The sequence below is a fragment of the Equus asinus genome, chromosome 4 (assembly GCF_041296235.1).
Source record: "Equus asinus isolate D_3611 breed Donkey chromosome 4, EquAss-T2T_v2, whole genome shotgun sequence".
Classification (NCBI taxonomy): domain Eukaryota; kingdom Metazoa; phylum Chordata; class Mammalia; order Perissodactyla; family Equidae; genus Equus; species Equus asinus.
Window position 1 is genome coordinate 42120234 of NC_091793.1, and position 144179 is coordinate 42264412.

At 40.2% G+C, this 144179-nt stretch overlaps 2 long non-coding RNA genes across 4 annotated transcripts; one reads left to right on the plus strand and one right to left on the minus strand.

Annotated features, from left to right (window-relative positions):
- The first annotated feature begins 7590 nt into the window (after nt 1–7590).
- Nucleotides 7591–91584, plus strand: LOC139045170 (uncharacterized). Its single transcript, XR_011503058.1, has 5 exons — nt 7591–7775; nt 11214–11398; nt 35552–35614; nt 80714–80909; nt 90507–91584. It is a non-coding gene; the product is annotated as an uncharacterized lncRNA (long non-coding RNA).
- A 13-nt stretch (nt 91585–91597) lies between these two features.
- LOC123283255 (uncharacterized) lies at nt 91598–114099 on the minus strand. 3 transcript variants are annotated; one of them, XR_011503057.1, is made up of 4 exons: nt 113939–114099; nt 111429–111558; nt 94960–95030; nt 91598–93886 (listed from the first exon to the last, which is right to left on the minus strand). It is a non-coding gene; the product is annotated as an uncharacterized lncRNA (long non-coding RNA). The 3 variants fall into 3 exon arrangements; XR_011503055.1 differs by lacking the exons at nt 111429–111558; nt 113939–114099 and adding an exon at nt 102410–103746 and having other exon boundaries at nt 91599–93886; XR_011503056.1 differs by lacking the exons at nt 91598–93886; nt 111429–111558; nt 113939–114099 and adding exons at nt 93896–94862; nt 102410–103739.
- Nucleotides 114100–144179: the final 30080 nt, after the last annotated feature.

Sequence of the window (144179 nt, forward strand, 5' to 3'; positions counted from 1 at the left end):
GTGTGTATGTATGCATGTATACCCATATGTATATGTGCATGTGTATTTGTGTACACACAAAGAAAATAAAAATTCATTACGTGCAGTAAATAACATGCTGGGCAGAGCTGAAGAACAAACCAACAAACTGAGCTAAAAGCAAAATTTAATAATTTATAAAAGTCTAAAAATACCAGAAGTAGAATTGATTAACAAAACCAAAAGGTAGTTCTTTGAAAAGTCCTATATAATAAACAATACTCTGGGGAAAAAAACCAATAAGAAAAGAAAGTACAAATAAACAGAATCTGAAATGAAAATAGAGACACAAACAAAAATGCTTGAAAATGAAGAAATTATGAAAATTTTATGAAGAACTTTGTACCAAGGAATTTAAAATCGAACTAAGCTGAATATTTTAAGGAAAATATAAATTATCAAAAACAGCTCAACAACATAGGCCAATAAACATAAAAGAAATGGAAACAGAAGCCAAAGACGTTTCCTGAGAAAAGGCACCAGACCCAGATAACTTTATGGGTGAGTTCCAACAAACCTTCAAGGAACAGATAATTCGCATCTTACGTGAACTGTTCCAAACAATTTAAAAAGGTGGGAAACCACCCAACATATTTTGTAAGGCTAGCTTAACAATGATATCAAAACCAGACTATGTTTATAAGTGAGATTTGGTATATACTTTTCTTTTTGTGTTAACTTTATTCATTGGTTGCTAACGTGAATGGAAACTTTCTTCCTGTTACTTGTTCTAACTGGTTATCACTACTTCAAAAAAATTCTTGCTATTTCAAACAATTCTGAAATCAGCACAACCTAATGGAGTTTGTTAGAAAGAGACTTTTTCCTTGAAGGGATTTATTTAGCTTCACGCTTGATTTCAATAGTTCTCTCACAACTTCATGTTTATAGTAATGTGTATAGTGTAGACATATACTCTGATTTATGAGCATCTTATTTGGAAAGAAAAAAAAGGATGAGAAAACAATCTCTAGGGTCCCAACCATCATCCATCAAGATTCCCTTTCATCTTTCTGTGTTTTACAGATACCTCTGTGTGTAAGCTATAGAGAACCATACAGATGTTAGTCATTATGAGAATGGCTGCTCTGCTGTAACAGGATTGAGAAATAGTTCTGTCTCCAATCCCAGGGAAATATGTTTTCTCTTTATAATTCCTTCTTTCTACTAATGCTTTCTGGGGCCATTTCTAGAAAGAGACCTAACACTCGAGTTGTCGCATTTACTGCTCATGAGTTAGTGGGAAATTGAGGTGGCTCTGGTCAGGGGCACACACATTCTCTGTGTGCTACCACCACCTTTTCTTGCCATTTACTGGAATTCACTTTGCTACAGACTTAGAGTTATAGGTGGTGAACTAGCACTGCATATGAATATAAAATAGTAGCTCCAGTCTTGGGTTCCAGTTCTGACTCCACTGTTTTCTAATTGTGTGACCTCAGGCAGGTTAACTAACTTTTCTGTACCTCAAGCTCCCTATTTATGAGATGACATCACTAAAACTTTACATCCCAGGTTGTTAGGGAGAACATGTTACATAATATATACAAAATTATTTAGCACAACTTGTGTTCCATATAGCCAGTACTCCGTATATGTTAGTTCCCTTACACTTAATTTATAAGCAAGCCCGGATCCAGATCACTTGATCTTAGCGTCTTTTTGAAAAATTTGTTTTGAATTGCAAACAACCAATTGACAAGTGAATTTTAGAATTATAAACAACCAGGGGTTGCCCATAAAGCACGTAGCCTCATGGCACTTAAGAATTTGAAAAAAATTAAGTATAGTTACTAACTTTCTTTAAGTAGGAGCCGAAGCTTCATCTGGTGCCTGTTACACAGTAGACGCTCAGATATTTGATGAATGAAGGGGACTGATTTATGTGTGTGTGATTAACAAAAATAATTAACATGATTCACCACTTCCTTGTTTACAAAGCTCATTCACTATCACGATTGTATTTGTTCACTGAAGTCCAGGGAATAAGGTCAGAAAAGTACTGCCATTTTTATTTTACCGTTGAGGAAACTAAGACTCAGAAATTTTCAGTGACTGTCTTAAGGCCACACTTGGAGCTTAGAACACCAGTTTGCTAACTGTTTTTGCAAAATCCTACGACCTTTCTCATGGCGTTTCTCCTGTGCTTTGGGAGGGTGTGTGGCCTAAGCAGAGTAAGGATAAGGTCATTGGAGAGTCATTTGGCAATAGCCTGTAAGACTGAAAATGTGCCAACTCCATGACCCAGAAACTCTACTTCTAGGTATACACCCCAGGGACTCTCTCTACAGGTGCATAAGGATATATGAACAATAATATTTATTGCAGCATTGTTTGATAATAGTAAAATTTGGAAGCAACTTAATGTGCATCTGTAGAAGAATGAGCAAATAAATTATGTTCTCTTCATAAGATGAAATGTTATACATTTACAATAATAGATTAGTGCTCAGAAATATGATATTGAGTGAAAAAATTTTTTAGAATAATACATGTAGCATGATAGCATTAACATAACATTTTTTTTTTTTAAAGATTGGCACCTGGGCTAACAACTGATGCCAATCTTTTTTTTTTTTTTTTTAAGGATTGGCACCTGGGCTAACAACTGATGCCAATCTTTTTTTATTTTTTTCTACTTTATCTCCCCAAACCCCTCCTGTACACAGTTGTATATCTTAGTTGCAGGTCTTTCTAGTTGTGGGATGTGGGACGCCGCCTCAACGTAGCCTGATGAGCGGTGCCATGGCCGCGCCCAGGATCCGAACCCTGGGCCGCCGCAGCGGAACGCGCGAACTTAACCACTCGGCCGCGGAGCTGGCCCACACATAACATTTTTAAAAAGTAAAACTCTAAATAATATTTATGTAGATACTAGATGTATAGATAAATAGATGCCAGATACTATTTATCTAGATATGTATTTATGCTAGATATTATTTATCTAGCAAATATATATATAACATATTTATTATAAAATAGAAAAACAAACTATAAGATACATACCAATTTCAGCATAGTGTTTGCTTCCGGGAAAGAAAGGAGACTGACAAGGAGAGCAAAGGGGACTTTAATTTTATCTGTAATGTCCCCTTTTTTTGATGTAAAAATAAGAAACAAAGATGACAAAAATATTAACATTTGCTAATTTCTGGTATTGGGCTCATGAATGTGTTTGCTTTATTGTTTTCTCTTTTTAAATATTATTTAAGCTTTTCAAAATTAAAGAAAAGAAAAAATATGCGTTTAGAATGGAGCAGTACATCAGAGTGACAGCACGAGCTTCAAAGATAGACCAGGTTTGAATCCCAGTTCTGCCGATTTAAATACTGTTAAAGCGAAACAGGTCTCCACACCACAGGACTTCTCAGTGCCTTTAATATGCTGCCATATATTGTGAGCCAATGGGAAGAGAATACCATTTAGAATTTCTCAAATTTATTTGACCATGGGGCGAGAGTTTCTTAGAACACAATCTAGTAAAGGCTGCTTTTATAGATAATCAGTATTTAAGGAGTACCTTGATCAGTTGTCTTCAATCTAGAAAGGGTCTCCCTTCATCTCCTTTCTATTTAATCAGACTATTGTGTCTTTCCTACTCCAACTATCTCTAAGCTCCCTTTCTTTGCAAAGGCAAGGGGTCCATCCCCCTTCCTTAGCAATGGCTGCTAAGAAGATAGGTTCTTCTGAGTAACCCAGAGGATCATAAGATAGAGATAGGCTCCGTCAAGACCAACAAGGTTCATTCGATTTCCAGGGGCTTTTAAAAAAAGTTCTATTTATTTTTCGGTATCACCTGTCATTTCCAGATTTGGACAATATCTATAAGATGTCTGGTCACAGCATTAAATCCAGTTTCCTCTCAGTTACTCAGAAATCCATTTTCATTTTATTTTGTTCAGTTTTCATGCTTCGTGTCAGCATGAGGATCTGCCTGGCTTCAGTCTTCTGAGGAGGATCTTAAGCCATAGTTTTCACCATACCCACTGGTAGTTTGCCTATTCCTTAGGACTTCTCCTCAGAGACTCCTCCGAAGGTGTCCCTCATGTTACAAACATGATGTAGTCCCATTCTTACCCCTCCGGCTCATCAAATCCTACAAGCCAATTGTTCAAAGATAGGATTTCTATGATTTCAATGAACTTGTTTCATTTTACGAAAGGCTTACAGACTTCTGATACAATGCTTGTTTTAGCCTTGGGTGTAATCCTTACCCTGGACTTGGATCTGTAGCCTACAAGTTGGGAATTAAGGATTCTATTCCAGGTCCTGCCTCCGACCTTGGTCTCCATTTGACCTTGGGTAAATTCAGATCTCCTGGAGGGCAAGCCATCCAGACAGAGAACATTTAGCTATGGTTTACCTTGGATTTGAAATGTTTCCCCCAATGATTTATGTCCCTGACATGGTCTCATTTTATATAACCCCAAATAAAGCCTCACTTGTTTCCCTTGGCCTCTTTGGAATCACCAGAGCTTCTTTCTCCATATATTCAAGCTTTGAAAAATTCCCCGGATGTATCCCCTTATATGTACCAAAGCCAGCTCTGCTTTGTCGATTAGCTTGGTGATCTTCCGGGCTTCTTTTGGGATTTCAGAACTTGCGTTCTCATAACAAAATGTGCCAAAACTGACAATTACAAAATATAAATCAGCTTTTTAGGACAGAGAGGGCCCCTGCACTCTTTAGAAGTTGAGCTCTGAGCTCTAGTTCTTTCTATAACAATCTACGAGTATAGCATGAGTTGTATTGGGGCTCAGAGCTACAGCGACCCCGGCCAAGTCTCTTCTTCACTAAGGATGTATAATTACCCTCAAGATGCCAACTTCTTAGTTACAACAGCCATTGTTAAACCCTTTGTCTTTTTTAACTAATTAGTCTGGGTGGACCACATCATAAACATGTCGGGTCATGTCATAAAAAAACATGTTTCTATGTATACCAATCAATTCACGTATAATTTTCATTGAGTCCATTTCATTACCAGTACTGTGCTACGGAGGAGACAAACAGAGGGTAGAACCCCAGTCTGCATTCCAGAACCACCAGAGACAAATAGAAGATCGGTTTATATTATTTAGTAGTGAGATTTTGTGTGAAGAGAACTGTGCAGCTGCCAGGCACCTGAAGGCCCAATCTGACTGTCTCTGGATGACCAAAAAATAGAGTTATACTTTGGTATAATCCATGAACAAGTTTCAAAAGAATTATAGCACTTAGCATTGTCTGGTGTGTATGTCTGTGTATGGGTGAGTGAGTATATTACTGGGGCAGTTTAAATATGGAAGAGATACAAGAAGACCAGATAATTTGGACCATCATGATACCCCCTTAGTCCCTTGACGACTGTCCATAGATGATGTACATTCCTGATGCTTTGAAATTTTTCTTAAATGTTGGGTTAGATGAATGACCCAGGGCACTGAAAAAAGAGAAGAATAGTTAACATCCTGGCTTTCATCCTTACAGTCGTTGAGCTGATGTTGCTCGGTTGGATTATCTGTTCTCTGAAAATTCAAATCCTTGTGTGCCTTGGCTTCTAGAGAAATGCTTCCGAGAGCCTTAACACACGGTGACGGCCTCCATCATGGCCACCTTCAAAGACTCCATCCTTCTTCAATTTTGGATGACTTTCTTACTCTAGGCCCAAGTGACCAAATTCATTATTGATGTCCTGGCAGGCGCATTGCTCACATTCTTCCAGATTAAATAGGATTTAAATGTGATCATTCAGGTAGTCTGCTTTGAATTTGAGGGAACATGTTTCTACTTCGTGGAGATGGGGGGATCTGTACATACTCAAGAATGACAGTAAAGTTAAAAGCACTTCGTATCACCCTTTCCTTCCCTGTTGATTTTTCCGAAGCTGTTTAAAAAAAATCTTGGACTGCATTGAGGAGGTCCATTCTTCCTCTCAAATGTCGAGCTTTTTATTCAAAGCCCCATTTCTTGGATAAATGTAATTCAGAACTCTGTCTATACAGTCCAGGGATGTGGAGAACTTCGGATAATTCAAACAGTAAATGATGTTTCCCCTCAATCATCCAAATATTGTAGGTGAATATTTTAAAAAAATTTTTGGCTAAAACCATGTAGATCAAGAACTCAGTTATCCACATTACTTTGCATAAACACAGGGTATACATTTCTTTTATTAAGAGTTATTAACCATAAAGAACCCAGCATTGGAAGTTTAATTCCAAGCTTCCTGTAGAAAGAGAATTCAGCAAAGCATTCTGTGTCCCTTCTTTACCCCCATTATATTCTCAGAAGCAGCTGCTGTTGCTTTGGCCACAGTACAGCATTTATTTGCTGATTTTGGGACATTTATGTCCAAAGTTGGCTGAGCTGTGGGGATGCTGAACTTCTTGGAATATAAGGCCACAAGTCATGAGTTGTGGGCCTGTGAGGCACCTGTGAGCATAACACCCTTAACTAGTCTGTAAACATAGACCCCTGGCTTTCCACTGACTATGCCCTAAATCCTGGGGAAGCTCTGGTGGCTTTTAAGGACAACTGAGATGGGTAGACTAAGGCCAGGCCTTCACATACAGCTTCCATGAAGCAAGAAGTCTGCTCAGAACTTCTTTAAAGATCTAGAGACTCAGTACCTACACATGTTTATTTGACCAGCTTTTAGGCTTAACTGGGGAAAGAAGGGGGCAATCCAGGTCAAATGGACATTTCTGGAATCCTCCATTCTTGAGAGTTTTAACCCAGACCCAATCCACTCCCAAAGACTTACTGCTGGCGCTCATTAGTTCATAAGCAAAACGTCTTATTGTTGATATCCTACACAAGCATCATTTCCAAAGTCTTCCCTGAGCCTGGTGAATCAAGCCTTATCCCTGTTAGTGGGTGTGCACATCCCGCATTGTTTGATGACTGTCCAGTTATATGTCTGTCTCCCCCATTAGACTATGAGCTCCTTTAGAGCAGATACCAAGTCTCTTCTATCTTTGCTTTACTGAAGCCTGGCTCAGAGACTGGAGCACAGCAGGCACTCAAAATAAATGCTTAAAAAATTGAATGAATAAATAAGGGTTTCTGGGTGGGTAGAAGATGATGCTTCTTGGTTGAGAGTTTTATTCAATGGTGGGCAGAGAATAAACAAGATTATATTATAATAACAATAGTTATGTTCTATCTGAGCAGCTATTATCTGACAAGTGTTTTCAATATGTGTAGCCCTTGCAATAATACTATGAGGTAGAGCCTATGATTACCCCTATTAAAAGATAAGGGGATGATTATGTTTATGACAATAATTGTAATAGCAATAATAAAGCATTTAAAATTAAAAAAATAAGAGAACCACACAAGAGAGAAGTTAAGTGACTTTCTCAAGGCCACCCAGAGTTGCAAAAAGTACAGCTTGGGATTACTATCCAATGCCAATCGTAATATGTTAAATCAATGATTTCTTATTATTTGGAGGTGGGTGTAGAAACTGGCCATGTTGGAGACCAATTGAAATTCCCCCAAATGCAATTAGACTTTGAATTACTCTACTGGGAAAACTCTAAAAGCAGTAGAATCAAGAAATACTTCCTTCAGTCTGGGGCTGGCAGATTCTATGTACACATGGGCTCCAACGGCAGGAACAGCTTGTTAATCTGGCATTTAACTACCAGAATCTTCTATTAACAATTATTGCTGGAAGGAGTAATTATGCATAATGCTGGCCCTAGAGTACTGCTCGGTCATGAAGTGCCTTCTGAATCATCGTAGGAAACTGAAATTATATTCAGTCTAAGGTTAGTATTAAGTCTGTTTTATTGTCTTCAAAGTCTTTGGATATTAGTAATCTCTGAATAACATAGATATACGAAACTATCCTAAGTATTTTAACAACCAGAAAACACCCCCAAAGAGAAAATTTATTATCATTTTAATTCTTGGTTATCTTTCTTTAAAAGATATGTAGATGTTGATGTAATTTTTAAAATCCAAATTCATGAAAAAATATCAATTCATAGTAGCTTTTGATTATTATATACTTTTTAATTAATGAATATTATTTGCTCATTAATAAATATTTACTAAGCACCTACAATGTGGACAGGCACTGTGTTGGGTACTGGAGTTACAGGCGTGATTAAAACAGATACAGTCCCTATTCTTGTATATTGAGGGAATCCATGAATGTTTTTGAAGTTAAAGAAAGGAATTCTGATTCTCAAAGACGAATGCTAACATGGATACAACTCCAAAGTTGAATTAAATAAATGCTACAACTGAACTAAAAACAAACTGCTACGTGCAGAAAAGGAGGAGAGATTTGACTTAGGGACTTAACGGCAAGAAAGTGTGATGATTGCTTGGGGATGTATAGGGAGATAGGAGGCCTGTGGTCCTGTAATGGGAGACAAACTTCGGTCAGATTGTTGGAGCCTAAGAAATTTGTACCTTCTCCTGTAGGATGGATGAAAAATAGACTTCTATCTGTGTGCCAATACATTGGTAGTGTCTGTTTCAAGACCATTTGGGGAGCTTTATAAGGTCCCCTTGTGTATTTCAGAGGAAGTGCTGTGAATGACTTTTGATGTCCACTGATGGTGTTGGGGTAGGAATGGCAACTCTGGTCCAATGAAGGCATTTGCCACCCCATCTGCAGAAAATGGAAAACCATCAATCAGTCAATCAATAAATGAATATTTATTGATCTTCTTCAATCACTTGAATAAAGTATTGCCCAGCACTGGGTTTGGCACCATAGGAAAATAAAGAGGACTAAATGTCTAATGTCTAAGCATAAAATATTAGACATTGTTAGCACAATATAGTTGTGAAGAAGCATATCCATGGCCTTGTCAGACTGCGGTATGGACTCAAGAAGAAATGAAATCCTGACTATTCTTTATGCATCAGACTCTGATGTATTGAAATATGTTAGTTTCCTGCAGGACAATTCAAAGGCAAGGATGGAGAGCTGGAGAGAGCTCTTGCATCATCTCCTAAATGTCTGGTGACAAGACACAATCAGGGCATTGGAAGGGAGGTCAACAGCCTGAAACTATCACCCAAGCAGGCCCTCAGTAGAGTGCTAGCCAAGCAAAGTGCACATGAAGAGGTGTGGGATATGAATTAAGTTTTTAGGTCTCCAATTCCCTTCTCACTAAGAGCCTTCAAGTCAAGGTTCCAAAGCTTGACCTTTGAATTGGCTCTGGCTGTGGATTGGCAGTTCACTTAGACCACTGGAGAGCTGGGATTTATTTGCTTTAAAGTTTCCTCCAAGATAGATTTAATAGGCAGATGTAAACCTATATGTTCTCCTTCCAACAACTCTTGGATCCGTGTGTTCCTTGATGCTTGCACTGCTTTCCCAGGGTGTCTTTAGCAGCATAATCTTTACTTTGCTGAAGGAGAAGCGCCTTTGGCTTGTATGCTTTCCCACCACCCTGTCAGTTATTACGTCTGTTTTCTTGAAATGGCTTGCTCCAGCTTGTTTATTTATGATGGGCCTTGTGGTCAGCTGCAAACTTAGTTTGCAGTTTTTTTGGTAACATTTATTGTTTTCATCTGATTAAAGAAAAAAACATGCCAATGGTTGAAAAATTGAAAAATACAGGGAAATATAAAAATGAAAATTCAAATTACTCATAATTCCATTACCCAGAGTTAACCACTGTTGACATTTTAGAGCAGTTTTTCTCAGGCTTTTTTCTATGCATGCATATACGGTAAGTAAGTCTCCATGTCTTTTTAAAAAAAGTTTAATGGCTACATAATTTTGGTTGATATTTATTTGTTAAAATTATTTTAGCTAACATAGGCACCTACATCATTGTTCATATTCCTCATTATTTCTTGGAATAGATTCCCACAAAACAATTTAAAGTCTCCATTGTATAAATATTTTTAATGACTATTGATATAAATATACCAATTTAAATCTCCACAAGCAAGACAATGCTAGTGTTATTTCACAATACCTTTGCTACCATTGTATATTATTAATTTCAATTTGTTAATTTAGTAGACCAAAAATAATATATTCCTATTTTAAATCCTATTTCTTGGATTACTAGTAAATTTTATAATCTTTGATAGAAAAGTGATTCCAGAAGTCCTGTTCCTTTTTTTTCTGCACTTACTTTTAGTTATGTTCCACTGATGTTGAGTTCCTGGCTTCCCTAAGAAGGACCTCTGCGCCTTTTTGTGATCCATAAGTCATGTTAACCCTCTGCACTATATATTTTCTCTTCACTTGACAATCATGCACTCATGAAATATTTACTGAGAATCTATCATAGTTCAGGCCTCTAAATAGAAAGATAGATCGATGAAAATTGAAGGTCCCTGATCTCTAGAATCTCACAGTATAGAGGCAACATGTACACATAACATGATAAATAAAATATAGTGTTTTGATGCCATGTAGTTGATAAATATTTATTGATCACCGTGTGCCGTGGATTAAGCTAAGCATTAAGGATACCAAAAATGAGCGAGATAGACATAGTTCTTTTCTTTATAAAGCTTAGACCCTTATTGGCTATACAGAACAGTATAAAGGTTACTATAATACAGTGGGGAAAGTTGGAAACAGCTTGAAATAGTGGCTAAGGACAAGTCTCTGAAGCCACTGTCTGGGTCAAATCCTGGCTCAACCACTAATTGACTGTACTCTGTGATTATGGGCAGGTAAATTAGCCAATCTGTCCTTCAGTTTCCTCCTTGGGAAATAGAGGGAATGCCAGGGTTGTTTCATGCAAAGCGTGCAAAGCATTTAGAACAAGGCCAAGCATGTAGTGAGTGCTCAATACTTGTTTCATTTTATTTTAAAAGTTATGATGTGGAAAGCACGGTTGGTGTTACCAGAATGTGTGAGAGGGGCTCTTGATGTAGACTTATAGAGCAGGAGGGTCAAGGGAGCTCCTTTTGAAGGAAGAAACAGTTAATCTGAAACCTGAAAGGTGAAGAGGTAGTATGGCACCTCGGAGAGAGTGCAACAGAGTGTGTACACGTGTGAGGGTGCAGTCCCCATGGAGAGGTACCAACGCGCAAAGTTCCAGGAGGAAGAAAGTGAATGGCTTTCAGAGAACTAAATGAAGTTTAATGTGACTGGAATATAGAGTTTGAGGGTCTTTCAATACTCTATTGCTATGTAACAAACCACCTCATAATTCAGTGGCTTTAAAATACAAAGTTTAGGAGAACAGCAACTCAAATAACTGTGAAATTTTCGTCAGAAACCACAGAGACTAGAAGAAAGTGGAACAACATCTTTAAAGGGATGACAGAAAAGAACTATGGACCCAGAATTTGACATCCGACAAAAATAGCCTTCAGCAATGAAAACAAAATGAAAGCCTTCTCAGATGAAGTAAAACTGACAATTTGTCACCAGTAGACCTACTCTAAAATAAATGCTAAGGTAAGTTCTTCAGCCTGAAGGAAAATTACATCAGAAACTTGAAACTTCAGGAATGAAGAAAGAGCAACAGAAATGGTAAATAGCTGGGTAAATATAATAGACTTTTTTTCTCATCTAAAAATCTTTAAAAATTTGTATGGCTATTGAAACAAACATTTATAACATTGTCTGATGGAATTTTCAATATATGTAATATGTATGATGTAATACACAATAGATGGAATACATGTGATGACTAAACATGAAAGAGGAGACTATAGGGATCTTTTTGGTTGTAAGTCTTTTATATTTTACTTGAAGTGGTAAAATATTAACTCTAAGAATACGGTACAAAGTTATGCATGAATATTGTGGTCTGTAGAGCAACCACTGAAAAAGTACTACAAAGAGATAAATCCAGGAAGCCAGTAGAGAAACTGAAATAATAAAAACATTCAAATAAAAAAAGGCAGGAAAGGGTAAATAGAAGAACAAAAACCAGAGGGGACTGACAGAAAACTTATAAAATGGGAGATGTAAATCATATCTCTAATTGCATTAAATCTAAATCAATTAAAAGACAGAGATGTATTTTTTTTAAAGGTGAAACTATATGCTATCTGCAAGAAATTAACTTTAAATATAGTGATATAGAGAGGTTAAAAGTAATAGGATAGAAAATATATACTATGAAAACTGATAAAAAGAGAACTGGAGTGACTATATTAATATCAGACAAAGTAGACTTTAGAACAGGGAAAATTACAAGGGATAAAGAGGAATATTACATAATAAAAAAGGGCCAACTCACCAAAAAGATATAACAATCCTAAATGTGCATAGATCAAATAACAGAACTTTAAAATACATGAAGCAAAAACTGATAGGACTAAAAGGAGAAATAGAAAAATTCACAATTATAGGAATTTTCAACATTCTTTTATCAATAATTGGTAAAAAAAAGTTAGAGAGAAAATCAGCAGGAATATAGTAGACTTGCACAACGCTATCAACCAACTCGACCTGATTGACATTAATAGAGTACCCAATAAGAGTGAAAAACACATTTTTTTCAAGTGCACTTGGAACATTCACTAAGAGAGAACATATTTTGAGCCGTAGGAAGAAGGACAACAACAAATTAACAAATTTAAAAGAATTGTAATCATAGAGTATGTTTTGTAACCATAAATAAACCAGAAATCAATAATATAAAGATATCTGGAAAATTAATAAATATTTGGAAGTTAAAAAACACACTTCTAAATAACTTGTCGGTTGAAGAAGAAACCTCAAGGGAAATTAGAAAATATTTTTGAGCTGAATGAAAATGAAGATACAGCATTTTATGGAAAGTACTTTTAAAGGAAATTTATAGTATTAGATGCTTATATTAGAAAATATCACTTTTCAATGAGTAACCTAAGCTTACACCTCAAGAAACTAAAATTAAAGAGCAAACTAAACTCAAAGAAAGTGAAATTAAGAAGATGATAAAGAGCAGAAATTACTAAAATTGGAAAAGATAAATAAAACAAAAAGTAGTTTTTTCTTAAAAAATCGATAAATTTAGTAAATCTTTGGCTAGAATGACCAAGAAAATTAAAAAATAAAAAAGACAGAAGAGACAAATTATCAATATAAAGAATAAAGGGAGATATCACTACAGGCTCTACAGGCATTCAAAGGATACTAACAATGGTAGGCCCATCAATTTGACAACTTAGATGAAATGGACCAATTCCATGGAAAGCACAAACTGCCAAAACTCATACAAGAAGACATATGAAATATGAATAGTCCTATATCTATTTTAAAGTTGAAGTGGTAATTAAAAACCGTCCAGCAAAGAAAACTCCAGGCCAAATTTTTTTGCCAGTTTCACTGGCAAATTTTACTAAATGTCTTAGAAGAAGATAATACCAATTCTCTGCAAAATTTTCCAGAAAATTGAAGATAATGGAGCTCTTCTCAACCCGTTTTATGTGGCCAATATTACTCTAATACCAAGATCAGGGAAAGATGTAACGAGAAAAGAAAACTACAGACCAATATCCCTCATGAACATAGGTGCAAAAATCCTCAACAAAATATTACGTCAAATCTAGCCATATTAAAAAAAGAAAGGATACTGGGGTTTCTCCAGTGACAATGATGCTTAAGAAACTGTTGTTTGGACTAAAAAGCTCTGATTTGTAGTATTTTCCCATGTCCATGGTAAACATACTCCCACCATGATGAATTTCAAGCTACCTGTGTGAAGCTACTAATCACAGAGCCTGGATCCCCGGTGCAGACCTGTATCATTCATCAGCCATGCTGTGGTGGCATCCCACATATAAAGTGAATGAAGACTGGCACATATGTTAGCTCAAGGATAATCTTTCTCAAGCAAAAAAATAGAAAGATTGGCCATAGATGTCAGTTCAGGGCTAAGCTTCCTCAGGAATAAAAAAAAAAAAAAAAAAAGAGTTTCCTCAAGTCACAATTTTTAAAACTCAAGTCCATAGATACTGAGGATCCTAAAATAAATCTGTGTCGGAGAGAGTTTTTTTCCTTTAAAAGAGAAGTCAGAAAACTATGCCCACAGGCGAAATCGGACTCATCACCTGCTTTTGTAAATTCGGTTTTATTGGAACTCAGCCATGCCTATTTGTTTATGTATTGTCTGTGGTTACTTTCTGGCTACAAAAATAGAGTGGGCACAACCGAGAATACACAGCCCACAAAGCCTAAAATCTTTAGTATTTGGCCCTTTACAGAAAAATTGGCCAGTGCCTGTCTTCAAAGACACTTTACGTCACCCAAGTTTGACTAACACTAATCAGGCATCAAATGCCTATTAACTAGACAGAGTGAGAGTTAGGTGGTTCTCAAGGGGAAGTCTGGCATTTAGCGCACAGCCTTTGGGTCCTACAGATCCTATTTTACATCAGCCTCTGCCATTTATTAACCATCTCACTTGTGTTTTCTCACCTGTAAAATGGAGGCAATAAGGTGTCTACTTGATGGTAACAGCTTGTGATTACTCACCCCACTCAAGTTTGGATATTTGGGGATTGATTCCTGGATGCAGGAGTTCCAGTTGGCTGCACAGGCTTTCTGACCTTGAAACAAAGCAGCTCCATGATTTACAAATTCACTAGACGCTACCCAAAGCCTGATAGCAAGATTGTACTGTTTTTCATATGCCTGGCACATCAAAAGGATTCAAACATTGTAAATCAGAGTTTTTGCCTTTACGGTTGTTATTTCCAACACCTACTTCTCCTTTGCAGGAATCTCTCACTACCTGAACTCTCATTACTCAAATATTTATCAAAAAAAAAAAAAGCGCATCAGGACATGTATGCCAGCAAAATTGTTTCAGTCACCTGTGATTGTAGGTGAGAGAACATGCACAATGTGTTGCAGCTGTATCTCAGTTGCTCTAATATAATTACATCTCGTTATTTCAACACATGATGCATTATTACTGTCATCTTCACCACATTAAGTGAGGATGTTTCATAGGAAAATGGAAAAGAAAGTTGGTGGGCTTGAGATGCTTTGGAAAGTCCATTTATTGGAAGAAAGATTGGAAGGTATAAAGCATATTAAGGGGCCAGCCTGGTGGTGCAGCGGTTAAGTGCACACGTTCTGCTTCTCGGCGGCTCAGGGTTCACCGGTTTGGATCCCGGGTACGGACATGGCACTGCTTGGCAAAAGCCATGCTGTGGTAGGCGTCCCACATATAAAGTAGAGGAAGATGGGCATGGATGTTAGCTCAGGGCCAGTCTTCCTCAGCAAAAATAGGAGGATTAGCAGTGGTTAGCTCAGGGCTAATCTTCCTCAAAAAAAAGTAAATAAAGTATATTGCGAAAGGTGACTGCATAAAAAATATATCTTTATCATAACTTTGTCTTCATCTGTCATGCATATAATTTTTTCTATGTGTGAGAAAATAGAAAAATTATTAAAGTACTATCGGTTTATTTGGGCAGAAATCCATAATGGATTACAATATGGCTGCTTTGTGACATTTTGGGATATTGTTTGGGGTTTAAAGAAGGACACAAGGGTATTATTATTATTATTATTATTCTCTTTCAAAATAAGGGACTATAAGCTTCCACTGTCTAAACATTTGCTATCCAACAGGTTTTTAGGAATGGGTTAAACTCAGGTAAAGAGGCAGGCTTACACTGTCCTCTTGGGCACTGAATTCCCATCTTGTTCCGTATGAGCCTGTCACTTGCTAAACTCTGTGCTGCAGGCTTTGCATTGTTTTGTCAATTGCCTCCCAAGAACTAGAATCATCATCTCTAGTGGGTGGGCCTCTGCTCTCCAGGTGCCAGCTGCCTCTGCTTGTTTGCCTGGGTTTCCTGGCATAGCCTGCTCTTGTATTCTGCTAATTCTTCTCCTTTCTTGCTCCAAATGTGTCTCCTTTGAAGCTGTGCGTGCCTAGGCAGAAGTCCCATCCTTTAGTCAAGCAAGTTCAAGTATGCGTGCTTACTTGTTCCCAACATTTCCTTTCAATATGTTCCTTCCATGGGTGGGGACATGCAGTGCTTTGCCTTGGACTTGGTGTCCACTGATCCCCACTGCTTTACTGACCCACCACCTGTTGTCTGTTGCCATTTCTTTAAGGTGCCGTTCTGCACATTGAATTACTCCCCTGCAGCTTTCACAGCTGGGCTTGTTTTTCTACCCTCACTCTTCACAGGTGATGGTTCTGATTCCAGATCCCTGCGTTCCCAACTCCCCGTACTGCCAGCAGCAATGAGCGGAGCAATGCCTAATCAGTTTCAGATACATACCAACCTGCCCTTCGGGGATTTGTTTGCTTCTGCCACTCTTTGTTGGTTCGTTTTATCCTGATTTGTCCAGTGTAAAATGTTGGAGAGAGAAACAGGGGTAACATATGGGTAACATGATGTGATGTGACTCGAGCCTTTTCTCCAGTAATTTCTCTATAACCTCTCTAATTTATTTCTCTAATAATAAGACGTGTGTGATGAACTCTGACAGGGATGACCACCATCATACAAAGCACCTGTGACAAGAGTAGTTCAGAGACCTCATCTATCTTTCCCTTTCTACTCACTAGACCTCTGTGAGCCTCAGTTTCCTCTTTCATAAAGTGAGGGAGATAATACCTACTTTAGAAGGTTGTTATGAAGATGTAAAAACCCCAACACAGTGTCTTGACCCAGTGATTGCACAATACCAAGTAACTATGTCTATGCCTTTCACTGGCTCCAGGATTTTCCTTTGCAGCCTTACTTCCTACAACTGCAATGGGCCCCAGGTGTGTAGAGGAGGCCTGTTATTCTACCTTGGAGTTCCAGAAATGAGAGATTGGAGCACAAATATGTTGCTTATTCAGATGTAGGGAAAGACCAGCCCTGTCCCCCTTACCCAGGTTCATTTCTCTAAAAAGAACTTTTCTTTCCTTCTATTCTCCCCACTGGTCTCTCTCTTTTCCCAGTGTTGAAAGGGCATGTGATTTGAAGCATACTCTTTGTTCCAGACTTAGCTTTACAATATCTCTCTAACTATTCCCTGCTTGGCCATCTTACCTTTCCAACTAGAAAGGATTTTTTTGTTTTTTCACAGAGGAATGAAAACATGAGCTTATAGAAAAAATTAAAGTCAGAAAACTCAGTCCAGTCCAGGATCTACTCCTTTACCAGTTATGTGATTCTTGAAAATAATTTTACTCCCTATATGTCATTTTCCTCAACTCCCAGATTTTGAAAGTTGAAAAACTCTATACAACTCCTATTTACTAGAAGTTGTTTCTCTTAACTGGCTTCAGAGTCTTGCACAGTCCCCAAAAAAGAAAATAATATACTTGTAAATGGATGAATTGAGGAAAACCTATGATGTTCTAATCCACCTCAAGGAATTCATGTTGAATTTTCCAAATTAATAAGTTGACTGGAGAGAGAGGCTAATGCATGAGAAACGTGCCAAATTCAAGGAGCCCTGTCTGTTCATCTCAAAAATTGTTCTGGTTCTTCTCTTCCCTCTCCACACACACCTTCCTAAAAGTGAATGAGACTGTTAGAAGCTTTATTCTTTCTTCCTCATGGTAGCTGTTCACCACTTGATATTTTAGCACTCTGAAGACTGAAGGGTTAGGGATGGTTTCCCAAATGGCATGGACCAAGTCAGCCTTTTCAGTGAGCTCAGTGGATGAAAATTCCACCTACCTTTGGTCATTGCAAGAGAGAGTCCCCAAGCCACACCAACTCTCCCAGAGCCCATGTCATTTCTCTGTAGCTTACAGCTCACTCTTCATCCACTCTGCCTCCATCCTCATCAAGTCCCCCAGTCTTTCCCTACTTACTGCACCACTGGTGGTCTGGGGTGTGCAGCCCAGATGTTTTCCCCAAGCAATTAGAAGATTACTTTTCAAGTGTCTTCACAGAGCAGATGTTCCCAATCATTCCCCCCAACTCACCCACCCCCCGATTGCTGAAACCTTTTTGTCTGCCCCAGAGAGCACATCGTGTTGCTGCTGTGTGTTTCATCAGAGAGTAACAGCAGGAACAAGAGAATCCCACACTGATGACTGTTTGGCAGGCGAGCTCCTGGATGTCTGTGTGTGTGTGTGTTCCCTCTTCTTTTGTTCCTATTACAGCTATGGGCAGATGTTGTCAACTGGCTAACTGTTCTTTGTCTGGCCCCTTACACCAGCACTTCATGTCATTCTCTTGCTTCAAGCAAATCACAATTTGCCCAAGACTATAGTATCTTTCTTTGCTTGGATATACCCATCCCCTGTACTTCATCCAGAGTTTTGCTTGTTCAGCCTGGGAAATCTCTATTAGAGCAGTTTATTCCCAAGCCTAGACTTCAGTTAGAGGTTGTTCCCTACCCTTTGACTCACTTGAGTCTATTACTTCATCTGTCCTCTGCTTCCCTCTCCATCCCACCTCTCACTCCAAGCTCCAGCTCCACTGAACTATTGCAGATCAGCCATGATTTCTCTCACTTCTAAACCTTTATGTGTATCTTTGCTTCTTTTTGGAGCATTCTCCCTTCTTTTCCCCTTTGCCAGCTGAATTCCTGCTTATCCTTTAGATATTTACTTAAGCATGACTTTCTCGTTGACCTCCATATGTCAAACATAAGCTCCCATAAAGCTCCCATATTAATTCCAACCGAGTCCTTATTTGTCTGTACTACCATTGCCTTATTTCTCTGTACTATAATTGTCTTTTTACTTGTCTCCCCATTTTTGTCATTAACTTATTTTATAAATTTGAGACAGTATGTTTCCAAAGTATCAAACAAGAGGGTTAGAATAGATTCCAGATTCCTCTCTCTGCCTTCTTCTGACAGTGTTCATTGAGCATCTACTCTGTATTAAACACTCTATTAGATCTTGGAGTCATAAACCCATGTTGGAATCATAAAGCAGAGGAAGGGATTGTCTCTGCCTTTAACTAAGTAAGTCCTATACACAGACTTTCAAAGTACTGTGATGTATTACAGTAGTGAGATATCCAAGACCATAGGGAAGACTGACACTTCAATAATTAAAGTAATAAACCTTGAAGGCAGAACCCAGAAGGAATATGACAAAGACAGGTTAGTATTGAAAAAAATTGGAAGTAAGAAATGGTTTAGAACAGGGATTGGCAAACTGCTGCCCACCAGCTAAACCCAGCCTGCTGCCTGTTTTGTAAATAAAGCTTTATGGGAACACAGCCACACACATTCATTTACATACTACCATGACTTCTTTTATGCTACAATGGCAGAGTTGAGTAGTTGTGACAGAAACTATGCCCTCAAAGCCTAAAAATTACTGTTTGGCTTTTTATAGAGAAAGTGTGCTGACCCCTGGTTTAGAGCATGAATAATAAAAGTGGCTAAGAAAATTTTGGAAAAAAATGTAAAAATATGAAATTCCTCAGATAGATTTTAAGCTATATTATAGAGCTACTATAATCAAAATAGTGTGGTACGGATTTGTCAAAAGGCAAATAGCTCATTGGGAAGACAATAGGAAGTCCAGAATAAATTGTGTATATAGGAATTTAATATATGATGAAGATGATATTTCACTTCTATTAGGAACATAGTTTGTTCAATAAACAATGTTAGAAAAATCAGCTATTCATTTGGAAAAAAATATTTCCACTAGACTTTTAACATTCCTCATCCAGGACCCCCCCCTCAAAATAAGCAATATGTCATTGTTTTGTCAGCACTTATTTCTTTCCTTTCTATTGTTTCTTGTGTCCTACTCCTTTCTAGGTTCAATTTCTCATTGCTGCATTACAGCCTTTAGTAAATTTTTCTAAGGTGGATGCCTAGTAAATTTTCTGTTTTTACATGTAAAAAATGTCTTTATTTTACCCATATTCTTGAATGATAGTTTAGCTAAATATAGACTTCTACTCTCACAGATCATTTTTCTCATCACTTCAAAGACATAATTTCATTGTCTTCTGACAAATTTAGTGCAGATGAGAAGTTTTCAATAGGTCTAATTATAGAACTCATTCATCTGTAGAAAATCTATCTTTTGGCTTTTGTATCTTTTAATATATTTTATCTTGGACACTCTGTAGGTTCCAACAGTGTATAGAGATGAGTATTTTATTTTGTGTCTTCAATTCTGGAAAATTCTTAGCCATTATTACTTTGATGATCACTTCTTGCCCATTTCCCCAGTTCACTTCTTACTGAGCTCCTGTTAGACTTTTGTTTGACTTTCCCACTCTTTTCACATATTTTAATAGCACTTAAATATTTTCCAACTCTGGGTGATTTGCTCAGATCTGTCTTCTAATTTTCTGGCACTGTTTTCAGCTGTGTCTACTGTGTCTATACTATTGTTTAACCAACATTGTGTGTGTGTGTGTGTGTGTTTAATTTCAATGACATTTTCCATTTTAAAGATTTCTTTTTTTCAAGAGAATAAGTCAAGCCACAGAGTAGGAGAAAAGACATGTCTGATAAAAAAATTGTTATTCAAAATGTACAAAGAACTCTTAAATCTCAACAATAAGAAAACACCTGATTTAAAAATAGGCAAAGAGCTGAACAGACATGTCCCCAGATAAGATGTCAAAGTGGCAAATAAGTATATGAAAAGATGCTCCACATCACATATCATCAGGGAATGCAAAGTTAAACAACAATGAGAGGCCAGCCTGGTAGCATAGTAGTTAAGTTCACATGCTCAGCTTTGGTGGTCTGGGGTTCACAGGTTCGGATCCCAGGCACAGACATAGCATAGCACTGCTCATCAAGCCACACTGTGGCAGCATCCTACATAAAATAGAGGAAGACTGGCACAGATGTTAGCTCAGCGACAAGCTTCCTCAAGCAAACAGAGGAAGCTTGGCAACAGATGTTAACTCAGGGCCAATCTTCCTCACAAGAAAAGAAACAATGAGATACCACTAAGTAACTGTTAGAATAGACAAAATTCAGAATAATGACAACACCAGATGTTGGCAAGGATGTGGAGCAACAGGGACTCTCCTTTATTGCTGGTGGGAATGAAAAATGATACAGACACTTTGTGAGGCAGTTTGGCAGTTTCTTACAAAACTTAAAATAGTCTTGCTATATGATCTGGCAATTGTGCACCTTGGTATTTACCCAAATAAGTTGAAAACCCGTGCAAAAACCTGCACACAGATGCTTGTAGCAACTTTATTCATAATTGCCAAAATTGGAAGCAACCAAGATGTTCTTCCGTAGGTGAATGGAAAATAGACTGTGGTACATCCATCAATGGACTATCATTCAGAACTAAAAAGAAATGAGCTCTCAAGCCAGGAAAAGACATGGAGGAAATTTAAATGCATATTACTAAGTAAAAGAAGCCAATCTGAAAAGGCTATATACTCCATGATATTTAATCCCTCTGATAGAGGCGCTTACTGAGGTCTGTGGGCATTAAAGGTAAACCTATACTTGGAATATGTGTCAATTCTAGTCAAAATGAACTGTTGCCCCTTTCAGGGTGAAGGAGCCCAATGTAGTTTACTTGCCACCAAGCAACTGACTGTTCTCCTTTAGAGATGGCGCCATATTGGGATGTTAGTGTTGGGCCTCTATTGTTGGCAGACTGGACATTTGGCAATGATGGAAGCTAGATCAGCCTGAAGCATGCGATCCCATGCTGTTAGCCCATGCATAGCTTCTACAGCTGTCACCATGGCTACTCTGTTCATGTGCCTATTGTCCCATCAGTGTAGTGACCAATAACTGATGTCAACAGGCTAAGTCGTGCTGTCTACTTAGTTGTTTAGTGCCTCTTCTATCATGGATGCTTTCTGGTGGGTTTTAACATATGATACAAATTATTCACATTTTGTGTTCATTCTCATAAATCAATCCATATACCTCTTCTCCAGACCTTCTTCTTCTTGCTAAAAAGAAAAAAAAAAAGAAACAGGCCCAAGGTAAAGTCACTTGCCCCCAGAATAGCAAACAAAGAATTAATTGCAGTTTTAACCGCTCCCAGGAATGTGACCTTAAACCAGAGGTCTGGAAATCCTATCAACACTAGTGAGGTCATCTGTCTGATAAGACCCCTGCTGTCCTTCCCCCAAAGAAAGGTGACCTCACCTGGAACAATTCTCTCTTTTCTTTTGCTAATAACTTTTTTGTCCTTCCCAGTTTCTGCCTATAATGCCTTCCATTTTGTACAATTCCTTGGAGTGCCTTTCTATTTACTGGAGGGGATGCTGCCAGATTCATGAATCATTGAGTAAAGCCAATTAGATCTTTAAATTTACTTGGTTGAATTTTTGCTTGCTAATATTCTTGATCTTCCAGATATTCTTCTTCTAGACCTTGGGCCAACCAGACAAGTTATTTACCACCATCAATTAACCCATAAATAACCTTTTCTCAACACCTCCCTTTCTACACAAAGTAGATGATCAAACGCACCATTTAAAGTTCTGCTCATTGGGAAGATTTTCTCTCACCACTATCGTTTAGAGCCATGCTGAGAGGAGCTACAACAAAGCAGCAAGCATTTTTGACTTGCACCCACATGTCAACGTGACTCAACCATGAACCTAGTTTGGCATTTTTCTTCCTCCATCATTTGGTCAAAAGGAGCTCTCATGCAAGCATAGGTGTGAGCTGAGGGAGAGACACTGGTGGAATTGGTAATGAACATTCCTGGGAGAGTCTCAGAATGAGTCATCAGCAGCCACACTTCCAGCAACTGGAGGAATCCTGGGCAATGAGCCATAGCATTCCCTACACCATCATCTCCACCAAACCTGCTCCTCCTTTGTTCTTTTTCTTTTGGTGTCACGACTACCCATCTATTTAATGAAGTTGTAAAGTATAACTCATTCCTGACTCTTTCTTCATAAGTTTTACCCCTCCATCCTAAATGTACTCAATCACCAATTACTGATTGCTGCATCACTAAATATTTATTGGCTCTGTCCCTTCCTTACCATCTCTGGTTTAAGCAGTTGGAACATACAAATCTGAACTTCAGAAAAACCACTCAAGCCTCAGTGTTTAGAGCAGATTAATGGAGGCAAGACTGGCACTAGGAAAAATTTAGCAGATTAATGCCAGAGGAGAGAGAGCAGAAGCTTGAAGATCATTTTAGGTTAAAATGTAGGGAAGTGGCTGAAATCCAGCAATATTAAGAAGGCAGACTTGACAACTTGGGGGTAAGTGGCCAAGGAATGCAGAATGACCTCTACATGTCAACCAAACAAGGTGCAGAAGGAAAATAACATTTATTGACTTCTAGGCTCTGTGGTAATTGTTTATATGTGATTGTCTGGAACCTAAGAAACCTATATTTCTTATGTTTCACTCATTTTAGGATTTAACTGGTTTGGCCTTGGGTTTCTACATCTAGCTGTCTTTATCTGGAAAAAAGAAAACATGTTCAATTAGACTGTGAATAAGCGTCAGCCTTGCAGATAGCATTCTTTAGTCATGGTACATTTAGATTTTTCTCATTCAATCTGTATCTATAGAATCTAACCAGTACCTGGCATACAGCAGGCACAAACAGTTATTTGCTGAGCTGAGTTAAACCATTTTAAACAATTAAACCATTGTTTAACTAAACTATTAAATAATTATTTGCTACCTGAGACCATGGGCCTCCATGAACCATGCATAGGCAGTTAGGAAGTGGAGTGGGGCAAAGTGACCAGGGTAACATTTGGTTCATATCCATCTCCACCTTCCATCATGTTTTCTGGGTTGGAATAAACTCTGAAAGTCTAGAATGGAATCTTAATAGCAGCAAAACAATCACTTGGATTGCTTGGAAATCAGCTTGGATAATTTATCATTGTAGAGGACGTGGTCAGGACAAGAGAAGGAAAATGGAATTTGGCTCCAACAGTTCCTAATAATCCTCCTTAGCTTAATAGTACTGCTTTAGTAGAGCCATGGAATGTTAGAATTGGAAAGGGCCTTAGAGACCATAAAACCCAATCTCTTCCTCTTACAGATGAGGACAGTGAGACCTGGTAAGGCTCAGCTAAGTTACCCAATGTTTCACAGCTCATCAGTGATAGAATGGGACCCAGAAGCCAGTGCTCTGTCTAGGTCAGGAAGCATAAATTGAATGACTAATATATTTCAGACCCTTTGCTAATTTCTAGTGCTGCAGAAATCAATCCCCTGACCTCTAGTCTCTGGTTTGATGGAAGACAGACACATAATCAGATTTTAACACCATGGATTATGTGGTAGAATATAGACGCAATCATAGATAATTGCTACCATTTGTTGAGCACTGACTGTGATCAGGATTTTGCTGATCACTTTCTATAACTTAGTTCGTTTAATCTTCTCATGAACTGCTTGAAATTTCTTTCCATCTCAAAGCTGTGAATGAGATTGGAAATACACATTGGAAAGATTTCTTCAAGCCAAAATTCATGTTCAATTCCTTCCCCTTTACCCCAAGTCTGGAGACACCTACTGCCCAGATTGTGGGAGATTACCAGACACTTCTCCTACTGTGGATAGGGTCATTAAGGGAATAATAAACAGCTCTGGGAACCTTAAAAGGACCAGTACAAGGGGAAAGATCTGTGATAAACTTGGCAGGTGGAAGGGCAGCTCGCTATGTTTATGATTTCATATGGGATCATATGGGGAGCATTACGAGAACATAAGTTTATATTTAAAACTGGTAAAAGGCCTTTTAAGGTTTACAAGGCACACAGCAGAGAGTTGGTAGGAGTTTGTGACACCTGAGCCATGAACACGGCTTTTACTGCTTCATAGGGATTGACTGTTGAAAACCTCTGATGATATCAATTTACATTTTGACATTTTCCTAAAAACATCATACCGATGTCCTAAAATGCTTTACAGGAAGGCTGGGCAAGTGGCTGTTAAAATCAGGGAATTTCAAGGAAAACAGAATCAAAAAGCCAAGATTTACTTTGAGATTTTTCCTGATCCACATGGGGAAAATGCATTCCCTGTATCCTCAACCATTCCGGTGAACTGATGTCATCTCAAACAAGAAAGGCTCAAGAAGTTGCTGCATAGAAGTTTGTGTATTTTTAGCATGTATCTCCCTAAAACTTTTGCTACCAACAAAACAAATGTATTATGTAACTCAATAATAAGAGTAGGGTCTTTAAGAACTCTTAATGTAAGCTAACCCCTTCTCCATTTGATCATTTGTTGTTGATCATTTATTATTTGCCAAACACTATTCTAGGTCCTGGGGAAAAAATAAAGAGAAATAGTCGTAGTTCCTAACTTGAAGGAGCTTGCATACTAATTACAAAGGTGAGTGGGTATAGAAAACAAATAAGTACAACGATCTGGGCCTAAGTAAGGTCATGAAGGAGAAAAAAGAGGGTAACAAAGTAGAGAGAAGTTTGTGAGTATGGCAAGTGACGGCGGGGGGGGGGGGGGGTGCGGTGATTTAGCTAAGATGATTAGAGAAGACCTCTCAGTAATTAAGATCCTGATGAAGAGAAGGACACAACTTTACAGAGTTCTGGGGCAGAGCAGTCCACGTAGAATGAACAGCAAGTGCAAAGCTCCTAAGATAAGAAGCAGTAAATGATTCTTTGATTTTTAGTTTTAATTTTAATTCATGTGAAAGGTGTTGCATCCTTCTTCAACAGTAAATATTTTGAAGGCCCAATGATTTATTTTAGTAAAAATGTGATATCCAGAAAGAACTCATAGATAAACAGAAAAAAACCCAGAGTAACTGAAATGTAGTAATTGGGGGACGGGGAAGGTGGAACTGGAGTGAAACAAGAAGAGAGGCAGCCAAGAGCTACATCATGTAGAGTCTCTCGAAGACTGTGTAAGGAATTTAGATTTCATGCTAATTTCACTGAGAAGCCATTGGAGAGCTTTAGCAAAGACACAGTCTGAGTTGTTTTCTAAGGATCACGCAGTTGCTATGTGGATGGGATGGGCAGCAAGGGTAGGTCAGGGAGGCCATTGAAAAGGCAGGTGAGGCCATCCAGGTAAGAGGCGAGTGATGAAATAATTCTCACTCTTCAAGGCCCAGTTTAAAGATTACTTCCTTAGTGAAACTTTTCCTGACATTTCCTCTCCCTCCCACCAGCAGATATAATTGGTCCCTTCTCAGTGTTCCCATAGCCCTTTGTACATGCCTCTTTTGGGAACCCCCCCGTTGAGTCATGAGTAGTGATATGCTTGCTTGCATGTCTCCACATAAATGTACACGTTATTACCAAAGAAAGATCATGTCTTATCAATCTGGGTCTCCCCAATACTTATTAGTGGGTCTGATTCATCATAAGTGCTCAACTAATGTCTTCAAGTAATAAAAGTGTGAATGAATAAATGAATGAAGGAAGGAAAGGGCACTGTGCTTAGTATTCTACAGACATAATCCTATAGTGGATTTTAATCATGTGCTTGGTAGACAGTCCCAGATTATTGAGGGAAGACTTTTCCTAACTTAAACTATTTAATTCATGCAGAATGAAAAGGTAGCTTGGATAGGTAGATGGATATCTATGTTTCCTAAAGACATAATTTTGTCTAATCATTTGGTAGGTTGAATTTTAAATCTCTGTTTTACAGGGTAATTATAAAGTTATAAATAATCAAAGCATAACACACTCAGTTCTAGCTGCTATCCTCTTGTCATCAGTCATTTTGGAGTCCTGCCATATGTTCCAGCAATGCTGCTGTGGACTTTCAGGTGAATAGATAGTCTAGTGATGGAGCTGGGTAAAACTCAAACCCAGAATTCTCAAAATCTCCAAGTGACCAATCATTTCTAGAAATAGGGATGCTGGTCAATTTCATGGCTTGTTGTAATTCTGGTCATTCTTGACAGTACATAAAAAATAAAACTTTTATGGTATAAAAGCCCCACGTCTCCTCTTCTGAACAGTAGAAAAAGTTCAAGGGTTGGAGTTAAGCAGTTCTAGATTAGTGTTGTGGTTCTCTGGACATGTGATCTTGTGCAAGCCACTTCACATTGCTGAGACTCATTGCTTCATCTGTAAGGTGAGAATAGTAGTGGTTAGCTTATAAATTTCTGGGGGGATTAAATAAAATAATGTGTGGAAAATGCCTTGACTATTGCCTTCCCTGTGGCAGATACCTAATGAGTGTTAGCCTCCTGCTCCCCTCATTATATATCATGGAAATCTCCACCCACCTTCCAAACATGAGCATTCCACGCGTCCTCACCCGCACCTTCTTCTTGAGCATGGAAGAGAGTATGGTTTAATGAAAAGGCACTGGGCTAGAAACTGAGAATCTGGCTTGTAGTTCTGGCTCTACTGCTAACCAACCCTTACACTCTGAGTAAGTCACTACCTATTTGGGTTTATTTCCTCATTTGTAAAAAAACAAAAAGCGTATTAGAGTGGATTATCTCTAAGACCTCTTTGATCTTAACAACTGTCTGCTTTTATAATCACACTGTCTAATAGAGCTAGCCAGCTAAATGAAATTTCACCAGTAATCATTGCCATTTACTTGATGCTGTCCTCCACCGAGGAAATTCCTTAAGAAACTACAAAAAGCAAAACAAAATAAAACACACACACAAAACCTTGCTTTTTTGATCACTAAATTTTGTGATTATGCAAGTGGTTTTCCCTTGAAATTAAATACACCTGCAAGCATAGACGTATTTATTAACAATTTGAGATCACCTAAGGTTGGATTAGAACTGTTTCATTGTTACACTACGTGTCACAATTGCTGACCTTAAGGGGCAATGAGAACATCTAAGGGCTGGATGAATCCTTAAAATCCAGTTGTGGTTCATTCAAATGCCAACCCATTGTGCTGATGAAGGCAGGAAGAAAATTAAAATCAGGAATTTGTTCTTACTTTAGTTACCCAGAGAAATCTTTTTCTTTCTTAATACATAGTGGTTATACTACCACTTGTGGAGAAAATTAAATTCTGCTTTTAAAAATTAGTAGGATTAGAATTAGTAAGTGAATTCAGCAGGGTCATTGAATACAAGGAATTAGTTATATTTCTATATTCCAGAAACAATGAAAATTTTAAAAAGATGCCATTGACAATAGCATCAAATGATATCAAATATCTAGAAATAAATCTAACAAAAGATGTGTGAAACCTCTATAGAGAGAATTACAAAATAGTTTTGAGGGAAACTAAAGGAGACCTAAGTAGAGGGATATACTATATTCATGGGTAGATAATTGGAGAAGTGGAACAAAATGGAGGCTCCAGAAAAACACCCACACACACATTATCACAACGCATGACTTATGTAACACTGCATGCAGTATAGAGAGTCTTTTCAATAAATGCCCTTGGGTCAATTGGCTATGCATATGGAAAAAAAATATTGACTCCTCCACCTCACGGTGTACACAGTTCCAGGTGCAATATATCTACTTGTTAAGGATAAAATAATGAAACATCTATAAAGCAACACAGAGTATATTTTTAAGACATTGGAGAAGGGGAACATTTCTTAAACAGGACATGAGAAGTATTAACCACAAAGAAAAAGATTCGTAAATTGGGCTGTATTAAAATTAGGAATTTCCATCATCAAAAGATAACTTTAAGAGAATGGAAAGGCAAGTCAAAGAGTAGGAGAAGATATATGTAATATTCATATATTGAATAAAGTGCTTGTATCTAGAATATGTTAAGAACTTCTGCAGCAAGCAGCCAACAGAAAAATGTTCAAGAGAGGATCTAAACGGCAAATAAATATATAAAAAGATGCGCAGTCTCATTCATCAGTGAAATACAGATAAATCTACAGACATATTCCTATGTATCTGCCAGAATGGCTAAAATTAAAAAGACTGCCATTACCAAGTGTTGTCACAGTATGGAGCAACTAGACCTTTTGTATATTGCTTGAAGCAGTATAAGATGGCACAATATCTCTGTAAAACTGTTTGGCAGTATCTAAAAAGCTCAACATGGACACACTACTATGACTCAGCAATTCTGTTTCCAACAGAAATGCATACGGGGCCAGCCCAGTGGTGCAGCGGTTAAGTGCGCACATTCCACTTCAGTGGCCTGGGGTTTGCTGGTTCAGATCCTGGATGCAGACATGGCACCACTTGGCAAGCCATGCTGTGGTAGGCGTCCCACATATAAAGTAGAGGAAGATGGGCATGGATGTTAGCTCAGGGCCAGTCTTCCTCAGCAAAAAGAGGAGGATTGGCAGCAGTTATCTCAGGGCTAATCTTCCTCAAAAAAGAAAAAAACGAAACGCATACAGTTGCATATCAAACGACAGATCTGAGGATCTCCATAGCAGCGCTATCCATAGTGGCCCCAAACAAAACACAGTCCCAATATGTATCAATGATCAAATGGATAAATTAATAGTGTCATATCAACATAATTGAATTTTATACAACAATGGAAATAAACTACTGCGGCATGCAACAATGTGGATGAATTTCACAAATGTAGTGTGAGTTTAAGTCCAACATTAAGGAGTATATGTAGTTCAAAAGATTCCGAACTAATCCATGTTGTTAAGTCAGGATAGTGTCTGCCTTTAGGGAGAGGAGGTAAGTAATGATCTTGAGAAGTAGCAAGAGGAGCTTCTCGGGTGCTAATAATGTTCTAGTTCCTGATTTGGGTGGTGTTTACATGGTGCATTCGCTTTGCAGCAATCCATCAAGATATCCCCCGAGACTTGTGTACTTTTCTATATAGGTGTTATGCTTCCCTTCAAAATATATTTAAACTACTGGAAAAAGACTGCTTTTTTAAGGGAAGCTCGCATGTTTCCTTACCAAAGCAATTTGTGCTTGAAAAGAATCTTGGAGATTATGTAGCCCAGGGGTCAGAAAATTATAGCTCTGTTTTTGTACAGAACATAAGCTAAGAGTGTTTTCTCACATTTTAAAGGGTTGTAAAAGAAGAAAGAAGAAGAGGAGAAGGAGGAGGAGGAGAAAACTATGCAACAGGGATCATGTATGGCCTTCAAAGTCTAAAATATTTATTATCTGTCTTTTTAGAGAAAAAATTTGCCACTCTTCCAGTCCAACATCCTCTCATTTTACAGATGATGAAACTGAGGCCAGAAACAATATGTCCAAAATCATCCAGCTGGGTGGTGGGAGAACTAAGACTGGAAGATAAATTTTTTGGCTCAATAATACTATTCTCTTCACTAATTAATGTGCTTAATCTGTGTGTTCAACCCACACCTCTCAATAGACCTAGGTACTCATCTTCACATTGCCCACAGGCAACTTCAATTCAATTCATTATCTTCCCTATCCATTCTTCCTCCCACCAGGACTTCTCTTCATCCTTCGTGTCTATCTTGGCATCTGCCTCCCTGTCAAGTCACACTTAGGAATGAATGGGGCATTTTTAGAAATTCTTTCACTTTCCAAGATTAATTGATCACCAACATCTGTAAATTCTATTTCTTAACATGCTTCAGAACTATCCTCTTCTCTATTCCAACCACTACTCCCTCAGATCAGATCTTGATCTTCTCTCTTCAGAACTATCGATTAGTCTCTAAATGGTCTTTCAGTCTTGCTTTTTTTCAATTCATCCACAGCCAGAGTAATCTTGTTAAAGAGGAGATCTGATAGCCCATTTGTCTATTTAAATAGATTTATTTATTTATTTATTTTTGGTGAGCAAGATTAGCCCTGAGCTAACATTTGTTGCCAATCTTCCTCTATTTTGTATGTAGGACACTGCCACAGCATGGCTTGATGAGTGGTGTGTAAGTCCACACCTGGGATCTGAACCTGTGAACCCCACGCTGCCAAAGTGAACTTAACCATTATGCCACCAGGCGACCCCTAAGTAGTAGATTTCACTAGTGGATTAATAACAAGACTTCCCTCCCCTCTTTTTTAAACCAGAATTAAGTTTCAAGATCATGAAAAGTAATCTCAACAAACATAATTACACCCAGTATCATTTCTCATGGTACTACAATTTTAAGTGTTTCACTCTCCTAATTATGTATAGTTTTGTTCTTCTGTACTCATTCATCTATTTATTCATTCATTCCACTCAAAAACGTGTTTCGAGGAAGGCATTATGATCATTTCTGACCAGGATGTCAGACAATGATGCCTGCTGGCTAAGGCTGGCCATGCCCATGTATTTGCATTTGGTCTGTGACTGCTTTCACACTACATCAGTGTGTGAAAATCCATTCAATTTCCATCATCTAGAAGTAATCATTACGGTAGCCCCTAGCCACAAGTGGCTATTTCAATTTAAATTAATTAAAAGAAAAATTCAGTGCCTCAATTGTAGCAGCCACATTTCAAGGGCTCAGTGGTCACATGTGGCAGGTGGGTACCATATTGGCGGTACAGCTATAGAACACTTCCATATCACAGAAAGTTCTATTGGACAGCACTGCCAATATCTATGGAAGAATATTTGACCTTCTTAGTATGGCACATAAAGCCTTTTATTGTCTGATCTCCACTTTCTTCTTCAGTCATTTCTTGTCCCTCCCTTCTAAAGCTCTATATTTCAGTAATAGTGAAGTGCTGATAATTTCCAGAAACATAATGCTATTTATCTGATTATGCCTCTACACATGTGATACCCTCTGCCCAGAGAGCTGGTCCCTGTACGAAACCTCTATTCTTTAAAAGGAACTCAAATATTACTTCTTCTAGGAAACCTTCCATGCTTCTCTCCCTTCATTCCTCTTAGAAATTTCTACACCTTAGACATTATTGTTGGTGCATTTATGACATTGTGTTGAGATTCGTTTTTATCGTTCTTCTACTGTGGAAAATCCCTGAGGTTAAAGGCTATGCCTAGTTCAGGAGTCAGCAAACTTTTTCTATAAAGGGCTAGAGAGCAAATACTTTTAATTTTGAAAGCCATGTAGTCTCAGACACAATTATTCAGCACTGCTGATGTAGTGTGAAAGCCGTTACAGAGCAAATGTAAACGAGTGGGCGTGGCCGGCTTTCTCCAATGGTCATCATTGTCTGACCACTGCTCAGAAACGATCATAATGCCTTGCTCAGTACATATTTTTGAGTAGAATGAATGAATAAATGAATGAATGAGTATGGAAGAACAAATTAAACATTATTAGGGAAGTGAAAGCCTTAAAATTTTACCACCGTAAGAAAAAATGCTGGGTATAGTTATGTTTGTTGAGATTAATTTTCTTTACCTTGAAACTTAATTCTGATTTAAATAGAAAGGGAGAGGGAGATATTATTTAATTCACTATTAAATGCATATATTAAGCACACATATCACTCCATGACAAATTTAATTTTTAAAATATTTGATAATTATTTTAATATAACTAGCTTGCTTTGTAATTATATGCACTCTATTTTAAGCACTAAAAAACATTATGGCCAAAGGGGACAAAAAAGTTAAGAATCTCTGCCTGTGCCTGGGCTCTGGTGGTAATGGTGTTCCTGGAACGCACCAAAGAGGGGTACTCTCTGCTCCATCTATCTAGACTGGAGGACATCACAGTATAGCTGTAGCTAGGGAGTCCCAGCTCAGCAAGAGGAGCCCCACATGGCACATGAGCGATTACCGAGTTAAGAAGCTGCCTTCTGGAACCCTCTCCACCAAAGAATGCTTGGCCGCTTTCTAGGTGTCTGTCTGGATTTGGATTCCCCAAAGGTTGGAAAACTTGCCATCCCAAACACTTTCCCCTGTCTTTGCCATGGAGTGAGCTAATGGGACCAGGGCAATACCTGAAACTTCTTTTTAGCTCCACTGGGTATCCGAGCCAGGGGGTGGGTGGAGAAGAGGGAGAAGCTATGAGCCCTGGGGTTGTGTACATTGGCTAGGGCTAAATGTGCGTTGATTAATACCAGGGTAAGAAATTGTGGCCTGAGAGTCTATGGCTGAGTGGATGCTAATTATATTTTTTCTCACATCCTGCCTCAGGCTGGGGCTCAGGCTTTCAAGTGCAAGTGTGGGCTGGAGAACTTTTTCTTGTTATTATTGTTTTCAAAAGCCTTCGCATGTTCAAATCCTTTATAACACAACTGAACGCACATTAGGTGAATTAAATAGACAAGAAACTCCGATCACGGATTAATCTCCAGAAATTCACAGTTGCCTGATCAGTTCCCTTTTGAGAAAGAGGGCTCAAATGTCTGCTCAGAGAAGACAGATCCCATGCTCTCGAGTCTGGGAATGCCTAACCCTTCAAGTTATCGAGACTGTGCCACTGACTCAGCACATGGATTGTGTTAAGAGTCAGGCCAACCTGGGTTTAAAATCCAAGCTCTGCCACTTGTTAAAGGTGTGAACCTGAAACAGTCACCTAATCTCTGTGAACTTCTGTGTCCTCATGTGCAAGTAAGTATAATAATACCTACCTCATATTCCAAAGGCAAGGGAGAGTATAGGTGTCACACTCCAGGTGGAGTGTAGCTTCTCAACGCTTTGGGTTGGGATCTCTGCTTTTGCTAATTGAGGCCCACACGCTCCTGTGGGCAGGCACAATGCAGGAACATCTCTTCCTTGTCCTCAGATCATCAGACCTACAACCAGGCCACCTTGCAGTAGATGCACAATAGCTACTTGATTAAGATTATTATTTAAAGTCTGCCTTTGGCTGTTTGATTTACCGTGTTCATTTGGGTCAGGATATACACCTTGTAGCAGGCCATATTGTAACCCCGCAGACCCTCCTGGTGTCACTTATACTTGCATACCACACATGATTGATTTATTAATTTTTTGCTACTGGCCAATTTTATCACCTGGGTCATCCTCCCTGTCTCTCACCTTTTCTGGAGCAATTCTGAAAATGCAGGTCTCTTTAAGGCAGAATGGCTTTGCGTTCCTATCATTACATTTATAAATATTTGGTTAGTTTCTTCACCAGCATCATCATTACTCATCACATTCAGTGACATCTTTAAGTATCTGGATTCTTGACTAGGGCAGGAGACTTCCAAGTTGAAAATGTTCTTGAGGATTCTGTAGGGTTTTTTCTTGTGATGGAGGGAGACTAAAGTGCTTGGGTAAATTACTGGGATCCAATAGCATCTTCTGTTGGAGGACTTTAAAAGTTAAATTGTGGAAATATTTGACCATTCATTCAACGAACAGTTATTGAAATATAAATCCACCCCCACACTAGAATGTAGGCACTCTGAAGACAGGGTTCATATGGTTCGTTCATTGTTGTGTTCCCAGAGCTTTGAACAGTGACTAGCTCAAGAAGTGGTTGTTGTATCAATAATTGAAATCTTTGAACAGCCCTCATGGGTTGCAGATGTACAAACAAATATGAGAGAAGTGGAAGCATGGAAGAAAGAAGAAGGAGGGACCTTCCTCCTTTGGACATGAGGGCATGATGGGGGCTGACATAGATAAGCAACTTAACTGGAATTTAAAACAGCCAACTTGCCTTACAGTTGATGGACTGTCTGACACTATCCAGAAAACAGAGGAAAGATCCCAGGAACAGCAGACTCCTAAGTCTCTCTCTATCCTCTTTCCTGCTCAGCTTGGAGAGGCTGGGTAAAAGCATTGGCTCTGGAACTAGATGGGTTTACATGACAGTTACACTACTTACTGCCCACACAACTGTGAGCAACTTCCTTTACCTCTGTGTGCCATTGCTTCATCTGCAAAATGGGTATAACAAATAACACTATCTACTACATAGAGTTGGATGAGGAATAAATAATATATAGGTAAAACACTCAGAATGGCACCTGGCAATAGTAGGCACAGGATAAATGTTAGATCTTATGATATTGGGAAAGCCCATGGGATCACCATACACTATAAAACAAATACAACTCCTATGAAGAAAGATACCAAGATTTATAAGATAGAAAAGAAACTTCTCAGTTTCACCAAGAATAAGGCAATGTTATTGTTAAGCGAACAAAAAGTCTAAGTTGAATCATGAAAACAGAAAGTCAGTTGCAAGATTTGAGTCAGTTTACAGAGTCAGAATCCCTTAAATGAAGGGGAAGCTGGGTCCCATCGAGGAAGAATCCCAGTACACTGCCAAAAATTTATACTGTTAATTTTTCTCCCAGTCTTCCCCGGAGGGACTTACAACTTTTACCAGGGTAGCTGTGCATCGGGGAAAAGGAAATAATCAGACCTTTTGGGAACTACTGGACACTAGCTCTAAACTGACACTAATCCAGGAGACTTGAAATGTCACTACGGTCCACCTGTCAGAGTAGGGGTTTATGGAGGTCAAATGGTTAATGGAGTTTCAGTTCAAGTCGGTCTAACGGTGTGCCAAGTGGGTCCCTCAACTCATCCTGGCGTTATTTCCCCAGTTCTGGAGTTCGCAAGAGGAATAGACATACTCAGCAGCTGACAGACTCCCCCCATTGGTTCCCTGACCTGTGAAGTGAGGGACATTATGATGGGAAAGGCCAAGTGAAAATTACTAGTACTGCCTCTACCTAGGAAAATAGTGAACCAAAAATAATTCAGCATTCTTGGAGGAAGGGCAGAGATTAGTGCCGCCATCAAGGACTTGAAAGATGCAGGGCTGGTGATTCCCACCACATCCCCATTCAACTTGCCTATGTGGCCTGTGTTGAAGACAGACTCATCTTGGAGAATCACAGTGGATTATTGTAAACTTAACCGGTTTCTGACTACATTTACAACTGCTGTGCCAGATGTGTTGTCATTGCTTGAGCAAATTAACACGGCCTCTGGCATCTGGTATGCAGCTATTGATATGGCAAATGCCTTTTTGTCCATCTCTGTCCACAGGCCCACCAGAAGCAGTTTGTGTTCAGCTGGCAAGGCTATCACCTTCATTGTCCTATCTCAAAGGTACGTCAACTCTCCAGCCCTGTGTCATAATTTAGTTTGCAGGAATCTTGATTGCCTTTCCCTTACACAATATATCATACTGGTGCATTACACCGGTGATGTTATGCTGATTGCGCCTAGTGGGCAAGAAGTAGAAACTACTTTTGACTTATTGATAAGACATTTACATGTCAGAAGATGGGAAATAAATCTGACTAAAATTCAAGGGCTTTCTACCTCAATGAAATTTCTAGGGACCCAGGGGTGTGAAGTATGTCAAGATATCCCTTCTAAGGTGGAGGATAAGTTGTTGCATCTGGCCCTTCCTACAACCAAAAAAGAGGCACAATGACTAGTGGGCCTTTTTAGATTGTGGAGGCAACATATTCCTCATCTGAGTGTGTTACTCTAGCCCATTTACTGAGTGACCCGAAAAGTTGCTGGTTTTGAGTGGGGCCCAGAACAAGAAAAGGCTCTGCAAAAGGTCTAGGCTGCTGTGCCAACTGCTCTGTCACTTAAGCTACATGATCCACAGATCCAAAGGTGTTCAAAGTGTCAGTGGCAGAAAAGGATGCTTTCTGGAGAATTTGGCAGGTCCCTATAAGTGAATTGCAGCATAACCCTGCCATCCTCTGTGGATAACCATTCTCCTTTTGAGAAAGAGCTCTTGGCCTGCTAGCTTAGTAGAGACTGAGCACTTAACCATGGGCCACCGAGTTACCATGTGACCTCAGTTGCCCATCATGAACTGGGCGTTATCTGACCCACCAAGCCATAAAGCTGGGCATGCACAGCATCATTTCATCATCAAATGGAAGTGGCTATGTACATGATCAGGCATGAGCAGGCCCTGAAGGCACAAATAAGTTATATGAAGAAGTGGCCTAAATCCCCATGGTCTTCGCTCCCGCTATACTACCTACTCTCTCCCAGCCTGTACCTATGGCCTCATGGGGAGTCCCCTACAATAAGTCGACAGAAGAAAAGAAGACTCCAGCCTGGCTTACAGATGTTTCTATGTGATATGCAGGCACCACCTGAAAGTGGACAACTGCAGCACTGCAATCACTTTCCAGGACATCGCTGAAGGACAATGGTGAAGAGGAATCCTACCAGTGGGAAGAACTCTGATCAGTGCACCTGGTTGATCATTTCTCTTGGAAGGAGAAATAGCCAGACATGAGATTACATACTGATTTATGGGCTGTGGCCAATGGTTTGGCTGGATGGTAAAGAACTTAGAAAGACTATGATTGGAAAATTAGTGACAAGGAAGTTTGGGGAAGAAGTATGTGGATAGACCTCTCTGAATGGGCAAAAAACATGAAGAAACTTATCTCTCATGTGAATGTTCACCAAAAGGTAACCTCAGTAGAAGAGGATTTTAATAATCAGATGGATAGGATTACCCATTCTGTGGATACAGTAAGTCTCTTTCCCCAGCCACCTTCAATGAGCTCATGAAAAAAGAGGCCATGGTAGGAGGGGTGGAGGTTATGCATGGGTTCAGCAACATGCACTTCCTATGACCAAGGTCAACCTGGCAAAGGATAGTGCTGCGTGCCCATCTGCTAGCAGCAAAGACCAAGGCTAAGTCCCCAGTATGGCACCATTCCCCGGGATGATCAGTCAGCTGTCTGGTGGCAGGTTGATTACATTAGACCCCTTCCATCACAGAAGGGGCAGCATTTTGTTCTTAATGGAATAGACACTCTGGATACGAATTTGCTTTTCCTCCTTGCAATGGTTCTGCTAAAACTATCATCCATGATCTTAGAGAATGCCTTATCATGATATTCCATACATCAGTGCTTCTGATCAAGGAACTCACTCCATGGCAAGAGAAGTGCAGCGATGGGGCCATGCTCATAAATTTCACTGGTCTTACCATCTTCCCCAGCATCCTGAAGCAACTGTCTTGATAGAATGGTGGAATTGCCTTTTGAAGACTCAGTTACAGAGCAAGCTAAGTGGATATACCTTGCAGGGGCAAGACAAGGTTATCCAGAAGTCTGTTTATGCTCTGAATCAGTGTCCAATATATGGTGCTGTTTCTCTAATAGCCAAGGTGCACAGGTCTAGCAATTAAGACGTGGAAATGGGAGTGGCACCACTCACTCTTACCCCTAGTGAACCACTAGAAAAATTTTTGGCTCCTGTTTCTGTGAACTTATGCTCTCCTGGCCTACAACACTTAGCTCCAAAGGGAGAAACACTTCTACCAGGAGACACAATGATTCCATTCAGCTGGAAGTTAAACCTGTTGCCTGCCCACTTCGGACTCCTCATGCCTCTGAATCAACAGCCAAAAAACGGAGTCACTGTGCCGACTTGGTGATTGATCCTGACTATCAAGGGGAAATTGGACTGCTACTCCACAATAAAGGTAAGGAAGAGTATTTTTGGAATACTGTACAGGAGATCCCCTAGGTAATCTCTTAATATCACCAAGCCCTGATTAAGGTCAATAGAAAACTACAATAACCCAATCCAAGTAGGACTACCAATGGCCCAGACTCTTCAGGAATAAAAGTTTGGGTCATCCCCTCAGATAAAGGACTATGAGCAACTGAAATACTTGCTGAAGACAAAGGGAATACAGAATGAGTAGTGGATGAAGGTAGTTATAAATATTAGTTACAACCACATGATCAGTTACAGAATGAGAACTGTAAATGAGGACTGTAATTGTCAGGAATATTTCCTCGTTGTTTTGTTATGAATACTGCGTAAAGACATATTGATCAATGACAGACTGTATATGCGATGGTAGTTCCATAAGATGAGCACCATGCAGCCTAGGTGTGTAGTAGGCTGTACTGTCCAGGTTTGTGTAAACACAATCTATGCTGTTTACACGACAAAATCACCTAATGAAGCATTTCTCAGAACATATCTCTGTTGTGAAGTGATGCATGACTCTGTGTGTATGTATATTTATTTTCTTCCTTCTCTTATCCCCTTATCACATTACATAAGGTGTATTGACTTTGTAACACAGTGTTTAAGTATTATTAACTTTACGTCATAGTATTTAAGTTATGGGATATCAAGGAGAAAAGAAGAATAAATTTCAATCAAGGATTTTATCTCCTGTTCTGGGGAAGGAGTTAGTGCATTTTTCATTGTAGGCAGGACAGTTGTATCATAATAGATGAAATTATAACCTTGTTATTGTCTTTATTTGGAGATCAAGTATGGTTCAAGCAGATGCATTTGGGTGCCAAGTTGACAAGGGGTGGAGTTGTGATGGTTAATTTTATGTGTCAACTTGACTGGGCCACAGGGTGCCCAGATATTTGGTCAAACATTCTTCTGGATGTTCCTGTGAGGGCGATTTGGGATGAGATTAATATTTAAATCAGTAAACTGAGTAAAGCAGATGGCCCTCCCTAATGTGAGTGGGCCTCATCCAATGCGTTGAAGGCCTGAATAGAACAAAAAGGCCTACCTCCTCTGAGTAAGAAGGAATTCTTCCTGAATGACTACCCTCAACCTAAAATATTGACTTTTTTCTACCTTTGGACTCAAACTGAAACGTTGGCTTTTCCTGGGTCTTGAGCCTACTGACCTTCAGATGGGAACTAAACCAAATTGTTGGCTCTCCTGGGTCTCCAGCTTGCCGACTAACCCTGCAGATCTTGAGACTTGCTTACCTCCATAGTTGTGTGAGCCAATTTCTTATAATAAATCTCTTTGCACACACACACACACACTTTATGTGAATCCATAAAGTAGCATGTCCTTAAGATTTATACGACCATATTAAGTTGGAGTCAGATTAATATAGTCAATAAGACTAGTCTATAAATGTCTTCTAGCAATCCTGGACCTTCCCCTCTAGCCCTGCCTCATTCCCTCCTTGAACCAATGAGGGCACCAACCCAAAGATTTATAAATTATCTTTTGTCTGCATCTGCTTTGTTTTTTCCTCTCTTGGATCTTACTTTGGGTGAGCTGTGTCTCTCTTCATCATGTATCAATGACTTCAGGCTAGCATTCATGGGAACATAGCCAGTACATAAAACATTCAGGAGACCTCCCTGTCAGCATGGGGTTGTCCAAATGCATGCAGGGGTCCCCCTAATAGGCACACTGTCCTCATAACACCCATTCAACTGTTGGCTGCCTGCGCCTTGCAGATTCCTCTCTTGACCTCTTCCCAGATGGCTCTGACCAGTCCTTTTCATTTCATTTGTATATTTGTATAATGCAATGAAGCATATCCTTGCTGGGCCTGCCGAGCAAATTGGTGGCATGCCTTCTGAGAGTTCCAAGGTTGTCATGGGCATGATAGCAATACCCTGCTTTAACTAAAAGTCAGTTCTAAACACCCCAAGGAATTCCAGAGGGTGCATGTTCTTCATTCTTTTGGATACATAACAGACACCCAGAGTGTCCTGAGGTGCCCTAGTAACAAAAGCCCATTCCCTCCACATACTGGGGAGAGAAAAGGACCAGGTCAGTTTTATTTCCTTAGTGATCTTCTGAAATCTCTCTCCAATCGAAAGTCATCTTTTTCATAATACTGAAAAGATGTAACGTTAGCTTAATCATTCCCAAATGAATCCTGAAAAATATTTGGAAACAGTACACTTATACAGAATCATTTCAGCATTACTAGAAAGTTTCAGCCATTTGCTATAAACTTGTACTTTTAAGTGGTGACCATGTGGTCTGCCTTTGGAACATCCAGTTCTTTCTTTTTTATAGAATTAAAACCCCTGACACTTGTTTTAAGACCTAAGAAAACCTTTAGTTCTTAGCAAAATGCAGAACCTGGCATGGTCATAAAGAAGATATATTCGATTTTACTCCTTGAAGCCATAAAAAAAAAAAAAAAGACACAGAATACTGTCTGTAGGAAAACTAAAATGGCAGCTGTAACTTCTTCCCAGAAGTCTCCAGGAGGAAACATCTAAGGTCACTCCTTATTCTCCTGGGTTCCAGGAAAGCAATTTACCCTCTTTCCCGCCTCCACCCTCATCTAAAGCAAAGAACATTGGGGGAGAGATCCAATTCTCAACAGAGCCTGTCTTGATTGAGGAAGTTAACGCTTCAAGTAAAGGATTCTGTCTTCTTTCAGGGCTCTCAAAAAGGATCCTTTCCAAACCCAACCCCAAGATAGAAAAAGATCTTTTTCTAAGACTTGAGATTTAGTCACCAACTTGCATTAGCAATTGGACTTGTGAAGAATTCCACCCAAATCATGCAACCTAAGGGGTCTTATTTAATCAAAAACAACCAGTTTCCAAATGAGAGTCCAGGTGGGAAATCAAGAAGATTCAGGTGACCAGGAGAGATGGAAATTCACGTTGGATGTATAGTGCACTCTCAAGCAGAAGGACCACCACATTGGAATCTACCACCTGTGAGATGATGAACAAAAGCTCTCAGGACATAATTCTCTTTTGGGAACATGTGAGATCAGTTCTCAGTTTTAATCTACTCAGACTTTAATCCTACATTAAAGGGAGGCATCGATGTGTCATTAGCAACACCCTCTTTCCAGTCTGGCTTTAGCTTCTCTGGAGTCTGGGAAGAGTTTAGGCAAAAAAAAAAGATGGTTGATGGGATGAGAAATAGATGTAGAATGATTCACACAACCTCTCTTCACAGTCTCTGTTGTGTGTTGATTTTTTTGTGCCTCGCCGAAAGAAACACTCAATTCATGCTGTTAAAGAAATGAACTAATTAATTTTGCATTTATATAGCCCCATCCATTGGGAAAAAATATTTCAGTTCCATTTGACTCCTTCCAAAAGAATTAAATGTGAGCAAATGAGAGAGGAAGAGTGAGCTAATTTGAACACACACTAACATTTTAAAAAGACTTTCTTTATAGCTAGTCAATTTAATGATTCAAAGAACAAAGGAGTTGCATACTATGAAATGAAGCAAAGTAAGTTAAGACTGTAACAGGATATTAAAATTGAAATTATGACCAGGTCCCAAAATATAATCATGGGAAATTCCAAAAAGAGGTACCCAATCTCCAATTGCATATTTACAAAGGAAATGATCCTGAGGAACTGGTGGATGAATTTCTCACCCTTCCACCAGGTCAAGACTATAAAAAGGGAGAAATGGTAAGTTATCTACTATTCCCTCACCTCCAGTCTAGTGAGAAGACACTTTCAGGAAACCATCATGCAGTTGGGAGCAGACTCTGATCCGTGCCTGGGGAATCCATAAGACAAAGAGGGCTGTCCAATGTTTTGGTGCTGGAGTCAGGAGAGAACTCCATGTTGGAATTGGCCTGTACTCTCAGAGCATGTAGGGGCAAGGGATACAAGAGGATTTCCTAAAGACCAAATGTGGACCAAGTGAGAGAGAGAGAGATGAGTCATTTCTGATCCTTGAGATACAGAGGGATCTCAGCAACAAGAATGTGGAGATGAACACCTTGGTGAGGAAGGATTCAGGAGCAACCACTCCAAAAAGATGTATATCCATATCTTCCAGGTTCAAAGGATCTGTAGAGAGAGGAACCAGGGGAGAATCACCTGAGAACCTATGGAAATACCCCTGTAGAGAGAGAATCTGCCAGGCCCAGAGAACAGGAAACCAGCTGATGTGGTTCCATTAAGACCTTTCTTTACCACTCCCTTCTGACCCATGAGAAGTAAGAAACTGCTGGCCAGCTAAGGAGGGGGTGGAGAAGAGAAACATAGGGTAGAAAAATATAGAAGAAAATCAACCAAACTTCCCCTTTCCTACTGCAATTTTCCAATCTGAAATATGCTCAGACTAAGAAGGAAAGAAGAATTAACCCTAAATCAATTTGGGATTTTTTAATATCTTTTTTCTTTTTTAAGATTGGCCCTGAGCTAACATCTGTTGCCATTCCTTTTTTCCTTCTTCTTCTCCCGAAAGCCCCACAGTACATAGTTGTATATTCTAGGTGTAGGTCCTTCTAGTTCTGCTATGGGGGACATCGCCTCAGCATGGCTTGATGAGAGGTGCTATGTCCACGCCCAGGATCGGACCCGGCGAAACCCTGGGACAACAAAGTGGAGTACGTGAACTTAACCACTTAGCCGCAAGGCTGGCCCCAATTTCTTAATATCTTGGACTCTCTTTAAACTTTCTGAACTGAGACTATGTTCTCAACTTAAAGTAATTGTACAATTGTTTATTACCTAAGTGCACACAGCAATATCATGGGAATGCCTACAGGTGAATCCTGGTTTGGAGGGACTCTCATTAAGAAAATGAATATAAAATTGTGATTATAGGAAAAGAAATCTCAACAAATTACGGATTTTAAAAGCTGACAACACACATATATCACAAAATAAGATTTTTGTTAGCTGCTTGGCATATTGATATGATACATTTTCTAACTAAAATTTTTTAATTGAATGTTCTTTGCTTCTTCATATGACAATGGTTTAGTAATACTATTTTCTGCAAAGAGAATAGAAAAATACTGTCTTTTTGTTGATCAAACTTTACTCATAATATGGGTTTGTGCCCTACAAACATAGGTGCAATGATAAATTCTATTTCTTTTGTTTTCCCATAAAAAAATGCATGTGGCATTTACAATCATATAGACTGCATTATTCGGTTTGTTGTAAGTAGGCATCTATAAGAACTGAATCCTCTGCTTACAGCCTTATGTGTGTGATGATCAGAAAAGTCTCCAACAGATTAATTTCTGGTTCTGTACCATTCAAACCTGGCTTCTCCTTTCCTACCCAGTCATCATGTGACACGTTCATATCCAGACACATATCCACTCTGGTTTGTGCCTTGTTGATGTAACACCAGTGAGTTGGCCTGATAAGCAATAGAAGCGAAATTCAGACATGCTCCTGCTTTCAGCCATCTAGATGGAAACAGACAATAATCAACTCACCACAGTGAAACGATGTGAGATAAGTGTTTTAGAGGAAAGGACCACTGCTCTATAAGACTGCGTGAGATAGGAGCTTCGTTAGTAATTGTTATATGATGAATAATGGATTAAGTATGAAACAGAGGCCCAGGTAATGTGGGTGTAGTCAGAGGAAGACTGTCCAACTCCATCCAAAGCCTTTGATTGAATAACAGAGCCCCTCTCTCATTCCTGAATCTTATTTCTCACTCTGCACTTTGTATTGGGCTTCCTTTTCTTTCTTTCTTTCTGTCTTTTTCTTTGGTGAGGAAGATTGGCCCTGAACTAATATCTGTACCAATCTTCCTCTATTTTGTATGTGGGACACCACCACAGCATGGCTTTCATGAGTTGTGTGTAGGTCTGTGCCAGAATCCAAATCCATGAACTCTGGGTTGCCAAAGCAGAGTGTGTAAACTTAACCACTACACCACTGGCCCCAGTATTGGGCTTTCTAATTAATGACTGTTCTCTGGCTCTGTAACCACCACTGGGATTTACTCCACTCATTCAATAGTATTGCTTTCCCAGAGTAGCTGAGAGAACATAGCAAAGAGAGGGTCCAGTCTGGCTTGAATCTTAGAAGTCTTCGTTGAACCCAGGCTGCCTCTTGGCATCTCAGAACCCACTTGTATATAGGCTGGGCTTCCTTCCAAATTAAACAATTATTCACAAACACCTTCTAGTTCTGTACCCTTATCCCATCACTGTAACAACTCCCACCTCATAGTCCACAGTGGGGACTGGACATTATCAAGAGAGACAGGATGAATGAAGCAACAAATGCAACATTTGCCTTAGCTTGCTGGCTGTTTTTTCTGGGGAATTATATTCTTCTGAGCCCTTGGTAGGCTTGCCATTCTATAGTTCCAGGTAACAAATATTTGAAAACCTGCTTCTCTGTGTGTGGCAGATCATCTGCTTCCTAATGATCTGAGGTGCCTATTTAAAATACAAATTCCAAGATCCACTCTGGAACTACCGTCTCAGAGGATCTGGGGACTGAGACCCGGGAATATGAATTTTTATTTAGCCTTCAACCCCAGGTGAATGGTGAATGGTTTGTACATTAAAGTTTGAAAATGATTGCACTGAGGGTAGTGCATAGATGTCCTTCCCAATGTCCAGCATCAAGAGATAAGTTAGATATCCAGACTGTCTGATACCAACATGAAAAATACAAGATAAGAAAGAAATCTCAGCTCTGTAAAACAATTCTTGGAGAAAACTATAAAATATGCTAAAATAAAAAGGCAACAGCATGAATAAACATGACACAGATACAAGTTGATTCTTTACAGCATTGATAAAATAACAACAGTGTCCACATATGAGGTATTAAGTAAACTACAATACATTCACACAAGGAATGCTACAAAGCTGTATAAAAGAATAGAAAACTATATGCTGCTTAGACATGTTGTTAAGTGGAAAAACCAAAGTACTGAGCAGTACATATAGTGTATTGTCTTTTGCGTGAGAAAAGGGAAAGCATAAAATGTGTTTTCATATTTGCTTGTATTCCCACAAGGAAATGCTGGAGAGATAACAGAAGAAACCAAAAAAGTGGTGTGACATATTGTTTACTATAATAGCCTTATATGCTCGCATTTGTATTTGTTCGCTCTGTTTGGATAGTGCCTTGCTTTACTGTCTGTGAGCTCGGCCGTGCAATTTGCTTCGGCCAATGTGAACAGGCAGAATTTGGGAATTGCCTTGTCTTGCTGCTCATGGAAGCCTGACCGCCATGTGAAGAGGCCCAGACTAGCCTGATGGATGATGAGAGACACATGACCCGGCTGCCCACCCCTGTGGCTTCCCACCCCTGTAACGTAGCCCTCAGCTTATCAACTGCAGGGTGGTATGCAATTAGGGATTTGTTATAGGGATTAGATCTTGCACAGCTGAAAGTCATTAACCAGAGACCACAAAGGAGAGCTGGTAAAGAAGTCTATGGAAGTCTGCTGCTTTTGCATCTGATGCTATTCCTGGAGTCACTGAAGTCAGCGGGGAAGGTAGTCAAAAAGAAAATCTGAACACAAAGCAAGAGAGATTAAGGACAAACTGGAATCCGTGTCTGTCTTCCACTTCATCTAATCCCTTTGCTGTGGAGATGCACATGTGCCTGGCCCAGGACGGAGGGAAGCAGAAGGAGAAGATCCACGGGAGTTGGAGGAGTTGTGGGTCTTGCTTCTACCCCACGGCAGAAGGGTGAGCTAGTGGATCAATGACAAAGTGCATGAGCTGCATTGGTAGCTGGGGCCCTGCCTCGATATTCTGAACATAATGGCTGCCACTTCACTTCTACCCTCCAAATATTATGCAAATGCCTTGTGTCATTTCTCTAATCCAGGATTATACAGGAAAGGGGATTCTAAGAAACATACTTGCAGTTAAGCTAAGTGAATGCAATATAACCACCACGCCAACCTAGATCACAGCCTTCAGCCAAGTGGCCAACTGACCCCAGAAGCAAGGACTGTATTCAGTAGAGTTCTACGAAGATCACTCAGTCCAGAGGAAATATTCAGCTCATCACAGAATCACAAGCTAAATACTGTTGTTTTAAGCCACTAAGCTTGTTGCATGGCAAAAGCTGAAACGAGTGGATATCTAAATTTGATGAGATGGGTGGAGAACAGAGTAGGTGGGTACAGGAGTAGGAGCTAGACTTTTCAGTGTATACCTTATTCTTTAAGACTTGTATCATTTGAATTTTTTGAACTATGTGAATGTATCACTTACTAATAAAGTATAAAATTAATTTTAAAAATATCTTAAGGTACTATAGTATGGTACTACGTAGTTTGTTGGCTTTATAAAAGACTCTGTCTATAGGAGGGTAGATGTAATTCAGAGAAATAGAAGAAGAGATACACGCAAGGCAGTGGAGTCCCCCACGGCCTTGGCCATCTCAGATACGGAGCAAGCATCCACTCAGTTCCTCTGTCAGATACCCATCTTGAAGTTGATCTGTCTTATTCTCTCTCTTTCATCTCTTGCTCCAATCTATTAGTAAGTCCTCAGATTCCATCTCTGAGTTATCTCTTAAATACAGCACTATTTTTTGTCTCTATTGCCATCACTGTAGTGCAGGCTACTCCAAAAGTATCCCAACTCATATCCTTGCTACCATATGGCCCCTCTCCAATCCTTTCTGTATTTAATGAGAGTCGTATTCTTAAAATATAAGCTGTATCATGTCATCCCCTCTCTCCATCTCCTGCTTGAAGCCTTCAGTGTCTTCTCACCATGTTTTGAATTTATGCAAACTCCTTGTCCTGATTTATAAGATGCTCCAAGACTTTGCTCCTATCAATGTCTCTGATCTCCAGTCACTCTCCCAGACCTGCCCCACCAGGTCCCAACTACAGTGGCTTTCTTTCAGTTCCTCAAACACTCAAGCCCTTTCATACCTTTGGCCTTTGCACACATTGTCCTTATCTTTCTCTTCCATAGAATATAAGCTCCATGGGGGCAGAACACTGTCTGCCTTGTTTATCATCGTATCCCTGAGTCCTCACAGAGTGCTTGACACAGTGGGCCCTTCACAAATACTTGACAGATGAATGATGAGTGAAGCAAGGCGGATTGAAGTGATCCGTCGCCTTCCAAGTCCCTTGGACTATCCCTATTTTTAAGCATTCCCTGTTTCTTCTTAGATTCGTTTATCTGGATCTAGCCCTCACTTCACCCTGGTCTCTGTTGCAATGTCTCTTCCTCAGAAAGGCCTGCCATGACCTCTGTCTCATTAGTCTGCACTTGACCCTCTCTAAGTCCCTTTCTATTTCTTACTCTCTGAAAGTATATTATTTGTGTGTTTATATCATGGCAAGGACTGTGCTTGTCTTCTTAAGAGCTGTATCTGCAGCACTCAGAGCAGTGCTTAACACATAGATGCTTGATGATAATCGAATAAATAAATACATACATACATAAAACAAAGGATGGTGGCCTTGTCTTGTTCTTCCCAGCCTCCCTCTGAGGACTGGCAATTGTGACCATTAATTCCAGCCTCGTCCCAAAACCAGGCTACCACCAACAGGACTGTCTGTTGCTGAGCATGTCAGAGCAGCATCCACTTTAAATTCTCCCTCTCTGGGCTTCAACTGCTCCTGGAACTCACCTCCCACTGATGGCTCCTAATTTGCCGGAACCATGACCAGATTGCTGTGTGCCCTTGGATGCCATGCTGCACTTGCCAAACTGAACCTACTCTCTCACTGTGTGTCTCCGCACCTCACCTCTCTTGGAAGTCTGGGGCCTGTTCCTGTCTCCCCCACTGCTGCCTCGACTTGCTGTATGTAACTGGCCACACGTCCTTGAGCCCTGAGCCATGAGTGAGGGAACAGCAAAACCATGTCCAAAAGAAGACAAGGAAACTCAACGATGCGTCTTGGAGCTTTAACTGTGCATTTAGAGCTACATCATTCTTCTAAACAGCTGCCAAGAGCCCCATGATTTGAACACACCACAGAGCATTCAACTATTCCCTACCGACAGCCATGCCTGGGCCTTTTACTTTACAATGTTTGCTGTAAGCATCCTCGTGCAGGTCTCTTTGGAGACATTCACTGTGATCCAATTTACATAAAAAGAAAAAAATTTCTGCACATTTTCCACCACAAGGGCACATATATACATCCATAAATGTGCAGAAACAGTCTGTTAATAGTAGCTACTTCTGGGGATTGGGGATAGTATTCAAAGAGACTTTTGCCTTCTCTATAATATTTTAGTTTTATAGTAAGGAAAATGTAAGTATGTATCATTTGCGTGATTAAAGATGATCAAAAATATTAATGAACCAAGTTTTAGCTAAAAATGAACCTCCTTTTTCCAAAGTCTCTGGCTCAGGGGCAGTAGAAAGTGATAACGTGATTGGACTTTCTCTACTCCCGTCCCTGGGTGAAGGTGTGGAATGTTGCAGAAGGCAAGCAGCCACGTTGCCCTGGAAGGAGGCCATCTTGATCGCCCATCACCCGGTTTGGCAGCACAGTAACTCATCTTCCTTCAGAGAATTTTTAAGGACTTGCAACTTTTATTTTGATCTGTCTCCTGCACCAGGAGATTAGAGTCTAATAAATGGAAACCTGTCTCAGCATTTTATCACAGAAGATTTCTGGAACACAGCTGCACCCCTGAAAAAACCATCCAGGACATCCCAGAAAAATCCAGGCCTGGATTCTTCAACTGCATCACAGTGCAGTGATTGGGTTACACAGCTAAGTCAGTGGGATGCCATGGGGCTGTCATCTGGTATCTGGGACATTGAGTTACATTGAAAAGAAACAAGGAAACAGCATATCACTTGTATTTTTATTGGGCTTTTCTTTCCCAAATGCTTCCTGACACCTCATACATCTTTGCAACATAACAGTGTGATATTTTTGGGGGCAGGTGTCACCATCCTGTTTTACTGAAGGACTCTGCTTGGTCGTGCTGGTCTTTCAGGCTCTTGGCCGTATGCCCCAGGGCCTTTGCACTTGCTGCTCCTCTCTCTGTCTGGGAATACTTTTTTCTAGATCCTCTGGCAGGATCCTTTCCTCACTCAGTTCACAATCTACAAATTATCTCCTGGGAGCAAGCTTCTCTGACCACTCAAGTACCCCTCCAGTTACTTTCTGTTACATCACCTTGTCTCATATTCTGTACAGCAGATATCACTACCTGGATCAATGTGGTTTATTTATTTGTTTGTGTATTGTCTTCCTCCCCCAGTTGAATGTAAAAGAGCATGCATAGGACCTTGTCATGTTCACTCCTAAATACCCTGCACAGTTCCTGATACCCTGTAGGCACTCAGGAATATCTTTTAAATACATGAATAAGTGATTTCCTAAAGATTGGGCTAGAATAGTGATTCTCAGCTCTGGGAGGCTCATTAGAATCACCTGAAGGGCTTCTTAAAAATGCAGTGCCCAGGGCCACCCTTCGGAAATGCCCATTTTACCATTTAACAGGGCTGGGGTGGGGCCCAGGCCTTGGTATTTTTAAAAGCTGCCCAGGTGATTATAATGTATGTCCAGAATTGGGGATCCTGAGCTAGATGACTTTTCTGGTCCTTTCTGATGCTGTTGTAATTCCCCAAGAGGAAGATTATGGGGATGAGGACCAGAGTGGTCAGAGGTAAGATGGTATGTGGTTAGACTTGGGCTGAGATACAAGATGTGAAACTGAGGCCAGACAGGTGAAGATGTGCCCGAGATCACTCACTGTATCAGCAGAACTGAGACAATAGCCCAAATTTTCTGATTACCAAATAGCAGAGCTCTCCCTGAAACACATCACCTCTCACTTCTTAGATGCTCCCTCACTCCATGATATTCTAAAAGATCCTATGGAAATCAGTGCACAGATTTTGGTTACCCTCTCTCTGAACTTCAAGTTTTATTTAAGTGGAAGACCTGCTCAAAGGAAGAAGCTTCTGGATATAAGCCTCCTCTCATTATTGTTCTTGTCCTCCCCTTTTCCCTTCTGCTTCAATTCCCTTCCTCTCTCCTTTTCTTTTTCTCTGTAATCTTACTACTTTCTATTCCCCCAACGCTTTCTAAAATGCTCCCTCAAATATCTGAAAGTTTGTTTTTTATGTTTTTGTTTTTTACTCCAAAACTTGGAGAGTTTCTTCATAGCATTGTGAGCAATCTATGGATAAGAAAAAAAAACTCTTCATCCAAACATTCCATCTATCCTCATGCAAAGAGGCCACACAGATTACACTTGACCACAAATCCCAGATGATCCTCTTGTCTTCTCAGACCAGAGAAACAGGGAGAAAATTGGAGTGCAGGCACTTGACCTTTCTCCAGACTGTGGAAGTTGCAAAGTTCCTGGGAAAACAATAGACTGTTAAGGTCTTCTGGGCATTTGGGGAAGATGGGTCATATGAAATTTTGAGTTTCGTGAGCCTCTAAACAAATCTTCTCTTTTGTTAATTAGACAATTGATTTATGAGGAGTGAAGTTGCCACGTGGTTTGGATACACCACGCTCTGGGGATGAAAAGAGAAGGAAATGTGCTTTTGTTTGGAAGAACTTTTATACTGTTGGCTGTCTAGTGCTGAGAATAAAATCTGGGTGCAGAAAGGATAGAGAGGGAATGGGGCTTATATAGAGTAGAAGGATGGACTGGACAGGATGCAGGGTCTGGCCCTCAGCGAAGCATTACATTGTTCACAGCTGTGGGATGGTTTGGAGGTCCCATTTTCCTAGATTCCTTTAGGGTCTCCTTTCTTTCTGATGAGGTGGTAGGGAGACACAGGACACATTGGGTTCAGCCCTCTTGGCACCATGGGGAGCTTGTGTTTTGTGTCTGTGTAGGTAGACATGAAACTCAGCAGACATGACACTCTTCTCTGCTGGCAGGGAAGGGGAGGGGGGTCCAGGGGAAAAGGCCAGGTGGGACATGGCATGGTTATTACAATGACCACACAGCACACACTGTCCTCCCCTGATTCGGCACTTCACATTCTCCAGTGAAAAATTAGTGGAAAATGCTCACTTGTGTCAGGCTTTCTTCATGATTTAAATGTTGTATGCTTCACCCAGGACACCTGTGTTTGTTGAGCAATAATAGAGAAGGCTTTTGAGAGGTTTGCAAAAGACCAGGCAGGGAAAGGGATGAGTAATGAAACGGAGGTTCCCCTTGGGGTTGAGAGTGTGTGGGAAGATGTAGTTGGGAGGAGGGGGTGGAGAAGAATGGGGCAGTAGGAAAAACCTGCCTTTTTATTCATCTATTTAGTGATTTTGTAGGGATTGCTTGAGCATCTTTGTGCAAAGGACTTTCCTAAGCCTAGTGGGTATTAGAGTGACTAGAAAAGATGTTGCCTTTCCCATGTTTGTTCAATATTCCTATCTATCTTCTGTGGAAACTTTCCTGACTCTTAGGTGGACATATTGCCCTCTTCTCTAAGCTTCAGTAGCTCTCTGTGTAGACTTCTCCTCTGGCACTCTCACATTTATTATATTCTAATTTTCCGTGTATACATCCGTCTGCCTCATAATGCTCTGAGCTCTGCAGACAGGAATGATGTTACAGTCATCTTTGACTCTCGTGCATTTGGAAGGTGCCCAACAAAGTTGGATTAAATGGATTTGACCATCAATGTCAAATTTGGAAAGGTGGATTGGTCTTAACATATTTAAAAATATGTTGATAATGGTGATGGTGATGATGATTTAACTTCCCAATCTGTTCAAGGAACTGAGAGGCAAGTTTGAAAGTGACATGTTGAAATCCATGGATTTTCTATTTTGTTCTCCAGACAATTATTAACGTCAGAACTATCCCATGAAGGAGTGGTGGGTGGGCCAAAATTAGTGGTCATCTTTTAGACACAGTTGATATACTTATTTTTTTTTAAATCAGTGTGGTCCTTCCCTAACTTGTTGTTCTCTCTCCTGTTGTCCCCAAATCATGCCCTAAACATGTGCCACATCCAGGAAGTACTCAACAACAATGACAATGGTAATAATAATAACTAATATATCTATTGAGTCCTTCCATGTGTCAAGGTCTATTCTAAGTGCTTTGCACATTTCATTTCTCTTATTCCTCATGCAACCCCATGAGGCTGATACTATTATTCTCACTCTAAAATTAAGAAACTAAGACACAAAGAGTTTAAGTAACTTGCTCAAGGTCACATAGCTTATGGTGGGGTAGAAGCAGGATCCATGCCCAGGCAGTCTGCCTTGAGGGACTATGCTCTTAACTTCTCTGCTCTATTGTCTCCCTTATCTGGCTATTGACCCTACAGGAGGCTTTTGCACAAGGAGGGATAAATACGCTTCACCCCTTGTGCTGAAGATCTGTTGCTACAGACATTCCTTGAACTGATTTTCCATCACCTACTCTTCAAGATTGTGCATCACTCCCTCTCGGAAGTCATCCTTGATCTCTTCCAGACTGAGCCAGATGTTGCTTTCCGTATTTCTCTAAAATCTTTTGCTTTCCTTTTTCATGTGGCATCAATTGTAATTGTCTCATTTCCTTTCTGTTTCCCCCACGAGTTTGTGAGTTCCTTGTGGACAGAAACTTTCATCTCTCAGTGCCTAGAATCCGTCACTCAAGAAATATTTATCTAATTAATTAATTAATAAAAAATTTGCAATGTCCTCCCAACTTCACAAGACCCTTACCATAAGAATGCTTAGTGCTATATTCTTTCATAGGTTATTTCATCCATTGATTTATTAATTTTTTCAATAGATACTTATTGAGGAAAGACATATCTATGCTAAGCATTCTTCTGGGAGCTGGAGTGATAAAACATACATGATTCCTGTTCACAAGAGGCTTATAGGATACTGGAGGGAGTGGTGCTAGACATTAATCAGAATTGTCTAATTACAGATCGGGATACTGCTAAGGGAGAAATGCATGAGGTGCTATGTAAAAATGTATAACTGAACAGAAGACTCCCTGGGTTCCAGAGAAAACTCATAATCCTACCAAAGGGTCAAGTGGGCATTCTTTGACTGTCTAGGGTATGCCCCTGAGTCAATAGCCGCCACTGATGATATCAGGCCATGAATGCAAATTTGGAAAGTCTAGGCAAGTCAATAACTTATTCTTAGAAAAAGTCTTAGAATTGTTGAGTTAAAGAGACCCCACAATCATTGAATCCAACTTCACATACACTGGAGAAGATCCCAGGTAAACTAATTGTGTGAGGGGAATGCAAACCAGTACCAGTTTATGAGGATTTGCTCAATGTTCCAACATTATTCCTGGTAATAAATAGAGACCGATGTCTACCTAGAAACTTTATGAGGCATTTAGGGACTTATCTCGATGTTCTCAGGTACTTTTGGACAGAATCCAGAGCGAATCATCCCAAGGCAAGTCCGAGTTTTGCCAGGGATTTATCCCAAATTTGTTTTGGTGCTACCCTCTGGTGGGTAAGACCAGATAGCAGAGATTGCACTTCTAATCCCAGAGAACATTCTGATAGAGTGATTTTTTGTTTTATTTAGAGGAGGGATCATAAGATATTATTAAAACAACTTGAACATCTGGTTTGGGGATAAAGTCATTTTATTGTGTGACTGCCAAGCCACAGAGCCAAGCTTACCAAGAACGCCTCCCTCTCTCCCAGCCTTCCGTAAAGCCTAATACCCAACTATAATAATATACACCCTCCAACACAAACGGAGAGTGAAGAGGAGCAGAATGAAGTCTTCAAGATTTAAGGAAAATTCACCTGGTGGTTGGAAAATCAGAGCAATAAGGAGCAGCTAGACTCCCTTTTGAATCTTTTCTCAAGCTAATTGCCACCTATTCAAACTCTCAGTGAAAACATTCTAAAAGAAAGTAACATCCAAAAGGAGTGTTCATTGAATCCCAGTAAAATTCCTCCTCCCCACCATTGCTATCTACATATGCTGGTTGTGAATGAGCTATGAAAGAAACAAATCAGGCATTGAAAACGTAACCCCCAGCCCTCCCATTTCTCCCTATCAAGTCCATCACAGACCCTTTAGTCAATCACGACACCCTTTCCCACATTTCAGACAGTTAACACCAATTGATCAAATTTTAAAAGAAAGTTGAAGTCTACCTGCTGTCCTGAAACCTGGGTTTTCAGACAAGGATAATAAAATCCCCCAAATAAGGACATAGCTATGTCATATCTACCTACTCATGGTATCAAAGAGTTGGAAAAGAGCCTAGAGATCTGTTTTGCTCAAGCCCCTTGCTTTGCAGTGACCCACAGTGGGGCAATAGCCTGCCAAAACCTCCCAGTTCACAGTGGCAAAGCCCTGGCTGGGACCCAAGTCTCAAGACTCCAAGTCTGGGGCCTTCACCTGTTGTCTTCAATGGAGAGTGTAACATTTTTGTCTTATCCTACTCAAGCATCTCTCCATTCACGTATTGTGATTTCATAATTTGAAAAACCCAGAAGACGGAGCAAAGTAAAGGTCAGGAGTTAAGTGATTTGTCTGGTTGGCAAGATGAATTGATGAGCAGTAGATGGTAGAAGCTTAAACAAGAAAAGGATATCAGAACCCAGCAACTAAACAAGGATTTGTTTCTTTCTTAACTGTGTCAGAATTTCCAGAATGTGGATAAATCGTCCTCCTTTTGAGTCCTTGGGTTGTCTTTTCAGGGGTGGAGATTTGGGAAAGAAGAGAGGACTGGGGGTGAAGGAGCTATGGAGGCAGAGACTGGATTATTTATTTTTCATATTTGCTACCTTCTCTTACATTGACTACTTACCCAATGCAAATACCGAGAATGATCCAGTATATGCCAAACGGATGACACTATTTTTTGCATCTGATAGCAGTTTGCCAGAGGAAATCAACTGTAAACAGGTCTTTAGGCTGACAAGCCAAGACTCCTCACAGAATTGACTCAGCGGTTATTTTGTCCAAGGTACATAGAGCAAGTTTGCTAAGTCTGGGTCATTCTGATAAATTCTTGAAAACAGGGACCCCAGACTGCAAGGGGAGAACATCAAAGATCTCCTAGGGCTGTAACTAAGAGTTGGCAACTGGCCTATGTCCTCACTTCACTCCAGCCTGGGGCCTGCAGCAAAAGGAAGCTTGCTAGGCAGAAGTCCTGCTCTGCCTTCTTTGAGGCCATCTGCTCAGCTGTGGTTCCCCTGAAGAATCAGCTTCTCAATTTGAAAAAATCTCAGTAGATCATGTAGTCCAGCCCTCACTCCAGGGAGGTAAATTAATATTGTCATTAATGAGACTTTACTACAGGCTTTTATGTGGAGAGAAGAAGGATCAGAGGACTGAGTGAGTGTGCAAAGAGCTCCCCGGAGGACCCAATGGGAACAGGAAGTGACTCCCTGGCTCAGGTAGGGAAAAAATAGGATACAATAAGACAGTAGCCCTCAAGCTTTTGCATGCGCTAGAATCACCTGGAAAGCTTATCAAACACAGATCACTGGACTTTACCCCTAGAGCCTCTAATGCTAATAGGCCTGGAACTCAAGAATTTGCCATTTCCGACAAGTTCCCAGGTGATGCTGATACTCCTGGTCCAGAAACCACACTTGGCGGACTTTTGTAACAAGCAAAAAGAGGACAAAGAAGATAACAACTGCCCAAAGTCATCCAGTTCCCCCTGCCTTCTGGAGACCTGGAAGAGGGGGTTGGTGAGTAGGCATTTTCCGTAGTTATATTGATGGATGTTAGTCTTTCTGTCCATTACGTACCATATGTGGATTTAGCAAGGATGCTGAGTAAGGAAGGGCCTGTGCTAGCTGGTATAGGCCACAGAAATAATTCCCTTGGCAAATTCACTTAAAAAGATACAAAAAGATAAAGCTAGGTGCCACATGCAGATGACGTGGCTGAGCCCTAGAAAGAATGGGGGACATCCTTGTGTCTGGAGATCTGTTGAATTGGGATGGGAGTGGGGTAAAGATGAGAGAAGGAGATCTCAGTCTCCTTTTTGCCCTGCTCCTTCACTGTAGCGCCAAGTATGTGACAGATTATAAATTATAATGTGTTTTGCTTTTCCAATTATGTTAACTTTTATTCGTATTTAGGAGACCCTACAGTGTGGGAGAAAGAGCCCTAGACCAGGAGTTGACAGGGCCCAATTCTGGCTCACTATGGTCAGTTTTGTGATGTGGGCAAACTGCCTTAGCTCTCTGTGTCCCAGCTTCTTCCTCTGTAAACGGAAATAACAATGTTTCCCCTACAATTCTGCTGAACTTCTTGAGGGTCCAGTGAGATCAGGTGCAAAGGCACTTTACAAGAATATAAAGTGTTATAGAATCAGAAGAAATCATTATTCATCCAACAAAATTGTATTGAGCGTCAACAACGTGCTGGGCTCTGGGAGTATCATGACGAACAAAATAAACAAGGTTCTTGCCTCTTTTGGGGAAAAGAGGAAATAATAGACTTTCTCTTCAGTCAATTTTTCTTCCCTCCCTCCCTCGCCTCCCCATCTTGCCACTACTGAGAAGACTTGTAATGGGACCAGCAGAGTTAATAGGTGTAGCTTTCCTGGAAGAGTCTTCAGGTGTCCTTCATGCCCGCTTCAGGACACTACATATTCCCATCTTTAAGCACAAAATGACAGATGAAGGAAAGGAGGCAATGAGCCAGCAAGGCTGTTGGAGAAGGTTTTGCAGTAGAGTCACTGGGTCCCAAATTTTTACTCAATGGATGCCCTTGGGGGAGGTATTGAAAACCCTTATGGCCCCCTTTTTATCTGTAATATGGAGATACGTCAGGGATAAGATTCAACAGTACTGGCTGTCTAAACATTGAAATACTTCTGTACCAGTTGGTAAAAATTCCTGCCACTCAAGTGTCCGCCATCCTTGCTACTCTGGGCATCTGGGCCCCACCCAGTCCTGGGACCCCTAGACTTTTCCACACTCAGTAACTAGGAGTTAATGTCTGGTCCAGTGGGTGTCTCTCATACCCAGTTCCAGTAAAAACTTCATATCATTTCTGATTGGTTGGTAGCTGTGCCAAACCAATTGTCAAATATTTTTGTCCATCACTTGAATATCACCTGTCTATACAGTTTTGGTGAAGATCACATAATGAACTCAATAAGCAAATGTCTCAAATGCTACTGCAAGAGGATGCTCAATGCAATTTTGCTTGCTCCTGGGCAAAAGCAGATTTCTTAGTGATGAGTAGTGGTCAGAGGTGGGCAGAAAGGAAGGGAAGACAAGAAGTTGGTTGAGAAGAAGCAGAGAGTGAGAATATTGTAAGTAGGTGGGGAGACACACTTCCCTCTGGAACTGGGATGTGCTTAGCAAGTGCCTTCTTGGAGTCCAATGAGAAAGCAAGAGTCCTGACAAAGGGCTTGGAGTTCCTTGAATGGAGCACAAAGTGTTATTGTTATATTATAACAGCTCTTGCCCACATTGCTAATTTATTCCATTCTAATCTCCTCTTCACTGGGGAGACGAAAGTCTGAGCGTTTCTCCCTTGCACAGCCCTGCAACCTGCTACTGGGAGAATAGTTTCCTTGTTTCACTGAGACTCCTCTCACATTTGTACTTTCCTGGCAAACCTGCTGAGAGGTATCAGAGTCACCAGGCACACCCCGGAACATTGATATGTTTGGAATTTAATCAAACGTCCCACAAAATGGGACTATTTACCTTACCCTGGAAGCACTCACTTTAAAAATATTTAAAAGCTATCAAAATACAAATTATTAAGACTCTTCCCTTCATAATGAGCTTTTTAGGATTTATGTATTTTGATATACACCTCACTGCCCAAGAAACAAGGTCAGGCATTCCCTGATTCTGACATGTCAGCACAGTGAGTAGTGAGAAGATGGCTGGGGTCCAATCTCCTGTGTCCAAGAAGTGACACTTCTTTGCCTTGCTCCTTGGCGTCTCTTTTCCTGCAGGAGGGGCCCCTGGAAGAGCATCTCACAGCAGCCTCATGTGGCATGGTCTTAATGCCCAGAATTACCAAGCTAAGTGCTCCAACCCTGTGGCTTTGAAGGCTGGTTGTGAGCAATCACAGGTCTAAAAGTCAAGACCCACAGAAACCTGAGGATCAAGGAGCCCAGAGAGAAAAATCCTTTGGGGCTTACCAGTCCCTTAATTCCTCACTTATTATTCCCACTGTGTCCCCTGACTCCACCCTAGGGGTTATATTAATGCTTCCCCATGATTCTCAAACTCTCAGACCCATCTACCCCACCTGACTCTCAAAAAGGCCCCTGGCACACCCACTTGATTGAGAAGATCCAACTTCCCCACTCACCACCTCAAAGCTTTGTTCTTATCCACGCTGGTTTCCTCTCCTTTGGTGTCAAGGGTTTATCCTCCTTGCTGAATCAAATGCTTCCTCCCCTATGTTGATGATCAAATATCACCCAATGATCTCATGTAATTTCTCCTCTCTCCAGCAATCTCATCCTTTCTAACAGGAAGGACCCTCAGTCTTTCCTAGCTTGTAAAATCAACACAAATACCCTCTTAACACCCTCAAGCTAGCACGCCACCCTCTCCTTTCCTTCCTCATTAGAATTCTTGAATTCGTAGTCTACACTGGCTGGCTCCCTATTCTCCATCCCTCTCATTCCTTACACCCTTGCAATCTGACTTACGCCCAAATGGCATGATTGAAATAGTTTTATAATAATTGGTGAAATAATGTTTCACCTTTGACTCTCAAATCATCTGAGTCAGGTTTGCATTCCCAAGATTCTTTTCCTCTGCTCCTTTCTTTCTTTCCTCCCCTTCTCTTCCTTCCCATCCTCTTCTCTCTCTCAACAGTCTCACCCACTGCCATGGTCTCAGCCACTACCTCTTATCTCTATAGAACTGACTCCCACATCCTTTCCTCTAGACCTCTCTTGCCTCCTGGATTCCAGACCCATAATTCTAACAATCTGCTGGACTTCTCTTTTTGTACGTCATGCTGGCATCTCAGCAGAGTTCTCAATAACCAAAATTATTCTTTTCTCCTTGACACCTATTCAGCCTTCTGGCCTCTTGATTTTTGTAAATGGAACAAATATTACCTTAGTCATGCAAACTGAAAATATTTGACACTTTGCTCCACCTTACCCCATTTATTTAACTCACTTTTTATGTTTGGCTGTTTTCTGAAATGTCTCTTGTCTCCACTCCCTTTTTTGTGTTGCAATTGTTAGCACCCAAATTTACACATTCTTTTCTTCTTGTCTGGACTCCTGAAACAGCCTGTTAGGTGGCTATCTCTTTGATTTCATGTCCTCTTTTCCTATTTGTGTTATACACCTCAGCCAAATATCTCTTCCTGAAGCCCACTTCCATTGAAAAGCTTTCATGGTTTCTCCTCTCTGCTAAGTTAAATTTGGACTCTTTAAAATGCCATCCAAGGCTTTCCATATGTTGACCCTAAAAGATCTTTTCAGGCTTGATTCTCAGTACTGTCCTATAATATACCTGTAATATTCTAGTCAGATGAGATGACACAATTTCCGTTATGCCCAGTGATTTCCAATTTAAGTCCCTTTTTTTAATATTCTTTCTTTCACTCAGCACTTCCAAAAGCACTTTTGTTCAAATCCTGTAGAATCCAGCCCATTTCTGAATCCCTACAAAACTTATTTTGAGTTTCTGTGTGTTCCTGAACATTATCAGCTTAATATCGCCTATTTTGAGAGCCTGATTTCTCTACTTCTCTCCTCTCCAGTTTCTAAGACTTTTGGCGACAAAGAATATATCATAGACCTCTTTAGAATCTTGTGCAGCTTCTGGGCCAGAACCTTCCACATGATCTGTCCCAATATATATTTGCTGAATGTTGAATGAAAAAAATCATCACCTTCTTAAAAACTTTATAATCTATTTCTTATATTGTGTTTTGGAAAGGTTTTAACATTTTTCTTGTATTTATTTTTTATTTTAATTAATGACTAGAAAATACTAGAAACTGGTCACCTCATATAAACATTCTCACAACAAACTCATTTCTGCACAAAGATTACCATTCTCACCAACATTGTTAGAGTGATTGTGAATTCTTATTTAAATAATTTCGTGGAAAAAGAAAATAAATATCTGATTTCAATGCACTCAGAAGCTTCTGGGCCATGATGTTATAGAATCAGTACTTATCTTTAAAAAAGAAAAATGCCCAAAGCTTTATCATAATGAGACAGCCAAGCTACTAAGTACAAAGTCCCTTAAACTATCTCCCAATACCAAACCCTCTTCACCTACAGTCTGTCTGTGAGAGGATTTAAGAAAGAGAAATAACAGAAGGAGATACATCTGACCACAGAATCTTCAGAGGGTCCCCTGCGGGTCTTTGCCTAATTTTTCATGACTCTCTATATCAAAAAAAAAAAAAAATTAGGCTTAATCAACTACCTGTATATTGGCTCTCTAAATTAAAGAAAAAATGAAATATTTGGAAAATACCCTCAATAACTAACAAAAAAGAGTTGGTAATTGAGTGCAAGGACCACGTGCCAATACCTTCTTTGTTTCTCCCACAGGGCTCAATCCAGTTCTGAGCACATAGTGAATGACCACTGAGTCCTCATCAATTGATTATAGATAGTTGATTTGTTTTTAAGGAATTCTTTTGGAAACTTTCCTTGATCCCTCAACTCAGGAGAAAGCTGACAACATGTGTAGACCAAACCTGGATATAGAGCCATGTATTGGCTGAGAACTAACCACACAAAATATTACCAAACACTTGATTGTTGACAAAATTCAAGATTGTTAAATGAGAAAAAGTGTGGTTGGTAGAGGAGATCCAAGTCTTTTAAAATAATGGGATTTTTTTACACCGTGTGTGTGTGTGTTTCCAGATGCATTTGTGTGTACTTTTGCTCTGGCTGCAGAATGGAAACAAGCAGTTCTATCTCATTTGGGGCGATTGGAGCCTTCTTCAACTGGTAGACTCCTCTAGCCATCTTGGACCATTTCTGTGCCATAGGCAAAGTCTTCTTTTTCCCAAACTTTATTTTGAAGGGAGTTCAAGGAAATTCAAAACAGCAGGGTTGGGTGAAAAAAATAAGAAGTCTTTTGTTCAGCATGTACAGTTTGAATCGTGTCAGGAAATATTGCTACTTCCATCCCATTACACTTCACTTTGGAGGAACAATTTTTTTTTTTTAACGAAGTCAGGAGAACTCTAAGTCAGGAGGCTGTCCATAGCTGAGTCTCATGGACAGATGGCCGGCTCAGACACATAACAAAGGGTCTGTTGTGATGTTGCCAGTTCTATTTCATGAAATCTTTTTTGGTATAAACTGGAGAAAGCACTTTGTTCAGTTAAAGATTTTTTTTTTCCTGCCAGTTGTCTTTGCCAAGGTCAATGTTTCTATTACATGGGGAAGTATACACTCCCTCTGGTGGCTGATTTAACACATTTTTCTTTACCAAAAGACCCACAGATCTCCATAATTAGAATGTCCTAGTGTGATGTACATTCATTTAACAAATATTTACTGAGTTCTTATTATGTGTCAACCAACGTACTAAGAAATTGGAGTTGGAAAGTCCAGGTCTTGCTCCAGGCCTGCTACATACTAACTAACCATTGGACCTGTTCACACGGCAGCCACTTAACCTCTCCGTGCTTCATTTTCTCAACAATGAGATGCATATCTGCACTGCTTATCTGAAGGCACAATATCAAAGATCCAAAAAGATAAAGAACAGCAAGAGTGATCATATGTTGTAAATGAGATGAGGTCACTCCAATGCTTAAAATAATTTAATGTCTTCCTGTCGCCCTTAGAATAAAATCCAACCCTTTTCATGGATTCAAAGACCCAGCATGATCCAACCTCTGCCTCCTTGTCAACCTCCTCTCACCTCGTTCTCCCTCTGGAGAATCTCACACCTCGATACTGGCCAACTTTCATTTCCTTGAAAGCGCGATTTCTCCCTGAAGCTCTTCATTGTACTTTCTCCTCTTCCTGGTAAACTGTTTCTTCTACTCTTCACCTACCTAAACTCTTATTTATCCTCATTTTAAAAGCCACTTTCTCAGAAATTCCTTTGTTAACCACCAAGTCTAAAATTGGTTCCCTTTATTATTTTCTTTCATAGAAACTTATTTTCCTTTACAGCATTTACCCCATACAGAAATGTATTTATTTGTTTTTTGATTTTTTTTATTGGCTATCTTCCCCACTAGAATGAAAGCTCCATGAAGACAGGTCCCATGACTGTATAGTTCACTACTATATACCTTGTACCTGTAAATGATGTCAATTAGAATTTTGGGAATGTATGAATGCATGAAACCTATGAAGTGTTATAGAAATGTGAATTTATTATTACAGAAGAATAAAATAATATGTAATATCTAAGAAAAAAAGGAGGAAATGCAGTTTGAGAAAGAAGAAGTCAGTGTGTTTAACAAGTATCATTGGGATATGGATTTTAAAATGATTTTAATTATGTAGTCAATTACGATAACGTCCTTATTTCATGACTATTTAATTAAACAGAATTATAGAATTTTATAATCTAAATCCTCAGTTTTCAGATAATAAAACTGGGCTCCAGAGACGTGAAGTGATATGTCTAAGGTCATAGAGAGGCAGAAACAGAATTAGAATGCGTGCCTCTAGCCACTAACTCTTGATCTAGAATTCTCTTCACTACGTTGTGCTTATTCATGGATACCATTATTACAAGACCTCATTTATTAAAGCTTGATAGGTTTATTAAACTTCTGTATTAATTCTAGGCCAGAGTGACTATAAACAAGTTGCTTAATATTTACCGAGCATCCTTCATCCTGACCACCTGGAGCTAAAATAGGCATATATCTTAGCTCAACTCCTTCTTTCCTTCCTTTCTTCCTTCCTCTCTTCCTTCCTTCCTCCCTCCCATCCATCCTCCCTTCCTCCCTCCCTTCCTTCCTTCCTCCTCCCTTCCTCCCTTTCTTCTTTTTTACTTTTCCCTTACTAAGGGCATTTTGTCATCCTTTGTGCTCAGAGGGTCTTTTCCATGTGGAAACTTATGGTCTTCAGTTCTGGGAAATTTTCTTGAATTATTTCTTTTCCTCTATTTCGTATGTTTAATTTTTTTGTAACACTGCTTTCCCCTAAAACTCTTATATTGAATTTTTTATTTCTGCTATCATAACTTTAATTAACAATATCTCTTTATTATTCTTTGTTTCTTTTTAAAACAAACTGATCTTGTTTCAAAGGTACAATATACTTTCCTAACTTTCTGAGAAAACAAATGGCTCTATTTTTTAAATTATTTTTTTCTTTGCACTTTTTTGTCTTTATGCTCCTTTCCCCCAATTAGTATATTTTAGCCACTGTCTTTCATGTTGAGGCTTTCCTCAAGTGTTTGGTGATTCTTGGATGTCCATTTTTATTTAAGAGAAGATAAAGATGCCAGATAAGGTATGGAACACTCAGCTAAACATGAATATTGTTTAAACAACAAATATATTTTTAGTATAAGTATATCCCAAATATTGCATTTTTATTTGCTGAATCTGGCCATCTTAAGAGAGGAGCACAGAGCAGCTGAAGAAAGATCTGTGTGCATGGATAGTGACTCCTGGGTATCACTAAGGTGGTCTGGCTGGGCCATTTCATTAGAGGATGCCTGACCATCAGTGTCGTTAAGTCTTTACTGTTGGGTTGATCAGAGTCCCTAGACCAGAATTGTTCAGTCTTCAACCCAGGGGCTAAAAGCATGGCTGTCAGTGTTTTGGAAGCCAAGTTGGGACAGGAGATTGGGGTTCTCATCATTCAGAATGTGTACTTTTAATGAATCTCTCTGTTATCAGTAGAGCATCCTTGCCCTCAGTAATGCCTGGCATCCCTCTGTCCAGGATCTTTCTGCTATAGCCTCTCTGGAGAGTCAGTCTTCAGTCTTCTGCCAGGAGGGTGAGGAAATTACTTCTCAAACAGACTGTTAGCAAATCCTATATCAGCTTCAGATGCATGTCCACTTTCAGGGCTATTTCTTGCTGTCAATTTCTGAGCTTTTGGGGGGGGGTTTGCAGTGCAAATCAGGTTGCTTCTGGGCTTTCCCTACTGTCAACTTAAATTTCAGCTTCATGAGTCTGCTAAACCAGTTACCACTCAACCATCTGTTTTCTATCTTCCAAAATATTGTTGTTGTTGTTTTCCTTCTCATTCTTTTTGTCCTTATGGGTTAATGTCTTTAAAATCAATCCCTTTACTGTCTTTTTAGTGGGTTTTGGAGATAGAGTGTAATGTAAAGCATATGTTAAATCTGCCATCTTTAACTAGAAGCACAGCCATGAATTTTCAAAATGACTACAGGAGAGTCATTTAATTGCTCTTTTCTCGATTTTCTTTTTTGCAAAATGAGAAGGCCGAGACTCATGATTGTTGATGGATCTGACATAAAATTTTATGATTGGGTAATCTCCTGCATTATCATTCTTAGCTGAGCCCATCAGGTTACAACTTCCTAAACCTTCAAAACAAATTCTGTGTCCAATCTTTTAAGGAATAGACAAAGACATGGTCTACATTTTCAATTATACTGAACCTCCCAACTCTGCCACTTGCCATTATGGGAACTTCTCTGAAGCAAAGATTTCTCTGAAGAGTCTTTGCCCTCAAATGGAGACAATAATGTCAACTTCTCTCAGAAGGCTGCTGAAATGAGCAGGTGAGTTAATCCCCTGAAAAGTGCTTCACGCATGGAAATTTGCTATGCAGATGTTAGTTGATGTTCTTATTTTGGAGATTATGCATCTTCTCAGCACAATAGTTCTTGGCCTTTCTAAATTCCTTCTGTTGGGGAATCATAGTATTGACATTTAATTGCCTGCACTTATTATAATTAGTGCTACTAGGCCCTGCAGGTTGCCAGTAAATCTGTTCTTATGAAGCATTGTGATCTCAAAGACATTAATGATACTATTAATAAGGGCCACTCAATTGAAAAACCACTAATGTGTTAGGTAATATACTAAGTGTTTTACTTATATCATCTTTAATCTTTACAACCTTGTAAGCAAGTTGTATTGAACCCATTTTATAGATAAGGAAATTGAGGCCCACCAAAGTTAAGAGATTTGGTAAAGTTCACTCAGTAAATAGCAGGGTTGGGATTCAAACGAGGTCTATCTGGCACCAAACCCATGCATACTCTTTTCCTTATGTCATAATGCCTTCTTAACTTTTTAAGAATCACTAATTTCTCTTATCACATTGAGACCTGAATGTGAACAAGCTAAGATGGTAGCTATAACTTGGCTCCATCTAGTCTCCATTCTGGCATCCCCACAGTTGATTCTGAGCTCTGACCATGAGAGTCCATTGGTCGTCCTTTCTCATGCCTCCCTGCATTTGCTCCTGCTAGTTCTCTCCATTGAGCATCATCTCTCCCTTTCTCTGTTCAGTGACTGTCTCCTCACTGCCTGGGGCTCCATCAAAGACCAACCTCTTTGTGAAGCTTTTCTTTACATTCAGTGGAATGAATAAATACATGCATCACATATTCTTGTAGGTTTCTACCTCTTCAGGCTTCTTTCAATGGATTGATGATGCCCCAATCCCTTTGAGAAAAACCAGTAAGACTTGCACAGAGCTCTGAGTGACTCCCTTATGGCCAAAGCCTCAAGAAAGAATCAGTGGAGTTTTCTCCCCTCCTCATACTTCATCTGCTTGTTTCAAATTTTGACCCAAGCCAAGGATCTCATTTAAGGTTTTAGACTGAAATCTTCAAAAGAAAATATTTATAAAAGGAAAAGCATAACACATGAAGTCATTGGTAGAATTATACACAGTTTTAGAAGTGAAGCAGTTGGGTGTAGCTTTGGAACTAAAGATTTTGGAAGCTTAGAATACTAAACCTGTGTGAGACTTCAAAGAACAACCAGAGATGAAAGAGTTAAGGGCAAGAACCTGCTTTTGAAATTTGTGATCTTAGGTAAGTTATTTAACTTCTCTGTGTACCAGATTCCTTATCTCATAGCTGGGAATAATAATAATACTTCCCACAAAGGTTATGACATGAAGAGTAAACGAGTTAATTCATGAAAAATGCTTCGTACAATACCCAGCAGGCAGTCAGTGCAGAGAGTTACTTTCCTGAGGTCATCCAACAAGCTAATGTCAGAAAACAGAATTCTCACTCTCCATCCTGTTTTTCAGGGAAGTTTTGTTTAACAACAGATTATAATAAACACTCTCAACATGATGATATTTGAGTCTGAGAGTGTGTGTTTGCTTCTAGAACTGCTTCATATTTATTTACTCCTATTTCTTTCTCTTCTGGTTTTATAATTTTAGCTCCTTAGGTATAATCCCCTTCGATAGATTTCTGAGCTACTACAACAGAATATATGATATATATCCTTTTTAAAATTGTTATAATCTTAACTTTACAGAATAAAAGCAGCACCTGATGCTAGAAGTCAAACATGTGTGTCTATTTTTAGCTGAAAAATGCAAACAGAATTACCAAAGTATTAAAAACCTTCACAAATAGCTGTAGATGGAGTTATTAAAGTAGACAGTGGCAATGATGCCACTGAAAGTAACGTAGTTGTGAGAGCTTAAAATTTAGCATATTTTTGTTTTTGAAATTAGACCACTATATAAAGACACAGACTCAAGTTATTCAGAACTTGCAGAGTCAGAAACAGAGGAAAGTTTGCCTCTTGTTCCTTTTATATTATGAGTGCAAGATTAATTCATGAAATTTTGTCATGGGTTAGGGAGATGAGGCCATTCCTCCCATCATTTTCTTCTATCCTGGCTGGGGGCTTAGGAGAGATTCACAGTAGAGGGAATAAGGATTAGGGGGCTAACTGTATTATGAGAAAAAGCATGTAATTCGAAGAGGTCATCAGGAAATCATTTCCCAAGGAGGGCCCTTGTCTTTGAAATCCTTTCTCACTCCTGGTCTAACAAAGCCCTAGTTCATTGAACCTCAAAGGATGATCTTAAGCAGCTGGTTTTGGCTGGCCAGCTTTGATGGCTGGGGTGTTTGAACTGCAGTGGGGGGTTAAAATGGTCTATTTCAGTTTAATTATTTGTGTATCTGCTCAGGATTCCTCTCAAGGAAGAATGGGCTTCATCCTGTGGGAAATGAACATCTCTCTGTGAGTAATAGAGGGTCTTAGGCAAAAGAAAATCACTTTTTCAAGAGCTCAAGTTGATCTTTTGGTCAATTAGTTCCTCCTTGAACTTGGTGCTTCTGTGGTCCGTCTGGTTTGAGCGAGGAGAATCTGCACTTTTGTGTCTCTGTGCCTTTTATTTTCTGCAGTCTAGAAGATCTCTCCACACCTTTACATGTTCCCAAATCCTGCTCCTTCTCCAAGAATTCCCTTCTGTAATCTTCCCAAATCATTAGACTTCAAAATTCAAAATTGAAATAGGATTTTAACATCCCTCTGGTGTCCTGGGGAGGAGCTGAGGGACCAATGCCCTCTGGACTTGGCTTCATTTCGGAGAAGATTGTTGAGACTATATCACAGGCTGGAATTTTGTGATTTGACCCTATCTTCAAGGAGAAGAGTTAATTTTCTTCTACAGTATACCCTGTCCTTTCTGAACTGAAGAGTTGCTCAATAGATCCCTCCACTGGAAAACAAATTCCATGAAGGCAAGGACTTGTCTAGTTTATTGTTATATTATCAGTCCTAGGACAGTGTCTGGCATATTGTGGGTTCTCATTCATTTAAATGAGTAAATGAACGAGACAGGGTATCAGTCAGGGTAGGCTGGGTTGTGCTGCAATAACAAGCAACCTTGAAATCTTAGTAGTCTCTTTCTTATGCATTGCAGGTAAGCTGGGAGCTCTGCTCCACACCTCCTCACTTGGAAATCCAGGCTGACAAAGCAGCCACCATCTTGAATCACTGGATAGAGGAAAAGAGAATCCTAGGTGTTCCAAATAGCAGTAGAATATTCTGGCCCGGAAGTGATGCACGACCATTTCACTTAGAACTCATGGCCCTCCCCAAACCATGGGGGTGTGTTGCAGTCTTAACTATGTGCTACAAAAGTATTGATAGCAATAATAACTACTACACTGAGAGCAGCAAGGCTTCAATTGAAGTGGTTTAGGCAATCTTGTCTATTATTACAATTTTAGTGAGGCTATGAGGCAGCTGCATTTCTCAGACTGACTTTTAAACTAATAAATCAATCACTTTAAACAAGCGTAATATCACCCCAAGGGGATGAAAACTGGTTCTTAGAGTGGGAAAACATTTATATCTTTTAGCCTTCCTAAGGGCCACTCAACACAAACAGATAGTATATTTGCAGTATTTAAATGTCATAGAGGGGGCAATTAAGAAAAAATGTCTACCCAGTCTCCTTAGGGAGCAATAATGAAAAAAGATTGAGAAACACTGCTTTAAACTGATGAAAGGTGAACTTAAATCTGGACTTCTTGTTGCTGGTGGTGTTTGATGGGACTTATGGCCCTCTGGGGCATATGGATGGTTTCTTCTGGTAGTGAAGAGATGATGTCTCCACTTTATGGAAATAATCCCTTCCTTCGCTGTATCTGCTGTGCTCTAAAATGCCTTCGTACCTGTAGGTATAGAAGGCCTACAGATAGAACATTCTTAACATTAGTAACACTGCTGATATTGGTATTAGTATATAATAATATTATAAAATTGGTAGTAATTTTATAGTCAAGGCAAATTTCACCCCGCTGGACCACCATTTCGGATAACCAATGCCAAATCCGATGGATTCTGTGCTAAATAATGAACTGCCTGGTATTCTTGCTCTGATATTTTTGGTCATATGAGTTTGGAAATTTAAGTCTCAGACTCACATTAGGTAGCTAAACATTTGCTGACTTCTGGAGGAAGACCTTATTATAAGTAGAAGGTCAGAAAAGCAAAAGATCCTTTTCTTATCTCTTAGTAAACCTGGGTTACAATGTTTGCTCCCTGTGTTTCAATTGTTGCCTGAGCACTTACTTATTCACCAAGAGATCATCTTCAGGTTGGGTAGTTTCTTTGTGCTTTGGTTTCCTCACAGTTAAATGTGAATAATAATAATACCCACCTCATAAGGTAGTTGCAAGGATTAAATGAAGTAATGTATATAAGTGTTTTGAACAGTGCCTGCCTGGTGCATAGTAAGTCCCAGATAAATACCAGTTATTGCTAGCTATATTACATTATTCTTCTTATTATTCGTCATACATGGTCCTCAGTCTTTGTTATAAGTTGAAGCTCTCTCTTTCTGCAGCTCACTTTCTCCTAGGAGCTTCCAGAGATTTCATTAGGGATGCGTGTGGAACTCAGTCAACTCCAAACGGAAGTCACTGGATGAGACTTTAGGGAAAACTATTTCAAAGAACGGTACCCAGAAAGCATGGTTCTTTGGCGTTTAGTTCTTTCTAGCTTCTACTTACCAAGAGAAATGCAGATGGACTTTATTCCTGTTGGTGCAGCAGCCATCTTGTGACCATGAGGCAAAAACCACAATACCATTACTTTAAGGGTAGGGCAGGAGAAGGCTAGAAAGAAGTTAAATCCATGACAGCATTGTTGGACAACTACATCACTCTAGAAAAATTTCCTCCTGGCTTCTTGATGTGTGAAAGAAGCAACTGCTTCTGTGTTGAAGCCACTGTTTTCTGTTGCTTGTGGCAGAGAGAAAGCATTTTAAGTTGATCCACTATTTTTACCTACATGAAAGTGTTTGTGTAAATCTGAATGCTTTATAAAAATGAATGGAAAATGGAAAAATATATATGTTTATAAACTACTGGTAAGAGGCATATTCCGGAATTTAGTAGGAGTGAAATAAGTTTTTGAATTTCTTTGCTCCAAAATTATAAAACACAAGGGTCACTCCATATGATACTAAGCAAATAACCATTCTCCCTTTTTATTATTATTATTTTAAATTTTATTTTTACAGCATGATTGAGATGTAATTGATATATAACACTGTGTAAGTTTAAGGTATACAGTGTAATGATTTGAGATATGTATATATTGCAAAATGATTACCACAATAAGGTTAGTTAAGACATCTATCACCTCACATAGTAACAATTTGTGTGTGTGTGTGTGTGTGGTGAGAACATTTAAGATCTACTCTCTTAGCAACCTTAAAATATACAATAAAGTGTTGTTAATTATAGTTCCCATGCTATACGTTACATCCCCAGAAATTATTCATCTTAAAACTGGAAGTTTGTACCCACTGACCATCTTCACCTATTTCCCTCCCCCTTATCTTACCCCTGAAAACCACAAATCTTTTCTCTGTTCATAAGTTGTTTTCTTTTTAAGGGCCAGCCTGGTGGCATAGTGGTTAATTTCACACGCTTTGCTTCAGTGGCCCAGGGTGTGTGAGTTCAGATCTTGGGTGCCCACATGCTGCTCATCAAGCCATGCTGTGGTAGCATCTCACATACAAAATAGAGTAAGACTGGCACAGATGTTAGCTCACCAACAATCTTCTTCAAGCAAAAAGATGAAGATTGGCAACAGATATTAGCTCAGGGCCAATATTTCTCACCAAAAAAAAGAAAAAGTCGTGTTTTTTAGATTCCACATATGAGTGAAATCATACAGTATTTGTCTTTGTCTGACTTATTTCACCTAGAACAATGCCCTCAAGATCCATTTGTGTTGTTGCAAATGGCAGAATTTCCTTCTTTTTTATGGCTGAATAATATTCCACTGTATATATATATATATATATATATATATATATATGTATATACACCACCACATATTCTTTATCCATTCATCTGTTGATAGGCACATAGCTTGTTTCCATGTCTCGGCCCTTGTAAGTAATGCTGCAATGAACATGGGAGAGCAGATATCTCTTTGAGGTAGTGATTTCACTTCCTTCAGATACATAAACAGAAGTGGCATTGCTGTGTCAAATGGTGGTTCCATTTTTAATTTTTGAGGAACCTCCATGCTGTTTTTCATATGGCTGTACCAATTTACATTCCCACCAACAGTGCACAAGGGTTCCCTTTTCTGCAAAGCTTCACTAGCATTTGTTATCTCTTGTCTTTTTAATAATAGCCATTCTAACAGGTATGAGGTGATCTCTCATTGTGGTTTTGATTTACATTTCCCTAATGAGATGCCAACAAGTTGGATAACCTAGAAGAAATGGATAAATTTCTACAAAAATGCAACCTGCCAAAATTGAATCATGAAAAAACAGAAAATCTGAGCAGACCGTAACAAGTAAGGAGATTGAATCAGTAATCAAAATTCACCCCAAAAGAAAAGCCCAGGACCAGATAGTTTACCTGGTGAATTCTGCCAAACCCCATTTAAAGAAGAATTAATGTCAATCCTTCTCAAACTATTCCAAAAAATTGAATAGGAGGGAACACACCCAAACTCGTTTTACAAGGCCTGCATTACCTTGATCCCAAAGCCAGATAAAGACACTATAAGAAAAGAAAACTACAGGCCAGTATTCTTGAGGAATGTAAATCCAAACTTTAAAAAATATATATATGAGGAAACTGAATTGATCAGCACATTAAAAGGATCATACATCATGATCAAGTGGGATTCATCCCTGGGATGCAAGGATGGTTCAACATAACAAATCGATAAACATGATACATCACATTAATGGAATGAAAGGTAAAAATCATATGATCATCTCAATAGATGTGGAAAAAGCATTTGACAAAATTCCACATTTATTCATGATAAAAACTCTCAACAATTGGAAGTAGAAGGAACATACCTCAACATAAGAGAGGTCATATACGATAATCTATTGCTAACATCCTACTCAATGATGAAAGGCTGAAAGCTTTTCATCTAAGATCAAGAACAAGACAAGGATGCCCACTCTCACCACTCCTATTTAATATAGTCCTGGAAGTTCTAGCCAGAGTAACCAGGAAGAAAAAGAAATAAAAAGCATCCAAACTGGAAAGAAAAATAAAATTGTCTTTGTTTACAGATGACATGATCTTTTACATAGAAAATCTTAAAGACTCTACTAAAAAACTATTAGAACTAATAAAGGAATTCAGTAAAGTTTCAGGATTCAAAATCAACATACAAAAATCAGTTGTGATTCTATTTGTCAAAAATGAATTATCTGAAAAAGAAATAAAGAAAACAAATCCATTGACAATAGCACCAAAAACTACCAACCACTTAGGAATAAATTTAACCAAGGAGGTGAAAGATCTGTACACTGGAAACTGTAAGACGTTGATGAAAGAAATTGAAGAAGATGCAAATCCTTGACCTCCAGCTCACAGTGCAGTTGTAAGGGAGGTTGAAGAGATGCAATCTGGTTTCCGTACTGGGATGTAGGCTTTACCTGCCATGAAGACTTCTACAGGGAAGGGCATTTTCCAAACATTACAAGAGATTTTAAATATTAGCCAGCCAAAAAGAATGATTCTCCACAGCTAAACAGCAGAGTCAGAATTCAAACCCAGATCTCTCTAACAACAAAGTCCATACTTTTAACCACCATACTGAAAGGCTCATAATTTGTAGAAGGAATCTAGCTTCACAATTTTTAAGATAACAGGGTTCCCATCTGGGGAATCCAGAGAGACGAAAACACTATTGTATGTATTTGTAAGTCATCTTTCCCCTTTATTCTCTTTAGAGGTTTCTTCAAGGATTTGATGGCATTCCCATGGGGTGGGTTGACCAAAAGGGGGCTTTATTTTCTTTAACAGCTGTGTTGACAGCTGTACAAATTGTAATAAGAAAGTCGCATATCTGTTCGGAAGGGTACATTCCTAGGACAGGCAGATGTAATGGCATGAAATGAGCTTTGGCAGTGGAATCATTACGAAAGCATCCTTGTTCACCTCCCCTTACTCCTCCAGCAGGTTTTCACAGAAATGGTGAGTCTTGGCTGAACTGTTCAGTTGTTTCTGCACTTGCTTACTCGTACACCCTTCATTCTTTGAGGAGACGTGGCAAATCTGGTTGAAGAGACCCTAGGCCACCTTGTTTTTACTGGGTGGAGTCACTGTCAAAAGTCCTAGATCCCACTCTGTTTCTTACTGATGTTGCAGCAAGAACTCCCAGCCTCTGCCCGGTGTTTCTTCTCTCCACGTGGAGAGCACAGAGGCCTCGGGGAATCACCAGCCTCTTCCGACTACTCTTTCCTCGGGTTGGCTGGCAGATAAGGTGGGCTTGTCAGTGTCTGGAAATGTAGGCTTTAGGACCACGTGTAGACCTACTTCTCGCTATAGGGGGGTCTCCAGGTTGGGATTTAGAGAGAGTAGAAAGCTTCATTTTGTGTTCTCCAATGCCTTTTGCCAAATGATCTCAATTTCCACTTTATTAGGTCATTGATAAAGTTGATATTTTGATTCTCATTTAGCTATTGGAGGATAAATTAGTCTTGGACTGAGGAAACTTCAGAGTCAGGACCCTTGGGTTCAAATATATCTACTTAAGGCATTTGGCAAGTCACCCAGCCTCAGTTCCCCCAACTATGAAGTCGTGGTAATAATATCTGCCTCACAGACATGTTGTCACAGTAAAGACCAAAAAAGATTCCATTTGTTAAATGTGTCATCTGGCCATGCCCATAGTAGGTCACCAACCATGTGAACTGAAAAGGAATTTTTGAAAAGATAGAGACTATTCACCTTTTAAAACAAAAATAGCTCATTGAAAGGGGTAAAAGAGAAAATCAGTGTAGGTTCTAATTTGGTAGTATTTGGGGAAGGAATTTTGTTGAATTGTATGCCATTTTTTCCTCCATAATTGGAGCAATTATTTATTGAGGACTTACGCTGTACCAAATATTTTACCAACATTATCATATGTAACTCTCATATCAAACCTCTTAATTCAGTGCTATTACAAGCAATCCCAATTTACAGATGAGAAAACTGAAGCTTAGAGAAGTGAAGTAGTAAGTGGCAGGGCTGGGGTTGAAGCTTGGGTCTATCTGGCTCCATAATCAGTACTGTTCTCTCCTTGGGTACAGAGGAAATTTGGCTCAGACTCCCCCATCACATGATTGCACAACCCCAAATGGTGGAGTGGGAATGAATAAGAGTTCACTTTCCCTGTGAGCAGTGCATCAGAATTCAAACCCACGGCTGTAAGCTGCGATACCACAATCTGCGATACTAAGCAATAATGCTCTTATCTGGGTTCTGTGTCACTTGTCTGCATGGGTGGAATGTGTTCCAAATTCTGGCACTGAGGTCAGTAAGAGAACGATGAGATGGGACGCTAACACTCAGGCCATCTGGCTATGAAGTGACCCCCACCCCGCATCAGGACACCTTGGTTTGTGAATTCATCTCAATTGGTTACGTAAGTGGTAGTGAAAGTGGTCAGGGCCCTGGATTCATTTGGAAAGTACTGTTATCTAGGTTTTCCCCCTCTGCTGACGGTGATACCTATTCTGGGGCAAAGTTCTGTTGAATAAGCAGGCTGTGTTTCAAGGCAGCCGTCCAGCTCAAAAACAGTCCATTTATTCAGAATCTGATCTCTTGGCAATGGAGGCTCTCAGCGTTATTGTTATTACAATATGTTCTAACTCTTTCTTCACAAAGCCAGGTAGGTTCCCAAGAAAAGAAATCACTGTGTTGGCATTGGATGTCGCTTCTAGTAGCAGTTTTCCTGGTACTGGCTACAGAAATTGAGTGGTAAGATGTACTCACACTAAAGGGATCCTGGCAGGGCTGTGTGGCTGGGGTGGAATAGGGAAAAGCGTGACCAAGGGGCCAGGCACAGGCCTGCCACAGACACTGCACAGCTATCACAATCATACAATGGTCCTGGGAGAGAAGGATCTGCAAGTCTAGGGAGGAATTGTGGGCCGTGTGTGTGTGTGTGTGTGCGTGTGAGGGTGTATGTGTGATGGAAATGTGCTCTCGTCAGACTCTCTAAAAGAGAGTCTAGACCCCAGAGTTAATCTGACGAAGGATTTAAACCCCTTGTAGTGTTGCCTATCTCTTATATTTCTCCTTAAGTTCTGACTTCAAACTTTCAGTGTCTTAAGATCTGAGTTCATTATATTGGTAATTGAGGATAATGCCAATATCAATTAATTCATGGTCATTCATTCAATTTATTGGAAATTATTGATCAAGCGTTTATCATGCAAGACAGTCTGCCAGATATTGCAGGGCAGGGCCATCATACACAACCTGCCCGACCATCCATGGCCTTCCTGCTGGAGGGGGTACCAACCTATAAACAAAGTGTAGTATCTGCCCTCAAGAGACTTAGAGTCCAGGGCCTAGATAGGACTTAAATGGCAGCGGGAGGAGTGAAAGATTCATTTCAGCTGAGAGGTTGTGACATTTGATTTGGGTGTTAAGATGGACATAGGACCAGGACACATGGAATGTAGGAGGAGGAGATGGCCTTTGAAAGAGAGAACAGTGTGACAAGTTGTAAAGGGACAGGAACTAGCTGGCTGTCTATTGAAGCAAAATGTATGCGAAGAAAAGTAGTAAGAAATAAGGTTGGAGACAGATTGAGACCTTGAATTCCAAGTTGAGTTTATATTTCTCTCTGTAGGAAGTTGTGTGAGTGAGCGCTGTGGTCAGAGAATGTTTCAGGTAAATTAATCTTGTAGGAACATCAGGAAGGAAAGAGACTGGAGTCAGGGAGACTGGGTAAACGTGTGTCATTTCACTGTCCTTATGTTCTTATTCATGTTCTCAATTTCGTACATTTTTATAACACTGGCGCCTTTTAAAGCAAACTGTTCATAGTGAGCTGAGCTTACGCATAAGCAATTGAATATAATTAAATTAAAATTAAAATAAGAGCATGTTTTTGTGATTTGGTTCAATCCCTTATGAGTGAATTTATATATAACTGACACTTCTTATCATGTCTGAACTTTTTAAAAAAATAAACAATCAAAAAGAAATAGCACTTCAGTATTTGAGCAATTCCTAGCAACGCTGTTACAGGCCATTTGATTCGATGGTAACTCTCTGCTGCTTGTCAGCTACTGCCACCTGTTTGGGCTGAGTGGGAAACTGGCAGTGGTGGCAGTTTGTCCCAACCTTGCTGTAGTTTCCTGGCAGGTGAGGGAGCTCCACCAGTGGGACATTCCTGGAGCTTGTCCTATTTCTTTCTCCTCTCCATGGAGGTGGAGTAAATAATCTGATTGCTGAGTCTGGGAGAGGAACTGGGTAAGTGTGGCTCAGCTAGTCTCTATTGCTGGCGCGAGCTGCCTGCAGGAACCACATGCTCTGCTCTGTGCCTCCAGGCCATAAGTTTTCCCCCCGAGCAAGCCCCCACATGTGGAGACCTCTGGTATATATGCTTCTTGTCATAGGGTGAGTGAAGCAATCTAATTCTGGAGTTTAGTATTAGGAAGCCTATTTTCTTAGTGTTTCAGACAAAATTGTCAAATATAACAACAAAGGTGATATTTTGATTTTTTTTTTTTTTGAGGAAGATTAGCCCTGAGCTAACATCTGCTGCCAATCCTCCTCTTTTTGCTGAAGAAGACTGGTCCTGAGCTAACATCCATGCCCATCTTCCTCTACTTTATGTGTGGGACACCTGCCACAGCATGGCTTGCCAAGCAGAGCATCCGTCCTCACCCAGGATCTGAACCAGAGAACCCCAGGCCACCAAAGGGGAACGTGCAAACTCAACCACCGCACCACAAGGCCGGCACTGTTACTTGCTACTTGATTTCTTAATTGACTCAGAACTTGGACAGAGGAAGAAATATACTTCTGATTGAGCCTCTGTAACTTTAACAACATTGTGGGAGGCAGGGGAGGTGTCTAATTGTGTTTTCACAGAAAGTGGATGATATTCATATTTTTTACAAAAAGAGAATCTGTTTCTGGCTCCAAGTCCAAGGAAAAATGTCCTGTTTCTGCCAGATAGGGTCTGAAATGCACATCCTAGCCCAATGTCCCGGTGGAAAACGCCAGTTCCTGGAAGTAAATTTAGTCCTCAAAGAGAACTCAGCTTCCGAGTGTACCTGGGAAAGACAGAACTGCAGCCTCACACAGTCTTTCTCCCTAACAGCAAAGGTAGTAGTCAGCATTTTGCAGAAAAGAGCAACATCTTCTGTAGGAATCAGTTGACAGCAAAAAATGGTACTTCAAGTGATGCAGAGGCAAAGATGAACTCCCCTTAGTAATTAGTACTAAATACCATGGTAGGCTGAATAAGGGTCTTCCAAAGATGTCCATGTCCTAATGCCCAGAACCTGTGGATATGCTACCTTAATAAAGGGCTTCTGCAGATGAGATTAAGTTAAGGATGCTGAGATGAAGAAATTACCTTGGATTATTCTGGTGGATCCAATGTAATCACAAAGTCATTACAAGAGGGAGGCAAGAGGGTGACAATCAGGGGAAGAGATGTGATGACAAAAGCAGAGGTCAGAGTGTCAGAGAGAGATTTGAAGATGCTATGTTTCTGGCTTTGAAGATGGAGGAAGAGGCCATGAGCCAAAGAATGCAGGCAGCCTCTAGAAGGTGGAAGAGGCAAGGAAATTGATTCTTCCCTAAAGACTCCAGAAGAAAGCAGTTTGTTTGACACCTGACTTTAGCCCAGTGAGACTGATTTTCACCTTTTTCAGAACTACACAATAATAAATTTTTGTTTTTTAAGCCAATAAGTTTGTGTTAATTGTTACAGCATCAATAAGAAACTATTATAAGGACTCTGAGACAAGAGTTGTAGCCCTTATAGAACGCCATTTTCAAATTAATTTTTTAGTCAACCCTGTTTTGGATAAAATAGTCTGATTTACAACTCACAAATCCATGGAAGAATGGATATAGATTGGTTTGACTTTCCAGGCTGCCACAAAATATTGGGTACCACACCATTTGTTTATGTACCAGCTGCTTTCGCACTGTAACAGCAGAGTTGAGTAGTTGCAACAGAGATCCTATGGCCCAGAAAAGCTAAAATATTCACTATCTGGCCCTTTACAGAAACAGTTTGCTGATCTGTGTGCTAGACGCTTAGACTATAAAGCTGTGCTCATCATTGTGCCTTCTCTCAAAGGTTTACAGACTAGGGTGAGGATGGCAAAGAAAACAACAACCAGAATAGTGGAGAAATCTCTCTACTAATTGTGTGAAGCATGAGAATGAGATTATAAAGGAGGAAATGATTAGTTCTTTCTATGCAAGTTTTTAAAAAGGCTTTGAAGAGGAGATAAAATTTAAGTTGAACATCATAATGGGTAAGATTTTTCTCAGTAGATGGGAAAAAGGTATTTCAGGTGAAGATTCAGTATGATCGAAGGAGACAGGAATGTATGCAGAAAGTAGGGGAATCACTCATTAGTTTCCCAATGCAGCTGTAGCATCTGGTGTGTGTGGGGAACAGAAGGAGTAAGTTAGGCGAGTGGTGGGTGGGGCCGAGAGAGAGAGAGGGAGAGAGAGAGAAACCCCAAAACCCTTAACTGTGATGTGGGAATCCCCTTTCTATCTTGTAGCCTCAGCAAAGTTGCTGCAGCTTTCTGAATGACTCACTTTTTTACAACTGTTACTGTTATCTTTAACCATCTGAAGATGGGAAGTGTAGCAGGGGTGGATCCGGTCATGGTGACATTAGCCTCCTAATTTACGTCTTCGTAAAGATATTTTTATGGAAAAGTCAGGTTTTATAATTGGGAAATTATGAAAACTCCTCTGGAGTTGCTCGCCACTCGTTACAACAGGAATTCTATTTTTCAAAGCACAGTGTGGACAACAGAGAGAGAGAGTCCAAAGATAAGGTGGGAACGTCTTGAGACCCCTCCCTCATAGTCATATAAAAAGACAAGTATATGAATTTTGGAAAGAAGATGGGAAAGCCAATCATTTTTGTAGAAAGGGGTGTTCCAAGAACAGATTTTTCACCGGGAAAGCTGGGCAAATGGCCCCCGCACACACGTGGTGCACAGGAAAGATGCTCTCCTTTTCATCATTCTTTTGTCATTGAATTTGTCTTCTTGATTGCCCCTTCCTTGAACTTTAGACTCAAATGGGGGATGGATTCAAGCTCCATGATGCTCTCTTGAGAGAAGGAAGGTGAAGTGGCAAGTGCACTGGGAGAAGCTGAGAGAAACTCTGTTAGGGGCTCTAGAATCATAAACATAAAGACTTCATAATAATTCATAAAATTTCCACATATTGTATTTGACAGATTAATATAATTAATATGTCAATTAATATAATAATATTCACATTATTTCTAATAGTTTGCTTTTACCAATTGGTCCTGAATACAGTATTATCTTGTTAATAAATAATTGCAGCCCTGGATCTACTTCGTTGCCTACCTGTGTGGACTTCGACAAGTTCTTTTATCTATGAGTATTAGTTTCTTCATCTGTAAAGTAAGAAAGTTTGAAAATTGGCATAGTGGCATGGAAGAGTGTTGGATTTGAGGTTACGAGATTGGGCTTCCCAAGATAGCTCTAACTCAGTGGCCTCTAATTTGCTACTTATTTACTTCGTGATCCTGGGCAAATAGCCCCTCTGAACCACAGTTTTATATGGAAATCTTATGAAGCTACTAGGAAGAGTAAGTTAGGTAAAGGAGAATTATAAATTATCCAGGAAAGACTTCCATCTTCCTGCAAGGTTTGCAAAAAAAAAAAGAAGGTTTGTAAGAAGGGGCCGGCCCGTGGCTGAGTGGTTAAGTTCGTGTGCTCCACTTTGGCGGCCCAGGGTTTCACCGGTTCAGATCCTGGGCACAGACAAGGTACCACTTATCAGGCCATACAGCGTTCCACATAGCACAACCAGAAGGACCCACAACTAGAATATGCAACTATGTACTGGGGAGTTTTTGGGAGAAAGAGAAGAAGGAGAGGAAGGAGAAGAGGAAGAAGAAGAAAAGGAAAATTGGCAGCAGATGTTAGCTCAGGTGCCAATCTTTTTTTTTTTTTTTTTTTTAAAGATTTTATTTTTTCCCTTTTCTCCCCAATGCCCCCCGGTACATAGTTGTGTATTCTTCGTTGTGGGTCCTTCTAGTTGTGGTATGTGGGACGCTGCCCCAGCGTGGTTTGATGAGCAGTGCCATGTCCGCGCCCAGGATTCGAACCAACGAAACACTGGGCCGCCTGCAGCGGAGCGCGCGAACTTAACCACTCGGCCACGGGGCCAGCCCCTCAGGTGCCAATCTTTTTAAAAAAAGAATCAAGATGACTTTAGGGGCAGTCAGATGATCCCTTTTAGAGATGCTTAATCAATTGTCTTTAACATATCTCAAGAGCCTTAAACAGTCCTAACTCTTACCAAATAATCTCACTCTTGGAAACCATTCTTGAGAAAATAATATGATATTTAGAATTATTTTGTAAAAGCAATAATTATAAATAATTTGAATGTTTAACTAAATAATTAAATAAGATAGGCTGCCCCTTTGTGAGTTATTTGGGGTTTTTGTGTTTTTTAAAGATTTTCCCTGAGCTAAGTTTTTTTGTTTCTTCTTCTCCCCAAAGCCCCCCAGTACGTAGTTGTATTTTCCAGTTGTAAGTCCTTCTAGTTGTGCTATGTGGGATGGAGCCTCAGCATGGCTTGATGAGTAGTGCTAGGTCCACACCCAGGATCCGAACCGGCAAAACCCTGGGCCGCTGAAGCACAGCACGTGAACTTAACTGTTCAGCCACGTGGCTGGCCCCTATGGGGTTATTTATATGAGTTTATTATTCTAAAGTGTCTGCTGGAGTCTCTTCCAAGTTGTCTTTAAAAACACAATGACAACTTATACAATGTATTTAAAAATCACAACATTAATGTGTGGTATGTTTTTTCAAGGAAAAGAAATAAAACTTTATGGTGGTGTGCCTGGAGAAAAAAAATATGACATTGAACATGACTCTTGACATACAACCTAGTGCCAGAATCTTTGCTAATTTTCCAGATTTTCTGGTCAGTGGAGTTGGAATGAGAAAAATCAATCAGTGCCCTACCAATGCATCATCCAGCAAGACTAAGAAATCCTCAACTACTGGGACAAGGTGGGAGAATATTTCATTTCTTTACCAGTGTCTGTCCTCTGGCTCAGTGACTCCCAGAACTTGACTCATCAGAAAACCAGGGATCCATGACTCAATGAGGTAAGTGCTATGTTTTGAGGAAGGCATAGTTATTTTCCTCTCTATCTGCTATGGACTATTTGAGTCTCCCCCAATATCATCTGTTGAAGCCATAATAAGATGGTATTTGGAGGTGGACCTCTGGGGGGCATTTAGGTCATAAGGGTGGAACAGTTGTAATGGGATTAGTGTTCTTATAAGAAGAGACACAGAGTTTGCTTCCTCTCTCTGCTCTCCACTATGTGAGGATACACTAGCAAGATGGCCATCTATAAGCCAGGAAGCAGGTCCTCACCAGACACTGCTGGCACCTTGATCTTGGACTTCCCAACCTCCAGAACTGTGAGAAACAAATGTTTGTTGTTTAAGTCACTAGTCTATGGTATTTCTATAGCAGCCTGAACTGACTAAGACACCATCCCACTTCTGATACATCTTTCAATGTCATTTTGCAGAGTGTTCCTTCCAGAAAGCAGGGTAGGAAATCGTGGGATGGTGGCGATAGTGGTGGTGGTGACTTGGTTACCACTGTAACTTTGCACTCTAGGGGTAGAGCTCCTTTGAGCAAAGCACTGTAGAGAAGACTGCAACAGATCACCAGCAGCTCAGGTAACAGCACTAACGGTGCGGTTCAGCTTCAGAGAACCACACAGCAGGGGCAGGACACATTCCACGGTAGGCCTAGATGAATTCCTGCTCGGCATCGGCTAGTGGGCTGATTAACTGCACTCCAGTTTTGCTTTGAAATGCAAGTGATGGATATGGAAGGCAGAGAACAGAGGTCAAACTAAAAATCATTACAGTTTCTTCGCCTAGGAAAAGTCTTTAGCACACCATTCCAAAAAGACTGCTAAATTCCAAATAAGCGAAAATAAAAACATACAAGGAATGTGACAATAACAGCAATTACCCACCGATTAGTTAGGGACTTGTTTGGCTATCTAAAACAAAAAACCTAAATAATGACAGCCTAAGTAAGATGAGGTTTATTTTTCTTTCATGTTAAAGAAGTCTGGTGATAGGCAGCTCAGAGTTGGAAAGGCAGCCCATGATGTCATTCAAGGACCCACGCCCCTTTTAGGTTTTCCCTCTGCAGTCCTTAAGGTGATCTTACAGTGATTAGAAACCTCAATGAAATATAAACAATTTTTAATAAAATTTTTTTTTCTTTTTAAAGATTGGCGCCTGGGCTAACAACTGTTGCCAATCTTTTTTTTTTTTTTCTGTTTTATCTCCCCAAACCCCACCTGTACATAGTTGTATATTTTAGTTGCAGGTCCTTCTAGTTGTGGGATGTGGGACACCACCTCAACGTGTCCTGACAAGTGGTGCCATGTCCGCACCCAGGATCCGAACCCTGGGCCACCGCAGCGGAGTGTGCGAACTTAACCACTTGGCCACAGAGCTGGCCCCTAATAAAAATTTAATAAAAATTTTAATAAAAATATCAATTAACACAATTGAGTCAAGATGTTATAGAAAGCATTAAAAGTTTAATATCCACGCAGATTTTGAAAAGTTATCAAAGAAATGCTATAAAAGTTTGAAATGCCAATTATTTTTAAATTGTTTCAAACTTTTAAAGAAAAGATAATGCCTATACTATTTAAAAAAGTTCTGTGTGTGCAAAGAAGTGAAGTTTCCCAATTGATCTGTAAAGTTTCATAAAGTTGATGTCCAAAATGAGTGCAAGTAATTAATTGAAATATCTAATCAGACATTGCATTTATTTTAATTGTATTTAAAATAGTTGTTCAAAATAATTATTTAGTCAACTCATTGTTTAACTGCTCTCAAATCAGTAAAAGAAAACTATAAGCCAACTTCTCATAAATATGGAGCACATATATATGTATAGAGTATTCATATATGACTAACATAATTAATTATAAATTCCATCATAATATATAAGTAAATTATACATTATAATTTCTAATCAGTAAACTATAAGTGTATGAATTAATTAATGTATTAATTAATAATATTAATTATATTAAGTTGATTATAATTATAAGTTAATTAATAATATTAAGTATATTAATTAATATATGATTGATATACATAAAGTGTTAGGATATTTAGTATATTAGTCAATTTAATTGTATAGTACAATTCCACTTTGACCAGTAGTATTTATACAAAAAAATGCAAGTATCATTTACAGTTATGAATTCCATTAATATATGAGATCAAAAAAGAAAATTTTTGATCATTAAATGAATGCTGGAGATGTATTTAATAAATTCTAATGTGTATTCCTCTTAAAATCTAAAAAGCTAATACCAGAAGAATATTTTCTTAACGTCATAAAGAGGAACTATCTTAAACTAAAGACAGCACTTAAAATACCAGAATATTTCACTAAAACTAAGATCAAAAGAAATATGTTTATATCACCACTATAATTCTATATTGAGGGTTCTAGCTGAGGCAATGAGACATGGAACAGAAATAAAGGGCAGAGGCATTGGAAAGGAGGAAAGAATATTATATTTACAGAAAATTTGATACTCTACCCAAAGATCTCAAAAAATCAATTGAAAAACAATTGGTGATTTAAAAGACAGATATGACATAAATAATCAAAATTCTTTCCAATATATAATAACCTGAAAATAGGATGAAAAATATATCAATTGTTATATATATAAAATATATAAATATATCTCACATATAGGATATAATAACCATATGTCATCTATATATAGGATATAATAGCCCAATATTGTATGTATATGAATGTATAAAACATGTGAAGTACTGGTCATATAAAATACATCATGAACTAAGAGGCATTTACACAAAGAAAACTACAAATATACACTGCAGGCATGAAAGAAGACATGAACAAATTGAGGGTGTATGTTCTGGAAGAGGAGGGGACGTAGAGCAAATATTGGGGGAAAAAAGTACTGTTTACATATCAATGTATAGAGTCAATATAAACCAGATTAAAGTTCAAACAAGATTTCTGTTGGGAGAGGGATGGAGAATAATTTAACAAAATGTTCCGAACAGTCATCTGGAGTGCAAAAATCTTACCGGTTGATGAGATGTCAGACCCGTGGTCTCCTTGAGCTGGAATCCCCATTTTCCTGGCCCACTTCTCTGCCTCTGGTTTGGGGCTCCCTGGGTCACCTGATAAATTACCATAATCTGGGAAAAGGGGTCAAGGTCTTGATCTTTTCTTTACCCTAAATCCCTTGGACTCCTTTTCTTCCCTCTGCAATAATCATCAGGTTCCAAATATCAATATTTCACTTGAGAAAAAATAGAATTTAATAAAATTAATTTCCACCTCACCAGACACGCCACTATATCTGTATTTTCCAAAATTGCCTTTAATGAGCCTATATTATCTTGGATCCAGAAATAATGTTAACAATATTTTTAAAATTATTTAGAAATGGACCTTAGTAGCATCTTAGTTACAAGAATGTTATTTTAAAAAGACAAAGTCTGGGGCCAGCCCAGTGACATAGTGCTTAAGTTTGCGTGTTCCACTTCCAGGGCCCAGGGTTCACCGGTTTGGATCCTGGGTGTGGACCTACACACTACTCATCAAGCCATGCCGTGGCGGTGCCCCACATAGAAGAACTAGATGGACTTACAACTAGGATATATGGCTATGGACTGGGGCTTTGGGGAGGAAAAAAAAAAGAGGAAGATTGGCAAACAGATGTTAGCTCAGGGCCAGTCTTCCTTGAAAAGAAAAGAAAAAAAAGAATCTTTGCCAAAAAAAGAGACAAAGTCTGTTTCAACAGTCACAATTGTAGCCATGTAGCCAACTCCCAATAAATCTCATCTGTGGGACTTTAGGAAAGCAGCTCATAGAGAACCCTCAAATCATGGTCGAAACTATACTGGCCACAAAATATAGGAAATGGACTGAATATAAACTTATTCAGTTAAAATTCCATTCCATATTTAGGAATTCAATTACCATTCTGTAGGTATTATCTAAATGCTAAAAATTATCACATAAATTAAGAATCATGTCACACTAATTGTTGGGGAGACATGCCCAAGAGGTTAACTAATGAAATAATGGGATTGTTATCTATGCTTTGCCTTTCTTCACATAGGGGATTGGATTGAGGTGTGCTCCCTCTCTCTTCTTCCTCATCCCTCATCCCTCACCTCATCCCTGCATCTCCAGGCTTGAGTTTATAGAATTCAGAGCATCTCAAGTATTTCCTTTGTTGGGCCACTGACCCCTGTTGGGCAGGGGTGTTGGGGAAGAGGGACCCTCTGCTCCCTTAGGAGATGAGGCTTCCTCGTGTTGCTGTAACTCTGTGTGTGCCAGCTGATCGCTCTGTGGTTGTGTGCTTGGCACAGAATAGGAGTGTTCAGTAGATATCTGTTGAATAACAGTTTTTCACTGAACTGTGATAGCTTTAATATTTTCCCACATATTATTTGTCTTAGATTTAATGATAGACAATCTACAGATTAGTTAATCGACAGCGGATAATTGAGAGCTGGTTATGCACACAAAACAAAACCACTGAGAAAACAAAATAAACACTACATAGAAGAAAAAATAAATAAAAGCAAAGGAGGTATAAAAGTGATAAGCATGGATAAGCTTCAATGGTGGGACTTTTCTGCATTTTCTAAAATATTTAACCAACATGCACTAATTTTATAATAAAAAACAGCTTTTTAAAAGTATTTTCAGATGTGCTTGCACTTTGAGTGGATTTAGGGTTTTGTTTACAAGATGTCATAAAGCTCAATTGATTTGGTTTCTTAGACAAGCATAGGAGCTAATAACAAAACACAAAATACAGCAAACAAACCCAAAACTCCAAACACCGAGACTTGGAGTTTGTTCCTAATATCACTGAAATCTTTATAATTGACTTATTCTCATATTGAAATAATAGAAAGACAGCCTCTGCGTGATATTGTCTTAATACTATAGAGAACAGAGGTAAGAGACATACTGAAAAGATGCAGAGTAAACAATGGTGACTAAACATCTAAGTTTGCCCCTTCCGTGTCCCTCGTTTACTTATGCAGCTAGTACAGAATTCATCAGCATTGTCTTATGATGATCCTCTCTCCCTGTTAGTGAAACTACAAATGACCTGAGAATAGGAACCATGCTTTGCTCACACACTCCACCCCTGGTGTAAGTTAGGTTGCCACTTGTAATCTCCCATAATACCCTGGGCTTCCCCCTCTGAAGCACTCATCACGTTTATAAGGAGAGTGTTTAGCCCTCACTTTTTGGCTTTATGTGGTGGGATATCCACTAGAGTAATAATCTTGGTCTCTTGTGCCATCTCAGCTTTTTGCTCTCTTAACCAACTGGGTTTAGCCAAGGATGTGGCTCTTACCCTCAGGGGAAGAGACCAGCCAACTGGCAGGTCCATCCTGGGTTAGCCGTTGGTCAGACAGGAGAAGGTGAAAACGGTCATAGATTGTTCGAGTGGATGCTATTGGCAGAGGACCTAAATTATTTTGGCTCTGTCTTTCTGAAAGGACTCTCAGTCACGTGATTAAAATGCTTTCCTGGGAAGAAGGCCTGCAGTTTTGTGGAGAAAATTCAGTCCCAGGGCATGTTAGAAAGCTCTCTTGACTGAGTAAGCCACATGCACCTGTTTTGTCAGCCATAAAGTTGGTCCTTTGTCAGATTTCCACCTGCCTGACTCCTCATCTCTCTAAATGATTCAGAATTTGGGTGAGAAAGAAAGTGGTATAAAGATATGACTTCTTAAAATGCTAAAATTATTTTTAATCTAATATCTGTAGTGCCTGTTAGACTGAAAGGCTCCTGACAGCCTAGATCCTACACCTATTCCTTTCACCATTGTCTTCCCAACGCCTGGCCATCACAGTGCCTAAACTTATAGTAGGCAGTCAATAAATATTTGTAGAATGAATAAATAAATGAATTTGTCTTTTGATTATCACTCCTTAATTATGCTTAGTCTGTTTTATTCTGCTCAGGCTTCTATAACAAAAATACTGTAGACTGATTGGCTTAAACAATCAACATTTATTTCTCAATATCCTCACATGGCAGAAAGAGAGAGAGAGGACACTGGTCCCTTCCTCTGCTTATAAGGGTACTAATCCCATCCTGGGAGCTCTACCCTCATGATCTCATCAAAATCTAACTAGCTCCCAAAGGTCGCATCTCCAAATACCATCACATTGTGGATTAGGGTTTCAATATATGAATCTGGGGTTGGGGGGGTGGGGACAAAACATCAAGTCCATAGCAGTCCTTGGCATAGAATTGATGCTTGGTAAATATTGATTTAAATTGGACCTCAGATTTAAAAGATGAGGGTGGTGGCAGAAGGCACATTCTGGTTCATTCTTCTTGGAACTTTAACCACCCCTCCCTGTTCCTGAGTGAGTACAAGCACCTTCGTAAGCCCACTTGGACTTTCCTATATTGCTTGTTCCCTACCTCAGCACGGTGCCTGGGGGAGGGATAGTATAGATAGATGGGAACCTATTGATCTCCTGTTTGCATGCCTCACCTCAAGAACAATGGAAGAAAAAATTATATTTTATTGAAAAAGACAAAATTTGAGGTGAAAGAGGAAATGAGGGCATCTAATAATAAGAAGAAGAAGACTTAGAATCTGTTCCACCTTTCACATAGCACAAAGAGCCTTATGAAGTCTGCTCTCATTCCTTTGCACAAGTGATTGTGTCCAGGCACCAGCCCACAGCCCACATACATGGGCTCTTTGTCCTATGCCTCCTGCTGAGTGACTCCACCTAGATTCTCAATTAAGAACAGAACATTTTCTTCATTTCCACCACATAAAGGAATGATATTATATGCAGAACATCTGCGAATCTTAAGTGTGGGCTTCATGCAGTACCACTTTCCCACCCATAAATCTTTGAGTGGACTTAGGTCAACTGATACTTGTGTTCATAGGTGACTATGAGGCCAAGCACATGTTGTCCTTTTGAACATAAAACCAAGACCTCCCTTTCCAATGGGAAAAAGTCCACAAATTTTGAGGCTTGAACAACAGCTCATGGTCGTGATGTCAGTCTGCTTTTTCCTCCTGCAGTGCTCCAGCTTGGGTGACTGGAAGCTCATTCAGTCAGCTGGAGTCTCGGGGTCTCAGAGTGGAAAAGTGTGGCCCCATCACCCATCCAGGGTTAATGTTCCTCCTCAACATGTGCAGCCTAGCCTATGTTTTCCCTTCTCCATGGGCAAGGAGATGGCAGTGCCTTTGAGATCATTCACTCTGTCTTCAGACAGCTTCAATCAACTGAATTTGCTGCTAAACATCCGAATTCCCAACTATAAGGGATGGCTAATAAAACAACTGGTGCTTCCATGTGAGCGAATATAATGCAACTATTTAAGATTTTAGTTTAGAAACAATTATTGAATCACTATAGTACAATCCAGATAGATAGATAGGTAGGTAGATAGACAGATAGATAGATAGACAGATTTATGATAGATAAATAATAGATAGATAAGTGATTGATAGATAAATAAATGATAGATAGATGACAGCTATAGATAGATGATAGATATAAGATAGATAGATAATAGACAGACAGACAGATAGATAGATAGAGTGAGTGAGTGAGTAAGAGAGTGAGTGAGTGGGTATGAGGGATGACGAGTGTTTCAAAACACTAAAGAGCTCCTTAAAACACTTAACTCCACCCTCAGGAGATGTGTTTCTATAACCCTCTGCTTTGCTTTATACTATCTAGAAAGACAATGCATTTCTACAAGGAAAACAATCTTTCTATTACTCAAACACAAAACTCAGAGAATTCAGAGGACGGTACAACACTGTTATTTCCTTCCAGTCTATTCACAGAGTCATGGATGGTCACTGGGGACTCTTTCTTCTCTGGTCCCCCTCTCTCTTTGCTTTCTCTCTATCTCCATGGTTTTTCCATCCTCTTGCACATTTCTGCAGCATCCAAACTCTACCCTGGCATTTAGAGATCCTTACAGTCCTCCACAAGAGCAGGGTTAGGGCTTCCAGAGATTTCAGAGCAGGGCATTGTCAAAGTAAACTCCTCTTTCTAAAGTATTTAAGGTATTATTATAGCAAAACACACCTATCAAGAGTAAGAGGAACAGAAAACCCCACCAGGTTACACTGAATTTGCCATATAATTAGGCAGATGTAATGATGAAACATGTTAACCTAGAGAAGATATCTAGTTTTTATGGAGAATGGAAGAGTTAATCATAATCATGGTTAGTCTTGAAAATTGCGTACTTCTATGTCTTAAAGTACTCTTTTCTTTCTCTCTCTCTTAATCGTCACTCTATATTCTTTTATCTCCCGAAAAAAAAATCCACCACATCCACCATTTGCATTGCTTCTCGGAGAAAGATTGATTCATGAACTCTCCTTTTGTGCCAGCTGGAGCCATGGGATTTCTGCTTCAAGATGGAGTTAGTGGAGCCAAAAAGAATATGAAAGATACGGTCCAGCTTGAAGGCAGTGAGAATCAAAGAGACAGTGAGGCAATCTCTCTAGGTTAGATCAGAGGATGCTTGTTGGAGAGTAGGGAGTATAAAATGGAAAGCTAGGATGGGCCTGGACTGTTGAGGGCTGAGAAGTCTTGACTTGGTTCTGGAGCCTATGAGAAAGGCAACCTTAGAGTTGCAACAGCAAGAGTTCCCCTCCTGTCCCCCTGTCATTATCTTGTCCCAACTTCTGCTCCTGGCTCATCTCCCTCTTTCCTTTGTGGGTGGAGAGCTCAGCTGTTCTGGACAACAGAATAGGAAGTCACTTGAATGCCCTGGAGCTTTTCTTTTGTGGTTCTGATACAGAGCATTAGATCTAATTTAATTTGAAAATAATATAGTAAGATGAAAGGAAATCCCACTTGAGCTCCTCATTTTTAAAAGAGTTCAAAAAAAAAAAAAAACACAATGTGAGTCTGGGGCCTGAACCTCAAAGAAGGCCCTCTGGTCAATGGAGGCAGATGAGGCCAGATGTTTTCCCCATCTGTGTCTTGTCCCTTCTGGCGTGAGGGCTAGATGAGGGAGGGAGGCACACAACAGAAAAGCAGGCCAATTTGCTGATTCTGCCCTCTTATTTAGCTCATGGAAATTTCATAGCATCTGAAGTCTAACTTTCCCCCTGGATTTGAGGGGAAACCACCTCTAGCCCACTTGAACCAGTTTCATGGAAGGAACTTTGTTACTGTGCAAAATTTCACCCAAGATTAATCGAACTTGACGTGCTGAATGTCTTTTGCATGATGTACTAAGGTAGTGTTTTTGAAAAATGTCAGTATCTGATCCTTGGTGTGTGGTTTTAGATGTCCAAAGTATTCCCACTTCTCAAATTCCCTTTAAGAAGCTGGAATGCAATGCATTTCTGGGTTTTCTTTATTTCAGATGAATCTCTGCCTTGCTATAGCAGAGCTAAATATACTCTAAATCAACAATTCATCACAACAACAAAAAAATACTGAATGATATCCAGAGTGGCTGACCTCGGTTCAACACAAACCATTCTCTACTTTACGGGAAATTAGGATCACAGGCCAGCTTTAAGTTAAATGGAAAGTGTAGGCTACCATCTTGTGGACAAAATGTAAATAACACTGAAATATACTCAAGACGACTTACCTTCCTTTGTATTACAGTGAATACCATCTTGTCCTGAGTTCCCACATGCCATCATGATGACCATCCTATGCAATTTGGAATTTTGGCCCTAAATGATCTTTCTCAACAAATCAGATGTAGTACAACATGAAGAAATGGGAGTTTACCAAGAAAATTGTGGAACACAAATACCAGAGACCTGGGTCCTCACGTAACCTTTGCCTTTAACTCTTGCCTCTCTAGTTTTCATTTTTCTAATTGCAAAATAAAAGTATTATCTCTGGGGGGCTGGCCCAGTTGCGTAGTGGTTAAGTTTGCGCGCTCTGCTTCCAAGGCCCAGGGTTCATGGGTTCGGATCCCAGGCGCGGACATACACATCACTAATCAAGCCATTCTGGGGCAGCGTCCCGGATACAAAGTAGAGGAAGATTGGCACAGATGTGAGCTCAGGGCCATTCTTCCTCACCAAAAAAAACAAAAAACAAAAAAAGCCCCCCAAAAAGTGTTGATTCTGGTTGTCTTGTATTGGACACATAGATTTCTGGGTGATGTTGACAAGGATGGGTTTACACAGTGTCCTGTGGAGTTGAATGTTCTAATGCCAAGAGAAGTTAGTTTATTAATCAGTTGTTTCCTAGAAAATCTAAAAATTTGTTATTTTTCTCCTAAATGATTTTCACACAAACACACACACGCACACACACACGTTTTCCACTTTTCATGCTACTAAAGGAATGACATTCTAGAACGTGGAAGCATGAATGCTGTCATCAGAGCTGAGTGAAAAAGTAAAGGAAGCCATAGAATCACAGCTTCTTACGGTGGACAAGGACCTCCAAGTTCATCAAACCCAGTAACTTTAATGCTTGAATCACTTGTACAATATCCAGCCACTCTTTGAACGTCTCCCGCCAGAATATAAGAAAGTACTGGCAACAATAACTGTGTAAAAGACAGAGAAACAGGAGATTTCTAGCATAAATTTCATGGATGCATTTTTTGTTAATACAGAGAGAGATGATCAAAGTTAAGCTAGAGACTAGAGAATCTCTATGGAAGATTCTGTAAATACACTTTCCTTTCCTCGATGTAGAGGTTCTAGTCTATTTACCGTATGCCAAATGGCTCTTAGACCCATCAGAGCTTAGAAGATCTAAAGTTAGAACTTTCCAGTGTCAAAAGGTCTTTCATCTCTTAGAGAAGCAAGTCTGTGTTATTCTATCAATTCTTCCTTGAAGCCATCATATCTTGGTTAGGGATATATGTGCAAGGATGTTCGTGTGTGTGTTCCACGTATTTTTCTTACAGAAAAATTATGACTCTCAGGTTGATCATACCAGCAAGGTACCACTTAGGCCTCATAATGTTCATTGTTGTGAGTGAAGAATATAACTGGTCATTCATTGTTTTCCTAGCTGCACAAAAAGGAGTAATTTATATCTTCTCTGTCTCCCATAGGGAAATTTCAAAGATTACGATACCACTAGCGCTCATTAATCTCACTCGTGTCAATATTTATATTTCTATTACAATATTGCATACACAGCACAGAGCAGAGCCTACTTTGAAAGAAATATGTTTATTGTATGATGTTACTTGCTTTACTGTCAATGCTGGAGCACTGAATTTCTGTAAACAGCGAAGCTCTGAAATCACAACAAAACGACAACAACAGTAGCAAAGACAGACAACCCCTGGACAGGCATTCGTCCCCAGCACTGGCTCTCGGAAGGCCAGGTGAGCATTAGAAATTTTACTTACACACTTGAGTGACTGCTCTGGGCCTTCCAGACCAATTCTGCTTGTCTCTGCATGTTGAGTTTCTTGACTTCCCTCCTCGGGGGTCTTTAGTTTGTTTTTTTACTATATCTTGTGTCCAAAAGTATAAGCACAGCTTCTGAAGAGAGGCCATTACTGTACAAGGTCTGAGGCAGCTGGGGAAAAAAAGCTGATATAAACTGTGCTTTGATTAGCTATAAAACCACCAGCGCTACTGCACCTTAAAATTAATAAGAAATTTACCCAAAGTCAATAAGAAGAATTGCATGGTTCTGTATTGCATCGTTTTCCACAGTTTGGACATGGTATTTTCAGTTTCCATATGCTTTTATGTGAATGATGAATTTTCGAATGCTAATACTAGTGTTTTTTTTTTTATGGTTTGTAATTTTATTTTGATTTTTTAATTTTTTTTATTATTTTTTTATTGAGTTATTGATAGGTTACAATCTTGTGAAATTTCAATTGTACATTAATGTTTGTCAGTCATGTTGTAGGTGCACCACTTCACCCTTTGTGCCCACCCCCCACCCCACCTTTCCCCTGGTATCCACTAAACTGTTCTTGGTCCATAGTTTTAAATTCGTCATATGAGTGGAGTCATACACAGATTGTCTTTCTCTCGCTGGCTTATTTCACTTAACATAATTCTCTCAAGGTCCATCCATGTTATTGCAAATGGAATGATTTTGTTCTGTTTTGCAGCTGAGTAGTATTCCATTGTATATATGTACCACATCTTCTTTATCCATTCGTCTGTTGATGGGCGCTTAGGTTGCTTCCACATCTTGGCTATTGTAAACAGTGCTGCAATAAACATTGGGGTGCACAGGAGTTTTGGGATTGCTGACTTCAGGCTCTTTGGATAAATACCCAGTAGTGGGATGGCTGGATCGTATGGTAGTTCTATTTTTAGTTTTTTGAGGAATCTCCATACTGTTTTCCATAGTGGCTGCACCAGTTTGCATTCCCACCAGCACTAATACTAGTGTTTTATCACAAAATTTTCAGGGTTCTTCTGTACTTAAGAAACTTCACTGCATTCTTACGTATAGTTTCAGGATAACTTAAAGTTATTCTTGTCTCCAGTAGAACTTATCTCCGAATTAAAAATGGAACTCACTGGGACAACAAAGGCTCCATGTCTAGAATGTACCTGGACAGTCAACTTTTTATGTACTTCTTTTTTCTGTATTTGAAAACCTTGTGTAATAGACATCAAAGATAATCTGAGAGTTAAAGGCATTACAGAAATTCTGAAAGAGCTCAAGGATAGGAAGAATGATATTATTTATTGAATGTCTATGATATAACAGGTGGTTTGCCAAGATTTGTCCATATGGTAGCCTGACCATTACCATTTCAAGCTTGTTGTGCACAGGTGGCTCACCCAAGTCACAGAGTTACAAGCAGATTGGAATTCAAAGCCTACATCCTGTTATGCCATGGCTGTGGTTTTTAAATAAAGAGTGAAGCATGGCCTAGTTGAGTTTTGATAGAAGAGGAAATTTTATAAACAAAGCATCCGTCTAGAAGGTATCCAATTGACATTTTGGCTTTATAAGATTGGAACTTGGGAGAGAAGTCGAAGCTGGTGATACAGATTTTGTGGTCACCTGCGTAGATGCCGGACCTAAAGCTATGAGAAGGAGTGAGATCACTGAGGGGCAACATAGAAAGATGGAGCACACACCCTGAATCATGGAGAATGTCCACAGGTAAGCGGGAGGGATAAAGAAACAAGCCTCCGATCCATAACCAATCCAGTAGACAAGAGGTGGGTATCATTTCCCATCCCCTTTACAGATCAGGAACCTGAACTACAGAGAGCTAAGTGACCTGTTCAAGGTCATACATCAAATCACCATCCAACCTAGACATAAACCAGGGTCCCTGTCCCTGACCCCCTTGCTTTTTGCCCCACAGATTTAAAGTGAAGGCCATTTGTCTTTCCTAAGCCCAATGTTTTCTCCCCAGCAGGTGAGAACAAATAAGCAATTCCAAGGAGAGGACTCCAACCCAATCTGGGCTTCCATCTCTGTTGATCTGACAGCTCTCTAGTCCCTAAGTGAAACAATCCCATGTTAAGCCTTGGTGTACGTGGAAGGTGGGAGGGCTGACAAAGGGGGGCGGGGGAAGCAGGAGTCAGTATTAGTTTTCTCACTTAATTAACTGCATTCAACAGAGCTAATGCCATAGGCAAATTTCTAAAGGCTAGTAACACATCCCTTAAGGAATACTTGGGGCCCATTTTTTCAGCCTATTAGTGACCAGAAGAACAGCCTCGTAAACCCAGGTCTGCCAAAGCCAAGAGAAAAATGTGTATAATTGGAAAAAGGTTGAAAACAATCCTGGATAATAAATTACACTTACTCAGTCCCTTTGTCCTTCCAACTCTACAGCTAGCATCACATTTCATAAGGGAGCCACGGAGAAGAGGCAAAGGCTGAGAGGAAGCTTGTACTTATTAGGCACCAGAGGGAGGCCTCTGAGATTAGCAAAATCGGTTGTTTATTTAGATTCCACTAACTTGGAGGATGCGTCATGCTGAGAGGAGGCTATGGCTGCTTGCTTTCCTCACGGTCCAGAGCATGGCCCCACAGCTTGACCATTATCTACAGAAAAGTTGGCAGGTAGAGCTTAACAAAATCTCTTCTAATTAGGTGATCTGATAATCCTCTAAATTCCCTAAAACAAAAGCCAGCTACCTACCTCATTTCCTTGGATCGCCTGGAGTTATGATGCTTTCTGATGTTTAATGGATCTTCCTTCCTGGGAGATAGCTGTTCAGCAAAAGGAAAATGAAGTAAAGCTCTCCTGCTTACCAAGTGCATTGTCTTTCACATGCAGACACATAAACACGTGCACACGCACGCACTCACACACACTCGTGTCTCGTGTGGATTGGAACCAGCTGGAATACATTTGTGAGGGAGTGCCAAGCTTTAGTCAGTTGTAGAACTTGAAATGGATCCTCCCTATTTGCTAGGATGAGTCCTTTGGATGTTCGCTTATGCTGCTGCCAGTGATGCATGAATTTGATCATTCAATCCTCATCCATAAAGACATTGTGGGAGTCATATTTTTAAGCCCAAAACTCCTGGGGGGGTGGGGGTAGAAGAACCAAGGCAGCTTGACCTCCCTGTGGAGATGTTCTCATCACTGTCCCCTGCCTATACCACTGTTTACCTAACCCGTTAGCACCTCAACTAGTTTTGGTGACATTTATCACATGGAAACATATCCAGCATGACCTGGCATGCCCATATACATGTGTTGTGCAGTGAAGACTAAGAAAAGAATTTTCTCCCAAGAAACATTCTCTAGAAGTGGCTCCTTTTCAACATTGTTAAGATGCTATATTCGCCTCACATGTATCAGAACTTATTGAGAAAGTAAAGGTCAGCCTGTTGACTACTCTACTGGAACATTCAGTAGTCAAACCATGAGGCAATCAAAGGATGATGTCTTTTTATGCAATGGCACTCCCAATATTAGAACCAGGATGCATTTCTGGGTCTCAGGAAGTCTTTGGAATATGATTTGAAGGCTCTCTCTCTCTCTTCCAGAGTCTCTCCCCTTCTGCAATTTTTAAATTCCAGCTAAGAAAGAAAGCTCTGTGAAAGCAAGAATTTTACCTGTTTTGTCCATTACTGTGTTTGCATGCCCTAGTAAATACTTGCTGAATAAACAGATACAGGAAACTAGAAATGCTGCCATTTGGAGATTTATTTCTTCGGGTCATCAGAGCTTCGAGGCAAACATTTCTGAGAAATGGGTATCACTTTTGGCCTTCCCAACTCATGACCCTGTGGGTCTTGGAAGTGCATTTCATCCTTTTGACCAAGGGAAACTTTTGACAGCAACACTAACCACCATCTTTTTGTGAAGAGTAAAGATAATCTATGTTTATTTGGGAATGTGGTGCGTCCTTAAAAGACATTATCTTTATTCATCACAATAAGATTGTGAGAGGGATAACTGCCTGACTTGACAGGTGAGGGACCTGTAGCTCAGAGAAATTAAATAACTTGCCTAAGGTAACCCAATTAGTGAGTGGGAGGCTTGACTCCAGATCTGTCTGAGAAGGAGTTTGTACTTATAAGACACCAGAGGCAGGTCTCAGAGGAGAGTGAAATCAACTGTTTTCTTGGATTCAACCAATTTAAATACTGTGTAAGACTGAGGGCTCCTGTTCCCGTTGTCAAAGTGGATGTTGTTTTCTCTACAAAGTGTGGTCCATGAGCCAGTAGCATTCGCATCAGAGAGCTTGTTGGAAATGCAGTCTGGGACTTTATCTCAGCCCTACTTGATCAGAATTGCCTTTTAACAAGACCCTCAAGTGGTTGTCTGTATACTAAAGGTTGAGAAACACGGGTCTACACCCCAGACACACACACTGCAGCAAGTTCTGAGGGAACGAGCAAGCAGAAAGAAAAATTTGGAGTGCAGTCAGTGCTCAGAGAAGGAAAGCCTGTCCCTGTAGCCATCCTGTCTCTGGGAACTAAGCAGGAAGCAGGTGGTGGGCAAGGTGCGGAGTACTGGGTCTCTGATTAATGAGAACAGCACACCCTACCTTAGCACACTAAACTCTTCAGTTCAGCCAAAGGAGGCATCTTACTGCAAGCATGGATTTTGTGTTTAGGTCTCTATTAGGGAGGCCAGCTTATCCTGGCTTACTTAGGACTTTCCTATATCTCCTGCATCCTGGGAAACTCTCCCATTCCAAGCAAACTGTAACGGTTGGTCACTCTAGCCTCTATATCTTCCTAAAGGAGCAAATGATAAAGTTGCTTTAGACTTAGATTCTGAGGGTCTCAGTTCAAATTCCGGCATCACCACCTACTGTTTCCATTATCTTATGCAAACCACTGGATGTCTCTTTGCCTTATCTGCCAAATGGAGACAATACCAATTTCATGTGGTACTTGCAGGATTAAGTAGATGCTACAGACATTAAGATCATCAAGGCAGGGGCAATTTGCATTCTATCTTGGTAGCCCTGAGTAAGCATTTGTGAACACGCTTTGTGAACCAAGACGTAAGCATATATCTGAGGTGTTACCAGTATTATGAGCATGTGTCTTTCTTGAATACTGCTCTGTTTGATTCTACCAAGTCTGTACAGCGCATGGTCTCCTCTTTGAAGTCCCACACCTCACTCCAGCCACAGTGGTTCCTTAAGCTTTTGAAGAATCTTAAGTCACTTGAAGAAAATTGTTCAGCATCACCACCATTAAGAGTATATTGTGCTCTAGAGTCAGTGGATCAAATTTTGGCTCCACCACTTAATATTCAGGTGAGTTTGGGCAACTTATTTAGGCTCAATTGTTTTATTTATAAAATGGGAGCAATTTGAATAGTATCTACCTGACTTGCAGTTGGGTGTATGGAATGAGATAATGTTAATCTATGCCTGGCATAAGCCAAGTGCTTGGATATGTTAGTTGCTCTACCTTGAAATTTATTTAATATTTACATGCTTAGAATCTTAATTCTTATAGAATCTCCAACTTGGAAAAGGATCCCTTTGTCATAATAATATTTCATCTTCTTTAAACTTTTTATGTGTTTGCCTCATCCCCTTCTCCTACACTGTAAATTCCTTGAGGTTAAAAAGAACAACATTGTCTAGACCACCTCCTCCAAGACCAGCCGCTGTAACAGCATTTCAAGCACTTGTCATTGTGCCAGGCACTGTGCAAAGCAAATTGCCAAAATGGTTGAGCACTAACTGTGAGCACTAACTAAGAGGTACTTTACTTAGGTTACTTCATCAATCCTCAAAGTATCTCAGCGTGGTGGGGATTATTAGCTCCATTTTACAGATGACCTTAGACGATACGGAAATTAAGTAACTTCCTTGTCACCTGGGACTCATTGAAGACTGTCTGTTTCCAAAGCTCATGCCCTTTCTATATTCCTGAGGTGCTAGGATCCCCAGACCACCTGGTAAAGTTCCCCACATGCACATAATAAAGCAATGCTTCTCAATTTTAATGTGGATACAAATTACTTGGGGATCTTGATAAATTTCAGATAGTGATTCTGTAAGTCCAAAGTGAGCCTGAGGTTCTGCATTTCTAACAAGTTCCCAGGTGGCACTGATGCCGCTGGTCCAGGGACCACACACTTTGAGCAGCAACGCTACAGAGTTGTCCAACTGGTTGGTTAACAGGTGAAGCCTCTAGACTCTGCATCTTCTGAAATTTTGGGCTGGGGGTGGGCAGGGTGAGGGGATGTCAGGAGGATAATATTTAGTGGAGCTGAATAAGTAATCAGTCGTATCTAGGTATTGTTCCTAACTGAAGTAGTCATAACTTGGGACTGCTTTTACCTATTTCTCTTAAATTCTATGGCATCGCTGGTCCTCAGATTCCTCTGATGATCGGAATTGATTGGAGCACTTATAAACCATGCAGTTTTCCCAGACCCTTCCCCAGGATAGGGTCCAGAAGTTTTTAATTTTAACAAATACTTCAGGTGACTCAAAATCAGAAAATTTTGGAAAGCACTAGAAGTGCTATAGGACTTTCAAAGGGAAGGCAATAAATGAGTGCTGGTGTAATCAAGGAAGGCTTGAAGGGGAGGTAGAGGGTAGAGTTTATATTTAAAGAACGAGAGGGTTTAAAGACCGTGGGAAGAACACAGGGAGCGGAAGAGGGCACAGGAGCAAGAGCATGGACGTCAGTTCTTCATTTTGTCAGATATTCAGGTTGAGGCCTACTGGATTTTGTTTGAAATGCTGTGTAAACATGTTCTACTTGGGTCATCTAAAAACGTTACAGTAAAAGCGAAAACAAAATCTTGATTCTATACTTGAGTGACAACAAATCCACATACAACCAGAAGTTTGCACAATTTGATAAAACTGAAAAACTGCTGTGCTCTCAGTTGCTGCATGCAAACATACATCAGAATGGCTCAAGTTAAAAAGGTTGACAGGACCAAGTGCTGGTGGACATGCAACACAACAGGAATTCTTGTGCACTGGTGTAAATTGGTACAACCACTTTGGACAATTATTTGACAGTATCTACTCATCAAATAGACCCATTCTATGACCCAACAATTTCGCTTCTAGATATAAACCAAACAGAAATTAGTACACTAAGGTACCTAAAGTCTGAACAAGCATTTCATAGCAGCATTATTTGTAATGGCTCAAACTAGAGATAAATCAGATTTTCATCAATAGTAGAACAGAAAAATTGCGTTAGAGTCATGTGATAGAACATTATACAGCAATGAAATGAATCAACTATTGCAACAAATAGACACAAAAGTATTTACATAATATGACTTTTATATGAAGTTCAAAAACAGGCAAAACTAATCTATGGTATTAGAAATCAAGATGTGACTATCTTTGGGGACTTAGAGGGGGCTAATATCTGGAAGGAGGCTTGTTAGGGGGGCTCCTGAACTACTGATGGTGTTCTATTTCCTAGCCTGGGTAGTGTTTATATGAATGTGTTCATTTTACGATAATCTATTCAGCAGTACACTTAACAAATGTGTGTTCTTTCCTATACAAATATATTTCAAGACAACCCACACATGTGGGCGCGCACACACACACACACACACACACACACACAGAAACACGCATGCGCATATTAGAAAGAAGGAGGAGGACCACAATCGCAGGTATGCTTTAGGTGAGGTTTGCATTGGCTCCATTTCTCAAGGCTCATCTCTGCAATATGACATTTGACTGGCACTCATGGATTTCTTTTTCCACAATCCTATGGTATAAAAACAATGTTTGGCAAATGGATATGACACTGATTCTTCCCAAACCAGGTATTTCTGTAGAAAATAGTCCATGGGCCACATCCATATTCTTGGAGAAATATTTAAGCATCATACAACCCCATGCAGTAGTAGTCTTATTCTTGATTGGGAGGAACAACCAAGGCTCGTTGCCTCTGAGACTTGCCCTAACTAATGGGCATCACAGAGATTTCTCAGTAAAGCATGATCAATCCTGTGAACAACTTGGTCAACTCAGTGATCATATTTCCACTCTCCATTCATCTGCCATCTCCTCACACATATAAACATGCCCATTGTTCTGGCTTCTGAAACCAACCTTGCAAAATCTACCCTACGGCTCCCAAAACATGAGGTTTGGTTTTTCCTAGTTACTCTGCTGGCTCATAGTCCTTCAAGTCAGAGGCCTGGATGGTCTTTGAGAAATCTGAGGAGAAGCTCATTAACAAGGGATCATCTCCCCAAAGTGACGTTTTATGAAGCCTCAAGCTAAAACCCCCCTGGAGCCTTGTCTTCTCCTGGTTGAAGATGGTATCACATGAACTTGGGCAAGAAGACGGGCAGTTCTAAAATGATGCAAATGCAAGTGCTAATCTCTCAAGACAATCTGAAGCAAATAACTTAAATAAGTCAATCAATAGATACCTAATAAGCGATTAATAAGCAAATAACTATAGTGAAAGGAAATGAATTACAATAATGGGTTAGTTGCTCATATGACATTTCCTTACTTTTAGGAGATCTGCGCTGTACATTAGTTTTTAAAGTGGAGTCCACAAACTGACAGCCTGCAGGCCTACTTTGGCCCACAGATAGGTTTGGTTTGGGCTTGCATCATGGTTTAAAACTCAGGCACTTCACACCAAAATGCATACTTAAGGCTTCTCTTTAAAAACGGAAAGATCTGGCAATATTCCCCTGTGTTAACAGTTGCTGGAGCCACCATTTCCCATTGCTTTACACCAGACTGCTTTACTCATTTATATTGCTTGTATGACCCCTGTAAGAATTTGTGCTTTCTACCTGTTATGAAAGCATCTGTCTTCATAGACAAGTCCAATGAAAGGGGAATTGTACCTGCCCTCAGCTCTGTTGATGGGGCAGGCTTAGGCAGCCATATTTTCTATGATGGTACCTCTCCCTCAACACCTCCACTTCTCAGCAGAGGCTGACTGCAGCAGGGATGGCACCTGACTCAAAGGTGGCCCATCCTGAAGCTTGCTAACGACTTCTCGCCCAGCAAGGGAAAGTGAGAAAAGGTAATCACATTCTTCACTCAGAATGTTGGAATTAGACAACCGAGCAGCTGTTGCCAGCCAGTGTGGGAGACAGGTGGAGAGATTATGAAATGCACTTAGCATCACATAAAGCCAAAGCTCCATGTGATGAGCTGTGGGGTCGAACAGGCCCATTGAGAGAGGAGAATGGAAACTGTGCACCAAAAAAGGCATCAGTAAGACACCAGGTGGCCCTGAAAGGTTAAGAGTGCAGCTTTGGCCCCTGTATGTCATTCTCAATTCTAGTTCTGGTGAGACCTGACATACTTGGTTTTCAGTCCTTTTATGTCCGTGAGTTAAGGGAAATTTGTCCCAGTTGTCCTATATCCATTCTTCTTCTTAGAGAAATAACACCCTGAATTTCCTTAAGGAGCCATTCCACCATGAGAGACAAGTCCATCTGAGAAGGAGCTATGTACAGGGGAGAAAAGACCCTTACCCCAAATATTTCAGGCTCTCTAAGCCTTCATGAAGCATATTTGCCTTTATTTAAGGCATAACTTAGAAATGCAATAATGATGAAAATACATTTCATAAGCATTTATTGCATATCATCTGTATACGGTCCACTGTGGTAGGCACCGAGAGGGAAACAAAGATGACCAAAATCCCTACACTTGAGGAGCTTACAATGTAATGGAGAAGACAGGAAATGTACACAAACTGCTATAACATAATAACACAGTGAAATAAACACTACAGTAAATACTTGTTGATCCTCATAGTCCTTAGGGAAGAGAGGGGAGGAAGTGATTCTCGCTAATTGGGGTTGGGAGCAGCTTGGTAATCTGGATTCCTAGCAAATGAGCAGGAGAGATGATAGAAGGGGAGCAGTTTACAAGGAGGCACTGACGACAGGACAATGTTGACAGATGTGAAGGGAAGAAACCAAAAAGGAATACAAGAGAACTGGAAGCATAGCAGACAGAGAGAACAATCACCTTCACGGGGACTTGAGGCATCATTGAATGACAACCCATAGCTGCCATTACAGCAGGACCCAAACTGGATATCATAAAGGGGCAGAGGAGGAAGAGGACACTGTAGATTTGGGTGGTTAGGGAATCCTTCCCAAGGAGGCTGGCCTTCAATGGGGCTTTGAAACTTACATAGGACTTAGAAGAAGGTGAGAGGCAGCAAGCACATTCCAGGTGAAAGGAAACACGGGAGCAAATGCATAGGAAGCTGAAGGAGCCGTTCATTGTCCTTTCAGGGGCAGTATGCGTGTGTTTGGGGGGAGGGAAGAGTGAGCAGACTAGTCTCACTGAAGTTGATAGTTCACAGTGGAGAGTGTTGGAAAAACACTGTTGATAAGGCCGTCTGGAGCCAGCCTGTGGAAGGCCTTGGATTTGAGGACAAAGGGTTTGGACTTGATCCTAGAGGCAGTGGGAGCCAAAGAAGACTGGAGAAAGGGGTTGACTTGATGAAAGAGTTCCTCATTCACTGAAGAAAAGCACCAGCACAGCTCATTTTTCTCCTTAGAAAACAATCACAGAATCTAGCTTTAAATGCACCCCCAACTCTGTGAAAAGCATATACCAGCTTCTGCAGGGCTCCCGGGGGGAGTTCATGAGTTCAGACTCAAAGTGCAAGATGTGTTTTACTTGGCATTTAATCACGTCTAAGGGTGATGTGTGTCCTGAAATGAGGACAGGCTGATATGATTAAAAATTTTATATCAGTTATTCTGACTCTCTCATCCTTCCTCCCCCCACCCACCCCACTGTTCAGCCTCCGACTCCTCCACTTCTGCGTAATCAAAGTAAAATGGCTGTAAGACAGCTACTATACTTTCTTAGTAGCATGTGTGGGATAGATGCTCAGAATTAGGGCTTTGCAGGGATTAACCACTGCTTTCTCAAGCTTTCTAACCCTCATTTGATCCTTAGCAGTGTTTAGAAACACCTAGTATGGTGTCTGGCACATGACAGGGATTCAGCTAGAACGAATCAGTAACAATGTTTATGATACATGTGATTTTTAACGGAAATTTTGGATGTATTTCTTCTTTTCTTTCTCCATTTTTCCTACTCTCTGCCTCCCCACTATTTCCTCATTTCTCTTTCCTCTTTTTTCTTTTAGATTTTCTGTGCAGTCCGTTCTTCTCTCTTTCCCCCTTTTCTTGTTACTTTCTATCTCCTTGTAACTTTCTTTTTCCTTACAGGAACTGGGAAAGACAAGGGTGTGTGGGCGGCCATGGCGTCCCTCCAAGGAAAGTGTGAGGCTTTGGGCAAAATAGATCTCTCATTTCTTCCAAACATAGGTCTAATCTGAACTGTCTCCAGGCACTAGTCTCCAATCCAACTTCAGTGGTTTCAGTTGGACTCCATGAGCGGGGACCCCAGGGATGTTGTGTCGTTAGTCTTGTCTTGAAGAAAATCAGCTTTCTATGCGCCTCCTTGTCTCGCAGATTGGGGCACCCACATTCCCTTTCCTCAAGTCACTAGAGCCCAAGAGAGACTTCTGAGCGAAATGCCTGGCTGAAGAGAAGCAAGACTTCATTAAGAATTTGATTTATCCCCAAATGATCTATTGTTATGCATCAAACATGTTTTCCCTACGAACCAGTTGGCAGGGAGCACGCAGATAAATTACTACAAGATGTAACCAGACAAGCTGTTCAAAGGAAATGGCTCTCTGTGTGTGGAACTCAGGAGAGCAAATCTATAAACATGTGTTGGGAAATCAATTCAGTATAAGTTTTCTGGAAGAAATGAGCTGCTGCCCCCAAACTACCAGCGTGCTATGATAGCTGACTGTTCTTTTGAGGTCATCGTCCATTGTCTTAGTGGTCAGGATGGAAAAACAAGGGTAAGACCTACTCTGAAGTGTCTTCAAAGGGGAGAAGATAAGTGAGTTATCTGTAGGCAATTATGAATTTTCTCCATGGCGATACAAGTCATGTTAGCTAACGTTGTTTTGCTGGAGACAATGGGTTAAAGTAATTTCATCTCCATATAATAATATTTACTTGATGTAATGATGGATTTCAAAAGAATAATAGTAATATAGTATGATATAATACATATAATATGACACTACAATGCAGTGCTATACAGCTTGCTATGGAAGAAAAATCCCCAGGCACGGCATCAGAAAGAGAGAGAGAGAAAGAGAGAGGTGTATAAATCCTGCCTGACCATATGCCACTTGCTAGCTCTGTGATGCTTGGAAATTTCCTTAACTTCTCTGAGATTTCCTCCTCTTTTTAAAGGGGAACAGGCATATACTACTTGCCTTACAAGGCTGTTTTGTTTTAACACATGCCACGTGTCCTCTAACTGCGCTGTGGCCAATTAAATTTAAATGACTTAAATACAATTAAAACTTTATTTCCCCAGTTACTCTACCTACATTTCAAGTGCTCGATAGCACCACGAGGCTTGTGGCTAGAGTACTGGGCAGCACAGATACAGAACATTTCCTTTATTGGGGAAAGTTCTATAGGACAGTGCTGTCCTAGAATTTGCCAGACACAAAGTAGGTACTTTATACATAACTGTTGCCTCCTGCTTCACAGTTGTCAAAGCACTACGCATATCTGATTGAAGGGCTATCTATCCGGCAAAATTGGAATGCCCTTTGACTGTCTGTTGGACAAAACTGTCTTTCCATATGATGTTCTAACCCTGTTCAAGTCTACAAAGCATGGTGATTGCTGGAAAATCGGAGAGTATACAGAGAGGATTTCTGGGCCTTTATTAAATGATACCAAATGCTTATGCAAGAGGCCTTGACTCCAACCACAAAATGTGTCTCAGTAGAGATAACGAGAGTAGAAATGAAGAGAAATTAACAACAATAACAATGAAAACAAACCTGTAAGAATATCCATCAAATACTCAACATGGGCTTGTGCTAACATGCATGACCCTCCCAATGTTTCATTTAACTGCCTTAGAAAAATCCCAAGGTAGATGAAAACTACCCCAAGATGTGTAGCTGAAGCTTAAGAAGTTTTCTCAAGGTCAAAGCAGAATTATTACAAATTCACTTTCATTTGGTTGAGGACCATCTTGACTTTCTAGGTTGAGTCCAACACATCTATGCTGCAGCTGATGGAATTGTAGCATGCCCAGAAGGTCCTTTTGATCTTCAGAGTATATTCTTGGCAGAGGAAAAGTAAACACAAGGTAAGGTTGCCCTTCATGTGCAGGAGTGAAAGGAACAAAAGCGATTTGTTGAGTGCTTTTTGCGTATGCTGTTCTATTCGTATTACATAAGTCATTTGATAATCTCCACCATAATCTTATGAAGTGGGAATACTAATATCCCCATTTTATAGATGAAGAATTGAGGCACTGAATGGTTAAGAACTTGCCCAAGGTTACAAGCTAGTAAATGGTGGAGCCAGGACTTGACCTGGGTGGTCTAGCAAAATTCACGTTCTTAACCACTATTCTCTGAGGCCTGTCAGGGTAAGTGATCTCTCTGTGGTTTCCAGAAAAAAATGAATTCTTTTACAAATATTTTCAGTTTTTCTTCTTCAGTTTTTCTGGTCACTGTAGGAAACAGTTCTACATATTAAACAAAATTATAGTATTGAAAATAATGCTAGAAATACTGCTTCCTGGATAAAGCATCTTATAGATTTATGTAAACAAACATTTCATGAATAAATGAAAATAACAAATGCAAATGAGATAGTGAGAGTATTTTATCTTTCAGGTGCTGAACTATTTTGTCAACAATATTTGAGTGAAGAAAGTGTCAAGTGAATATGAACACTTAGATGGGGGTCAATAAACTAAGACTTGTAGGCCAGCTGTCTGCTTTTGTAAATAAAGTTTTATTGGAACACAGCCATGCTCAATCATTTATGGATTGTCTATGGGTAGAGTTGAGTAGATGTATGGCCCACGACATCTAAATATTTACCATCTGCCTCTTTACAGAAAAAGTTTGCTGACCCTTGATTTAGATGACAGTGAGAAAATAGAATTATGCTCTGAAAGTGGGTATTAACTTATGTCCATAATTTTCAGTAGACTAAAAATCTGGGACTTCAATAGTAGAGTATTAATAAAATGTGACGCTGTTTAATTTTCCAGAAGCTAAAACTGCAAATAAAGGGGAGTTTATAGATCAAATGGCAACCATTTATAATGAAGCATTGTTGCAGTTCTGAATTTGAAAGCCAAAGGCAATCATTACATAAGGTAGAATGAGTAGCTGCTCTGTGACCCTCCAATCCTCTGTCCATTCTTATCTGATCACTCTAATCACAAGTAAACATCATGATTATTCTTGCTGCTCTTTCACCTTCCCTTCCTGTGTTTCTTGATAGCAGAAGATGTGTCTTTTGCAGCCTGGTGCTTAGCACAGCGATTGGCATATAGTAGTAGCTAAATGAAGAGCTATGTGGCAAAGAGTTGAAGAATCCAAACCTAGGAAAGATAGAGGAGCAGCCATAATAAAGGAGAGTTAGGGTGGATTGCTGTGTCAAAGAGGGAGTGAACCAGCAGAGAACTTACAAAAATCACAGCATTACGATTTTACAAAGTGCTGATACCCAGGCTGAGCCAGGTAATCATGGCTGACTTTTAGTGATCGCACATTGTGCGCCAGGGACACACTCTTCTCAGCTTCTGGCAAATATTTATTTGATTAATCTCCACAACAACTCAAGGAAAAGGCTATTGTCTTTATTTCATAAGTGAAGAAACTAAGAAACAGAGAAGTTTATTACCTTCGACCAGGATACACAGGTAGAAAATGGTAGAAGGAAGTTTTAAACCTAGGGAGTCTGAATCCAGAGACAAAACTTGTAATGATTATGCTATATTTGTCTCTCTGTGGCTGCATTCTTAACCTCTTCTTTCTCAGTCGTTTCAAGACATTCCATGGAGAGCTCTTCCCTGAGAATGTGTTTCCACTTTTCTAATGAAAACCAGTAACCCAAACCTGGTTTGTTGTATAAGTATTCATTTTACAGCCAACTTAACTAGCCTTCATAAAATAGAGCATATCATTTGAACAAGGATAATCATACCATATTTTATTGTCTTTGTATTTCCAGCACTCATTAGGAATTTTCTATCTCAGTTATGCTTTCTATGTAATTAAAAACATATTATTTCAAATTTAGGAAACGTAGAAAAACTTCAGATATAGGTCTTTGCTTCTTAAATTCCAGTCTGAGGTCCATAGCATCAACAACACTTGGGAGCTTGTTAGAAACACGGCATCTCAGGCTCAACCCCAGACCTACTGAATCAGAATCTGCATTTTAACAAGATGACCAGATGAATTCTATGCCCTTTAAAGCCTGAGAATCATGAACTCTGCCACTATAGTATGATTATCATTGGCTCCCCAAAGAAATAATAATTCAGTACCTCTGGATGTAATAAGAGTCAAGTTAAGAAAGCTTGATATGCTAAGGCAAAGGCCAAATTCTAGCTATGAAAAGACCTAGTGGTTCACAGCCCTAACTGCACAATAGAATCATCTGGAGAGCTTTAAAAACCCCAGAGCTATTTGGGGTCTTTTGTGATTCCAAATTTTAGGAGTTTTTTCTATTTCTGTGAAAAATGTCATTGGAATTTTGATAGAGATTGCATTGAATTTATGGATGGCTTTGGGTAGTAAGAATGTTTTAATAATATTAACTCTCCTGATCCATGAATACAAGATATCTTTCCATTTATTTGTGTCTTCTCCAGTTTCTTACGTGAATGTCTGATAGTTTTAAGTGTATAAATATTTCAGTTCCTTGGTTAAATTTATTCCTAAGTATTTTATCATTTTTGGTGCTACTGTAAACTACACTGTTTTCTTTATTTCTTTTTCAGATAGTTTGTTGTTAATGTATAGAAACACAACTGATGTCTGTATATTGGTTTTGAATCCTGAAACTTTACTGAATTAAGTTTTTGGTTCTAACAGTTGTTTGATGAAGTCTTTAGGATTTTATATATACAAGATCCTGTCATTTGTAAACAGAGATAATTTTACTTCTTCTTTTCTAATTTGGAAGTCTTTTATTTCCTTTTCTTACCTAATTGCTTTGGCCAGGACTTCTAGTACTATGTTGAATAGAGTAGGCCCACTTGTCTTGTTCCTGATCTTAGAGGGAAAGCTTTCAGCTTTTCACCAGTGACTATGATGTTAGCTGTGGGCTTGTCATATATGGCCTTTATTATGTTGAGGTGTGTTTCTTCTATACCCAATTTGTTGAGAGTTTTTATCATGATAGGATGATGAATTTTGTCAAATGCTTTTTCTGCATCTGTTAAGATGATCATATGATTTTTATCTCTCATCCTATTAATGTGGTGTGTCACATTTATTGATTTGCATATGTTGAACCATCCTTACCTCCCAGGGATAAATCCCACAAAGCCATCTTGGGAAAGAGCAAAGCTGGACCATCATATTTCCTGTCTTCAAACTATGTTATGAAGCTATAATAATAAAAACAGTATGTTCCTGGCATAAAAACAGACATATAGAGCAATGGAACAGAACTGAGAGCCCACACATATATGGTCAACTAATATTTGACAAGGGAGTCAGGAATACTCAGTGCGAAAGGATAGTCTCTTCGATAAATGGCACTGGGAAAATTGGATATTCATATGCAAAAGAATGATATGGGACCCTATCTTCCACCATCCACAAAAATTAAGTCAAAATGGATTAAGGACTTAAACATGAGACCTGAAATCACAAAATTCCTTGAATAAAACATAGAGAAAAGGCTCCTTGACATTGGTCTTGACAATTAATTTTTGGGATTTGACACTAAAAACACAAGCAACAAAAGCAAGAATAAACAAGGGAGACTACATCAAACTAAAAAGCTTCTGCACGACAAAAGAAATAATCAACAAAATGAAAAGGCAACCTATGGAATGGGAGAAAATATTTGCAAACCACATATCTGATAAGAGGTTAATATCCAAAATATATAAGGAAATCATACAACTCAATAGCAAAAAAAAAATCTGATTAAAAAATGGGCAAAGGATCTAAAGAGACATTTTCCCAAAGAAGACATACAAGTGGACAATAAGTACATGAAAAGGTACTCAACATCGCTAATAATTAGGGAAATGCAAATCAAAACCACAATGAGATATCATCTCATACCTTTTAGGAAGACAAGACAGGAGAAACAATGCTGATGAGGATGTAAAGAAAAAAGGAACCCTTGTGCACTGTTGGTGGGAATGCAAATTGGTACAGTCACTGTGGAAAACAGTATGGAGGTTCTTCCAAAAATTAAAAACAGAACTAACGTGTGACCCAGCAATACCTCTTCTAGGTATATATGTGAAGGAAGTGAAATCACTATCTCATAATGATATCTGCCCCCGTATGTTCATAACAGCGTTAGTCACAATAGCCAAGACATGGAAACAACCTAAGTGTCCATTGAAACATGAATAGATAAAGAAAATGTGGTGTATATATATATGCAATGGAATATTATTCAGCCATAGAAAGAAGGAAATCCTGCCAACACAGATGGACTCTGATTGCATTATGCTAAGTGAAATAAGTCAGACAGAAGACAAATACTGTAAGATCTCACTTACATGTGGAATCTAAAAAAGCTGAATTCATAGAAATGGAGTAGATTGGTGGTTGCTATGAGCTGGAGGGTGGGGAAAATGAGGAGATGTTGGTCAAAGGGTACAAACTTCTAGTTATAGAAGGAATAAGTTCTGGAGAGCTGATGTACAGCATGGTGACTATAGTTGACAATTCTGTATCATATTCTTGAAAGTTGCTAAGAGAGAAGTTCTTAAATGCTCTCACCATAACAAGAAGAACAAAATGATAATTATGTGAGATGAGGATATGTTAACTAACCTTATTGTGGTAAACATTTCACTATATATGTGTGTCAAATCATCACATTGTACACATTAAACTTACACAATGTTATATGTCAATAAACCTTAAAATAAAAAACAAACAGAGAGCCCAGGGTGCTTACTATACCAACTAGTTTAGAATCTCTGTGGGTAGAATCTAGGTGCCAGAAGTTTTTAAAGATCCCTGGGTGACTCCAATGTGCAGTGAAGGTTAATCTCTTCCTTGGAAAGGGGCTGTTCACTGTGGGAGAAGAAAGGATGTGCTTCTATTCGCCTTGAGCCTTTCCCATGAGATAGTCTTTCTACTTAGACCGTCTTCACTTGGGTAACTATTGCCAAATATTCTCTCTTTGGCCAAACGTTAGTCAGGCCCCTCTGAGCCCTCTGCTCGTCTAGGCCTGACTGGGGCTTCCATCTCTATCCTTGTAGAGTTCACTTTTAGCCAGAATCCTGGCAAGTCAATTTAGCCAGAATCCGTCCCCCTCAATATTTGGTCACCTTCAATATCTGATCACCCTCCTCACCCCACCACACCCAGGTGATACCTGATCGCCTAGGTGTGCCTTCAGCAAGAATCCTGTTTGGCTAGTTTAGCAAGAATTATCCTACTGCCTTAGAAATTTTTTACCCACCAACCCCACCACTTGTTTCTTGGCTATAAATCCTCCCTCCCTTGGGTATTCGGAGTTGGGCCTGATGTCTCTCTCCTCCTGCAAACCCTCATTGCAGTAGTACTTCTTGAGTAAAGTTTTCCTTGCTGTCTTTACTAAGCGCCAGAACAATTTTTTTTAACACTGCTACTTACCCTTAATGTCTCAGTTTAAACCTGAAATTTCCTCCAGGATGTCTGAATTAGGTGCCCTTCCTACGTGCTCAGAGCACCCCCTCTACTCCTCCCATCAATCGCTATTGTAATTTCCAGTGTACTTTTCTCTGGGTCCCATTTGGTTCAAAATATCATGATGGCAACACTGTATTCACCTTGTTCAACATGAACGGCAGCAGCAGCAATTAACACTCATCGCACACTGACCTCATGCCAGTTCTTGTGCATATTATCTCAGCTAATACTTATTATAACCCTGTTATTATCTCCATTTCACAGGTGACAATCTGAGGATGAGAAAAATAATTAACTTGCCTCAGGTCATACAACTAGGAAGTCTTGTTTCGTAAAGATTCATTGAGTGAAAAATAAATGGGTGAGTTACTTTCCTCTCCAGTCTGCCCACACCCTCTCTGGTGGAATTGAAGCCACACCAAGATTCCCTTCCTCTCCTCCCCGCCCCCACCTCATACTTACTAGAACTCAGCCTTGACCTCTTCCCCGTTCCCTGCCACAAAATGGATGGGCTGAAAGTCCTGATCTTCACAGGGCTCAACAGCAGTAACTTCTGCATCAAAGAGCTTGTTTTCTGGTTTGATGGAGTGTACTTAAAGAAAAATAAAATAAGAGAGGAGAGGATGTATGTGTGACATTTCCCAAAGTGTGTACTCTCAGCTTACAGTCTCAAGCTGTTTCTCCACCTGAAAGCCAGGACCCATGGGGAGGAGGTGGGCATGGACTTGTCACAGACCCTTAAATCCTTAGACATGTCACATATTTTCTGAAAATGGAAATAAGCATTATTCTCCACTCCTAGATGTACTATTGGATTGCAATGCTGTCATAACCACTAAAATGTGAGCTCATTTAAAATTGTTATTGAATCCATACTAGCTTCCCATCATCTTACTCAATAAGTACAAACAGCGGCACTGATACATTTCGTGGGGTCCAGTGGGATTTTTGAAGTTGTTAGTAGTAATAAAAATTTGAAATATTGTTGACTGGGCAGTGAGGCAGATGATCTCATTTAATTGTCCATCAACCTTTGAGGTGGGTACTATTATTCTCATTTTATACATGAGGGGCATAAGGTATGTTGGACACTTAGCATTGATAATAATATTTCCTGCTTAATGCTGTGATGAAGACTGAAGACTTGGAGGTCTCTGCCGGGCCAGTGCCAGAGTGGCATCAAGAAGAAGGGTCCATTAGAGGCTCAGAATGCTTGCAGAGATGGGGGTGGGGATGCTAGTACCCACATCTACACATGGAGGAGGGGCCTCAGATAGGCTGACAGTGTCTAGAATTTGGGAACAGGTGGTGATCCAAGAAGGAGGTGGTATATGCCCCCAAGATTGGTAGGGGCTGAAGTGTTCATCTTGACAAACGGAATGAGAATGGGGCCTGTCTGTTTGAGGCAAATGTTGATCATTTTAGGTAGGGTGGGGGAATATGTAAGGGACCTGGGACCTCCAATGCCTGGGGAGAGTGGTGTGTGTTTACTCAAGCATTCATTGAGTCCCTGCTGTATTCCAGGCACGATGCAAGTTCTGAGCAAAAGAGACTTAGCTTCTGTCTTAATTGGAATTGTTTAGAGAAGCTATTCAAATATTAACATAATCCATAATTTAAAACTGTGAAAAGTATGACCAAGGAAAGGTACGAGGTGCTGTACATGTGTCACTGGGGAATCTGGTCTCATTTAGGGAGTCAGGAAGGACTTTCCTAAAGGAGTACCTGAAGAGAGGAAAGGAGAGTGAGCATTTCTGGAAGAGGGAACAGCTTGTGCAAATGTCCTGAGGTGGAAGGAAAAGGATACATTTGAGAAAATGAAAGAAAGCCAACATGTCTAGAGCCCAGTGTGCTGAGAAAAATTCTACTGTTTTGAGGGAGCTTGGACTCTGGGCAGGATTATGGATACTGGCTTCTACCCTGAAGACAAGACAGGGATCAAGCCATTGCAACTTGTGTCCAAGCTAAGACCAGAAGGACTAAGGCTTTTGAACTATGGGGTCTGAGTTTTCTTAACTTGTCCCACACTAGGGATAGAGCTAGTCCCAACATAGCCCTTCACTATACTTCCTGGCAGTTTTGCAGGTGACAAGTACCCTGGTTAGGAGCTGAGAAAGTCGAATTTTAGCCATAGTTCTACCTCCTTTTCAGTTAGGAACCCCTGGGACTCTGCCGACCCTATGGGATTGCATCCAGGTGGCTCTTAGGCAGTTTAAAATTTATTGCAGCACTGGTTCAGAGCAATGGTCGTCAACCTTGGCTGTACATTAGAGTCACCTGGAGGAGCTTTAACATTACTGCTTCCTCAGCCCCACACCCACGGTTTCTGATTTAATTGCTCAGAGTATAGGCTGGGCAGCAAGAATTTTAAAAGCTCCTCCTTCTAATGTGCAAACGAGTTTGAGGACCACAGGTTTAGAGGCTACTTCCCACGTGGCAGTCCACAGATCAGCTGTTTCAGAAGTACCTGGCAGGCTTATAAAGGAAATTCAGCCCAACATCAGACTTAGTGCATCAGAATTTCTAAGAGTTAGATACAAGAATAGGTACTGGAAAAAAATTCTCCTGGCATTTACAAACAAAAAATGGAAGGAGCAGGTGATTTTTGAACCAGGTTTGAGCAGCCCTGATTTAGATCAGGGCATCTCAAACTTTAATCTCATTCAGTCTGGGGTGAGGCCTGAGCTTCTCCATTTCCAGCAAGCTTCAAGGACTGTCGCTGTCTGAGGACCACATTTTGAGTAGTAAAGATTCAGGGACTGCCAATGAAAGAAAGGGTGGCCTTTCTCTCAAAACTGCCAGGGACTGTACCTGAAATCTATTAGCATACAAGGATCTTATTTACATGTCCCTCTCCCCTTACCAGATCCTTTTCTTCAGGGCAGGGTTTAGATCTTTGTCATCTCTAACATCTAAACTCAGTGCTCAGCACGTTAACACAACAAATGGATTTTGAATTGAATATTAAATACCATGGTGTCCTTAGGGTCCAAGCTGTGGAGCCAGTTGAAGGTGAGACATTGCTATGATGTGGGCCTTCTGCCACTTCCAGTCATAAATTCCAATTGGATGGGGTCCAATGCGAAGCTGTGTGTGACCAAAGCCGCCTCTGTAGGGGGTAGGGTCAAAGCAGGCCTCTGGAATATTAATAATTCTGAGCAGTGATCACAGCTATGATATTTACAGACCCGTGAAGCACAAGGGACAGCCTGAGGTTGTGCACACAGCTATAGACTCCAAGGACTTGCTCTGCTCCAAATGGAGCATGTATATTGCCCAACGTTGCCAAAAGCCGTACAGTTCATTAGCTTTTACTATATAGAGAAATGCGCCAGGCCTGGCGTGAAAATGACATGACAAAGCACATTTGACAGCAATGGTCAGAGGAAAAAGCACAGTGGGAGCGGAAGAGCTCTATGGGACTCTGCTCATGGCTTTGGAACAAGAGAAAAATACCTCTGCCTCTCCATGTGGAGGCCCAGGCTGGTTGGAATCTGACAACGACTTATTACTTTAGAAACTTTTTTCAGGGGTTTGGTTTCTTCCCCTGGATTCTCCTTCCATGGTGATGGATGGTTTTTTCCCTGAGTATTTTTTGATGCTATGACTATTTGTGTGGTTTGTAAGTTACATATTGGGAGAGAGATCCAGAGAAAGAAAGGAACAGGGAGAGAGAGAGAGAGAAAGAAACAGAAAGAGACAGAGAGAGACCCAGAGAGACAAAGAGATAGAAAAGGGGAGGAAGAAGAAGAAGAAACACAATTTTAAGGAGATGGGAAAGAGTAGAGAACAGCAGGGAAAGGAGATGGGAAGTAAGACAAGGATGGAGCGTGGGAAGACCCCAGGCCAGGGCTCCCTCTTCTTTTTGATTCTTTATAGTTAAGGATGATCAAAGTACCCTACAAGAGTACTTGCATAATATTCCTCTTAAGCCCTTCAACAACTAACGTTTTTGGTGTCATCTTTCAGCTCTAATAACTCATTGCCATCTCTCACCATGAAATCTCACCTCTGTGTTTTTTCTGCTCCTATCACTCTTTTACTTTCTCTCAAAGGCTAGCCTATCTGGCTCAGGGGCATTTACATTTTATGGGTTACAACTTTCTCAGGTTACTAGAACCCAACTATTTCTGTCCCTACCACACTTAAATCTCTCTACCCAGCTTCCGCTCATGCCTTCAGCTCTCTTCTGCACACGCAGCCTGTGATGAGATCTCATCCTGCACTTCCCACACCTCCCTACCTAGCCAAGGTATAGCTCCCACCCGGCATGTTACAAATAGCTCAGTGTTTCCCAAAGTGTGTTCCCTGGACCATCTGCTTCATAATCTCTGGGGTGAAGAGAGAGGAGAAGGAAGAGAGATTTTTTCTACATGCAGATACCTGGTCCCAGTCCCCCCAACCCTGATGAACCAGATTCAGGCGGAGGCGACTTTTGAAAGGTGTATTTTTAATCCTTGACCCAGACGATTCTGATACACAGGACAGTTTGAGAACCTCAGCAAGACCAGCCCTTCAGGCTTACCAAATTCTTCCTCCTTCAAGACCCTGCTCAAAAGATCAGAGACCCCCTCTCCCCTGACACACAGTGTCATGTCCAGGGCCTGAGCCACGCACCTTACACAAATCACTTACATTCTCCAGTCCTACCTTTTTTCATCTAAAAGCAGGATGTGGCATCTAAGTCATGAATGGAAACAGGGACAGGACAGGTAACATATATACAGGAGTGCAGCTGGCCTGATGAGCATTAGTAGAAGCTGGAGGCTGCATACTCTCATTAAGGCAGCAGCTGCTCCTCCATGGCAGTCAACTGTAGCTGGGTGGCAATGCCACCCAGAGAGGCCAAGGCTTCTGAATTTTTAAGGGATTCCAGAAATTTGGATTTTTGTGTAAATTTTTCCGATTTTTAACTTCTGGCTGATTTTTTTAACAGGCTGAACAAAATACATGTGGAGTACATTCAGGCTGAGTCCACGTTTAGAATCTCTGGATGAGAGTTCCCTAGGGTAGCCTTCAGCATCAGGGGTCTGGGATATGTTGACCCTGAACCTCTCTGGCTTAATAAGTTGTTCTGTAACTAGTTGGAGCTTCTCTGCTGTTCCATCTCCTTTCCAGGAAAACCAAAGGTTCTGACTACCCCTCAGCTCCAATAAAGGATGACCTGATTGCAGGTGCCAGACGAGTGGTTCTCAAACTTCAGCACACATCAGAATCAACTGGAGGGTATGTTAGAACACAGATTGCCAGGCTCCATTCTCAAAGTTTCTGAGTCAGAAGATCTGAGGTGGGGCCCAAGAATTTGCATTTTTAACAAGATCCAAGATGTTGCTGATGCTGCTGGTCCAAGCTTGGCACTTTGAGAGGCACTGCTGTAAAGCACTACTCACCACCCATAACGTTGTTTTTCTCCTTAGATCAGCACTCAGTCCTTAGCTTCTCTCTCATCCCTGAGTCACTTCATACGGCAGTCACTGTGGGCTTGCTCCCATCATCAAGTCCACTTTGACAATCATAACTGTCGTTTTTGAGTGTTTACTATGTGACAGCCATTCATCTAAGCACCATACTGTATTAACTTTAACCTTTAACATAACCCTATTAGGAAGGCATTATCACCCCCAATTTCTACATGAGGGAACTGAAGCCCAGAGAAGTTAAGTAATTTGCCCAAAGTTACACAGTTAGTGGGTGGCAGAGCCAGAATCCAAAGCTAGAAGATCTGACCCCAGAGCCTGTTTATCATAGTATTTATGGACCAAGCTGGGGCACTTCTAAGAGTGAAAGAAGACACTATTAACAATTATGCCTGGACAACAAATGTAAATTGGGACATAAGGTCGCCCTGTGTATTCTGTCCTTTCAGATGTACTCTTTGAGTGGTCCACAATTTTGTGAAAAGGGCAAAAATTTTGCAGCCAGTCAAATTCCATCTTAATTGAGCTAAAGCATGCAAGAACCTAGTTCACTGCCTGCGACATGGTAGCAACTCCATGGATGTCTGTTTCTTTCAGTGGAGCTTCTAAATCCCTACTAGGGAATATGGACAAGTGTAATTAATATGTGGCCCGTATTCTTGAAGCCCTCACAATATAGTTGATATAAAAGGAACATCAATGAGAACTCTTAAAAGATCATACTAAGACTAAGAATCCAGGGCTGAGCATAAGAGTTCAGAGACGGTGACTCCCTCAGGTTTTAAATTTTTAAGAGGGAGTAGGGTTTGAACTGAGTCTTGAAGATTGAGTAGGAGATGAGAAGGCTAGAATTGAGGACAGCTAAAGAAAAAGAGCTTATACAGCAGCTGCAGAAAGACTAAGAAGTAGTTCAGGGGCTGAACTCTTGGATGTTTCAATTCCATTCCAACCTTTACCAATACCCCAGACAGGACAAAACAAGAAAATCCCTTTTTCTCTCTTTTTTCAGTTTTGTATATACTCTGTCATTTTTTTGCACCCACTCACAAGCCCCTAGAGAACCCGGATGACGACTTTGTCTTCTCAGGCACAGAAGTACAGACAGAAATTTCTGAGGAGAATTGGCCTGTGGTTTTTGAGAACTTCTGAATTTAGGGATTTTGAACAAAATCCTGCCCATCACAATGGTTTTTACAGTAAGAGCAACAACTGCTGGGTACTTAGTTCCCCTGATTTATGTGAAAAGGAAGGACAATTTCATCATACTTTTTCTCAGTCCCAAGTGTGGGGAATTCTAAACAGGCTCAACACTACCCTCTAGTGTACAAAATGGGCAGATGTGGGGATCAGAGAGTGTTCACAACAAACTCAGCTGGAAGAAGACTGGGGAAGGTATTGTTGTATCTGCAGAAGGTCCATGGATTAATAAATATGCAAGTGCTCTAAGAAATATGCAAATGCTTCCCCAATAAAGAGGTCCAAGACAGTGCTTCCCATAGAATATAATCTGCGAAGCACCAGTGCCATGTGGTATTGCATTCACACACCCCCTTCAAGGGTCCTTGGTTAAATAAGCTAGGAGTCCTCTGCACATCGTGCTCCCTGTTACAGAATCAGAGTATTTAGTAAAGGCTCTGGGAAGTTATGCAGTGATGAAATTCCATTTCCCACACATATTTGACCACTGAACCTTTTTCTGTTTTCTTTTCTCATAAATCCATGTCATCCCCTGGGACAACTGCTTGTGCAGCAGACTTTGGACAATGCTAGTGGAAAAAACACAAAGTTCCTACCTTAAGCTCCACATATGATGAAAGAAGGGCTGTCCCATAGGCTTTGATGGCTCCACTTTACTTGCAAAGATTGAACGCAATAGTAAATCAATAGAGCTGACCAAGGTACAAAAGGGCAAAAGAACAGGGTGATGACTGAAACCAAATATCTAGTCAATGGTGCCAAGGACTGGAAGATCCCACAAGAGGCTGAGAGGTCATCCAGCTTCACCCCATCCCACACTCCGTCCCAGTCTTTAGGCAGGATGTGTAACCTTCTTACAGTTCTCCCAATGTGTCATACTCACTCTGTCTGTCAAAGTTCAACTGAGGCTGAGCATAGTTCAAGTATGCCCTTCTTCAAATTTTCTCACGACTCTAGGCCTCATCGAGCACTTCCTTTTCTGACCTTCAATTAGATCATCCTTTCACTTAGTCCTCAGAAGCATATTGAACACCTGCTATACGCACAACAGGATGCTGGGAATACAGATCTGAAAAAGACAGAGAGTGCACTCAAGGAGTTTGCAATTTCTACCAGTGGGGGAAGACGTGAAGAGGGGACTACACACGCTTTGTTCTCAGGAAGACCTCAGCAGATGAAGTTACACTGAGTCGCAAATACATTGTCTTGTGGAACACATCCAACAGGGTTCTCACCAAGATCACATGGAGTTCCTAGAACAAAGCCTGGCTCGTGGTAAGAACTGTGTAGATATTAGCTTTTATTGTGGTTGTTATTACTACTACTGCTATTATATATTATATTTATTTTGCATTACTTTATTCTCATTTTGCTGTCCAAGAAAATAGAAGGGTAAGATGCCATCTCACCCAAAAGTGGTTTAGTTGATGAAATTACCTTTTACTCAGTGACTGGTAAATACGAAAGCCAGCAACACTTTATTTCTCTACCTGTGAAACAATGCTACCAATATCTCTCTTTTTGGTTTATTTTATTGGTTCATCAATTCCTCCCTTCATTCATTCAACCAATACTTGTGGAGTTCCCATTATGTGCCAGATTCTATGCTAGGAATGGGGAATATAGTAATAAACAGGACAGGTATGGTCTCTGCCCTCCTGGAGCTTGCTATGTTCCAGATTTGGAAGAAGATTTAAGTAAAATTATGTTATGCGAATGTATTTTGTGACACATAGGGCTGGGTAAATGTACATTACCATTATACTTTAACAACTCATCAACAGTACTGCTGCCAAGCTTGGCCTCCAGTCTCTGGAATGGAGAATATCATTGGGCTTACTAAGCCCTGCACCTGGATTCACTGGCACTTTCAGAAATGTCTGCTGAATGAATTAATGAGTGGAGGAATTAATTAGACGTATTGTTACTGAAATTTCATTTGCTACATAAGTAAAAGTCATGATGAAAAGAAGGGGATCAATAAGAACATGTACGAATTAATAAGCTCCTGTTATGTGATAAATATAATTGCTGTCTTCCTAGTGACCATGGCATTTGGTATCATATTCTCATTTTAGAGTGAGAAAAAAAGTGAAGTTCAAGGCTATTAAGTAACTTGCCCAAGGCTTCAAAACTATAAGCACAGATAGTAAAGGAACCAGTGGCCTGAGAATACACCCCATTTTCCTTCTCTTTTAAGGAGAAGTCTCATTCTTTCCCCAGACCCCATTTTTATTATTGGGGAACACAGTCTTCTTTTCCAGACTAAACTAAGTGAGAATGGATGAGGTGATGAGTTCTACCTAATGTGTCGCAGCTGGAGGTGGGTACCATGGCTATTAGCTGAAATTAGTGCCCTGAAGGCAATCATTACCAGTCCCAGCCTAATAGGAACCCTGGGCATTTCTGATAATGCAGTCTTGATTCCCTCCCACCATCTTCCAAATAAAGTGAAACAAACAACAGATTTCCTTAACACCGAAAAGCCAGTGTCTGTGCTGAGTGAGAATTGATGTAGAACTCAGTCACACAATAAGAGGGCCAGGGGGGCCTGAAATTCACCTGGTCCAACTGTTTACTTGATGCATGAATCTCCTCTGCTCTGTCCCCACCAAAGGCCTTCTAGCCTGTGCTTTCATGTCCCTGGGGTTGGAGAACTCTCTCATGCTTGGGGTCATCCATTTTGTCTGGAATGAGCTGATCGGAAAATATACTATATTTTGAGTTGAAACTTGCTTCAGGTGTCTTCTACTCATTGGTTTTCATTTTCTCCCTTGAGGTCACACAGAAATCTGATCAGCTATCCCCATAATTAGAGTTTCCATATTGCTCTTATGCTCTGATGTCATACCACACACTTAGACTATCATGCACTTGATGTTTTTTCTTTCAACTCATTGTAACTTAAACACCTATTTTAATCTCAAAACTGAGAAATAATATCTGTGAAATCAAAGGTTTGATGTGTTAGTTTTATATTTTTTCTAATACATTAGCAATGTACCATTAATTATGTGTATTATTTATATTAATGGATTATTAATTAACATTATTATCCATGTATCAATGGTGGTATAGCCATCCCATTTGGGGAAACACCATACATGTTCTTTCTCTATATACAGTATATGAAAATAACAATCACAGCCTTCATTAGAACAAACATCCCCAGTCCTTTCAATTGTATATCATTATGCAAAATTAATTTTCTACTCTGGTTATTTGCCTCCAATTTATCTGCATGCCCATTTAGGTTTGGGGGGCCAGTCTCAAATACAACTCTCTAATTATATATGCCCTGATTTTATGAGTACAATCTGTGTTTTCATTTGCTTTCTTGGCAGTCAAACTGCTGTGTGTATTTCTAAAGAATTCACTCGGTTTTAACATTCTTAAGGCTTTTTTCATCTGTACCAGTGTTATATCATCATTTATCATCTTATTCATTCTTTTGAGTTTTTTCCTCTGGTAGATAATGTTCCTTTTTTTACACTTTATTGAGATATAATTGACATATAACATTGTGTAAGTTTAAGGTATACAATGTGTTGATTTGATATACTCAGATGTTGCAAAATGATTGCCTCAGTAGTGTTAAATAATACCTCCATCACTTCACATAATTATGATTCCTTTTTTGTGGTGATAACATCTAAGATCCACTCTCTCAGCAACTTTCAAGTATGTGATACACTATTATTAACTATAATCATCATGCTGTACATTAGACCCCCAGAACTTATTCATTTTATAATTGGAAATTTGTACCCTTTGACCAACATCTCTCCATTTCCCCCACCCCCCAGCCCCTGGCAACCACCATTCTACACTCTGTTTCTATTAGTTTGGCTTTTTAAAATTCTACATATAAGTGAGATCATATAGCATTTGTCTTTCTCTGTCTGACTTATTTCACTTGGTATAATTCCAAATTGAAAGAGACACAAATAAGTGGAAAGTATCCCATGTTCATGGATCAGAAGAATTAATATTGTTAAAATGTCCACACTACCCAAAACCATACATAGGTTCAATGCAATTCCTATCAAAATCCCAATGGCATTTTTCTCAGAAATAAGAAAAAGAATTCTTAAGTTTGTATGAAACCACAAAAGACCTTGAACAGACAAAGCAATCATGAGAAAGAAGAACAAAGCTGGAGGCATCACACTTCCTGATGTCAAATTATACTACAGAGCTATAGTAATCAAAACAGTATGGAGGAACAAAAATAGACACATAGACCAATGGAACAGAATTGAGAGCCCAGAAGTAAAACTTTCCCATATACAGTCAACCAATACTTGACAAGGGAACCAAGAATACTCAGTGGGGAAAGGAGAGTCTCTTCAATAAATGGTGCTGGGAAAATAGGATAATCACATGCAGAAGAATAAAACTAGACCCTTGTCTTACACCACTCACAAAAATTAACTCAAAATGGGTGAAAGACTTAAATATAAGACCTGAAATTGTAAACCTCAAGAAGAAAACATAGGGAAACATCTCCTTGATATGACACCAAAACCCCAAGCAACAAAAGCAAAAATAAACAAGTGGGACAGCATCAAAATAAAAAGCTCTGCACAGAAAAAGAAGCAATCAACAAAATGAAAGGCAACATATGGAATAGAAGAAAATATTTGCAAATCATATATCTGATAAGGAGTTAACACCCGAAATATATGTAAGGAACTCATGTAACTCAATAGCAAATAAAACCAAATAATCCTATTAAAAAATGGATGAGGGGCCTGAATAGACATTTTTCCAAAGAAGACATATAAGTGGTCAATAAAACCATGAAAAGGTGCTTAACATCACTAATCATCAAGGATATGAGATTCAAAATCATAATGAGATATTATCTCACACCTATTAGAATGGCCATCAGCAAAAAGACAAGAGATAACAAATACTGTGTGAGGAAATGGGAACCCATGTTCACTGTTTGTGGGAATGTAAACTGGTACAGCCACTTTGGAAAACAGTATGGAAGTTCTCCCCAAAATTAAAAATAGAACTACTATTTGATTCAGCAATACCATTTCTTGGTGTATATCCAAAGGAAATGAAATTAGGATCTTGAAGAGGTATCTATACAACCATATTCATTGCAGCATTATTCCCAGTAGCCAAGATATGGAAACAACGTAAGTGTACACCAAAGGATGAATGGATAAAGGAGATGCAGTATATATATATGCAGCGGAATATGATTCAGCCATGAGAAAATCCTGCCATTTGCAACAACATGGATGGACATTTTTCATTCTGTTGTAACCAAGTAGAAGAGCTTGCAGTGATCCTTACTATATTTCATCTTGGCCTATCAATTTAACCTGCAAAGGTGCTTGCTGATTCTATTTTGTTACCTAAAATATTCATTCTCTCTCCGAGCCTCTAGCTATCTATAGATTTGACAAACATGCATTCTGTATCTTCATCCAAATCATTGACAGGCAAGTGGTTCTAGAAACTTGCTTCCAGGTTGGTATTAATCCTTCAATCATCTTGCTTTGGGAACTAGTTTCTATAATCTTATGAATGTTTCTTCATTATTAAGACTCAAATGACTTTTATCATTGAACATGGCCTAAGTAACACTCTGGTAATTATTTCTGACATACTTAAATACTTCTCTGTATGGACATATATGAGTTTTATGATTATTAAAGATTGCTTTAAAGATAACTCACCTCTGAAAGTTATAATAAGGTTTATTGAGTACTTAGTTGTCCACTCATTGTAGCAAACACTTGACATATACTGAGTACTTTTAATATAATCAACTCATAATGGTAGGTATTACTGTCCTTAAGACACAGGTGAGGAGCTCCTGAAAGGTAATAAAACCGTCAATGTAAGCCAGCTAGTAGGTGGAGGGGCTAAGATTCAAACTCACGTCTGTCTGATATCAAAGCACAATCCATTTCCATTCGAAGGTAGTAGGCTCAGAGTGAAAAATGGGTTTGGACAGAGGGACATGTCTGCTTCGGAGTTTGCTAGGTAGAGTGCCTGCATTTGCAAAGCTGATAAGTAACAGTTGTCTTGGAAAAATATCAAATCCTCTGCTGAGGGCTTCGATTTGGAAATGTTGAAAACCTTAGTCACATAATCTCCACAGAAGAGAGACTCATGTAGAAGTGAAGATGAGGCATACTCTGATCTTGTGAGGAGTCTCAGTGTGGAAGCTAAGAGCGGACAGCAGCATCAGGAGGGGTGCACGCTTTACTTTTGCACGTTAGAGCGATCATTTTAAAGGCTAGTGTGCTAAGCCAGAAAGCAGAATTTAAAATGAGCTTATCTGTGGTCTTTAATTATGGCACACTTCCATAGGAAGAAGAAATAAATGTTGTCTACGTTGATCCTCCAATCCTGCTGCTGCTGCCACTGTAGCTATCTCTATCTTGCTTCTACTGGATAAGAAACACAGTGATGCCATCTCGCTAACCACTGGCCTTCTCCAGCTACAGTCTTGGACACAAAAGCAATCTAGATCCTTTCTCTTAAGAATTGCTGTCCTAAAAATGGGGCTGCATTCTTCACTCCACCCTACAGAGGCTACAGAGGGCCAATCAACATGGGAGCCATTTCAAAACAATGTAGGAGACTGATGGCTCCCAAAGGAAAGATAGACTAGTGACTGTGCCATGTGGACTTTAGTTATTGGACATTCATCCCTTTGGGAGATAGTTGAGATGGCTGCTTTTCAATGGGTACAGCCTCTCTGCAACCTTGACCTTATTTTCCAGCTCTTAAAGGGTGGGTGGAAGCAAATTTTTCCAGTAGAAGGCTGTGTTTCCAGGTGCCAAAAATGCACTTGGCCATGGAACTGTTACAGAAGGCCTCTGGGGGAGCCTCTGTGTTTTTGCATGGTTGTGGGTTGCTAGGTCTGGGATAACCTGGGGCACACTGCATTGCTCACCAAATCCTTAAATGAAGTGCTTTAACAAGGGAACACGGGGTAAGTGTGCCTGGCTTTTCGGTCAGGGTTGGCAAAGCCAACTACATAGCTGCCATGTCGAAGACCTCATGCAAGGTATGTCCAGCTGAAAGCATGGAACGACTTGGTCAGACCAGATGGCTGGTCAGTGTGGAAGGAAGCTAGTTATGTTTAAGGTAATCTGAAATATTTTTTAATAATAAAAATTTCATTTATAAAAGAACTTTCCACCTGCTTCTCAGTAGCAGAAGAGCCAAGTCTATGTAACTAGGGAGAATTTCACTCCAGTGGAAACTGTCTTGCACACATTGTTTCCTTCCGTGGTCCAGTGACTATGCTCCCAAGAGAGATCAGGCTGGGACTTCCCAGGATGCACTACATCAAAGATGCTGGTGCCAACCTAGACCCAGAGTGAACCGGAAATCTGATTTGATCTATAAGGTGATCTGCTTGATTGCTAGAGCAAACATAAGGCCCTCATGTAGCCCCAGGGAGAGAAAGGCTTGAGTAGACAACCCTCTGAGTGTGGCCCCTCTACACGTGAAGTGAAACTTCCCTGCTTTGAATGAATGTCTCTGAAGCCACCAACACGTCTTGACAGTGGTTAGCTGACTCAGAGAACTTTCTTTATTTGGGGTTGGCATTTGGGGTCCTGTATCTGGCCCCAACAAAATAGGAAGGGAAGTCTGTCTCCACAGCTGTGTAGTGTGCTCTGATGCATGTGGAAATTGGCATGTACCTAGAAGCTGTCCATGCAATACAGTGGGGGAAATTATGTTGTTTTACAGAGCAGCTGCTATGATACTCTTTCCTGTATCTGGCTGGTATTATTGTCTCAATCTTCTAATGGTCTCCTTACTTCCCCACCTTGTCCCCTCAGTCTCGTCTCCACACAGCAGCCAAAGTCATGCTGTTCAGACCTAAGTCAGATCATGTCACTGCTCTGCCCAGAACCTTCCAAAGGCTTCACATCTTGCTCAGAGTGAGTTAAAAGCCAAAGTCTTCACAGTAACCTGCAAGACCCTACTGATTCCAACCTGATCTCCTACTACTCTTCCCTTTTACCCATTCTGTTCAGTCACACTGGCCTCCTTGCTGTTTCTTGGGGACATTCCTGCCTGAGGGCCCTCACTCTTGCTTTTTCTTTGCCTAACTACATGGTTTGCTCCCTCATATCCTCCAGATTTGCTCCAATGTGATCCTCTCAGTAAGACCTTCTGTGACCCTTCCTAACATACTAGCATTACCTCCTCCCTTCCTTGCCTAATTTTTCTCCCTAGCATTTATCAATCTCTAACATACTATATACGCTTATTTATTTCATTTATTGGATCAACAATCTCTGGGAGCAAGGAATTTTGCCTAATTTGTTCCTTGCTGAATCCCCAAGATCTAAAGTGTGTCTGACGTATAATAAGCACACATCAATACGTGTTCAGTAGATGTTATATCATTTAATTTTCTCAGCAAACTTGTGAAGCAGATTCTGCTACATCCACCTCACAGACGAGGAAAATAAGGCTTAGAGAGGTTGATTAACTTGCTCAAGGCCACATTGACAGTCATTGCTCTTTCTGACTTGACCAGTTACTGCAGGGCACCCTTATACTGCTTGTCCTGCCATAATACTGCGTCTCCTAAAATCAGTAGCTTTCAGGTCTAGTCCTCCCACCTCTCATAATCCGTAGTCCCTTCCACACCAGTTCCTACAAACTGAAGTTATCAGAATTCCACCATAATTTCTCTTAGGCCTTCCAAAGTGGAGAGCCATACTTTTCTATGCTCTAGCTCACTCTCTGCCCAGAGTGGGCCAATGATATAAGGAGGTTTCCTGTAACCAGCCCAGTTAGATACTGAAAAGAAATCCTACAAATGAGAGCATTCTAAGTAGACTTCCTATAGCATATTGGATATGAAATGTACTTTATTAAGTTTTCTTATTACATGTTTTTCCTGACCACTCCAAGTAAGAATTTTGACCGTGGACTCAGAAAGTTCTGGCTCAAATATCAACTCTCCTGTATGCTCTCTGTGTGACCAAGGGCAAGCTGCTGAAATACCTCTTTGGCAATATTTCCTAATCTATAAAGTAGTTCTTACCACAGAAAGTGATTATAGTGAATGAATGAGATTATGTTCATGAAGCATTGGTGAATATGAGGAGAATGCACAGAACGTTTAGGCACAATGAGAGATGGTGGCCTCACTGTCAAGAGTAGGGATCTAAAGAGGCTTACACGAACTGAGCAGTTTATCACCATTCCATAGCCAAAATCACACTCTTGATTCCAGAAAACCTAACTAATAAAAGAATCCACTATTGACACATTGGCCCAGGTTAGAATGTGTGAATGAATTCATCACCACGGCTAAAAATAACAGGAAACCATCAAATCATCCATTAATCAAAAACATCAGTTAACAAACTTCCACTATGTTTTCTTCATTACCAGGTCCTAATATTTAACATAAAATTAAAAAGTACTCTTGGATCTTATCAGTATATTAGTATATTTGTGGGGATAAAGATTTATATGGGAAAAAAATACTAAGAGCACTCTATAGTAAGTGGGGAGAGGCAAATACACAGCAAAGGCCACCAGCACTGGAGCGGGTAGAGAGCTTTCCCAGAAGAGGCAGTCAGTCAGGAAGGACTCAGAAAGGAGGTAATACTTTGGGCTGGCCTTACACATAAACTGGATTTGAATAGGTGGCAGGAAAGCAGACAGGTCATTAGAGGAATACGTTAGCTTGAAAGATGGGGCTGAAAAGGAAGGATGGAGTCAGAAGCTAGACGGCCTTGAACAGTTGAAAGAATGTTGGCCTTGATCTTACAAGAAACAGGGGAATGGGTCAATGTTTAAGAACATAAAAATGACATGGAGTCAAAGAAAACTGGATCATAGGAGCTGGAAGTTACCTCATCCAGTTCAGCCTCCAGTTGGGACTGAGGAAGAAACTGAGGTCCAGAGAGATGAAGCGACCTGCCCAAGAGACCAGTCAATCCATGATAAAACTATGACTTCAACTCTGACTCCTAGTCTGGTATTCTCTCCATCGTGTCATCTTCATACTAGGGCAGCACATCCATGACTAATTTTATGAGACATAAAACATATATCCCTTATCCTATCTCCTTACATGTAAACCAACCATGAATGGGCAATGCACGCTTACTGCTGCTACATTTTAATATCAGCATTAGATGACCTAACAGAATTTAGTCCAGTAATCTAGTGAGCGAAACAGAAGCATCCATGCTTGCTTTTCTGATAGCCTGAAATTACATGATACCTGCTTTTCTTTCACATTTGCTCCACTTTCCCTTCAAATTCCACTTCTTCTCCTCACTCATTCTTCATTCAGTAGGTCTTAATCCCAGGCCCTGTCTGCACCATGTCTGAGCCTTGAGACTAGGTCGTGGCTTGCCAACAGCCAAGCATTTTCTAAAGAAACTAGAATAGATTAGGCCCTGATTGGAATAAAATTTGTTTTTACAGTTCACATCTTGAAATACAATTTAAACTTTTGCCTGGTGTACTGAGAGGAGCCAAATATAAATTGATAGTGAAAATGTTGTCCCTTCACATGGCCCAGGAACCACATGGGAGTGTGATTTTCTGGACCAAGAGGTGATGATGGGGCTGACGGTGGGATGGGCTGAATGCTGGATGGTGTTCAGTCTAGGACACAAGATATGTTTCTCTAGAAATTATTTCCTGGAAACAGAATTACCTCACTGTACTAAACTCTTGGATGTGCCTTTGTTTATACATCTATAACATAAGGGAGGGTAGGTACGTGGGTGAACTGGAAGATAGGATGCCCTTTGAGATACTTTGAAGCCCTATAGTCACTGTATTCAATTTTAACCAAAATGTCTCAGAGTCAGCTTTGGAGAGTTCTGGTTATTAGGAGAAAAAAGTCTATGCATTCTTGCATTGTACATGGTTTTATACTTCGTGCTACATCCCATACTTAGAGATCACAATCAACTAGCTAATTATTAAAGGCCCCAAGAAGTCCTGCAGAAACTAAACTTTGCTTAAACAGCCGTTGCTCAAACTTATTTGATCGTGGAATGCTTTTTTCCCCCGAGAAATTCCCAGCCTAATTTTTCTATATTTATCAGTAAGAAAATAACGGGTGAAAAACAAAAGAATAATTACTTGTGAGAACTGGGCAAATGCTTTATCTGCTAACATGAGAACATGATCCAGTAATTCTTGACAGCGGTCTCTAGAGGAGAAAAACAAGAAGTGATAAATATAGTTTGTAGTCACATAGGAAAGGCCTTATTGAGGGCAATCTGTGGAAAAATCTAAACATGATTTATGTTTTGACGTTCAGAAATTATTCCAGAGCAGCTCACCTGCTAGCTGGTTAAAATAATATTATCTCAGAAAGTCCAGCTAGTCTGAAGATAAATTCCTATTTAAAACAAATATTACTACATTTGCACAAATAGGTTCAAATGTCATAAATGATTTATAACAAAAGCACTAAAGTCATGTAAATTCCCTTAAAATCAACAACCTCCATTTGCATAACCATATTGTCAATAAAGTCCTTTCTTATATGTTATCACATTGAGTCACTCAACTATTCTGATTCTCATCTCCAGTTTATAGATAAGGAAAACACTCAGAGATGCTAAGTGTAGTGGGTGTTGTGGTGTGCCACTCAGATTCCCCTCAGCAGCAAGGCTCCCCTTTCTCCAGCTGAAATTGTAGGCTGCTGATGGCTCAAACTGAGTTCTTCCCCAAGAATAGACCTCTGCTGAAGGGAATTGCCTTGCCCAAAGTCAGGTCCCCTCCTGGGGTGGCCCACATCTACTGAATTGTCAATTAAAGTGTAGAAATCTTCAACCCTTTACCTTAGTTCAGGGCATCTCCAAAGGGCCATGCTAGATTCATAGTTCCTGAACCTCCTGTAGCAACTTCATCACGGTTTGCTTTTTGCTTCTTCCCAGTCCTACTTCCCTCATTCTCTCTTAGGTGTGGATCCCCAGGCCCTCCCCAGTTAACATCCTCCACACATATCTCTGCCTCAGAGCCTGACTCCTGGGAACCCAAAACCTAATGACTCTAATTAACTTGACTAAAGTCACCCCACTAGCAAATAACAGAACCAGAACTTGAATGCAAATGCCGTGCTGTCATCACACCAATTTGCCGCTTGGCAGGTGGACCTATGAATGGATGTCACCTCTACAGCTACATCTTCTGCCATTAGGCACCTCATTTGCTGGTTTCAGTCACACTAGCCTCCTTTGCCTTCCTTGAACACGCCAAATCCAATCCCATCTCAGGATTTTACAATCTTCTCTCTGTCTGGAATTTCTTCCCCCAGATCATTACGTGACTGACTCTTGTCAATTAGGGTTCAGCTCCAGGATCATCACCTCAAAGATGCCTTCCCTGACCATCCAATAGAAGGTCATCCCTCTGTTCTAGTCTTTCTTCTCTAGCACACCACTCTGCTATATCTTCAGATTAGCACTTACTGCTCTGATATTAGCTTATTCATTTATTTGTGTGTTGTCTTCTCCCGACAGTAGAGACTTTGTGAGTATTCTCAGTGCTTCCAACAGCAGTTCCAAAAGTGTGGTCCATGGACTCCTGATCAAACTATATTCATAATAATACTAAGACATTAAATATTTTTCACTGTGTTGACATTTTGCAATTGATTATGTGAAAGCAATGGTGGGTAAAACTGCTGGCTTCTTAGCATGAATCAAGTGGTGGCATCAAGCTCTGCGAATAGTCATTGCGTTCTTCACTATAACGTCTTTGCAGAAAAAAAGGCAATTTTTTTTATTGAGGTCATAATAGTTTATAACATTGTGAAATTTCAGTTGTACACTATTATTTGTCAGTCACCATATAAATGTGCCACTTCACCCCTTGTGTCCACCCCCCAACCCCCTTCCCCCTGGTAACCACTAAACTGTTTTTTTGTCCATGTGTTTATCTTCCACAAATGAGTGAACTCATATGGTGTTTGTCTTTCTCTGTCTGACTTATCTTGCTTGACATGATACCCTCAAGGTCCATCCATGTTGCTGCGAATGGGATGATTTTGTTTATTCTTATCGCTGAGTAGTATTCCATTGTATATATATACCACATCTCCTTTATCTATTCATCAGTTGATGGACATTTGGGCTGTTTCCACATCTTGGCTATTGTGAATAGTGCTTCAATGAACATAGGGGTGCATAAGTCTCTTTGGGTTCTTGATTTCAAATTATTTGGATAAATATCCAGTAGTGGGATAGCTGGGTCATATGGTTTTTCCAATTTTAATTTTTTGAGAAATCTCCATACTGTTTTCTATAGTGGCTGTACCAGTTTGCATTCCTACCAGCAGTGTATGAGAGTTCCCTTTTCTCCACATCCTCTCCAACATTTGTTATTTTTTGTCTTGGTGATTATAGCCATTCTAGTGGGTGTGAAGTGATATCTAAGTAGCTTTGATTTGTATTTCCCTAATGATTAGTGATGTTGAACATCTTTTCATATGTCAGTTGACCATCTGTATGTCTTCTTTGGAAAAATGTCAGTTCATATCCTCTGCCCATATTTTGATTGGGTTGTTTGTTTTATTTGTTGTTCAGCTGTGTGAGTTCTTTATATATTATGGAGATTAACCCCTTGTCGGATATATGATTTGCAAATATTTTCGCCCAGCTGGTGGGTTGTCTTTTCGTTTTGATCCTTGTTTCCTTTGCCATGTAGAAGTTCTTTAGTCTGATGAAGTCCCACCTGTTTATTTTTTCTTTTGTTTCCCTCATCTCAGTAGAGATGGTACTCGAAAAGATCCTTTTAAGACCAATGTCAAAGAGTGTACTGCCTATATTTTCTTCGAGAATTTTTGTGGTCTCAGGTCTTACTTTCAAGTATTTGATCCATTTCGAGTTTATTTTTGTGTATGGTAAAAGATAATGATCTACTTTCATTCTTTGGCAGGTGGCTGTTCAGTTTTCCCAACACCATTTATTGAAGAGACTTTCCTTTCTACATTGTATGTTCTTAGCTCCTTTTCAGAGATTAGCTATCTGTAGATGTGTGGTTTTATTTCTGGGCTTTCAATTCTGTTCCGTTGATCCGTGTGCCTGTTTTTGCACTAGTACCATGCTGTTTGGTTACCATAGCTTTGTAGTATATTTTGAAGTCAGGGATTATGATGCCTCCAGCTTTGTTCAAAAAGCAAATTTTTTTAAAGAATGTCCTTGATGAAACAATAAAAATTATTGTTTTAAAATTGTGGCCCCTGAGCACACATCTTTTTAATATTCCATATGATAAAAGGAAAGCATCCATTAACAGAGTATAAAGGTTGTCTTGAGGAAAAGCATTTATGCAAGTGATTATGAACTGCACTAGCTGTATTTTTCATGAAACACCATTGTTAGTTGAAAGAATGCCCAACAGTCAAACTATGGTTATTTCTATACATGGTTAAAAGATCCATTCCCAATGCAAGATAGAGCAAAGTGTTCTAATGTAACAGAGTGTGAAGAGTTAATTGATACACTTTCCAATTCCTCTTTGCAACTAACTTTTAGGAACTTACTCCTAATTGAGTTTTATTTTAGCATCAAAGAAGATTATCCACAGTGATCTAAAAAGGCTATTAAAATACTTTCCCCTTTCCAACTACATAACTATATGAGAAACAGATTTTCTTTATATACTTTCACCAAAACATATACCACAACAAATTGAATGCAGAGTATGAGAATCCAGCTGTCAGATGAAACCAGATACTAAAGAAATTTGCAAAAATGTAAAACAATGTCACTTTTCTCACTATTTTTTTCATTTTGAAAAATAAAGCCATTTTATAATGTTTATAAATATTACCCATACTAATATGTAATGGATTTATTATTGTTAACTTAAAACCAATTGATCAATATTTTTTTAAATTTCTAAGTTGGTAAATACTGATAAATATAACCCACATAAACAAAAGCTCTTTGGGGTCCTCAGTAATTTTTAAGAGTGTAAGGAGATCCTGAAACCAAAAAGTTTGAGAATCTTTGGCCTGCAATCAGTGCTGGCATAGAGTTGGCTTTCAAAAACTATTTACTGAATGATTCCAATATTTATGAAAAGGAATAGATAATAAAAATACACATAGATTATAGATCATGTCTCTGAACATTGCAGAAATAAAATACTGTATCCATTTGAGTGAATGAGTACACTTTCCTGGTGGTTCAAAGTAATCAGCTGTCAATAGAGAGATTACCCAACCCAAGTTTGATGGTCTTGAAAAGAAATTTTCATTTCCTACAGATAACCCAAATTTCAGGTAATTTAAGAATGAAGTTGTTGGCAAAACTAGTTCTCATAGGCCTTACCTTGCTCAGTAGTGTTCTTTACCTGCAGCTAAAAGGGAAGAATTCCAGCACAGTGTCAGATGGCTACTAGGTTCATATCTATGCTCTAAACATCAGATTGCCCAAAGGCATGGTGGGAAATCCTGTTTGAATAGGACGTCTGCTTTAGTAACCCAGACACTTGAATGGAGGTGTAGCAATCAAATTCATAGTTGGGAGAACCAAGCTGCCACTCTTTCTCAAGCTCCCCTCTCAAGTCAGAGCATGATAACCAGAGAGAAGCAAAAAAACTAAGATTATTGACTGAACTGGTGACCCTTTCAGCTCAGTCTTCTGTACTTTCAGTGTCCAGTGCAATTGAATAATGCAGCTATGGCTCATTTGATCCTCATAGAGGATTTAGAGGCATCAGAAATTCAGGCACTCACCAACTCCTCATGCGTGTTAGAAAGTTAATAGACACAATTTATTCTTGAAAACTTTGCATCATGTCTTGTGATGAGTGAGAAGACTATGAGGTTTTACACAGCTAGACTACAAACTATTGTAACACATTCCCCCGGCGTAACAGTCACACTGGTAAACATTATCAGTTAACAAATGGTTTGTTACTAATAACAGCTAAACTATTGAAGGTAGATGCAAGATCATCTTTATCATAACAAAACAGAGATGATAACATTAAAAAGTTTAATGTGCATTACTCTCTTTTCCTTCTATGTACTTGACCTTCACTCTAATTGACCTGGTCATCCATTTGCTGAGGAAGTGGGGTTGTCACAAAGGAGTACACAGTTAAAAGGTGAAGGTAATGGGGCCGGCCCCATGGCCGAGTGGTTAAGTTCTCGCGCTCCGCTGCAGGCGGCCCAGTGTTTCGTCAGTTCGAATCCTGGGCGGGGACATGGCACTGCTCATCAAACCACGCTGAAGCAGCATCCCACATGCCACAACTAGAAGGACCCACAACTAAGAATATACAACTATGTACCGGGGGGCTTTGGGGAGAAAAAGGAAAAGATAAAATCTTTAAAACAAAAAAAAGGTGAAGATAATGTTTATTCAAAATAAGATTTCAAAGCAAGAAAAAAGGCATGAAATTGGGATTTTTGTTCAGAAGGGCTTCTATCCCTCTGTCTCCCTTTTAGTACGGGCCATTCCTGGAAGACCAACTCTAAGACTTCTCCGGTAGGTTGGTGAACGTACTCCTTGTGTATGTAACAGGAGCTTGCCAATTCATAGTAATAGAATATGACGTAAAAGGGTGCAAAATAAAAGTCACGTCCCTGTCTCTATACACCCAGACACTGATCTCAAGAGTAAGAGACGTAGAGATAGAAAGCAAAGCACGTAGAGTATGTGTCTCGATATTCCCATCTCCCACCTTGGCCTGGAGAAGGGAAAGTATACTAGGGAAGTAGAGATAGCTCTGATCAAAGAAGGGAGTTTCCTGTCTCTAACTCCGTATTTGAGGCTTTGGGAAGGTGCCAAGTCACAGACTTCCCCATATCATCCTGAGGCATCACCACATCAAAGTGGGCTGGACAGGGCACTGTGGTCAGGCTGAAGGTGGCCTTGAGTTGAGATTTCTTTGAAGCTACCTTCTGTTCCCATTTGGGGTAAACATGAAGTTGAGAGCCAACAGACTTGTGTTGGAGTCTTTTCTACTTCTGGTAGGTGAAATGATCCTGTAGCTGATGCTGGGTGGGCCTTTTCATCTGGGCAACAAGACGAAACCAAGTTGGAAAAGAGGGGAATGAACAATTCTCCCCAAGGGCACTTCCCAGGTCAAAGAATGTTTAGCATTGGAGGCCAGGAACATGCTGGCTGGATTGGAGGGCTTGCAGGATGGAGAGAAAAACAGATTTTAGATAGAGAGCTCAGCCCAATCAACTTGGAAAAGGGTGACCCTTAGATGTAAGCAAAGGTTATTTATGGGTATGCAAAACTTTACCAAGGAGAGAGGAGAGTGAAATGGGGGTAATATTTTAAAAGCAATGTGCTTTACTCTTGCATTTCCCAGTACATGGCTTAGCATATCCATCTGCAGAGAGGAGAAATTAAGAATGCTGCAATTAGAATGCAAAGAAAAAGCACATTAATAATTTTCAAAATTGGCCCCTTTTATAATAGCCTCTCTTTCACTCATTTGCATAGCAATGTGCTTTCTGGAGTGTGGCAGGGGTGGAGTCTGAGTCTCAGCAATGAATTATACATATATTATACATATCCCACAATGGATGCCATCTATCTCACAGTGCTTGATCTTGGCACGTTCCAGGGCATCTGTCAAAAACGTAAGTGACACTCACCATGTGTGCTTTGGCAGGAAAAAGTAATTAAGAACTACTGCTTTACATAATGAACATGTAGTTTGGATAATAAGCAGCTTGGAGGGGTATTAGGGGTGGCGTGAGGGGAGAGTGTTGAGGGGAGACCCAGGGCTGGGCTGTGGGATCTCCGGCAAGTGGTGTACCTCGCGGAACTTCAGTTCCCCCTTGTGTGGAAGGAGAGTTGAAGATGATTTCTAGGAAACCTTCCAGAAGAAAGAACCGGGAACTCTTCAATGCCTCAGGCCATGGGGATGAGTCCCCTCACAAGCTTCCAAGGACACCAGAGGAGACACAGCTGTGTGCAGAGTGGCCTGGCCTGCAGCAGGGACCCTGAGATGGGCTCAGTGGGGCCTCAACAGGACAGTGTGGGAAGAGGGTCACTTAGTTCTGCCGCCTCTGGCCTCCCCTTTCTTCTCTAGCCTTCTCATTACCTTCTCCCCTACCCCCACAAACCCGATAAAATGCTCAAGATGCTCCCCTTTATCAAAAAGGGCTTACAGTTAAGCTGGTACCAGTAATTTATCCTTTGGTGTGAATTTAAGGCAATATTAACCTCCTAAGGAGGAGTTGGGTCCTCCCCACCCCATACACTGCTCCCTGTGATAATACCCTTCTGGGCTTCTGTGCCTGCCTCAATTCTGTTCCCTCTGCCAGAAGCTTACCCCTCCTGCTGCCCTTCACCAAGCCCCCAATCCCCTCACGTCCTCTTCCTGGTGAGCTTCATCCATCCTTCAAGACAGCCCAGATAAATGCCACCTCTCCTGTGCAGGCTGGGAGGCACCCAGCCCAGGGCAGAGTGATTTGCTCCTCCACTGGGTTCTGGCAGCATTAGGGACATGCCAAGTGTCCCCTGCTCCCCTGACTTGCGCCAGATCTCCTGGCTGACTCTTTTTTACAAATCCACATTCTAAATATTCCCTCCTCAGAGCGGCCCTCCTTGAACAGCCTGAACTTCCAGGCCCCTCCCCCAGTGATTCCCTAATCCTATTTTAATTTCTTCATGACACCCATGACTCTCTAGGGTTGCTGTATTTACATACGTGTTTCATGTTTACTGTCTGTCTCTTCCCATGAGAAAGGAAGCTCCAGGCATGGAGGGACCTCGTCTTGTTCATAGCAGTTTCCTGGCAGCTAGAACACAGCCTGCTCCATTATTAGGGCTAAGCTATTGTCGAATAAATGAATCTTGTACATTCCTCAAGCACTTGTCATGCTGTATCACATGTGATGTATTTCTCTCTTTCTGTCTCTCTGTCTCTGTCTCCCTCTTTTTCCCTCTCCCTGTCTCTGTCTCTGTCTCTGTCTCTCTTTTTGTCTTCCTCTCTCTCCTTGTCTCTCTCTCTCTCTCTGTCTCTCTCTGTCCTTCTCTCACTCTGTCTCTATCTTTCTCTCTCTCCCTGTTTCTCTCTCTTTCTGTCTCTCTCTTTCTCTCTCTCTGAACTCCTTGTATCCAGCTATGTGTTTTCAGCACGTAATCCAGTACCTGGCACATCTTAGGAGTGCATCAGATATCTGAGTGTCTTAGTCTGTTTGGGCTGCTATAACAAAATATCATAAATCAGGTGATGTATAAACAACAGAATATATTTCTTACAGTTCTAGAGGCTGGGAAGACCAAGATCAAGGTGCCAGCAGATTCGGTGTCTGGTGAAGCCTTTCTGGTTCACAGATGGCACCTTCTCACTGTGTCCTCACGTGGTGGAAGGGACAAGCTAGCTTTCTGGGGTCTCTTTGATAAGTGCACCAACCCCATTCATGAGAGCTCTGTCCTCTTGTCCTAATTATGTCCCAAAGACCCCACCTCCTAAAGCCATCAACTTAGAGGTTATGATTTCTACACATGAATTTTAGGAGGACACAAATATTCAGAAGATAGCACTGATGGAGGAATAAACGAATAAATTATGAGACTCTTTTCTAACTGTAGTAAGAATCGTTCTGTCTGATTTTAAGCATTAGAAAGTGGTTGGAGAAAGTTGCTCTTCTGATGTACCTGGAAAGGTTTCTCAGAGTGCCACTTGCTCTGTCCATGCTTGGAGCCAGGGTTGATATTCAAAATATTTAACAACTGCTATGGCAGCATATACCCATGAGTTCTGATGTCAGCAGTGGACTGGATCAAATCACTGAACCAGGCATCAACTCTTCAGTGGCTGGATTCTAGAATGTTCTGGGGCACCAGGAGAGTGGCTAGATCATAGTGGATACTGCAGAAAGCTTGTAGCGTTGCTCAGATGTATTTAAGTATATTAACAACCACAACATCTCTATCCTGGCTCTTGTCTGAATCACCGCCCTGCCTGGTATCCCTGTAGGGCCATGGCCCTTCCTAGGAGAGTGTTCACAGACACAGCCTGTGGGTTCAGCCCTGGAAGGATGCATAGCACAAAGTGGGCAGTGGCAGGGTGACCATTCCTGGCGCTTATGGCTCAAGAAACTGCACTGGGGACAAAGGGTATCTGATGTACTGGGTGCTCAGGAACTGAAAAGTAAGGCTGGCAAGGAAGTCCTGAGCTGACAGCAGTCCTGCAGTGGTTACAGCTAAAAGTCCATTCCATCTGCACATGGAGAAGAGGAAGAGCTGGACCTTTTACACAGAATCCCAGGCCACCACCACTCTCAGATCTGCTGGGACAGCCCCTTGTTGTAAGGGTGTGTTTTGAGGCCCAGGGAAGAAAAAGGGTTTGCCCAGCTACTGGGTGGCACAGCTTCGACTAGAATCTGAGTCCCAGTTCTAATTCAGGCATCCTTTCTCCTGCCCGCCCAGAGCGTGGAGATTAGGAGCATCAGCTTTGCAATCAGCCAGCCCTTGGCTTGTATCCTGGTTCTGCTTCGTGTAACTGTGAGTCACTGAGCAAGGTGGTTCATCTCTCTGAGCCTCGGTTTCCTCATCTGTAAAATGGGAGCAGCTATATATGCCTCACATAATGCCTGGAAAGTGCTTAGCGTGGTGCCTGGCACATTGTAAGAACTCAGCAAATATCAGTCGTCACTAACACAACTGCTATTATTATCTCCTTCCTAACTCTGGAATACTTTAGTGGGTTTACTCCAAATTTGCATACTGAATGCTGAATTTATTCCATGAGAGTTCAGACCCAAATCTTTGCCTCTCGAACCTCAGTACCATATTTCTATTTCAGCCATATGCAGCCCTGCCACAGAACTTCCAAAAGGACGATTGACCTGACCAGGATTGTCCACAGTTGCCTAAAGTTAGTGGGTCTTTAATACAGTGCTTGGAGAAAGGGCTGCTCCTTTTAGCAGTTTTCTGATGAGTTAGGGGGCTCACCAGAGAAGCCCTCTGTCCAAAGTCTTAGGGACAATTCTATTAGGAGTCTGGGGATCCCCTCTCACTTAGATGATGCACAGGATGGGGGATGCAATTGAATTATGATTCTAAACCTATAGCCTGAAGGGGGTTACTCTGAACCTAAAGTATTACCATTCTACCCAACTGTCACTGAGTTGGTCCTGTAGATGGAGTCCCAGAAACAATGATGCTAGGAGGTTAACTATAAACGTTCTATTTATTGAGCCCTGATGCCGGCTGTTTCCTTATCCTTAATTTTTATCCTAAAAGTAAAGAAAAGAAGAAAGAAGGTGCTAGTTAACTAAGGGCTATTGCTCACATTGGGTTTAGTTATCTAAGGTTTGCCTTTGCTTCATTCACACAAGACAAACCACCCCTTTGCCTCCTTGGTTGGAATCAACCCGAAAGAAGGGAAAAGAGTTTATTTTTCCTACTTGATTTTCAATTGGTATGTTGTACCTGACCTTCGATGGTCTGTGAACTCTACCCTCTGTGCTTGTACCCAAGGCTCTGGGTGAGAGATTCTAGAGTTCACCTAAAACATTAGCATTTTAGGATCCCAGCCTACAAGAAGGTGAATGTTTCTATTGTTCAGTTATGCAATTTTCCATATTGCTGAAACAGGCCAGCCCTGCTTGCCAGAGAGGATCTGCGTGGACTGACAGTTTATGAAAGAGTCTAGAAGGAAGACCGAAGGGACCAGGAAGGTGGCAGGAGGGTCAGCTGGAGGGCAAGGAGGGCAGGAGAATGATGCCCCTGGGCGGGACTGACCGGGGCACTTGGCCGGGAGAGCTGTGGGGTAAGCATAGGCTTTCACTCTTGGCCTAAGAAAACCTTCACAGGGGCCTAAATAAAACTTTTTAACTTAAAAAACTTCAGCAGTAATGAGTTCCAGCTGTGTGGCAGAGCAAATTCCCAGTCTGAATAGTTTCCCTAGAAAGAAACGATTGTGTCTGTCCCTGCCTCCTTAACTCTTTCATCCCCGGGGGAGAAATGCACTCAAGCCTGTTCTCTAGCCCTGGGGAGGTAGGATGGGCTGAGTGGCTTTGGTGGCCTTTGCAAGGTGGGAGCAGACTCCTGTGGCCTCCCCTGTCCCAATCAGGTCTCTGAGACAGGCCAAGGCTCGGTCCCACTGCTGACCCCCCAACTCTCTGTTACAGCCATCACCTCAATCAGGGGTTGTAAACTGGAGTCTGCTGGCCAAATCCTGCCCCTTGTCTGTTGCCTGCTTTGGTAAATAGAGTGTTTTGGGGACACAGCCACACTTATTCACTTATGGACTGTCTATGGCTGCTTTCCTGCTACATTAGAGGTGAGCAGTTGTGACAGAGAGAATATGGCCTGCAAAGCCTAACATGTCCACAACCTGGTCCTTTACAAAGTTTAAGAGCCCTGATTCAATAAAATGTACGGTTACTCAAGGCCTGCCTTTCTATATCAGTATGAAAGCTTTGGTCTAGTTTCACTGTGGAATGGGGCAAACAGAGATCACAGAGTCGGATCCATTTTAGATAAGAAACTGAGCTTCCCAAAGTAAAGGGACTCATCCAGGGTTAGACCACGGTAGAGTTGGGGTGAGTATTAAGTTCTCCTTCCCACCCCGTGATGCCCAGGCCGGTGCCTTTTCCACCATATTGCCTGCCTCTCCAATAGTGCCTGCCTCTCCAACGAGGGAGCTCACCCCCACAGCTGATGAACCAAAGCCACAGATAGAGCTTTGCTCTCATGATCAATAGCAAAATACCCACACTGAACTGGTTTTCAGAAAGGACATTTTTATTAAGATCTTTTTGCTACGTTTTGCGTGGAAGTACTCTAGTGCTCATGAAAGCATATTTTGTAACTTGTGCGTGCAATGATCTGGTGTTTTAGCGGCTGAGTATTTGTATCTGATGGTTAAATAATCGTTGAACCCAAGATACAGCCAAAACAAGAAAAGGGCTCTCTGCTCATTTGATCAAACCCTATGAACAGTGGCAAAAACTTGCATAGTGACTTTAATGGGCTGTTACACTTAAAACATGTACAGAATAGGTTATTTTTTTCAGCTAAGTTTTAACTTAATTCTTTCTAATAACCCCTCAACAATAAATTTTGACTTTGACCAAATAGACCAAAAGTTCTGAGAGAGCAAGTAGCAGATTTTTTGAAATGTATGCATTCTTTCCAGCTTTTTTGGAATTTACGTAATACAATAGCACAATAGAGTAAACTCTCAATTAACTGGAATCAGTCTAAACCCAAGCTCTCAAATAACTGAAATTCAGTTTTGGGGTCACCCTTCCCATCCCTCAATATTTAGGGAAAAGAGCCTCGTAGCAAGAAAACAAGTGAATGGAAATTTAGTTTAAAAATTGACAAAGCAACTTCTGGAAAATGTCTCTGGAGTCAGCACAAACATGGAATGGGAAAGATGAGTAATTTCCTGGGGTCCTCACAATTTGTTAGGTATATGCCCCTTGGGGGACTGGGCAGGAGATTCCAGGACCAGCCAGAGGAAAAGGTAGAGTTGCCAGCTAGAGCTAAAGAAGAGAGGTGGCTTGTGTTCTTACAACCAGCCCTGGATCAGACCACCCCCAGGCACCAAGGTTCCCCTTACCTCACACTCATGGGCCAAAGTGGGCTCTCCTAAGCACCATGCTCTCTGGACAGGCAGAAGGAAATAGGTGAACTCGGTCGCTGTATTCTCCGGGTTCAAATACCAGGTTTATTCTTTAACAGCTGTGTAACCTTGAACAAGTTACCTAATCTCTTTATGCCTTTGTTTTCTCATTTGTTAAATGGGAATAATAATAGTGCCTGCCAGATAAGGTTGTTCTGAGATTTAAAAGAGCAAATACATAGCAAGTTCTGAGGACACAGTCTACTACTTTCAGGGTTTTGTGCACGTTGCTCCTTCAACCTAGAACACCCTCATGCCACTCAGGTAGAAAAATGACTTTCGCTGACTCTCCCTACCCTGCTTGTCTTATCCCATACAAGGCTGGATTATATTTCCTGCCTTTGGGTTCCCATGAAACTCTACGCTAATATAAGGTATTTTATTTACTTGTCTGATTCTCCCATTAGACAGGTCTCAGAGAGCAAGATTTTAGTCTTAAGCATCCAAGGTCAGGCACAATGTGTAGTACAGACTATCCCCCAAAGTCGGGTTTTTAAATGAAGGCATAATGCATGAATAATGAACCATGAATCAATCAATAAGTAAACAAATAAAAGCCAAATTTCTATTTCATATCTTCCATCCATATGGACCCTAGATTGTGTCCTTGACACTCGCTCACCTATCTGGCTTTGAGTGAATTACAAAAAAGAGCTCGCTTCTTCAAGACACTTCACTTCCATCTCTCAGAAAATTGTCATCATATGTTGATTTTGTTAGAACAAGACATTCTACATTCATCTTCCAGAAATTTTGACAATACCTATATAAATCTACAGCGCCTATTGGGTAAATGATACCATCTAGGGTTATGCAGGGTCCAACCTACACAAAGATGGGGGCCCTGGCCGTGCTTCTTAAGGCAGAAAAACAGACTGATTTATTTAGAAATAAATGTTTTACTATCTCTAAAACTCAGAAATCAGACCATGCTGTGAACCAGCCACTTGGTCTTGTTCTTGGATGTGTATTTTGCTGCCAAGGACTGCAAGTTTGTCTAATGCCACACTGGGACACACCATGGCATCAGTCTTTTTGCTTGGTTCATCCATCTTCCTCAGTTCTCCTTGCTCTGAGACTTTTGTAGGGTTTTCCTCCCAGCAGTGAGATATGCAGTGAAAAGAGCATCAACTGGAAGCCAAGAGACTTAGGTTTTATTTCCAGTTCTACCACTAATTGGTTGGATGATCTTGGACAAATCTCTGAACTGATCTGAGTTTTAGTTCCCTCCTTAGAAAATTAGTAATAAAACAATTTGAAGACCACAAAACTCTCTACAAAGATAAAGTGCTATCATCATTATCATCATCCATAGTAATAATTTATTATTTAGTAATAATGACAATAATAGTAATAGTAGTAAACCCACCACAAATGCCACATTTTAAATTGATTCAAATATTCTGCAAATTAGTTGAGATAATACACTAGTTCGATAGTAAGCTGGCAGGGATTTGATTATCTCAACAATGCCACTCTCATATCGGAACAAAGGACAAGAGCCTAGGAAGGAGTGACACTTGATAAGCTTTGATTAGGGAGAAAGAAACTAGGAACATGAGATGCCTCCATCCACAAGAGTTTGAAACAGGGAAACAACAGAAGGGTATGGGATTCCTGAAAGAAAGTGGAAATCTTGTCATCTCAAAAGCCTTTTCTCAAAGTCTGGTGCAAGGATTGCTCTGAAAACGGGTTTCAGGGCCTTGGGTGGTTTCTGATGGAGAACTCTCAATTATGCTGTGTACTATAATTTACACATTTGTGATCCAAACACTATAGTGACCCTATTGGCCTCAAAGGGTCAGTCCTAATTCTGGTTGAGGGAGAGAGGATTGGGAAGGAACTGTCTAGACAGAACTGTTCCGCTTAAGATAGAAAGTTCCAGATTTGAGTGAAACTTTGCCATACTTTGGGGTTCAGGACAGTTTTACAAGGTTACAATTAAGATGCTTTGATATCAAGATAGTAGAATGTTAGGACTGGAACATTGTAGCCCAATAATATTCCCCCTAGAGATGAGGAAACTGAGGTAACTTGTCCAAAGTCATGAATCAAAACAATGTAAGAGCCATAACTCCAACCGAGTTAGCCCAAATCTATGGATATCAATAAGTCATGTTACTCCAAATGCCTATACATCAGTGAGGTACTAATGAGAGTTCCTGGTGAGCATCTACAGCTTCTGCCAATGCAGGTTTTCTGCATGTCCATATCCAGTTTTTCCACTCGCAGCCACCACAGGTCCTGAGAACCCTCAGTTTCCTCCTGAGGTTTGTCACTGCACACCCGTGATACAGCACTGTAGACTGACGTGTGTGGGAGGTAGCAAAATGAAGGCAATGAACATGATGGACTGAATGATGATATTGGAATTACTCCTGTGTCAGGGTCTCTAGATCTGCTGCCAAGGGTGGGACCAGGTACAGAAGTCTGGCCAGTGCTGGCCCTCTTTCCCGACCTTCTTTCCCTCTTGTTCATTGGGAGAAGCGTATACCACCAAGTAGATGCCCCCTCTAGGTTCTCAAGTGTACCTACAAACTGGTGCTCACCACAGTGCTAGGTACTGTTTTGTTTCATCTGTGACCATCTACATTCATTTCTACCCATTTTATCCTCTCTCCTTAATCTCAGGACTAGAAGCCAGAGAACTACATTTCCCAGACTCCTTTACCTCCAGGGTGTCTAAACATGATTTCTAGTCTAAATATGATTTCCAGTCTACCAGCAAGATGTACCAGCATAAGACGTGGAAGGTGGAGGAGAGATCAAAGAGATCATTTTCTTCTGGAAGGAGCAGCATGGGACGCAGTGCACAAGAGGTTTTGTTGTGGCCTTCTGAAATTTACATGCCACAGGCTTGCGTAAAGAACTGGTTTCCAAGCTCTTGACAGCTTCAGAAGTTCTGGGACTGTTGTAACCATGGCTTAAAAGCTAGTGCAATCCTCCTGACTTTCGCCCTTTTAGCCTTTCCAATGGTTTTGTAAGTATTTATTTC